The sequence below is a fragment of the Pyrgilauda ruficollis genome, unplaced genomic scaffold (genome assembly GCF_017590135.1).
Source record: "Pyrgilauda ruficollis isolate IOZ18807 unplaced genomic scaffold, ASM1759013v1 scaffold73, whole genome shotgun sequence".
In the NCBI taxonomy this organism is placed as follows: domain Eukaryota; kingdom Metazoa; phylum Chordata; class Aves; order Passeriformes; family Passeridae; genus Pyrgilauda; species Pyrgilauda ruficollis.
In genome coordinates, this window is record NW_024529155.1 from 1,668,321 (window position 1) to 1,812,499 (window position 144,179).

Below are 144,179 nucleotides of genomic sequence, written 5' to 3' on the forward strand. Positions count from 1 at the left end.
CCAGTGCTGTCATCCTTGGAGGCAAGACTGCCATCAGCACTGTCTCTTTTCACCCTAGACTTTGTCTATTAACACTGAGTGAAGAATTCACCCTCACTCTTCTACCATATCTTCTCTTGCTACTTATCAGCGACTCAGGAAACTTTGCTCAATAACAGCATTCAAGTTTTAATGTGATCAACCCATCAATAGGAAGGCTGCATTTCATTGATCCTGAATTATTGCACCCTAGTGCAATCTATGGCTGCTCTACTCTTCTAGTTTTGCAGAAATTCTGCATCTACAACAGCTCAAATGCTGAAAATATATAAAAGCAAATCACATACAGGGAACATGAAAAATTCATAATATACACCACTGAGTGGTTAGACTTTCCAGAAAGAATCAGCTTTTAGAACCAGAGTCAGATGCTATTTACTCACCTAAATAATTATTAGGATATTTTCAAAGGAGCTCAGCACTCAGTCTGTTGAAATCTTTTGAAAATCTGGTCACAATGAGAACTGAGTTCTTTTGAAAAACTAGTCAGCAGCTGAGAGTGCCAAGCCAGTGAGAGCTGGATCTCAGACAGAAAACTTGCTTCATAGCACCTCTTGAAATACTCAGCAGTGGTTGATGGGAACAGGTGAGTATCTACTCTACCCTCTGATTGCAGCCAACATCAGATAAACAACAAATTGTGACTGCTGTTATATTGATTTCCCAACAAAAATCCTGGATTGAAAAAAAAAAAACCTTTTATGAAGGAAGGTATTGATTCAAGGAATGAGCTTGATTTCCCCTCAGAACACTGGTCCCATGCACTGCAGTTCTCAGAACCTCCAGGCAGCCACTGCTTCCTGACTTCTGGATTCACAAGTAAGAAAGAGGGAAATCTGCAACTTAAAAACTGTGATTCTATAGATGTTTGCCTGATGGGACTTGGAAAGGAGAAATGTGTGGTCATCCTCTGCCGCTTCTCTTCCCCAGCTAGCTGATGTTGAGAGTGAGGGGCGGCAGTTTTCCTACACCCAGCCTTCAATAGCCACACTAACTCTGCAGCTGTTGATGCTTTCAGGTTTCTAGTTCCTTGGAATCCTTATACCCACAGGATGTGTTTTAGTTGCCTATGACTGTTTTAGAGGCCTCCTGCTATCCCATGTGACTGCCAGATACTACTCCAGGAAGCCACAGCACTCACTAGTACCAAAGACACCTAAAGCAGCACTAGATGCCGGTGTTTAGGCAATTGAATTGCTCCTCAACAAAGTTTGAGATGAGCTGCTACATCTTTGAGGAGTCCAGTGCACCACAGATGTTTTATCCAGCAACTGAGGCAAAAAAAGTGAACATTCGTGTTTTTTCTTCAGTAAAATTTTTTAACCAAAAAGTTATTCCAAATACTTTCTACAAGAAAAAATAGTTTACTTCTTATACATTCTAGCGAAACGCTGCATAGGAAGTCTGTGAAACAATTTTGAATGACAAACTTCTAAAAAGTGAAGAGTTACCTATCTACAATTACACAATAAGGAAGAGAGAAGTTGCATTAGCAGAAATGGCTGAAAGCTCTTTCACCTCTTATTTACAAAGAAACAGCTTTTTTTGTTGTTGTTGTTGGTTTTTTTTAAAGGCAATTCTTTCAAAAAATTTCTTACTGTAGAATAAGAAAAACCAAGAAAATCCTATTAAAGATTTCTACGCACATCATAATACCTCTATTCATTTTATCCCTTTTTAGTTTTCTACCTACTCCACACAGACATTTATCACTTCCTAATGTTCTAATATCTCCATTTTCATTCTCCAGATCCTTCCAGATCTTTCTATATTTTTCACGGAAACTAGAGTCAGAGGAAGAATGAAGATAATCTCTGTCATTAAAATAATCAAGTCCTATTTTTAATTATTTGTTTGGTTTTCTTCTAGGAAATAGAGCTTGCTTCTCCCCCAGGAGATCAATAAAGTAATTTTCCCAACTGATTCCTGAAGTTTTTATATAATTTCACAGCTGTGGGTCAAAATTGAAAAAAACAAACAAACAAACAAACAAAAAACAACAACAACAAAAAACCCCACAAAAATCCCAAAAAAAACAATAACTTGAAGCTTAAATTTCACTGTCCTACAGTGCCATTCCTTATCCCTAAAAACCTGTGGGCAGCCAGCCAGCATTTGTCATGTATGGACACATACAGGGACTTTGGGGTTCTGGTTGGTTCAGTGTCATTGATGATGAGGGGCAAAAAGAGGATGCTAATAAAAAGTTGTGAATGTGAAATGATATGCCTTTACACCGCTTTCATTGCTCATGTTAATTGATATTAAAATACACTCTGCAATCACAGAAAGAGAGAGATACTGTTAGATGAGAGTCTTGGAAGAGTATCTGGCAGGACCAGGAAGAGATGCATTTGAAAATACCAGTGTTGGTACTGGGCCCAAAGATGTAAATTATCCCTCCTTAGAGCTTCCCATCATCAGTGTTGTTACTGTAGCTAATCACCTGGGTGGATTTGAAATAACTGCATTGAAACTTTATTTACAGGTGGGTTTGTTTTTTTTTTTTTATTATTTTAATATTTTAGTTGATAACATTTCCAAAAACCTTTTTTAAAACCCTGACCAACCAAACAACAACCACATAAAAGCCACAGAAATTTAAAAAAAAAATTAAATTTGAAAATATGACAAGCACTCAAAAACAAAGTAGAAAGTTTCTATTTTATAAACCCTACATAACCTTTTTATTTTCTACTGTTTTTTACTCTTCAGAGGACTACTTCATGATATTGTCTAACTGCTAAAGTGCATGACAGCATTGGGGAGGACATCTGGACTCTAGTTCTTGGCTCTAAATACTTGACTTCTTCATCAAAGCTTTTAAAATTGTAGCTCTTTTGTTTTACATTAGACATATCCAAAACTTATCCGTTTGAAAGGACTCTGCAAAGTCCTCACCTACAAAGTGCCTCCTGTAAAGAGCCTTGCTACACATAGGTGAGCCTTTGAAGAGGTTTTCTGCATGTTCTCAGCCTAATCTCATTGCCAGTAACACTGCTGCTACATTTTTCTGTTTATTTAGACTTTCCAGTGTGTTTACCACAAAGTATAGTCCTTTTAGCATAGCTTTTGTAGAACTGGAAAGAATCCTTGTATGTTTACTTTATCACCATAAAACAAACAAACAAAACCCCACACCAAACAGTTAACTTTGTAACAAAGTTTAGTCTTCAACAAAGCAGAATCTTTTGGATTAATCTTCAGCAGATGCTCCCATGTATTTGAAATCATTCAAATTTCTTACTCATAGTGTATATATAACTTTGTGTGAGTCAGGGGAATGTGAGCAGTTCCCTGGCTGCTCATTTTCTGAGATGCAGGATATGTTTGTGCAGGTGTCTGACTGTAACCTCTCTCTTCTACCTCTCTACTTTGTACTCTTTGCAACAGATGACTGTTTCCAAATATATATATATGTGTGTGTATATATATATATGTGTGTGTGTGTGTGTGTGTGTATAACGTGCAAACATGCATCATTCTGATTTTGACATAATTGTATTTCTATATCTTTATTCTATATGATTTCTGTTTATTTTATAGATGTATTATATATTTATGTAAATTTTATACATTTAAGTATTTATTTAATATATTTTATGTATTTGTCTCTTATGTTTTTATATATTTTTATAATAATATCTATATTTTACATATTTCATTTTATATTTTCCTTTCACTGATTTGTTTTCTATATGCTTACTACGCATCACACATTTTAATCCCTATTTCTTTTCTATATTTCTCTATCCCCACGTGCTCTCAGACCAATTTTGGGAAACCACCCCAGTCTTGCAAGCGCGTTCCCGCTCCGCTCCCGCGGCGGGGCTCGCGGGGCTCTTGGAGCCGCTTCCCGGCGCGGCTCCCGCGGCTCGGGGGCTCGGAGCCATACCTTGGGCTCTGCTGCCCTCCGGTGGCCCCGCACGGGGTCATGCTCGGGGTCCCCTCCATCCAGGAACATTCCATGGTCCAGCGCACTGACCTGGAGGGGGGCGGAGGATGCTGGTGGAGATTTGCTCGCCAGGAGCCATCCTCGCCTCTGGTGAACCCTTTGGAGGCGCTGACACAGGCAAACTATCGAGAGGCAGAAAGGAGAGAAGGCACGGCCAAGGCAGAAGGGAGAGTGGCTTATCCACATCTTTTAATAACAGAGCCAAACCCAGAGCCTGAGCTTCCTTCTCCCCAGTCCAGCTGTGTCTGCTGTGGCAGAAGCTCAGAGTCTCTGCTGGCCTGCAGCCCCTTACCCCACGCCAGGAACACCACGCTTGGCTCTGCCCAGCAATGCCAGATGTCCCTGTGGCCAGCCTTGGCTTAGGGATTCCCGTTCTGCATTCCCACTCTGAGTCACCCAGCTAGCACAGCACATCACACAGCCCTGTGACTTGATGTAAGCCACGGCAAGTTTACACAACATGAGGAGGAAGACAACGAAAAATAACATTGTGTTACTGTTCTATTTGTGGGAATCATGTCACATTGTTTTCTGCACAATTTGCTTTCTCAATCACATTTGAGGATGGCTTTTCCTAGACAATTGGCTGAAATCAATCTCTATAGCCACAAACAAGTAAATTTGGATAATTCTATAAAGGCTGCATTTAAAAAGGAGAGAAAAAGAAAAATAAAAAGCTGAGCAAGGGTTGATTGCTCCATATCAGTATCTGCAATTCAGTTCCATTTGTAGTGAATTATTAACTATATTAATCTAGCTTTAAGTCTGACTAGACAAAACAAAAATACTACTGTGAGACCAGACAAGTTCTACATAGCCTAAAATTAAAGCAAGCTCTCTGCATTATCTAGTGTGAGGAAGGAAGTCGTCAGGTTTACATTGCAGTAAACATTTATTACATCGCAGTTACATTGCAGGAAAACCACAGCCTCTGCTCCTTCCTCAGCTCCACAAAATCCCTTAACTTATGGTGCCTGGATTTCCCAAACATCCCCAGTCCTACCACAGCTACCTGCTAAGATCTGAAATGTATGTGCCACTCTCTGTCCTGCTTCTCTACCACAGGGTTAGAAAAATCAATGTAACATTTACAGCACCAGAAATCCATGCTGTACATCCCTCTACCCATCCCAAATCCTGGAATCTCAGGGTTTTCCTAATATGTTTCCTTTACATACTGCAACCTTAGCAGAACTGTAGTAGAAGACATACCAAAAAAACCACCATCCTTCCTGCATGTTTATACACTGCAAAATAAGTTTGCTTGAGAAGATCCATTTGAGCTAGCTTTGAAAGCCCATTATTGGTTCCTAGCTTCCAATATTCTTTGATCACATCTTAAAGCTGAAGCTCCTTACATGCTGGCATTACACACCCTGATGTTAACCCAAACCACAAATTTATTTTAGTGTATTTACCCAGCAGTTAAGAATTGCAATTAATTTTATTTCAAATCTCTGCAAGGAATACATGCTCTATTTAAACTCCATTAAACATGAAATTTAATGATTCTGAAGCATGTAATACCACCAGCAAAAGCCAGTGTTCAAAGAAAATCGAGATTTTTGTACCTCATCCACTGATCACACCACTGGCTGGCAGCAACACGGGATCAGAGTCTGTGCATGGTCTATCAAGAATGACAAGGCAGTAGATGGAAAGCAGAGACAGGGACACAAAGATGACTTTAATATTCCTGTAAACCACCTGCACTTCCAGATCCAGGTTACTAAGTCCTTTCCCCTGCCCCATGGCACTGCTGCCCAGGAACCCTGTAGATTCATCCTCTTGTACATCTGTCTCACAGCTGTATATGGAGAACACTTCCAAGAAATTAGAGACTTATCAATAACTCCTGTATCCTACAGAACCTACATGACCTGGGACTTTTCCCATTCCTTGAGAATGACTTCCATTTTTTAAAGCAACATGCAATTACAGATAACATGAAAGGGTAGCAGAGGTACCTGTGAGCAGCCCTGATTTTGTGGTAGCTCAATTTTAGGGCACGATACTGATTCTAAGCTCAGCATTACAGCTCCCCAGCCCAAGCCAGCCCTGAAAATTTGTGGTAAATATCAAAGTCCAAGCTAGCACCCCACACACCACTCTCCTCATGGCTCCCTAGCAAAGCCCTCTCGCCACGGCTTCAGCTAGAATCCCTTTTGTTTACAATTTCATCAGCTGAAAGACTCTTTTGAGGACACCAAAAAAAAAAAAAAAAAAAAAAAAAAAAAAAAAGGAAAAAAAAACGAAAAGGGACAATAAAAAAAAAAAAAAAAAACATAAGGGAAAGAAAGCTGAAGAGGCCACTATGAGGATCTAATCTATGGCTAAGACCACCCCTTGCCTGGCAGTCTGCATTGCCATCAGCTGTATGCATGGTGAGCACATTGGGGTTTAGATCAGCTGTCGGTGCCTTCTCCCTCATTAGCATGGATAAAGGCGCTGGCGCGGCCGGGTGCGCGGGCGGCATTCCTCAGCATACCAGCTGCAGCTCCAGCCCAGTGCATCCTCTGGGCCTGGAGAATTAATTAGTTCTGATAGTCGCCGTGTTTCAAAATGATGGCTGTCATAACCCCGCAGATAAAATTACACACCCCTGGCATTTTCCACATTGCCCATTCAGGCTCTCCGTAGGCCACCGTTGCCTTCCTCAGATGTATGGCACTGGAAAGATTTAACTTGCCAAACCCTTTTTGTTTATATCTCTTTGTTATGTTCCAATTAAGTCTGTGTTAATCAAAGGCAGTATTTCCCAAATATTCCCCCCTCCTTTCCCCAAGCCTCCTCCTAGGCAACTTGATGGTTTGTACCCCCCTTCCTCCCACCTACAATTAGCATTCAGACGTTTCTCTTGGCAGAGCCAAAGCCTCCCCCGCCAGGAAGCTTTCTTCTTATGAACACATTTTATATTTCCCTACCCCTCTGCAAGGTGCTTTAGCCAGTTTCCAAATAAAGAGCAAAGTGACTTCCCTCAGACATGTGGAGCCTCCAACTGTATTCAAACACCCCTGTGACAGTTTTCCTGCTGTGACTGGCTCTAAAACAGAAGCCACATACAGTAAAAAAACAATAATTCATTGATTTTCTTCTGCTTACTTCCAAATTACCGAGTAAGAATATCAAATTTAGCTCAATACTGCCCTCACCCCTGGCACTCTAAGATCTCTAAATAGGCTGCACCCCTGGGAGAGGAGCTGAACTGCAGGTGGGGTAGAATGTACCAGGAAAGCAATATCAGCTTTTATCATGCGGAGCTCACAAATTTTCAGGCTGCAATGAGTGTTTTTCTTTCAAAGTAGTCTTTCTTATTTCTTCCTCTGAAATGGTGTTTTGGCAATATGACTGTGAGATGGCTGAGCTTTGTATGAGTCTCTGAGACCTCATCATGTGAAGTTCAGTCACCTCTGGTTGCGTGAGCTTCACATTCTGAAAGTTAAGGAGAACAAAATACAATGCAGGCTATGTGGTCAATATTCAACCAAAAATTTTTAAAATGCAGGAAGTTGAGTAGCCATCAAAACTGTGTAGATCAAAGCAAGTGCTGCAGCCATTATGTCTGTATCTCTGCTGATTTTGAGTTACTTTTGAACTGACCTCACGAACCTGGCTCTGAGAAAGAGCAACAACCTCATGGTGATGCTGAAATAAGCACAAATATTATTTTCAAAAACATCTACATAAATGAGCCATCACATTTTCTCTGGTTAGGTGATATTTACAGCACAGAAATAGAAGCAGTAACTTGGGGAGAGGCATCAGGTGGATGAAGAAAGCAAAAGGACAACTAGTTCATAATTACCTAAAGTAGGAGCACCCAGTCCCTGAATGCAATAGCAAAGCAGAGCAAAACTGTGACATGCAAAAGGGAATGGCCCAGCACCTGGTATTTGCAGTATTAAAGTACACACAGTGACTCTTAATACTCTTTTTCACCAGGCTGCTTGCAACCTAAAAATGTTCAGAGGTACAAGGGTGACCAGAAGCTGAGACACAGGGCAATCTGAGGAGGGAGGCTTGGTTGGGCTCCCCATGCCAAGCTGATGCCAGCTTTCAGGAGGCCACTCCCTGGCAGGCCGGCAGACACCCTGCCACCCTGCCCAGGCTGCTTCAAGCACGGAGGTGGCACCTTCCCATCCCCAGGGACACACCCTGGGTGCCAGGTGATCTTTTAGTCTGAATTTCTGCCCAAAGGGGGGCAGGAGCAAGCCAGGCACGGTTGTAGGGTTGTTCAGCACCTGGCAGTCTGTAACCTTCAGGAATAAGGAAAATGCCCATCAGCAACAGGAGGAAAGGATGGCTGGTCCCTCTGGAACAAGGAAAGCAGTCACCACAGCAGTTAGTGAGGAGGCCATGGCCTGATGAGAAGGGAAAGGAAGGAAAGGAAAAAAGAGTTTACTTCACACAAATGCCTATACAAGAGGCAAGAGCAGATAACAAGAGAGCTGATGCTGTTACTTTTTATCTCAGCCCACAGGACAGGAAAGGGACGTGCTTGATTTACAGCTCCTTTCACCACCGCGCTGCCCGAAGCGGTAACGTGCGAGAGACCCAGCCAACCCCAAGCTGCTGAAGGAGCTGCCAGCTCCTGCCAGCACCCACACAGGGACCAGGCAGATGTGCTTTGCCCAGGTGGCACTGATCCTGCCCAGACAGCCACTCTGCAGATTTGGGAGGGTGAATTGCACTCCCAAAATTCCCACAAAGTATGGGATGCGGCTGTGGGCTATCACCACGCAGAAGAGGAGATCCCCCAGGATTCTACTTTTGGAGTAAAACCTGAGCCATCCCTTCCTCCAGGCCAGATTGCACATTGTACAATTGCAAATTTGCAAATTTTTACATTGTACATTGCAAATATTCCTTGACCTCAGAAAGAAGAAACAGCCCTTCTAAGGAACATACCTACTGTCAGCAGGTCCATCACAACCCTGGCTGCTATCATGTCTGCATAAACAAGGAATGATTTACTTTCCTCATCATACAGAGAAAGGAACAGGATTTGATGAGTGCACAGGAAACACCTTGCCCTGCCATCCCAGTGATTTTGCAGAGTTCTTTTAGAGCATGGAACAAAAGTAGATGGATTTGTACATTATGTTGCATGTTTATCACCACTCAGCTCTTTAGGAAAACCACCCAGATTTAAAGATAGGGTGTTATGAAGCACTGCTTTGTATAAGGAGCACCTTCTAATGACAGGAAAAAAATCTAAGGCTGGGGGACCAGGCAAAGCTGACAAACTGGAGGGAGCCACATTATTGGGTATTTGAGACATGAGAAAGCCTGCACAAGGCTGACCAGAGCAGTGGCAAAGAGCAGCACCAGAAATGGCTGAAAAACTTTGAGAAGAAAGAAAAAGTCTTGGTTTTGGAAAATCAAAATGGCAAAATCAAAATACTTTTGGCAAATCTGAATATTCATCTCTCCCAACCACACTCAAGTAATACAGTTGAGTCAATTTTCCTCTGCTTAGCTCCAGAAAATCAGTCAAAATGATTTAACAAAAATAGCAAAAAGGGAGAAAAATATGCCCCTTTTTATCTATCTAAGCAAATCTGGAAGAGGTTCTTTTGGCCTCCTGAGATAAAATCCATTGTATTTCTCCCAGAACCCCATTGGGGTGACCTATCCTTTTGTTATCAGGGCTGATAAGCCAACTTCCAGAGATCCTTTGCTCTCCCTTAGATTGGTTAAATAACTATAATAATAAGAAGCCCAGTAGCTATTCCAGCCCCCTATCCATGCTCACCTAGAATCATCTTCTGTCATAACAGTTCAGTGTCCTTGGTTTTGTACTATCAGCAGCTCCAGAGAGAGGAATAAATGATGGGAGCCCTGTCAGGATATCCTGTCATTCAGTGAGGGAGGTTTTATTCAGCTTTCCAGTGACAGCTTTCAGCAAATACTCTGCATTTTGGAATCTCTCCTGCCTAGGCAAGCTCTGCATGCCTTATCCTTCACTCATTTACCTTGGGGAAGACAAGAGTCCTGTTAAAAGTATTTGCCTGAGAATGCAGAAAAAACAGCACCCCTAACAATCATTTCATGTCAAAATTTGAATTTTCATGCTTGGACAGCTCTGAAAGAAAAAAGTCCAATTCACAATGGAAAAAAGTCCACGATTTTTATTCTTTTTTGCTTTTTTGGTTGCAATGAAACTATGTTTGACATCACGACTCCAAGATGAGGTAAGAAGCAGCTTTTTATATAATGGATTTTTTTTTTGTCTGTTTTACTCTGTATTATAGAGAGAACAGCTGTCAGATACTGTATCTTATGGCAGAAAAATTCACTTTAACAGTCACTAGTGCATATGACAATGAATTATAACCTGTAACTCAGTCCTCTGAAATAACAGAAATGCATCTGTTTGTTCCGTAGGAGAATTTGGCTCAAACTATATAGCATGAGTACACTGAAAAAGTCTCTAAAACTGGCACATGTGATAAAAGACTGTAAATAATGCATTTATCAAAAGAAATTGATTAGGATTTCAGGATTTCTGGTAAGTCAGAAGATGAAAGCAGAAATTTTTCTATAGTGAAAATCATCTGTTCCTACTAACTAAAAGGAGGAAAAGCTATTTTAGACAGTAAGGGATAAAAAAATCAAAGGAATTGAGCTATGTAAAGTAATAACACAAAGTTATAAACATAATTAAGGGGTTTGTAGACCTTTGGGAAAGTGTTGCATTTGCCATGTACAAATACTGTGAATCTGTGGAATTTCACAGCATCTGTTTTCACCACACTTGTAGAGAGGCAGAACAGATTTAGAAGAGGAAACAAAAAGAGAGGAATTTGAAGGGGAAAAGGATGACACTCAGGTGTTTCATTGCTATTGTTGTTGGTTGGTTGCAGTTTTTAAATGGAAACATACATTGAAATTTATAAAAACTACTGGGGCATATGTTTTCTTAAAAAAAAAAAACTAAAAGAAGAGTCACTAAAAGAAGAGTCACTAAAAAGTCAACTTTCTTCCATTTTCTCTAAAAACAAAAAGGGGAAATGAGAAATTGGGAGAAAGTAGAAATAATGTTAGCATTCCAAAACAAATAGTGTTTTACAGCTGGTAGTAGAGAAAGGGCGTAAGTTATTTTTATTTAAATTTTTCCTTTTCAAAACACTCAATGAATTTTATTATTCCAAAAATTAAATTTTGTGGAGTGACTTTTTGATGAAAACCAAATTTCTTTTCAAGCTGTATTCACATTATGCTCATATCTGGGAAAAGGTCACATTTTTACTGCAAAGACACCTGAAAAGCATTTACACAACAAAAGAATTTCACTATCCAAATATTTCAATGTTACCCAGACCAGATTTAAACAGTGCACTTATGAAAATTGAAATTTGGCAATGAAATAGATGTTGAAATGTGCTTGTTTGTGGGTGGTGGCAATCACATAGAATGGCTCAGAGGTTATGAAGCTCAATCTCCTTATCAGTGTCTGTGATCCATCCTCACACACTTTGCTGCTGAAATGTCCAACTGTAAATCTGAGAAACTGCTGAGTGAGGCTTCATCCAGGACCACCATGGGACATGTAGAAATCCTGCCCGAAGTCCAGGGTACCCACCCAGACCAGCTGTGAGGTTCTGCAGGGGCTGCAGCATCCCATGAGTGCCCAGAAGGTCCAGGACCCTCTGGGCTGCACAGGGTTATGTTGCTGGTTTTTAAAAACCATACTCTGAATTAGGTCATGTCTCACCATTTGTGAATGAGGAACTTGCTTCTACAAACACCAGTAAGAAAGAAGATAAAGTCAACATTAGATGCAGTTCAGCAAAGACTTACTGCTTTAAAATAGACACATAAAAACAGGTTAAAAACCAATTAACCAACCAAAATGGGACTGCTCTTCTCTGAGTGCTGTGGTGGGGTCAGGCCCAAAATCTCCACCAGATCTGAATGCAAAGCAAGATGTCATTCTTTGACACCAGTCTGAAAACACCAGCCATAGCCCTTTAGATGAGTATGGTGGTGCTGATTTAATTTTGCCTCCTCCACACCTTGTTTAATTTTGCGTTTGAGTGGGGAAGGCACTTGTCAGCAGGTTTGGAACTAACACTCTGTAGGCTGATGCTGTCTCTGTAACTTGGCTTTTAAGTCTGACAAACTTAGCATTTGTTGATAAACCGCTGTTAGGAAAAATATTATGCTTAGAAGGGTTTATCCAGCAGTGGCTGGATATATTTTGTGTAGACAAAGCTCCTGTACAGCACTAATATGTGATATATTTCCTAGTTTAGCTCCAAAATAAGGAGCTCCTGCTGAACAGAAAAGAGCTGTGAGTGAGCACAAAGCTGAGTTAAACTTCTCATTTTTCAGCAATGTCACTTGGGGTAGTGTCTTTCCTTCTTGTTAATTATTCTTCTCCTACTGCAGGTGAAGAAGCAATGTGATCAAAAGCTGCTCATTAGAATGAAAACCAAATGTATACCTTGCTCTTTAAACCTTGACACCCAGTGCCCTGCTGGTTACACCAAAATTACCAACGGGACTGGGACACCAGACTGCAGGTATCTCCTCTGTCAGAGCTTTTCTCATTAATATTGTTTTCTAATATTAAGTAATATTAATGAATATTATTTTTATAATTTTTAATATTAATAATATTGTTATTGTATTTAACGTTAGTTTTCTAATATAGATAGTACTATTGTTTCTAATATTAATTATAAAATATTAATACACATCAAAAATTCTCTAGTCTGTGCAATTTTCTTATGAACATTTACCATTGGTTTCACCAACTCTAGAACTCAAGCTGCATTCAGGGTATTTGATGCTTGAAGTTGAACAGCAAGTGATGTAAGAGGAAAATAAATATTGCTATTGATGGTCTAACAGATTTTCTCTTGAATAGAATCATAGTGTCTTTTATATTTATTCCGCATACTTGATATGAATGATACAAAAATGTATTATAAATTTATATACTGTATTTAGGTGGTAATCTTTATATCATATAAATAAAGTATTTTTCACACTTATAGATCAGGGAGTTGTGGGGGTGAAGGGCAGGAAGAGATCTCAAAACCAATTTGACATCTTGCCATTCCAAATGGGGGGGAAAAGCAGTATTTTAGAGAAAATATAAGTACTTTTAAAAAAATGTAACTATTTTGAGCTTGCTAAGAATTTAAAGAACCTTGATATTAAACATTTTTTTAAATACTATTTCAAATCAAAAATTAGAGAAATGTGCTGTATTGAGGCCTGGGTGGGAAGATAAATACACTGTTCAAAAAAACCAGCTCCAAGGATCTTTTTAGACCTTGAAATTCAATGCATGTTTTAAGGAAGAAGAAAAAAAGGTAGATCAATGCAACCAAGCTTAAAGTTTCTTGTCTGCCACTGAAAGGAGAAGAACTTGAGAATTTCATTTTCCCCCACAGGAGGCTTTTAAGTACTTTAAAGCAGCTCTAACTTGTTTTCCACAGGTATTACCTGGAAATTAAAACACTCACACTTTCTTTTCCGGGCTGTCGGCACCGTTGTGTGAAGGAATTTGAACAACCTGAATGCTGCCAGGGACACTGGGGCCCAGACTGCATGGGTGAGTTGTTTTGGGCTTTGGGGTTTTATTTTCATACAGAATTTGAACAGAAATAAAGCAGCAGCTTTTCTTCTTTTCAGGAACTATTGCTCTGAGAAGTTTGTTCCTCAGAGCTTGTTATAAAAGTAGAAATAAATAGCAGCTTTCAGCTAAAATTTAGGGGATTTGAATGAAAAACAGATATTCAAATTTTCATTTGTAAAGAAAAATTAATAGAAAAATGTAAAGAGCCTCAGAAAACCTCCTTGATTTTGAGATTTTCAAAACAAATCAGTTAATGCCTGCAAAATTATTTCATTCAGGAGGACCACCAAAATGGATTTTAAAAATTAAGATTTTTCTTAATTGAACCACAAATTGAATGTTTCATTTTAGGTCAAAACCACCTTCATCTGCATCTGAAATATTTCCAAATCCCTTTAATTCTTGATTTTGTGGTGCAGGGAGGATCTTTTCTTTTAATTACACTTGAAACTATTACTTTAACTGCCTGTGAATGCTGAAGGCCATTACTGAAGCAAGGGAATCAGGAGTGCCTCCCCTCCTGCTGCCCCTTTTCTCAGGAAAAGCTTTTCAGCATCTCCACAAATGCATCAAATCTCAGGCTACCAAGATGGGCATCCAGACCCACAGAGGAAGTTTCCCTGCCCAGCCAGAGTGTGTCCTCCTTCAGTTAATGGCCTCAAGGTCTGTTTCAATGTCTGTGAAGTCCTTTGTCCACAAAACAGATTTTTAAAAAATTGTAATTTTGGCTCCAGCTATTATTTAAACACCAGTCATTTATCTACTAAAGGCAAACAGTAGATAAATGGGTAAGTCACACTAATGACTTATCTAATAGAGGAAAGCAGTCAAACTGCAGCTCACTGCAGCTTTGAGAGAAAAGCCAGGCAAAGAGCTGAGTGCACAGTGTGTGGTCATGTCTTCTGAAGAGAGTCACTTGTGGGGTGGTTTCACCTCCCCACCTCCAAGTGCAGCCCAAGAGCTCATCCTGCCTTTAGCAGTGTGCTCTGGGCAGCCACACGAGGGGCAGCAGTATTTCTGGAGAGGGGCAGAGCCCCCTGCCCCAGAGACAGAGCCCTGCCTGCACCACTGTGTGAAGGAGGCTGCCAAGGCAAGGAAGCCCTCTCTTCCTTTGGACAAACTTCCTGACCCCAAAAAGCAAAGAATCAAGGTCTCAGCATTGTTTCTGCATTCATTTGGAGGGAAAAAAATAGCTATCTCTACATTATCACAACCTCTGCAATAGAATACAGCACAAGTTGAAATATTTGGAGGAAAGACGGTCCTTCCTGAGGCTGGGAAAAAATCCCTGACTAGGGGGTTGCTTTACATTTATCATCTGATGGCAAGGACAAAATTAGGTCTTAAATAGCACTCTGACTTCCTTAAATGATAGCACATGCTGAAACACACAGTGTGAATGAAAGATCTTTTGTCCCCTTCCCTCCCCACAAAGCACACCAAGCTATCCAACTGCACGCCATCCCCTCTGCAAAAAGTCATAAAGTCAAAAAGAGAAAAGCACAGGATCAGAAAAGATCCAGGGGGAAAGAGCACAGCCTTTCAACACTGCCAGTATCATCCAGCCACAGGTACTACAGCTGGTGGAGCTCAGGTGCTGCAGGAGCTGCTCCCTACCCCAGCACAGGTTCCCATTCTGGGCAAATATTTCCATGGCTCCTAAGAAAAACCTGGGTACCAACTGAAAGGTGTATGGCATGGCCAACTGAGTAGAAAGGAATGTAAGAATAAAGGGGGGGGGAGGGGGGGGAAATGTGCAAAGAAAAAATAAAGGCCAAGAGGAAAGATACTAAATTTAATGCTATCAAATTATATGGTTCCAAATACCTCTTTTCAAGTACTGCTCACTGCTTCAGCCTCACAGGGAGTCGGGTAAAGAGAAGTATTTTAAGAGGCTCTATTTGATAACACTAGGAAAGTGCTGAATTTAAGTCCATGAAAGGGAAAAAATGCTGATAGATTTAGGTTCTTTTGGCTTAGATTCAAAGATTTGGCCTTCACACTCTTGACTGCTGTTAAGAGATAAGCAAGAGCATATCTTCCTTACTGCTTTTCAAAGAGCATCCTCAATAAAAGCAGAGGTCTGGCCTCTCCCAGGGTGGCAGCAGGGGACTGTGCCAGCCCTGCTCCCGTGTCCCAGCACTGCCTCCTGTGGCCCTGCTGGTTGCAGGAAGCCTTTTATCTGCCTGGCCAAACTTGTTCAACAATCTGGTAATTTACCCCACTGCTGATAAAGCTGTCCCTTGGTGCTGGTATCAAAACAAGAGACAAGATGCAGTGAAGACAAGGAGTGTAATGAAAGACAAGGGCAAAAATAAAATCTGCTTTGTCAACAATTTTAAAGTAACTTTTCATAGGAATTATACCATGAACTCTGAGTTTTCTCTATCCTTGCACATTCAATAAAGGCATGCAAATATATTTTTTCTATTCTGTGCAACTATTAAACATTTGCCATGAATCTTTAAGATTTAGCTGTCGTACGGTAGCCAGAAAACAAGATTCACTAAAAGCCACTTTAAAGATTAAAGGATATGTATTTATTACTTTCCCTCATTTGTAGTTATTTAGTAACCTAAATTCTTAAACATCTTATTATTTCAGCATGTAAGAAATAAACAGCACTTAAATTTTAATCTTTAAATTTATTGTTTTTTCAAAAGAAGCTTAGGCAGATGGAGTAGACCTCAGACTACATTAAGGAATAAATTAAGAAATATTAACAACTGGTATAAAGCCAGAGCTTTCAGTGGAATTAAGTGTACACACATGCACATCTACTTATTTGCTCATCACTCTGTCCAAATCAAATTAATTCTTACTAAAACTTCCACATTACCTAAATACTCTAAATCAGGATTAACTCAGGCAGGGGGATCATAAATCCAGTGCTGCCCATCCCCACCCACACAGAACAAACTCTGAAACTCTTTATAGGTAATAAATCCACTAGAAAGGTACAGCAGAGTACCTGTGATGCCAGCAGGAGTTTGATACATTTAGATACCACCTGCATCAAAATTATGATACTTAATGGGAATTCTAATTACAGGAAGGAAAGGCTTATGGAAGAGAGTTAATACATCATTTCCAAGGAGGGGCAGGACAACTGTGAAAAATAAGGGTATCCCTATAAGAGAGAAAACCTGAGAGAATGATCTGACTAAAAACCACTGTAATATACACTTCCTGTAGACAATATTCCGGTAAAGATTTGAATCTTGAAACATTTCAGACAAAACAATTAGTCTATTTTTATTGTAAATATGTTCATTTTTTTCTTATCCTGCTGGCTGGGGTTTTTGTTCAGACTGTCTCACCTTCTATAGTGCTGCCTGTAACCATGGTTTTAGCACCAGAGGCACTGAAGAGCATAACACACCTTTGGCACACGAGTTTGATTAGTGACCACAGCCCCTTGGACAGGATTTTCTTGTGAGATATCTAGATATTTCAACTTCCAAGATCATTTGAATCAATTATCACAGTCTTATGAAGGTAGCAGGGAAAAGGAAAAATTTCCCATGTAAAGAAAATGCAATTTTTGGTGGGGAAAAAAAAAAGCTTATTAAACCCTAACTTAGCATCAAATAAAAACCTAACTGAGAGCGAATTATCAATTCATCAGAGTTACATCAACACATAGGAGTGTTCAGGCAAGCTCCACCTATGACAGAAAAGCCAGCAGCTTAGGATGTGGCAGACAGAGGTGGATCAACAGGAACAAAACCATATGGTACTTTAGAATAAGAGAAATATTTTTTGTTCAATCCTTTGACCACAGTCACTAATCTAAGTTCCCAGAAAAGAGAGGGTGGTGGTGTGTGCTGATGCTAAAATTCTAGCAAAGAGATTCAGGCAGCTGCAAAACAGCAGCTGTCCCCCAGAGTCCCTGTTTGGCCCAAAACCCTGCAGCTGCCAAGGTGGCCACCTGTGTGCAAGGGGAGCACAAGGGTCAGAGCAAGGTGCCTGATGGCTCAAACATTGTCATTTCCAGCCTGTCCAGGAGGAGCTGCATCGCCATGCAGCGGAAGAGGACGCTGCTCACAGGGCATAGCTGGGAATGGAACGTGCACTTGTCAGGTATGTCCTCTCTTTTAAATGGAAAACAAATGCAACAATAGCATGTAAGCTGGCCTAAGGAGTAATGTGTGTTCTACTCTATAAATAGATAATTCTGGAAAATATTCCAGAAACAGCAGTGATGATCAGCTTGGAGTTCATTTTTTACTTGGACTGCATTAATCTTCACACTATTATTTCTCCAGACTTAAGCAGGTTCAGGTGGAATTATTAAGAAATTCTTTCACCTTGCCTTCCTGAGACAGGTGTTTTGAGTTCCTCTGTTTTTTAAATTGGGCTCTGTTCCTGTTTTTTAAATTTTAAACTTGTGACTTTTTTTCCCTAAATAGAAAGAACTTATTCATGGGGCTATACTCCCCATCCATTACTCCTTTGCTGAGAGTGCAAGGTGTAGTGCTTAACCTCAGGCAAATACATTTTTAATAAAAAAATCAAATTAATCTTTTTTACATCCCCCTCTACTGGTTCATCCTCACTTTACATCAAAAATACTCTTCTGGGGATGTATGAAAAAGAGACAGAGGTAGAAGCAGCCAGAAAATACAACCCAACAACTGTAAGCCTGATTTGGACATTAGGCTTGATTATTGTACTTTGTTGTTACCTTGATATTTAGAATATCTGATTTGAAGATCTACAAATTATTTTTTAAAAATATGTGAGGGCAAGATTGTTCAAAAGACAATGTTTTCTAGATTGTGGTAGCTGTTGATTGAAACTGCCATGTTATTTTCTTTTGGCAGCAAAAGCTGCTGTTTTCAGCCTGCTAAGCATATATTTGTCTGTATAGAGATAAATGAAAAACTTAAGTTTTGATTACCATTGTGTAATTCACAGAAAGGATTTGGTGGGACAGCCTGTGAAAAATGTGCTGAAGACAATTTATTCGGTCCTGACTGCACATCAGGTAAATTTGAACTTGCTTTATTTGATTAGGGAAAAGAAGGGAGTGAAAGCTGTATTCAGACTCAGTGAATAACAGTGAAATGGGTAGAGGGCCCAAAGGGTTCCCAGTAGGAGCTGCTGTGTGCCTCAGAGAACACAGTGGGGAAAGGAAAGAGAGCTCTTTGCTCTATTTTGTGCCAGAGAGATCTACAGTTCTGTCAAAAGTGTGATAAAGGATGTGTTTACTTTAGTTTTGGGGTTAGGGTAGTTGATGAATTCACTGATTAGCCATACATCTATCAGAAGTCTAAAGGAGCAATTAAAGCCATGTATGCTGTCTAAAACGTTTATGTATCACAAGTGTATAAATGCATATAACATTTTCCACTTTTCCTGCTTCTCAATGGTCTCTACTATTTTACCTTCCTGACCCTTGCTGAAAATCACACTGAAAAACCAGAAAACTGCCTGAAAAAAATTTTAAATAGTCTTATTCTTAAGTGGTAATAGTTGCTTATCTCAAAGTAAAACTCTTTTTCTTCCTTCAAGATCTATATAATGTTACTTTTGAGGAGTTTCAAATGGTCTCAATTTAAATAATCTGTGTCAGCCTTTCTACACTAATCCTACACCACTGCTGGCTCAAAGGCCCTTTTTCTACCAGCTGTCCACTGGATGCCAGTGTTGATACACAGAAATGTAATGAACCAGCATTTTCAGGAAAATAGGGTACTTGAATGCATTTAATATCATAAATGTAATTATTTTCCAAGAAGTTACTAGATGATTAAATTACATATAAATTTAAGCAATATTTTACACTTCAGCTGTCAGATATTTGAGCTCCTCCAGGTATTCTAAAGTAAGCAAAATATAAACAATGTTCATTTGTGGCTGCTTTTCAGTAATATCTTAGACATTCCTGGTTTTTATATTATTACTATTAACATTAGTTAATTAATTAGTGCAGGTGATTTGCATGAACACAAGCTGTGTTTTTAGGGGGAAGGGGATATGCTACATCACTGCAGCTTAAACATGAAGTCACCAATACAATTCTGCACCTCTTTTGGACTTTTCCAAGTGTAACTCTAAATGTCCTTTTTCAAAAGCGTCATTGCCATAATTCAAACAGTTATAACTATAAACATTTTTCAGAATACTTAAGGCTTCAAAAATTATTTTTAAAGGGTCTCTTAGTTGCCTGGACTGTGAATGCATCATCTTGTGTGCATATTGTCACTGGGTTTATAACCAGAATATAAACAGAAATGAGAGACTATAGGAAGAGAGAAGTCTGAGACCTCTACAGTGATTAATTATGCTTTTAACTAAATAAATTTAGGGAGGAGAAAAAAAGGTCATAAATCTCATCTCTTCTTGAGGTTCGTGAGAGATACAGAGTTGAAGCAAAACCAAGCAATAGGTTAACCATTACTAAAGAGGTCTGTGTTACATGTTATATCCAATTTTGGCTTCAGATTGTCAAATTTTGCAAGTTTTTTGACATTAGCAACAAGTCAGTTTGGTGGTACAGTGTGTGTTCTGCAGATTTTCAGACTTGGGGTTCTTAACAGCCTTCAAAACTTCATGTGTTATTTACTGACAAATGCAACTGCAAGCACTGATCACCTCACTTACAAATTCAGGCCTCAGGTCAGAGCTTGGTTTGGCCAAAGCTGCTGGCTATGACACACCTTGCTATGAGTAATGATGGCTTTCCAAGCACCATCCTTGTTCAGCAAAGCAAATCCATTTCTCCCTGTAGTTTGTGACTGCGTTCATGGAGTGTGCAACAGTGGCATTGCAGGGGATGGAAGCTGCACGTGCCTGTCTGGATACAAAGGGCTCCGCTGCGACCAGCGTAAGTGGCATTTTCCACAGGAGATGTATTCAACAGCTGTGATACAGGTGGAATTGGTGAGGATGAATTGGTCTCAGGTTAGTCATGCAAGAGCAAGCAAGCCTAGGCTGAACCTTATCAGTTTCTCTGGGTCTGGACTGAAGGCACTTGAGATGGTAGTTTCACGTTCAGACTCAGCTGTTTATTATTTCTTATCAGTAAAACAGTCTCACTACTGTGAGTTTGGCAGCAAAGCACAAAATGGCTAACCATCTCTTGCTACAAGGTCTTTTAAGACTAAACTATTCAATTAAGAACTGACACCTAGATTATTTTCCCATTTAACCCAATAACTGATCCCAAAGAGCCCTCAATGCAGATTTTCTGCCCAAGTACAAAATGCCACCCAAACCCATGAAGAAGAAGGAAGAAGAAGCATGAAGAAAAAACCCAGGACAACACCCTGTGCCCTTCATCTTGCTTCCAACCACAACATACTAAAAATCTCAAACCCTAAATTTCTCACCAAGTGATACACCTACACTACTCTCTCTAATCTCTTTCACACTTTTGTGGATTCTAGTCTCTCTTGAAGTCTAGGAAAATTTCTCCATGAATGAGGGTCAAAGTCAGTGCTCCACTGGGGGTCAGGACATCCTAGAGCAGAGAAATATTCCCAGTGCCCTGGTTTTCCACAGCACCTCAAAGCCTGAGAGTGTGCAGGCACATCTTAACCTGTCCCCCTCTGTCCCCCAGCCATAGCCGAGTGCGAGGCGCTGCGGTGCCCTGCACACTCCAGGTGTGCTGCCTCAGGGGAGGATGGAGGAGAGCTGCAATGCATGTGTCTGCCCGGCTTCCACGGGGACAGTACACGATGTGAACGTGAGTAATTTCCATGTCTGCCCCAGTTCCTTAAATACACCACTGTCAGTGTTATAGTTCAGATATGGAATGTGCTTTTGAGCCACATCTCACCATCTAATTTTTCTTTTGGGTTCATATCCTAAAGCACAAACTAGATTCCTTCAGGAAGAAACAAAATCCTAAAATGTGCTTCAGAAGCCTATCCATCCAATTGCTAACAAGTTACAGTCCATGCAATCAGACTAAAGCTAGTCAAAGCCCTCGAAACACATGAGGTGGGTACTGGGTCATCAGTGCTTACAAATCCACTGCTGTCATATCCCTCTGCTTGGTACAGTTCAGCCTCAAAGCTTGCTTCCATAACAACAGCAACCAACGGCTTATATTTATTCAGCATCCATCATGTGATAGCTCAGTTCCATCAGCACACACAAACTCTACAGGCAAGTAAAGTCCATTTTAGCTTTCCTGTTTTTCATGAAACAAAGCTGATAGCATCTCAGCTGCAGGTAAACTCTACCTTAGATGTGTCTTTATAGACTCAACTCGCCATTCAAGTTCAACACTGCCAGTACCAGCATCATAAAGATACTTCAAAGTGTCTTTATAGATTCAACTTGCCATGCCCAAATTAACTGTATAAGAGTCCAGATTTTCTTTTCCCTACTCACTTTATGTCTTATGGTACCAGTCCTTCTTTCTAGACTAACTGCAACAAAGAATATTGTTTCATCTGATGCTGAAAGCACAATTTAGAAGAGGTTGGCTCAGATCAGTCTCAGCTGAGGGGAATTCAAGGGAGAAAAGTGGAGAAAACAGTGAGAAGCACCACTTTTTAGGTGTCTCCAGGGCATGCCATCTTCTAGATACAACATTTGCTTAACCGTAACCTAATGCGGGCACAAAGGTGTGAGAAGATGCTCTCCAAGCTCTGCTTGGTCTTGAAAAAGAACAAGCAATGCTATTGCCTAAAAAAAATGATTCATGGAAATAACTAGTGAACTTCTGGTGCCATCCTGAAAGCAGAAGAGTGTGGAAGACTAAAGTAGTTGCTGGACAGTTTTCCATACAGCTGAACATTATATTGTTTAACTACCGGAAAGAAAATAATGAAGGCCTATTGTATTGAGAAATATTTTCCAACTGATCTAACATGTGCTTGAAGCTTGCACAGACCTCATACCTCCCACCTGACCTTCTCTAGTTAAAATCCACCAGAGAACAAGGAAATAGTTGTGATATTTTAATGAGCGCGTTACGTGCTTTAATCTGTTTATAACTCAATTTGCCAAGTTAAGAGATCATTTCTGCTCAAAAGCAAACGGTTGGTTGCTATGTTAGCATAAACACATTCCTCCCTTCCATCTCCACGCGGCCACAGTACTTCAGACTTGGCTGTTATGAAAAGTTTAGTCTGCCCAGGCTTTGTTTGTCATGGAGGTGCTCTGGTAAATCCTTCTCTTCAATTTTAGAACTGTGGGCAATGATTCATTTACTTCACTCCTTTTTTCACAAGCTATCAACCCGTGCTCCAAAAAGGTCTGCGATCCTAATGCCGACTGCGTTTACCTCGGGCCAAACCAGCACAAATGCACCTGTGGAGAAGGTTACACAGGGGATGGTCAAATCTGCCTGCCCATAGACCCCTGTCAGGCAGCACATGGCAGCTGCCCTGCACAGTCCAGCATCTGCATCTACGACAGTCCAGGAAAGGTCAGTGTAACTGCCCAAGAACAAATAATGCTCTCTCTCCAAAAAGAAGCCGTGGGGGTATGGAAACAGCTCCCAAGGAAATCACATGCTATTCCTAGCTTTACCATAAGCCCTGCTGTTGACTAGGAGGGAGTCCTTTTAGTTCCTCTCTGAAAATTGGAATGGCAATAGTGTTGGTTTTTCTGGGACTATTTTGGCTCTGATTTGCCTCCCCAAAATGGAGGCAACTGAAATAAATCTTCTCCCAGTTAAATTTTGTCTCTCTGACACAGGGGACTTGTAGAACCAGCAGGGTTCTTGTACTGGTACCGCATAAACATGTCTAAATTTAGTTTATTTAGGAAAGAAGAAATCTGAGTCTTTGCAAACATTCAATGAACAGCACTTTACAAAGACTAGATGTTGTTCATGGTGTTGGGAAGTGGCTCCAATTTCTGTGTGTCAAACTCGCACCATCAAAAAAGCAGGGCTTCAAAAGGCCCGTTTTGCTTGGACACCCTGAAGAGCCAAAAAGGGACTTGATCATTCAGGGTTCTTTTGCAGTTCATGGTCATGTCTCAGTGAGGTGCACATGGCTGAAACACAGGCTGGTGTGTACAAATATACATGTGTCTGAGCTCACCAGGTGGTTAACTAAGACACTGTGTTCAAGCCCTAGTTTCAGAAATTATGCTGAAATCCACAATTTGTGCATGGCTAATTTTCTCTCCCCTCTCACATCCTTCTGATTTAGTCCCACTGTGAATGCAAGGAGCATTATACCAACTTTGTACCTGGGAAAGGCTGCAGCATGATGGACAGCTGTGAAACAAACAACACCTGCCACAAAAAAGCCAAATGCTTAACAGTTGCACCGGGACAGATTACGTGAGTCTTTTTGCTTATGAAATTTTCCCACAGTTTCTCCCTCCTTCCTTAGTAAATAGGCTGCTAAAACAAATCCTGTAGATGGACACCTCCTGAAGTTATCTTTAACGGCTTCTCTATCAAGGACAAATCACAAGATTTAATGGGGTTAGGGTCAGCCAATTAACAGAGTGATAGATTTCAGCAGGCCATTTGCTAATACCTATTAAGTTTTACTTTTAAAGCACTCAGAGGTCATTTCTACACTAGTAAATAAAAGGGACCAAAACCTCTTTTCTCTTCCTCAGGGCAAGCAGCATTGTCTGTCTCACAGCTAAAGTCTCTTCCAAAACAGAGTAACTGCTTCTTGGCAGCAATCCATGGCACATGCTCTCCCTTCAACTGTGCCTGGGCACTGCCAGGGAAAATGCTCTTGGTGTGGGCCAGAAACACGCCAGGCAGCATGCTGAAAATTAATCTGCATTAATTATGGGATAGCACTGGAGCCCTGCCTCTTCTGAGTGTACTAATTCAGACACAACCAGGGAATCTGCCCCTCAAGCTGTGAAAGCAACACCAACCGCAGCAGATTCCTTAAAACCTCGAGTCAAGCAAGTGAGAAACTGCAAAACCTCTGGCAGACTTGGCTTTTGCTGTACAGAAATATGCTACATGAATGTTAGGGAAAAGGCACAGATGGCACTAAACTCTACAAAGCTCTCTTAAACCACAGAATTTGGCTTTTGTGTTTCGATAGCCCAGTGATGGCAGGTATTGGGTTAAAGAGCTGTGCCCGAAATAACAGTTTTTGGGAGCTGAGAGCTTGAACATGAAGGACAATACAGGCCATTTATTGTAAGTTAGGAACAAATTATCACCTAGATCCATAGGCAGAAAGCATTCACTCAGGAGAGTATTCCCATTGCCAGTGCTTGTGCCATCATGCAGCTTTCCCTGGCAGGGTAACACCGGCGTCACTTCTGCATCAGCTATTGTGCATTTCAAAGAAATTTATCTAGAATATCCCCTGGCTCTCCTCTACAGCATAGTGTGCTACCCAAAACTGCTTACTACAGACTCACACAACACTTAGTATTGAGTACTACCACACTGCACAACAGCAGCTGAAATTTTGAAATGAAATTCCAAATCAGGAGCTTTTTTCCCCTAATTAGTCACTGTTTCACCATTGTAAAACAATTTTTGAAAGCTGAGAAGTTTTGAGAATCTTAGAATTAGAAAATTAAAAATGTATTACTGGGGATGGAAAAGAACAATAACAATTCTCTGCACATCATTCATTTAATGATATTTAATTTTAAAAAAGTACAGAAAAATAGAATGGGCTTGAAACAAAACTTGAGATAAGGAAAATCCTTTTATGAAAGAGGAACTTTAAAAAGAAAAGCATTAATTTGTAAATGTGGGCTCAAAAAATAGATTCTGATAAGTGGCATTATATTTTGGCAGCATCTCAGATTTTAAATGTATTTTGGGAAGTCTTTTTTAGTTTTTGTTTGTTTTCTAAAACAAACAGCTATAACAGAGGCCACAAAACTGCACTGTTTCCTTTCTATTTTTGTTTTGGTTTGTTTTTTTTTAAGGATACACTTGTCCTGTTAGCTTTCCTCACACAGAAAATTCTACTTTCTCCAGAACCAAATTATTTGTACAGGAATAAACCTCTCATACAGGCAAAGATGTAAAAAACCCAAACATTTGATTGGTGAATATAACACAGCAACCTCCTCAAAAATCACAATTGCCTTTGCCTTCTGTTCCCATGTAGATTTTTCCTGACTGAGTGCTGACACTTTCTCTGGTGTTGCTTCAGCACAGTAATCATGTTCAGCCTTGCCCAGGAGCTATGAAGCTCCAACCAGTGCAGAATTACACTGCATATTAGATCATAAACCTCTCTGGTTTCCAAGGAGAGCTGCCCTACTGTCAGTTAAACTCTATTATTTTCTCTTAATGCCACTCTTATTTTTCCTCTAGGTCTTCAATGGAGAAATTAGTAGCTTCATAAACCAAAACTCTATTACAGAGGGTTTTGGTAAAACAGAGATGGAAAGCTGAACTTTCCTCTTCCAGGGAGATAGAGTTTTTTCTTCCCTGAATAAGCTGAAGTAGTGACAATTCCCATCTTTTCCTGCTGGTCTTCCCCATGCCCAGCCACAGAAAGTCAATTCCTCCATCAGAAGGAGTGAGGAAGCACACAGGTTGAAGGCTTCAATCCCATGCAATAGGTGCAAATCTGTAATTGCTCAATGCTTTCCTTTGGCACACAAATCCAAACTATGTCACTTGGATGCCCACTCAGTTATGAGCTATATTGTCCTCAGGAGAGAAGTTTCAAACCATGCAGGCATTTCTGCAGTTCACTGTGCCCCCAGAAATGATAGCCAAAAAAGTTTAACACCTGCCTCTTTCTGAACATTGGACGAAAAAGAGAGGGGAACTTTATTTTGAAACCTGGATCTGATTTGTGCCGTATTTCAAGGGTAGTTAATTTTTTCTACTTTGCTATTTCTCAGCTCCTTTGAAGCCTCAATTGTTTTCTTCTCTATTCAGAAGTAGAAGGAGCTACCTACAGCAATTCAGCAATATTTGCACCACCAGAAAAAATGGATCAGCTCCCAAGGAGCAGCTGTTCCTCTCTCCCAGCTGTAAACCCTTCATCCAGGCTCCACAGTCATGCTCTCTCTGCTCAAGAGATCCCCTTAGAAAGAAGTGGATTCACCCTCAGAATAGCATCCTAAAAATTTAGGTTGCTTTTAGACTGCCATTTTTACCCAGGATCAGAATCAAAGCTTGAGACTCTTGGCCAAAATCTCAACACTCCTCTGAGCCTGTGTGCAGCTCCCCAGATTGCAGGGACTTGTGGGGACTTTCCCATAATATTGCTCTCACTAGAGAAACAGCTGCAGCAGAGACCATCCATGGGAAAAAAGGAGAGGGTCTGGCATCTGGCTGGTACCACTGTGGGGTGTTAGAGGCAGGGGTGTGTTCTTAACAACCAGCACATGCAAATGAGTAATTATAGAAAGAATTATAGAAAGAGCGTCTTTTGCTGACATAAAGTAATGTTCCTTCTCCAGTAAAGCCATTAGGGAAAAAATATCCAGAGAGATGAACCATTGTGGTTAGAGCTTATATGAATATTGAACATGCTGCAGACTTAATTGGGAAGGGTACTATTAATCCAGTGTCTGTCTGTCCATCTCATGGGCACTGTGACTGAGTGCTTTAGACAGCCAGAGTACTGGGACAGGCACACCTCACTAGCATCTCCCACAGGCTGGAGTCCCCAGGAGACAGACAGGGTGTTACATGTGAGATGCTACTTCCAGAAGAGAGACAGCAGCAGCAACACATACATCTAAAAAAGCACAAGATTTTATGCTGCAGCGGAAAAAAAAAAAAAAAAAAGAAAGAAAAAGATAACGTTAAAAGTGCAAGTATTAATGCCCACAATGGTGGCATTACTTAAAGGGCAGGGTAACAAACCACCACTTTGCTTTGTTGAAAGGAAAAAACTTTTTCTACAAAACCAATGCAGCTGTCCCAAGGACTGATGAGATGCTATCACCTCCCTTAACTATCATTAATCCTGCCAAATCCCATATCATGAGTGAGCTCTTCACAAAACAGACTCCCTGCTGCAAGGGTCACACCTGGCACATTTGTGCTCTGCTCTCTCCTCACAAGCAAGGTAGGTTCAGGAGATTTCTGGGTTCCAGCATCCACAGCACTTTTGGGAGCAGAGGCTGCACATAGCCTCTCTTCAAAGGTCCTGCAAGACAGACACTGCTGTCTCCTGGCCCAGCTAACAAGAATCCACCATGTGAGACAAGCAGCATCAGGCTGCCCCACACACTGACACACTTTACAGCATGCAGAGGCAGAGAATTAACCACAGTGCACCAGTGCTTCCTGGAAATGCCTTCAGAGGAGCAATAGGTGCCAGTTTATTGAGAGGCACAGCTAAAATCCCAATCCCTTCCCAGGTGCACGTGCCAGGGGGGCTCCGTGGGGAACGGGTTGGTGTGCTACGGGAACATCATGGAGCGCCTCCAAGAGCTGAATGCAGAAGTGGGAGGACAGTGGCAGGGCAAGCTGACATCCAGCCTCCTGCTCATGGGTGAGTAACTGAACACAAGCAGAGCCCAAGGGGCTGATCCTGCCCTGTCTTCCCCCCACACCCCCTGCTAGAGGAAAGTGCCACCCACAGCAGGACAGCACACATGCTGCCCGCTGCAGAACCCCTCAGACCATCTGAAGCTGCTCTGCTCCTCACACCATGAATGTGGCGTGAGGCTCTGCTCCTTGAACCATGAAAATTTCTTGCAGACCGCAAGGACTTCCAGGCAGGAGTCCTAAACCTGTTCCACAACCACTCTCTCATTTAACATCACCAGTGGATTTTGCCCCACAGTGTAACAAGTGGGGTTACCCCACTTCTTCTTCCTGCCCCCACTGTTTGGACAAACGAGATTTGGCTTAGAATGATACACACTAGTCCATCAAAAACACTGGCATTCCCAGTTACCTGGTTACCAGAACCGAACAACCTAACAGCCTTCATCATCTTCTCTATGGCCAAAAATTTGAGGTATGAACAAACGTTGCTAGAATTGAGCTGGATCTCTGACTTGTAAACGTGGGGGAAAAATCCTTCTCTTTAATACAATTTGCTCAGTCCCATGGAGCCCAGAAATTAAAATAAAGACCATGAATTCCTAACAGAAGGAATAAGAATCCCCCATAGCTGGCCAAGGTCAAAACCTGGCAGAGACTTTCATACTCAGCACTGAAGATCAATATCCATTGCCTCAGCACTGAGAGTTCAGTTGCAGTTTCTCTATGCATTTCTCCTCATGTGTCTGAAAAGTGCCCAGCATGCTGAGTTAACAACAACCCAGATTTCATGTGCTTTGGTTAAGTTTTGGACATAAATGTGCCATATGATCTATATAATAGATCATATGGCACATTTGTAATATAATATGTAATATATAATGTAAAGACACATTAACCACTAACCAGGTTAACTTCAAATATGTTCACTCCACACGTGATGTCCTTCAAAAGCTAAGAATTTATAGATGTTTTGTAGGACAGCATATTAATTTTGAGATATGTTCTCTGTACATTACACCTGTAAATATTTTTTCAGTTCTGATTTTATACCTCTAGAAAAAGAGCTGAATATCAGAAATGTTTAATGCCTTCAGCTGCAGAACCAGTGGTCTGTCATGCTGCTGCCTTGGATACAGAAATAGCCTCTGGGTAGTAAATTAATTCTAATTAACTTTCAGTGCATCTAGTTTTGATTACCAATTGTGTGGTTGATGATATTTGCAGTACCAGCAGGTTATCAGCTGCATATTTCACACCCCATAGAGACTGAATTGATTTAAATCAGAAGGCTGTCTTCCTGAAAGGACACATCCCAAAAGAAGCTACTGGTTTTGTGTCCTTGCTCTGGCCTGCATGCCATAGAATCCAGGCTGCCAGAAGCATCCTGAATGTTTTGCCTCATTTTGTGTCAAATATGCAGCAGCACCTGGATTTCACATCCCATCTGTCTCCCATCTTTTAATGGCTTCTACTTTAGAATCTTAATACTTAATAATCAGATAGTATTATTGCTTATTCTCCCTTCACAGCTTTGCACACTCCCTTTGGCAAATGAGGTTTTCAATAGGCATTTAAACTTTTTTTATTCCCTCTTCTCATAAGAAAATACGTATGAATGGCAGCTGAGCACTCTGGGACCATTTACTGTGTTTGTACCAACAAACAAGGGACTCAAAGGCACAAATGTAAGTAAACAAGAGAAAAGGTTTCACATTTGGAGGATTTGGCTTCTGTAGAAATTTCATCTGTGTTGTGTTTTGATTCAGCAGATACAAATAATTTGCTCTAGTACACTTCCAGTCACATTTAAATCTAGGGCCACAGGCTGCACTTTTCCCACTTTAAAAAAAAAAAAAAAAAACAACCAAATAATTTGGTGAGTTAGGGTGGAACACTGTCACGCCCCAAGCTAAGTTTTGGATTGTCTTACATGGCCACGCGCAAAGTCTTTCCACTCAATTGAGCCAGGGGTTGAACTAAGATCTGAATTTTCAGCAGCGAGGCCTGCAGGTCACCTTGTACATAAGGGGGGAAAAAAAAATAATGGCTTCAGTGAAAAAAACAAAAAAGAGACTGACATGTAACTATCACCTTCCACTGACATCAGACAATTCTGGAGGCACCTGCTGCTCATGCAGGGATGTAAGGGTACAATGCGAGCTGAACCAAAACCAAGAGAGGTCTCCACTTTTTTCAGACTCCATCACCTCTCTTCAGGGTCAAAGATGTAATTTCAGAGTATTCACCATTAATCTTTTTTTTTTTTTTTTTTTTTTAGATAAAGCCTGCATTGAAATAAATCTCTGTTCCTCTGCTTTTCTAGGTAAAGGATCTCCTGAAAAATAAACAGAAAGCCCAGTACTTCATTAAACTCCATATTATTGCAGGTCAACTGAACACCAGTAGCTTGAATGATGCCAATGTAATATACACTTTGACTGGCAAGTCAGGAGAGATGTCAAAGGGAGAAAAGGTAAGTGGCCTTTCAGCCTCCCACAGCAAGGATAGTGCTCTCTGCTCCCTCCACGAGGAGCAGGAAAGCTCTTTCTGCAGGGAGACATCAGGGTGAAGATAACTGTTGGATTAGGAAAATCCACAGCCACAGCCATGTACTACAAGGAGTTCAAGCCGAACTTGAAACCTAACTGGCATCAAAGTTCCCACTAAAACCAGCAACAAAAAGTTACCTTTAGTCATGTATCATCACTGAGTGACTTGGCAGACTAACACAGACTGGTCTAAAATGTTTGCTAAAATGGTGTTATCTTACATCTGCAGGTATGACCAACAGAGCTGGGGGTGGGGGGCAGGGGCGTTCAGAGAGCCCAGGTAAAGTAAGAGGGGGCAGGGGGAGAAAAAAGCACAGAGTTTATGCTGGAAACCTGTGAACACTGCTCACATGGAGCAGGCACTGGCTGAGCTGCAGATCCCACCTCCCAGTGAGCGTCAGCAGCCTTGGAAGGAGGCAGCAGATGGAATCCCTGCACAGACAGAACCCAGGGCAATTAACCATGGGAAATACATAGCAAAGCTCAGCATCAACCCAGATTACTCAACGTCAGTAATCATCAAGCAGTCTGGTTTAAAAAAACTTGTTCTCTGTGGATGATACACTAGATTTTATAATCTGGAATTATTGTTCTTGGTCCGCTATGTGTCTCTTGATGGATTGGGCTTATGTGGAGGCTGAAATCAAGTACTTCTGATGTTTTGCAGTAGATCAGTGGCATCTGGGCAGAGATATCTATTTTGTATGTTCAGTGAGTACACACTCCATTGGTAACAGGAAAATATCATTGCTGTTTGAACCCCGTTTGTTTCCTGAAGGCTTCAGTACAGTGCAGAATCAGCAACATTTTGTTGTTTTAAATATACATCGAATATAAGGAAATGGGTTAGAGTCCCACAAGATTATAGGAAAGGACCATCCCAGTACAATATTTTAAATCATTTCCTAATGATTCCATTTAATAATAAAAACCAAGGTTTTTATTATTAACGGTCACCACAACACTTTCAGGTACACTGAATTCCCCTCAGGGCCTCTCTCTATTTCTCTTCTGAATTTTGCTGTCCTGAAGCAAAAGAACATGGTCCTCATCCAAAGGAATTTTTTTCCATTTCCTTGATAAGCATTGGAAGCAATCTTTAGCCTCCCCAGATTAAATTGCTTAGGTGTTGGCAACAGGAAGGGGTCTTAGAGTACAATCAACCTGTGTACACACTCTGCTGTCATTTCACAATAAAGAATTCACTATCCATCCCTTGGTTTCTTTCAGGATAATCAATTAAGGATTAGGATCCAAGGAGGAAGAGGGAAAGGAAAAATTTTGCAGGGAGATATCATTGCTTCCAATGGAATTTTGCACATTATTGACAAAGCCATGGACAACGTGGAGCCAGTATTTGAGAGCAGCAAAGAGGTGAGCCATAAGTTACAGACTTGCAATGTCAAACTTCCTCTTTAAATAGTTTCATGTGAGGTGAGTGTGACGGAGGGTGACTGACAGAAACTAAACAAACTCTACTGAGCCATTGCCCATCAGCTCACAGAAGCAGTATTCAAAGTGAAAGGTAATGGCACAGTTTCAACAGAAAACAGACATTCACCCTTCTGCCAAGCTGGACCATGGAGGGTTTGGATGCTCTCACTGCATCTGATTAGTTCCTTGGAAAATTGGCAGTCATGATCAGTGAATTTCACTGAATGCCAGAATCACACACTAAAAGGAGGGACATCTGTACAGACACCAGCCAAAACTTGTATTCAAAGTTTCAATTGCCCCCAACAAAAGCCTAATATTAAAAAAAAAAAAAAAAACAACCACAAAAAACAAAAAACAAAACCCAGTGATTTTTAAATGCTTTGGGTTTTTGGTGCCCAGCATAAAAGTTCCCTTCCTTATGTTGTATTTTTCAAATTTTTTACTCCTTCTTTTTTTTTTTTTTTTTAATTTTTTTTCCCTTTTTTTTTTTTTTTTTTTTTTTTTTTTTTTTTTACTGGGGATAAAGAGATAAAAACCCCTTTCCCCATACATACACAGCTGTGTTTCCTGTGACCACCCAGTATTTCAGGAAATTGACAAAATCTAACTATAAACCAGCATAGCACCAGGAAAAAAGTGCTGCCATCTCGGTCATTTCCAAGCACCACCAGCCCCCCAAATGAAATGTATTCAATCTGTAACAACTGAGACTCACACAGTAAGTCAAGAAATGTCTCATAAGAGCTGCCATTTATTTCATATTCCCAGCTAAAACAAATCTTACTTTTATCCAATTTCAGAAAACTATAATGTCATTACTTCAAGCTAATGGAAGGTACAGCCAATTTACATCTCTGATAGAGGTAAGGATCCATTAAAGCAATTACATAAGGCTACTTTCAGATGTTATTCAACATTAATATGTAATTTCACTTTTATTTTTAAACCAAAACAGAAAACTGGCCTAGGAATGGATTTACAGCAGGACAACCAGGCTTACACTGTCTTTGTTCCAAGTAACAAGGCTCTGAGTAATATGAAGACTGAGGTTCTGGATTACCTACTCTCTGCAGAGGTAGTCTTTCTGTAAGGCAAATCTTTCTCAGACAGCAGATGGATAGGAGATTCATACATGCATTGCCCAGTGTTCATCTGAATTAGCTCCTCTGATCAAGGTTGAAAGCCATCTCTAACAATTAAAGATCAAGACAACACCTAGAGAGGAAGAGGATCTGCAGTATCCCATCACATGTAGGGATGATGTTCCTCTACACCAGGCCCCCAGTCCTCTGCCTTTTCCCAGACATCCCAGCCTGGACAGGCACATGGCACAGCCCCAAACCTCTCCTGAAATGCACCACCCTTGGTGGGAACAGGCAAGGGAAGCGGCTGCCACAAGGGTCCCACTGGATGGCAGTCACTGCTGGTGGGGTCCCAGGAGGTGGATACTGGTGTCCTGTCCCCTGGACACCTCCTGCCTGTCCCAAAACAGACGCATGCCAGGGAAGGCCCATATCAAAATAAAATGTGGTGTAGGGATGAGGGCATGAAATGCCAGGGTGCCTGCCATGAGCTGAGCACCACCACTGCCCCAGAGGTTTCTGGTGCACAGTCCAGTGATGATGTTCTCATCCCCATGTCCACTCAACAAGCCAGACTGGGTTTCTGAGGCTCATTTTGGGCTAAAACAGACTCTTTTGTGCACTGGCAGGGTTCCTGGAAGCTGCTGGAGCTGGTCCGATATCACCTTGTCTCCAGCACTGAGGTGAGCACAGCTGCTCCAGCCCAGAGTGCAGGAGCAAGAGCCACTGTCAGGGGTACTGTCAGGACTACAGGCATGAGGAGCAGGAAAAGGACTTTCTGCCATTGAAACAGAGCTACGTCTGAGCCTATTCTGCTAAAATCAACCTCCTGTTTTTCAGAAAGAGCTGGTTTTTCCATCCTCTAAGCAAGCCCCATTTTTCCTGGGGGAAAGTTATTCCCCTTCCCAGTCTCTGTTGTGGGGAAGGAAGGAAAGAAGTGGCTGTGTCCTTAATGAAAGGCTCAGTTTATATAATCTGATGTGGCCACTCCCAGCACAGAGAGTGGGAACAGCAGGAACATGAGAACCACGTGGACGTTCATGGTACCAGCACCACCACAATGGGCTATGGATGCAAACAGGGCTATTTTTAGAGAAAAGTATTAACATTAATTAGACTGATTGTTATAATTGGAAGAATAATTAACATTCTTTTGAGCAGGAAAATTAATATTCTTTTGTGGTGGTACCACCACCACGATGGTCTATGAATGCAAACAGGGCTATTTTTAGAGAAAAGTATTAACTTTAATCAGACTGATTGTTATAATTGGAAGAAAAATTAATATTCTTTTGAGCAATAAGGTTCTCACCTGCAGGAACAAGCAAGCTCAGTCATGATTTAATAGCACTCAATTTATTACACAAGCTGGTTTTTCAATTGATAATAATTGTCACATTGATAATAATTTCCTCACCCCAAAGAAAGTCTTTCTAGTGAAATCTGCCTGGATTTGAAAAGAGTATTGATATTACACTTGTCTCAACCAGCTTCTGTTCATTTCAGCTGGAGGTTGCCAGCCTTGTCTCCATAGAGCACATCAGGACCATGGCAGAGCAGGTCATTCACTTTGACAGAACCAGTGCTGTAAGTCACAGCCCTCAGCTGGGAGCAGCTCGCTCTGACCGAGGCAGCTTTGCATGCAGGGGCAGTAAAAAAGGGACAAGGGGAGGCATTAGCAGGGGAATTTCTTTCTATGATGAGGCAGGAATTTTCAACTTCTCTTTCCCACCTACTGTTAACATTAATATTGTAAAGGATACAGAGAAAATTATTGGGATACATGGATAGGCCACAGAGGTTTTGTCCTTATGCTTATCCACAGTCCAGGAATGGTCCTCATCCATGCTCTGCCTTATTTTAAAAAAAATCTATTTAAAATATTTTAAATCATTCAGTTACATATTTTAGTAGTTTTAAACATTTATCAGTGCGCACAAAAATATTCTTTTTCTCTCTGTAATAGTATAGTCTCTGATCCTGATGTACCTAGTGAACACATTTTTAAGTGTTAGTTCATCAGGACTTGTGCAAAACCAAGCTGATCTGTTAGGTTAGTTTCCTTCTCTCCTGGAGCAGAGATGCACCTATAAAAATTCTTGCAAGGGCAGAGCAGCTGCAGGAGTAAATGCAGAAAAAATACTTTTTTTTCCTCTCTCCTGTGAATTTGGATAGATCCCAGACTCTCTCTCACTTTCCCCCTCCTCTGTCAGAAGGAACACCAAGGCATGCTTAAACCCACTGAAACCAGTGCCTGAAGTCATCACTAGTCTTCCCATTTTGGCCAGTCTTTTATTCACCACTTACACAGGCTGACAGGGCAGATTCATAGAAAAACTTTAGATGCCTCTGTTGAAGACCAAGAAAATACACAATATATGTGTGCTTCTTGCATAAACAAGCATAATAAAAATTAGATAGCAAATTCAGAAGAAATATGACTAGAAAGTAATTTTAAACATTTAAAATTAAATCAACAGAAACTGAGGAGCTAAAACCAGTTCGTTGTTAATAATAATTTATTGTTTCATAGGGACAAGTCTTGGTGAATGGAGAAAAAATGGAAGAAACAGATATTGTTGCTAAAAATGGTCGTATTTATATCCTTGAGGGGGTTCTCATCCCACCCACAATTGTTCCAATCCTACCACATTGGTGTGACGAGACAAGTCAGCTCACAAAGGTAAGAGAATCACAAAGAATCTGTGTCTCCAGCTCTTCCAAAGAAGGCATTCCAGCTTCCTCTTCACTTTACTAACTTTCTCTGATATCATCCATTTGAGAGGTATTTTTGGAAATAAATTAGTCAATGGCCACCAGCCTAGAAAACTGCAAACAGGGAGCTCACATGAAAACACCCTATACCAGCTTAAAAAAATCTAGTGGTTTCATTAACCCTTTGAAATACCCTTTGTCTCTCCATTCCAACTCTTTCCTCCAGTTCCTGAATCCCATCTGTGCATACAAGTACATGGGAATTTACAAGTGTCATGTTCTCAGGGAAAACTACTCCCTGCTTCTCAGGGAAACTACTCCAGACCAATATTTTAATTTCTACTAAATATGCAGGGAAAGGAAACAGCAAGTTAAAATATTAACATAATAATGCAATATTTATATATTAGAAACATGTCATTTTCAGCAGCCACAATTTCCCCTAGCCCTAATTTCCTCCAGAAACAAAACTTCTCCCATGTAAAAGGGTGGATTCTGACAAAGCTTGCTCACTTAGGTAATACAGTACAGGCCTTGGTAACATTCAGATGCTATTTCTGGTAAGAGGCTGAATGTCAGACCAAACTTTTCCCTTGGAGTAAGCACAGCCCCAGCGAGCTGCCTCTGGACCATGTTCAAGGCCACATCTGTGCCAGTAACAGTTCCGGTACAAAAGGAAAACATTTAATGTCTTAGCTTACAACAGTCCAGAACCACAGCCAGCAAAGAGGTTCCCAGCAGAGCTGGACAGCATCAAAATGTAATGAAGAAAACACGGGCAGTAAAGATCTACCACCTCTGGCAGTAACTACAGAGTGCTGTATGTGCAATATAATCATAAACCAGGCAGAGCTCCAAGCAGCAATCTCTGATGCAAAAAGCATTCCACACCCAGAGCACTCCACTACTCTGAATTCCTTACCAAAAACCTACCTAAAAATTATGTCCAACATCAATCTGTCCTAAAGCAATGGGCAAAAAATTATTTAAAGACAAAGCAAACGCTGTTGGTCACAAAAATTATTCCCCAAATTTAAGTTAGGAACTTCTGTCTGCCTTGAAAGCTTCATGCATATTTAAAAATATAGTTATATATTCCAAGATTTAAGCAGAGCACTGCTAGCCAGGAAAACACAAAGGAGAAATGGCTTTTGCAATTTTTACTCTGCACCAAGCACTCCCATCACTCTCAGAAAACAGGATTAACAGCACCTAATAAACACTGCTTGTCTTTAAAGAGTTAAAAGTCACAAACCTTGTAGGAACTGGTAGATCTACACATTTACAAGAACTTTGCATCTCTAAAGATGAAACCTTTGGGCTAATGCATACTTATGCATGTAATGCTGAAAGCTGCACCTGAGCCCAGCTGAAGGACAGCAGGGCTTATTCTGAATGTCACAAAGAGCACAGAGGGGACGACAGGTCCTCAGTCCTGCCTGATGTGTGCACCACGGCCAGTTTGGATGATCTCTGACAAGTGGGGCTCAGAGCACTGAAGCAGCAGCTGACCCCAGCTCCCTGCTCCACCTTGCCCCGGAGATCATCACTCCAGAGGCAGATTTGATGGGAATTGATCTCTGTGCTCCAGTGACTCCAGTATGAAGGCAGGGTATCCATCTACCACTGAGAACTGGCAGATCTGACCTTGCCTGGAGGTGGGGTCTCTTTTCTCTCTCCTCTGCTGGGGCATGGCAGAAGAGGGAGACGAGACTCCCACCCTCAGGAAAAGGAGGAGCAGGTACACGCAGCTGGGACCATTCCATGGGAAGAAAGGGACTGAGTAGGTGACACCAAGTGGCACTGAGCATCAAGGAGAGCAACATCAACAGCGGGAAACATTGCCCACAACAATCAGCCGGATTTTTAGGTTCTAAAGGGGTAAAGGCACACTTGCAGGAATTTTCAGAAGCACAAAGGCAAGACCCTGTGTCAGCTTCAGACCTGACTCTGCAGCTAGTAAAACAGTTTTTAGAATATCAAAATGTATTTGCCAAAATATATATACCTGACCCACAGACCTTTAAAGCATAGTAGTGGAATTGGTACCTCAGCTATTTGCTGCACAAATGCTTTTGTAATTCTGATCCTTTATTCCTTTAAGTTCTGTACAACATGAGGGGTGACTAAATCCAAACCAGTCCCTGATTATTTCCCCACAGCCACAGTGATAAATCTGTGGGAGAAGTGCCATAATTCAGGTTTATGGTCTCCTGTTCAATGGCTACAAACCAGAGTCACACAACACAATAGATGCTGGCTCTAGGATTAATGCTAACTTGACTGAAAAACAAGACAATGACAGTCACAAGGACAACAGCTTTGACAAACTCCATATCCACACTCTGGAAGGTTTAGCCTCTCAGAGGTTATTGCATGTAGAGAATTCACTTTTAAAACTGCCAATGAAGTTTCTATCTCCTCAGTAATGTAATTGCCAGACTCTGTCACCACCACATGGTGATAAATTAGCTAGTCAGGAAAAACAACCAAAGGATGAAGACAAAAAAATATCTATGTACCACTGGATCATAGTGGAAGCAAAGAATATTTTTCTCTTTGCCACCTATACACAAGACAAATTTCTGTTCACAGTGCCTGCATTCTAGACTCAATTAATCTGTGTTTTTCCAGGAAAAAATCATATATTCTCATAGAAGTTAAATGTGTAGACTTCACTAGACTCTCAGACAATATTAGTTAACTCATTATACTGAGTCTAGGACACCAGTGCATTCATGTCCTTGTTTTCTTCTGTTGAGGAAGCTTCATGTTCATTAAAAGAAGGGAGTGAGGGAAGGAAAAATGGGGAAAGAAAGGAGAAGGTAGAAATGAAGAACAATTCTTCAAAAATCAGAGCCAGCAGATATAGCCCTGGTGCTGTGCTTTGGTTCCAGATTCATGCTGGAACACTTAGAAGTCGTAAAACAGAGGTACTCAAAATTAACAGTAATCCATAAGTATGCATCTCAGCAGCTGGTATAACACCTTTTCAAATCCCTGTCTCTATTGTTTCCATCTAGGGTGTGTGTGCAGGCTGTTTACAGCATGCACTCCCTCCCTGTCCCCAGGATGCACAGCCCATCCTAAAACCATCCTGAGACATTTCCCAGCAGACTCACCAGTTGTACAAAAAGCATAGGGGGAAGGCATGCCCATATTTTCACTATTGCTGTGCCAATATAGAGAGCAAAGGAACCACATATGGAAACAGGAGACTGCATAAAAAAATGCAAATATAGATGGCACTTTCATCTCTTTTTGGCAATGACTGAATCATCTGACAATTCCAGCATTATTTTGTTTGCTGTTGCAAAATTCCCTGTATCATTCATAGGAGCTCTTGTTTCTCAGGTGAAGCAAGTCCTGTTTCAGCAGATGGGAGATGTGAGGAATGAGAATCACAATGATGATGCCTTGAGAGTTAATAAACTGAATACATTTAAAATGGACCTCACATCTGTTAAAAGTTTCCTTTTGATTAAGCATCCTCCCTGAAGTAACAGTCTGCAGACACAGGTTCAGAAAGGATTGAAGCTCTCCCATCTGCTTTGTATCTAAGAGATGAAAATTTAGCTGTATATTTCTCCACATACAAAATTCAAGTCTAGCTACCACAGGAATGTTATTCCCCATATTATAAAAATCCACCAACAGTAGTCTTGTAAATCAGTAGTCAGAAACAATGAAAAGAATGTTCATATAGTGAAAAATACATAACTTAATAAAATTTTTAAATGCAATACCAGCAAGGTGCTTTCTGTTCTCCAGGTAAATTATGCTGTGATATCAAGACTGTATCACAGAACTCTACATAGCTTAGAAATGCTAATGCTTCCCTTTTGTGCATGTTCCAGTCTTTCTCAAAACAGAGATGCATTATTGAATGCCCAATAAAAAATTTTCAAAAAATTGGCTATGCTAGAGCCTGCAATATAACAGCAAAGCTATAGAATTACAGCTCATTAAGGTGAAATGTATGTAAAAGTTTTCCAAAATATTCTCTTATACATGGTGAACTTTCCTTTTGGATTTGAGAGATGTTTGAAGTGGATGCAGTTTCCATGCACTTCAGCACCAGGCTGAGAGGAGCTGGTGTAAGTCTCAGAGGTAAATATTAGGGAAAATCCAGATTAGCTGTTGTATGTTATTGACAACAGCACACTCATACTCTGCCATGCAGGAGTTTTCACATGAGGCTCCAAGCCCAGGAGCCTTCATTTTCCCCTAACAGCTTCACCCATGGAGAACAGGACAACTCATCCTCTCCTGGTCCCAGCCACTCCTGTCCCAGGACTTCCCATGATATTGGATAACAATGAGTGGGGAACAGTCACAAGAACCACACCCCAATGACTGCTTGGGAAGTCCAGTTCTTGCAGCAGTCATTAATCCTAAGAGATCCTTACACCCTTCTGGGGCTCCTAAACAGGCTTCTGCCCTTCATGAGCACCACTTAGTGACAGGCAGATAGGTCTAAAAACTGTAAGCTTTGTAAGCCTTGTGCTGATTCCTAGTTCTCTTGAATAACACATGCAAATCAGTCTTTTCTAATACACTTTCTCTTTATAAATAAACAGATCAAGAAGGCATTGCACAAGTAAAACAACATACAACTGAAAAGGCCATTCAGTAAATCCCACCCTGGTGCAGAAGGGAAGGAGGAAGATCAAAGCAGCATGTCTGGCTGTCACAGCATCTCCCTGGGGTGAAACAGCCTTAGGTTCCTGTTCTCAGATTCCAAGGAAACTGCCTGCATCCTAATTCCACTGCACTCCCACTGGCAAATACGAGACTGCACACAATATGAGCAGATACCCACTGGCATGTTCATAAGTGGGGACAGAATGGGGATTTCTAACACTGATAAGAACAAGAGCAGTATCTGGTGGTCTGTGCACCCCCTTACTGAGCTGCCAACACCCCTCCTGGTTTTTTACCAGGCCATTGCAGAGCTGGTTCTGGTTCAACACAAGGCTTTTCAGAGACAGTTATCCATGCAGGCATTTCTCAGAGGGCCAAAACACAACAAAGGTTTGGTCTTTATGCACTGCCTCTGCCCTAAAGGACTGAAAAAGAGGATATTTTCTTTATTTTGCAGGAACAAAAGTGTTGCAAAGGCTTCTTTGGCCCTAACTGCAGACCATGTCCGGGAGGTTTCTCCAAACCCTGCTCAGGGAATGGGCAGGTAAGCAGAGTATCCAGCAGCACCCTGCACTCCAGCGGGGGGAAGGATGAGCTGTGTCCCAAAAACCCCTGGAGTTTTTCTGCACAACAGGAATGTTGGGCTCCATAAGGGCTGCCCCCTTCACCTGTGACCAGTGGTGGCTGTGGATTTCAGGTTCAGTTACAGGTAGGAGGGAAAGGGAATCTGTCACCTCTCAGATGTCCAAATGGCAGATTTCTAGGGTTCCAACACACAGGCAAGGCTGAGTGACCCATTTTCATGCTTTTAATTTGCACAGCACAGTCTGATGACCCCCCCCCCCCCCCCCCCCCCCCCCCCCCCCCCCAGCTCACTATTCTCACATAAAAACTGCAAAGAAAGGTAGAATATATAGCAGCAAAGAAAAAGCATAAAGTTGTTCTTTGAAACACCTGTCTCAGCAAAGCTGGAGTTCTTCCTGAGAGTCTGTCAAAGTCACAAAATATGGATGGGCATGTAGGCTCTTTTCTAGGCTAAAGACTTGTTTGAATTCGTACATAACCATCACCTCCCTTCCATATCACAGTGTATGGATGGCCTGGATGGAAATGGCACTTGTGTTTGCTCGGAGGCATTTCAAGGCTTGAGCTGCCAGTTCTGCTCAGACCCTGGCAAATACGGACCTCAGTGTGACAAAGGTAAGTGCAGCTCTCCAGCCTCAGCACCAGAGTGTGAGCAACAGCCCCACAGGGTCTTTTGGACCCTAGTGGTGTTCAGGCAGGAGTTAAATGGTTGCTAAACAGTCCCTGTAGAAGATGAGCAAGATTTTACTGGGGTATTTTCATTTCCTGTTTCAAAGGGACACATCATAAGGCCAAGTTGAGTGTAAACACTCTAAATGACTTTTTGCACGGGGCATAGCTTGCTTTATACCAATTCATTGTTCTTTTGATTTGTGTCTCCCTCACACAAGTAATTGAAAAGAAAATTTTTTGCTATTCTGTTCCCATCTGCTATTGCCCACAACAGAACTGATTCTGCCTGCAATGACAAACATAATCTAAGAACAACTAGATCTATAAACAGGTTGTGTTTAGGCCACTTAACTACCCTTACAGAAAAATTTCTGATCTATTTTGTAGCTTACTGTTCTGCACCGGCAGATTTAATCCTGCTAAGCCAAACCATAATACATTTGAGAGTCTACAGCATATACAACATCAAACATACACACATTCCTCATCTACAAAACCATTTTTAGTCTTTTTTGTTATGAAACAGCCTGCCATTCACGAAGCAAAGCTCCCTTGAACGTTCAACGGTACATAGACAAAAGCTGAGACACAAATTCCATAAGGAATTGTGGTAGAGCCTAAAGTCCAGTCCCACCAAAATAATAAGTGTTTGCTTGACTAGTCACTGACACTTCTTTGGAACGCACAAAGCTTTCCTGCTGTGTCCCTTGGGCACACTGCTGTGCCTCCAGCAGCTCTAATCCACCCAGTCCTAGCAATGTGCTGATAGATCTGTGCTGATGCTCTGTGCAACCTGGAGGATCTGTGGGCTCAATGTCTTAAAGGCTTACCCTGTCACTGAAAGCACAGCAAAAGTCATGCAATGAAAAACTTTAATAGTCTAGGACATAGCATTTTCTACTTCTCCTACTTCTCTGAAGCACTTTGAAATTCATTGTTAAGAGCAGTGTAAAAATACAGCAGGTTTTAAGTAGTTACCCATAAAACACACCTGAAAAGACGTGGCTATGATTAACAAAGTCTCCCATCAGAGTGAGATTAAAAAATACAAAAGTTTAGATTCTTAAAAAAAATAGGAAGAGCTGATTCATAAGAAATGCCATGTGAGTATAAATGCCTTTTTCCACTGTGGAACTGCCCATTGTAGTTTATCTCTGCTAGAGTGCCTCTGCATTAATGGGAAGTGTGATAACCAAATAGACAGCGATGGGAGCTGTCTGCCTGGATCCTGCAGAGCTGGATACACAGGGAAGCTCTGTGAGAAGCAGATTGTTCCCTGTGAGCCCTCCCTACAGCTCTGCCATGCACATGCAGACTGTCAGCTCAGCGATGGCACAGTGAGGTAAGTCAGCAGCCTGCATCCCATTAATATTCACTGTGCTGCAGCTTTTCCTGTTTGCCTGACCAAAACAGCCCCTGGCAGCAGCCACTGCAACCCTGCTATGCAGCAAACAAGCATGCACCACATCAGCCTTGAGTTGCAAGGTAATAATTATGAGTTCTCAATACCCTCTACCTGATATATTTACCACTGATAGTTGCAGACAGAGCTGATCCTTGATTTAAAAGCCTCCCTTCTTTCTAACACCCACAGAGGCTTTTAGGAAGCTCTTATTTCTAACCACCCCTTAGTGATTTAGGAGTTTAAGGCTTACTGAAAAAGAATTAAATTCTCAACAGTTTGAGGCTGGATATCTCACTCTGGTCAGGTCAGGTAAGTTTTACACACCACAGCACCACAGACTTCAGCACAGGTTCCCCAGTCCTGCCAGGACTGGCCACAAAACTCTGTTACTGCTTCAGCTGCCCTGCACGGCCTCAAGCTCCCCCTCACATGCAGCAAGTTTGCCTCCTGCTGCAGTGTATTCACAATGAGTCACGACCAGCACCATGGGGGATGCTGCAGAACCTGAGTGCTCAAGTAATTCCCTCCAGTATAGGTTAATCCTGGGGTGGGACCCAGGGAAACAGGAGGGCTCATTGTCTCACACACATTCCAGGGAGAGAGCATCTTCTGTGTAACTGAGAGAGAGCATAGCCAGCCCGTAAATATTTCAGAGCTGTTAGCTCAGCTTTTCAATGATAACATCAGCTCGGAATTAGTTTCATTCCCTGTCTCATATGCAGAGAACGGATCCCTGATTTGACTCAATTAACCCAGTCATTACTTTGGAAAAAAAACCCCATAAAGTACACACTTGAGCTACTTGCATCACAAATCCAAGGTTACCAATTTTAAGCTGCCTATAAATAGCATGTTGCAGTGGAAAACAATCACTTTATTTTCGAGCTGTCCTGTCACGTGTAACGCCTCCTTCCTCCTCTTGTCTCTGTAGCTGTGTTTGCAAACCTGGCTATGAGGGAGATGGCTTGAGCTGCAGCAAAGCTGATCCTTGTGCTCTTTTAAACCCTGGTGGCTGCAATATCAATGTAAGTACTTGCTTTTCCCACAGAAAAGCAAGCAAAGAGGAAGGTTTGGCCAGAAACTTCTACACAGGAGTCACAGTTTTCATTGGAGTTCCAGGCTCTTTCCCCAGATACCACTGCAGAGCTTGGACAAGCCTCATGGCTGAAGGCAGATGTTCCCTAGGAGTGCTGAATGGCTGCCTCTGCATCTTCCCCTAGGCTGAGTGTGTTCAGACAGGCCCAGAGGAGCACAGGTGTGTTTGCCAGGCAGGATGGACAGGCGATGGGAGGGACTGCTCAGCCATCAACACCTGCCTGCTGCCCACCATGGCACAGTGCCACCAGAATGCCACCTGCATATACATCGGGCCAGGTCAGGTAGGTCCTCACATTGAATGTCACCTTCATTGCATGTCCTCAACCATTTTGATCTGCCAGAGCTTGGGCTTCCTACTCTGTTCTCTTCCCCAAATCCTCCTCTCCCTCACAGCCATGATGTTATTTCCACATGGTGCTCTCTATCCAAAACAGTCTCCCTAAATTCCAGTCCCAGTGTTCCCTCCTTTCTATGTGGTGGTGCTCTGGCAGCAAACACATTTTTAGAAAGTACATTAGTAGATGTCAGGTATGAAGGTCTTCTGCAGATGTTAGTCAGTGTCATTCCATTAAAGTCAATGCTGAGTTACAGAAACAGAGAAACTAATTCACCATGTCTAGAATACAAACACTATTTTAATCATTTTAATGAATTGCCATGTTTTATTGAAATGACAGAATGACTGTAAGTGTAAGGATGGATTTCAGGGGAATGGAATTGAATGCACACCCATAAACTCGTGCCTGGAACAAAATGGAAAATGCCATCATCTGGTGAGTAATTAATCATTCCCTGAACAAAGTGTTCAGATTCATATCACACGTGGCCTCCTGCGCACACCACAGAATTTATTTGTCTTTTCAAGCCTGCAATTTCCTTTGGAGAAAGCATTTTCCAAGCAGTTCTACAAGCACCAAAAACTGTGTACATCAGTGTGGTACATGAGCTGAGGACAGACTGCAAGGGCTGCTTCCAAATCTGCCAGCACAGAAGGACTATCTCAAGCTCAGAATAAATAAATGCTGTTTTTCTACCAGCAATTACAACTTGGATCCACTGTCCTGTTGGGACCCAAGTCAATCTCCACCCAGGCATCTATCAGCTTTATCAGTAGCTGTATGTGCTCTGCTGTGTCCTATAGTTCAGGTGGGGCACAGAGCTGAGGTGAGGAGCTCTGGGGAGCAGAGGATGGATTTGCCATAGTCAGGTGAAAGAATAGGACCTCAAACCTGTAGGGAGGAAACAAAAAGGTGGAGCAAGGGTTTAGATTCCTATAGACTTAGTGCATGGTGGGTAGGGGAGGGAGTTAGTGCCCTGGGCTGATGGAGTGTGTCCTACAGGAAGGTGAGAACACCCATGGAAGATGGCAAAAAGCTCCTTTGTAAGGTTTTGCTTATATATAAACAGGTCCTAGTAAGAAGTTACACAATCTATCTGTGCTGGAGTGGTCTCCTGAGTATTTGACAAATTCTCTCTCTTTCTGGTTCAAAGGCAACCTGTCAGTTTGAGTCTTCCCGTGGCTGGGAGTGCGTGTGCCCAGAGGGCTACGAGGGGGATGGCAGGATGTGCTATGGAAATGCTGCAGATGTAAGTACTGGGGTCACTGCCTCTGGGCACAGGACCTGCTGCACAGGTCTCACCCTGCATCTTAACCACAGAGAATAGCAAAGCCTTTACAAACAGTCAGAAAAATATGGTGCCCACCAGTGACCTCTGCAGAGGATGTCCCAGTGGGAACACTCGCCTGATACATAAATTATTTGTTGTGTTTAAAAACATGACTTGGGAAGGGGCCTAAGGGAACAGAGCATATTTCTGGCTTCAAACAAATTGAAATTTGAAACTGAAAACAAATTGAAAAACAGAGTCCAGACCTACAGAAGTGCTAAGCACTCACCTCCCAGTTGGGAGCACCAAGCAGTCAACTCTTCTGAAGTTTTGCTCTGCAGTCTCTCTCAGTGGAAATGGTCAATGTATCATGTTGAAACAAACTGTGCTGACCCACAGGCAGATAAAACCAAGTCAATTGGTGAAATAAATATGCATTTAACAGCACAGGAAAAATGAAAGTGTCCTTAGTCTCAGCTCCTGGCAAAAATCTTACATGGCTCTCAGCACTATCTGCCACCCCTGCTCACACTATCATCTATCTCTGTTCTAAGTACTCTGGCAGAATAAGGGCTGGGTGATGTGCAAGATGCTGTAAAAATATCAGCTAAAACAACATATGTTTCAATCAATTTAGCATGGAGTTAAGAGAAGAATGAAGTTTAAAGTCACAGGAAATTAATGCTTAGCTTGGGGTCAGTACACAATACATACCAAGGTCGGGTACACACCTAAGCAATCCATGGCCTGATTTTCAAGAATTGATAATTCACCTTTCCCTTTACCAGAAAGTATAAAAAAACAAACAAATAAACAACAAAAAACCCCACATTAATGCCATCCCGTTTCACACACACTGAAAACCTCCTCCTCCTCCATGTCGCATCGGCCAGGCCAGACATGATGGGTGGCCCCACAGTCAAGAGCACTTTGATACAGCTAATTAATAGCTTACAAACTCATTGATCTCTCTTCTTTCTCATCAGGAGCTATCCACTTTGTCAGAAGCAGCTGCTTTTAACCAGTGGGTTAATGTAAGTACACTTGGTGGTTAATCTCTGTAGTTATGCTCAAGTTTGCAGAAATACATGAGCCTTGCAGAGTTTAGAAATGGGAGCCTCGCAGCAATATTTCCATCAGAGAGGAAGCTGAAAAGCTGGAGAGACACCAGGGTGCCTTTCCCACCTGTTGTGGGGGGTTTATCATCTGGTTCCCTATTTCTGCCTGAAAACCAACTTCTGAACCCAAATTCAGTGAGTAAGGAAGCTCCACAAGCAGCAGAGGAAGCAGCAGAGCTATTTCCAAGCCTGCTCTCTGAGGCAGGGAGCTGCATAAGCCATGACTAGTTTTGCATGAAAACACACTGCAGCCCAGATGAGCAGCAGCAGGGTGTGAGCAGAGACTGAACATGACCCCAGGTGTCTCAACTTCTCTCATTCAATAAAATGACAAGTGGGGAGGGAAGGCAATCCCCTACCCCCCTATTTCCACATACCCCATGGCAGGAAAATCCAAGTGTGTGGCTGGACAGTGTGCTGCTGCCACAGCAAGAGAGCAGGAAAAAACTCAGTCTGTGCAGGCCTGGCTGAGGTGCAGGAAACAGAATCATGGAAAGATTTGAGTAGAAAAGGACCTTTAAAGTCCATATGGTCCAATCTCCCTGACATAAGCAGGGACATCTTCAACTAGGTCAGGTTGCTCAGAGTCCTTCCCAGCCTGATCCTGAATGTCTCCAGGGCTGGGTCATCCATCACACCCCTGAGCAACCTCTTCCAGTTAACCCTCATTGTGTTAAAAAAAAATATATACATATTTCTTATATCAAACCTAAATCCACCCTTTTTGAGTTTAGAACCATTGTCCCTTATTCTTTTGCAAAATTTCCCACTATAAAGTCTGTCCCACCTTTCTTACAAGCTCCCTGTAAATACTGACAGGCCACAAAAGGTCTCCCTGGAGTCTTCTTTCCTCCAGGCTGAACAACCTCAGTGAGGAAAGATTAACTTGTTTGGCTCCAGGTTATGGAAGAAGCACCAAAGTAGGTTTCAAACCCCAAAATTCTGGATACAGTGGTTGTCAAAATCTACTTTCTATTTTCACATGCTTCATTTATTACTGGAGCAGCAGTAACATTAAAGTCCTACCCCACTGTGTTTGGAGCTGCATAAATAAAAATCAAAACTGGTTGCTCCCACAAGAACTTAAACCCTAAATGTAAGAAGTGTTCAGCAAATGCATGGTGAACAAAAAAGGACAGTGATGTGTTAACGAATATCATCTGAAGTCACAGCACATTAGTTGCTTTAAGGCTTTTCAAAGTTAAATGGCTTGGGGGTCACTGAAGTACATAATGGCAAGCAGCACCTCAGGGAGCTTCTTAAGAGAGCTCCATGTGGCCAATTCAGGCCAGCTGTCTGCCTGGCCCTGAGCTCAGGCTGTGGCACTGGACACTGTAGAGAGAAACTAAAGAATTTAAAGAAATGGGCACCATAAGAAATGCTGTTCTCCTGCTAATATGCTCTTTAGATAATGAGGGAAAAAATCAGAGGGAAGAGTCTGTATAATCTGTTGAAACAGATGTGGAAATTTCTGCTACACTTCAGAGCAATGCTATCACTTAAAATAAACACCGGTAACTACAAACACGAGCAAAATAGGGAGGCATATCCATCTGTGGCTTTTTAACTTTGTACTTGAGCAGGAATGTGATGTTTACCACTTTTCATAACCAAATTTTTTTCTTGCTGCTCAAGAAGGATGAGAAGGGGAAGTTTTTTGCTTTTTCTATATTTAAATATTTGGAAGGTGATAGGGATGATGGCTAGGAAGAAAGATGATCTTAACACACACAAAATTCCCAGCTATTTAAGGGAGCTGATTCCCTTCTTGATTCAGAACCCAATATGGGTAATGAAGGACTATCCAAAACAGCTTCCAGGCAGCATACCAGCTGCAAAAAGGTAGACCCCAAGCTCATATTGCTCCCTCAAGTTTGGCAGTATCAAAACTGGCGAGCTGTGGAGCCTGTGAAAAGCTTGGAGAACCCCATCTTCAGCAAGATCACCTGTAAATATTTAGCTTTCCATTTTTCACTCAAAAAAAATTCCACACAACTAGAAAAATCCTCTCCAGTGGGAACTCTTTCCATCCTTAAGGCAGATAAAAACATGGAAGATTAATTAATTAATTAATGCATGCCAAAGATCTCACAATCCCATCTAAAATTAGAGCTGTCAACAGCAAGCTCCACTGCAGTGCTAGTGGACACAGATAACTCTTGGGCATCTTGAAAAAAATCCCAGCCCTGTTAAATAGTCTTCTTCCAGATGGGAACACTGTGTCATGGGAGTTTCTTATATCATGGTTCATAGTCCTTCTATCTATTGAACAGCATGGAGTGCTCTGTAAGAGAAAATTACTTGAATTTATCAGCAACCACTAGCATTTATCACCACTATTTTTTTTTTTTAACATTCAAGTGCATAATATGAAACCTATGAGACAGGCTAACTTTTGTGGGGGTCAAGTTATGTATGTCACCATAAGAAACAATTCTGACCTGGACATTATCTCTGCCCTTTAAATGCTGGCAATCTATTCTGCAAAAAATAGACACTCATTTACCATTTTTGTACAGCTCTGAGTGCTATTGTTCAAGTCATTGCTCAGTATAATAGTTTTTCCCTTTCCAGGCTGGTCACAAAGCACGTCACATACTCCACCTTGCTTAAAATGTCACCAGCTACTATTTATAGACCATCCTTAGAAGGAATTATTTTACCCTCTTTACTTCCATGCAGGAGGCCAAAATAAACTCGGTGTTGTCCACCACCTCAAACCTGACTGTCCTTGTGTCTTCTCTGCAAGCAATTGAGAGAATGGATGAAGATGAGAAAGCCTTTTGGATGACAAAAAGAAACATTCCAACTCTCCTGAAGTACGTCCATGGTTTGGGGGTTTGGCTTTTTAAATTAACTGTTTTTGTGCTAAAGGAGCCTTTGGTTTGAAGCCACTAGAGCAAGACAGGTGTTTTGATTTTAAAGGAAGAGCATAGGATTCCCCTTCTAGTTCCAGTGGCAATCTCTGTAGCAAGGCCACTGGAAAAAAGCATTATTTATATTATGTCATAAATGTTTAAATGTTGAACTAAGATGAAAACATGGCTGAACAAGGTGTTGTAGAAGCAATTCCTGCTTAAAACTACCATTTGAGACACACTAACCATGTTTATCTGAAATAAGACAAAGAAAAAAGAGAGAAAATACAAAACCTTCAAATCCAGTTAATTTCCTTTAGGTATCATGTACTGACAGGAGCTTACAGCTTTGCTGATTTCCAGAATTTATCGTCCTCTGACATGCTGCCAACATCACTACAGAGCAAATTCCTACACTTGTCTAAAGAAAATGGGGTGAGATGACCTGCAAACCACTGTGGTATCATACACCAAACCCTGGCCATCACTGCCACTGACTTTCTTGTATTACAAAGCCACACATATATTATGTATTTTTTTCTAAAATACACGCCATAAAATTAAAGGCATAGTTCAATTATATGGGGTCCTCTGGGAGAAACATTAGCTTGTTTTTCTCCACCACTTTACATCACTGAAATTTGTCCACAATATTAATTTTTTCTAATGCCCCAGTAGCTGCTGCAGACACTGGACAGCTGTAACCAAGCAGAATGGCAGTCCTTGCCTGGAGCAGCCTGTGTGAGCTAAATTAATAAAAGAGCATGAAGGAAACAAAATAATTTGGGGAACAGGGAAGGTAGGAGGAAGCAGTGATAACACACATCTCCCATGTGCAACTTGATAGTTCTAAGCCACCTGAGGGTATTTTTAATGGTAAATAGGTTACAGCCCTTCTCCCTTAGCCTTTTTATCACGTAAATTCCATGTTCTGAGAAGGATTTCCTAGAAATACACAAGTCACATTTAAGTACTTCATCCCCAATAAGGGAGAGGGAAGTTCCTCCCACCTCCATGCTCCAAAGGAAGAGTTATGAAAAAAGCTGCATGGAGCTGGGAGGGCGTGCATCAGCTCAGAGCTCAGCCTGCCCTGTGCTGCAGGCGAGTGCACCAAGGCCAGCAAACCCCTCCAGTGCAAGCCAGCCCAGGGCTCTGCCAGTCTGCACCCAGGGAGCAGCCAAGGGTCCTCCAGTCCCCTCCCTGAGCATGACTCCCTGAGGGTCACCCAGCCTCTGGTGTGAGTGGTGCCATGGTACAGCCGTAGGAAAGCACTTGGGAAGGTGTGGAAATCCACAGGATGAGCTGCTGGGAAGCACCACCCCAACAAGGCAAAGGCAAGCCCTCTCTCCTCTCCCTTCTGCAGAACCTGACCCTTGAGGGTGCTCACTTTGTGGCCAGCGACATCACATCCACAAATGGGGTCATCCACGTCATCGATAAGGTATCAAATGTATTGAACAGGATTTGCTCTTCTGCACTGCAAGCAGCACAAACCTATGAGCGTCCTGTGGAAAACACTGTGCACAGAGCAGCATTTTGCCCTGCATGTGATCCTTGCAGGTGATGTGGGGTGTCTGCTCCTCTGCAGGTGCTGACCCCGCCCCGCAGCGCTGTCCTGCCGAGGCTGCTGGACCGCCTGGAGCAAATGCCCGACTACTCCATGTTCAGGGGCTACATTGTTGTAAGCTTTCACACCATTCTCACAGTGTTTCAGAGCAGAGGAAGCTCTCTGCTTTGTTTGCATTTCAGACTATCAGTGGTCATTCTGATTTATTTTTTTTTTAATGTGTTTCACAACAGCAATACAACCTGGCTAACGAAATAGAAGCAGCAAACACATACACAATCTTTGCCCCAAGTAATGATGCCATAGAAAATTACCTAAAGGATAAGAAATCTGCTACTCTGGTATGTATTACTCACAAGGCTCGTCCTAACAGCTCAGTATTTCATCTTTGTTTCAAGTGGAGGGGTTATGAGGCCACAGATATAGGGAGATTTGTTTCCCAAAAATCCATTGTTAGGTTTTGTCTGTAACACCAAAGAAGTTGAAATGGGATGGATCTACCTATACTGTCCTGAGTTGCCTAGCTATTTGTTAGTCTAGGAAGAGCCTAGCTATTTCTTCTGTGTTTTGGCCTTCTCTCGATTAAAAACACGGTGATAATTTCCAGGACATCTTGTCAGTAGACTTTTTTTTTTTTTGTTTGTTTGGGATTTTGAGAGAGGTTTTTTATGTAAAGAAGGTCACTACAAGAGTGACCAGAAAAAACACTGAAATGAGGTTTTTAGGTGAACGAACTCCAGTCCCCTGACATCACTTATACCCCATCATTAATAATGCCATGAAATATTGTGAGTCTTTCCTAAAACTGTCCAGATGCTGGCCTTGTCACTCCTGCAGGAATGCTGCAGCAATACTCTCTCTGGCAATTTGTACCCTGACATATTTACAAGCTCAAACCCCCTTCTCAGCCTTGTTGGTTTCCTCCCAAGATAAGCTATCCTTTTTCTGCTTTATCCCCAGCAGCTTTCTTCATATTTTCTCCAATTTGAAACAGCTTTATAGATAGCACAAATATTAAGAGCCACACACCTTGCAGAGGAAGATTCACCCATGATTTACCCAGTGGCTTTAATTCTTCCCTGTCTCTTCCAAAAATATTTATCCACACTCTATCCCTATTTGCATGGTCTCCATTTACAGCCAGGAAGCTGAAGAGTGCAGGGCTCAAATGACTCATCCCAAACCATTTACCAACAGACCCATGGCAAATGTCCCACGTTCACAAGTGATCGAGCTCCACCTGCTCAAATGGCTTTTGAACACTGTTTTAGTTGTTTCTTGACACATCATCATTTCCACATCACTACAAGAAGAATTTCTAATAAACTTTGAGAGACGCATAGGACATCAATCCCAGTAGATCTGGATTACACACAGAGAAATCATTTTAATTTCCACTACTCACCAGTGTTTCTTCAGTCTTTCTTCCATCCTCCCAGCCTTGTCTGATGTAGCAATCTGAGAAAAAAAAAAAAAACAAAAAAACAAAAACAACTCTAAGGTTAAGTCTGCCTGAGGCTTAACCTCTTTGTGAAGCACTTGGTAGAACTCTGCTGCAGAGTGAAGAATTTAGCACAGGGAGAAGATCTCATTTCTTGGCCCTGATGGGGCAAGATGTTCTAACTCTGCTGTTGATTAAAGACAGAAATCAAGACAGATCAGTGTTAACTTTTTCTCCAATTCATCGAAGTCAGGATATTAAATAGGGCTGGACACTGATGGAGGTTAGCTCTATCTTAATTTGCACTTTCTCATCTGCAAATATTTTTTTGCCAAATCTATGGAACAAGGCCAGCCCTAAGAGATGTCTTTTATTCTGTGGGCACAGCCAGGCCACATCACATATCTCACATCCTGAAGATCTTCATGCTTTCACACACTTTTGAAGGAGCAGAAGAGCAGGAGCAGCGTGGGCATTCAGAATAAGGGGACAGTGAGCAACAGGATTTCCCACAAGAACATTTCGTTGCAAAGACAAAGTTGCAGCAGCACTGTCTGTTGGCTAGGCAGCTCCTAAACTCCCCAAACACACCAGCTTCTCTCACATTGGTCAATCTCCCACCAACACATACTGCCTCTGCTTCCTCCTCCTAGTCAGGGAGAGCTCTGGGAACCTCCTGCTTCAGAACATGATGTAGAAGCCTTGGGAAACCCTCGCAAAATTTTGATGGAGAGAGAGTAACTTCATCACTTCACATGAAATATGAATATACTCTACCAACCAGGCATAGAAAACTGTTCAATTAAAGACAATTAAAAGCAGTCTTTATTGATTGAATATGCCCTTAAGGATTATATATATAATATAAAAATATAGATAGAGAGAAAAATTACCCTAAACACTCACTACAGTTTATTTTCCTATAGGTTATTCAGGGATTCTCAAAGGAAAAGGGAATAGGGATGGAAAGACCATAAAAACACACACAAATATGCAACCCTTCATGTCAAATGAACCCATGAAGTTCAGAGTCCTAAAAATCATCTGACTTTTCCCTGAATTCTGCAGCCAGCCCTATGCACAGAAACACACTACAGGCTCAATCAAACCTTGGTGCTCCCAATTCAATAGCCTTTCATCTTCCATGGTCAACAACATTTTCATTGTGGACAGAATGCAGGCTGACTACAGGAGGAAATGAAATAACCTATCCACTGAAGAAGTTTCTCTTTAAATTCAGGCAATCTATGTTTGGCTTAAATCCTTTGGAAAATGCTCTCCCTAGGAAGTTTTCATTCTGTATTAGATAATTCTGAATGTAATTTTGTGTTGGCAGGACGAAAGGCAAATCCGCTATCACGTTGTGCTGGATGAGAAGCTCCTGAAGAACAACCTGCACAATGGCATGCACAGGGAGACCATGCTGGGGTTCTCCTACCAGCTTGGGTTCTTCCTCCACAACAGCCAGGTACTGCTGTCTGCACCTGCTGGGAGAAACAGGTTTCCTGCTTTTTACAAACCCAGCCCCAGCTTTAAACTTGCATGGATACAAGAGGAACTGTGCACCCCTCATTAGCTTCTGTGACTCAACAGCACAAAAGTTGTCACTAAAATGCAAGGCCTGTCTCAGACCTGCTTAATTCAAATTCACCCTTGAAGGTATCTTTGATTGAATTTGATTTCAGCTGCGCTGTTCACAATTAAAACTGAATTTTAGGTATCTGTCTCTAGCAACTTCAAGCCTGAATTCCAAAGCAGCCATTAATCTGACTTCCAAGGGTTGTTATAAACCTGCCCTCAATAATAAAACATTATTTCTATTTTCTGTGGATTCACTCCACTTTCAATCCTAAGAACTCAAAGCACTGCGCAACAAATATGAATTGTCTTTCAATACCACTCATGGAAAAATCAGGCACAGCAAGATTAAAAGACAGGGCCAGGAAGGGAGCTCGGTCCTCCTTCTCTGTCCCAGAAGTCCCTGTGGGCAAGGGAAGACAGAAAGCTTCTCATTCCCAGAGTTTCAGTCCTGCTCTTGGCTCTGCCCACAGCTGAGCTTTGAACAAGCACCTGCACTGGGACTTGCTGGTGAGGGCACGATGGGAGTGTGGGGTAGCATTGAGATGATGGAAGTCCTCCTTGAAAGAGCAGCTGCTGGTAGGGTTTCCATGAAGCCCCACATCCCCCAGACACAGCAAATCCACCTTTTGGCTCACCTTAGGCTCCTTCTTCATGGCCTTTACACCCCTTGGAAAAAGCTGCTCTGCCATATCCTGTTGCTCAGAGGTTTTAACCGGCTGCAAGTCATCTCATGCCCTCCAGGGCAGTGAAGCAGTTAAATGCAGCAGCTGGAATACGAGCCAGTGCCCGAGGCTAACTACCTTTGTTGGTTTTCCTGACGTGACCCCTGTGGATTTCTCTCTTTCTGCCAGATCCTACTGCTCAGGCGACCCAAGAGCCATGGAACACCTCTGCTACTCTCTAACTGATTGCACGTCTCTTGCAGCTATACATAAATGATGCTCCTATCACCTATGCGAACGTTGCCACAGACAGAGGAATTATTCATGGACTGGGAAAGGTGCTGGAAATCCAGAAGAACAGATGTGATATCAATAATACTGTGATCATTGTAAGTGATATAAGTTCGTATAGAACCTTAAATCCCCTCAGAGAAACCTACAGCCAAACAAAGCTCAAAAGTATAGGATATGTGATACCACTTCCCAGCAAGGAATGCACACGTTTTCCACAAAGGATATTCCTACCAGAGTTTTAGCATCTCTTAAGACAACTTTGGTCCTGAAATCAGTGTTCTGACAGCTTGGATAAAATGTAGTCAGAGTATCTCAATAATAAGAAATTGCTGAGCTCTAATATTCAGATAATATTAATAATGCATTATTCTAATACATCTTCATAACCAGACCACTTATTTATAAAGTGGGAAGCATCACTTTAGAAGACCAAATTAAAAATAACCAAATGATCTTTCCTTCTTCCCCTTGGGGGAAGGGTGTCCCCACAGAGCCACTTTTAGGGATATTCTTCCTTGCTGAGCAGGACAGCTTCCCTCACCCTCTTTACCAAAGGGGTTACCCTGATAATGTACCTCAAGCACTAAATTTAGAAATGTGGCTGGAAATCGTTCTTTTTCTATGGAACAACCTGCCTGCATCTCTGTACAGTCTGTTAACTACCTCTCACTTGTGTTGCATAAGGAGAAGTGCAGAATTTGTTCACAACCATCAAGTTGTCCCTCAGGAACAAAAGAAATCGTAAGTAGTTTTTTATTAATGCTAGGGTCTTTCATTTCTCCGTATAAAAACTGACTAGATATGCATCCAGTCCTATTTTTCATATAATTTTTTTACATATAATTGTCTCAGTTTCACCAAAATACGTAGTAGTTATCTCAGCCTGCTACATACATTGCTTATACTCAAGAGGCTCAATCCACCCTGACTTCAGAGATTCTTTTTGAAAAATCTATCTGGGATCAAGGAGCAGAAGAACAGCTTAAAGACAGCTTTATCTTTCAGGGACAGTTTCTCACATGCACTGGGACAACCAAGACTCCTTAAACTGCAAAGTTTACCCATACCACACAAAATTAGGGGAGTTAAACGTGGTCTGAAGTATGCCTGCTCCAGAAGGAATTACAGCACCAGCTTTAGACCTCCAAGTCAGAGATGTACCGAAGGGCAAAGTCAATCCATCCCCAGCAATATGCTGTAAACTATTGTCACAAGAAAATTTGGAGATTAGAGAGACTTTGGATGCCCAGGTCCAACACATGAGAACTGCAGATATTTAGAGTTTCTTGGTACCTAATTTAGCTGTGAAAGCCTCTCCATTGGGATTACATAAGCATATTTTCCTTTATCATTTTTTAAAATTAATTATGCCAGTAACGGTATTCCAAAGCAGCTTAAGTCCCATCCACCGCATCAAAGTACTCGACTGGCAAAACAAAATTTAACTCCTCATGGGTAAAAATCAAACTCATTAACATTTTCACAATGAACAGTTGGATGGATTCTTGTCTCAAGTTCCTCACAAGTGTACATTGAGATCAAAATCTTTCTTCAGCAAATGATCTTTCCCCAATTGTGTTCAGACCTAGAAGATAATTTTTCAACAGCTGTTTTTGCACATCTTCATAACTTGGTTTTCCAAGAAAAATTAGAAAGATCAGAAAATGTGAAAAATGAAAAAAAGCTTATAAAACTTCTGAATAGAGTCTGTTCAGTTCTGAGCAAAAGCAATTTTAGACATCTTTAAAACACCACAAGACACTGAGTTAAACCGATCATATGTTCATTTTTATTTCTAAAAGTATTTCCTTCATTTTAATCGTGAATGTGTGAGTCAGTGCACAGCATGCATAAAGTTAATGTCCCATGTATTAACAGATTTGAAAGTAGCTGATCAATATTATTCAGAAGTGCATCTGTTTCTCCAATCTTTGCTCAGGCAGGGGTGAAGAAATACTGTATCCTCACAGAAAACCACATGAGACAGTACACCATCCAGATTGGCTGCAAGCCCAAGTGTGCTAAAACCATCATTGTGAGTTCACTGCTTCTATCGTGGTAAAAACCAGGAGCCCCCTTCCCCAACCTTCATCCTCCTCATCGCTCCCAATAAACACACACAGCATGTCAAGGCAGCTGCTGACTGTATATTTATTGACTTTATTCGGGATACAGCAGAGATGGGAAAGTTAAAGACTGATGACAGCTGCAGCACAAAGTGCTGCGTGTCCACATGGCACAGAGGGAGCACAGGTTTGGGAAGGGTAAACCTGTGCTTGTCCCTAGCAATTCCCCACCTCTCCCTGAAGGGGTGAAGGGCACCTGGGTCCCACCAAGGACGTGCAGTGGCAGCCTGTGTCCTGGCACACTGAGGAGCGTGGTCACAGACCAGCAGAGCTGATGTGCTGCTAAAAACCACAGAATCAAAAACTAGTTTGGATTGGAAGGGACCATAAAAGTTCATCTAGTCCCAACCATCCTGCCATGGGCAGAAACACCCTCCCCTTGACCAGATTTCTCACAGCCCCCCACCACCTTGCCTTGTACTTCCAGGCATGGGTCCACCCATAACTTCTCTGGGAAACCTGTTCCAGTGCCTCACCACACTAAATAATTTCTTCCTAATATCCAGTATAAACCCACCCTCTTTCCCTATCCCTAAAACCCTTGTGAAAACCCAGCTCTCTCGTTCCCCCCGCCCCTCAGCACAGCATTTCTGGCTTTGCAGACCAGGGAGTGCTGCGCGGGGTTCTTCGGCCCGCAGTGCCAGCCGTGCCCGGGGAGAGCCGGGAGCGCCTGCTCCGGGAACGGCGTGTGCCTGGATGGCACCAACGGCACGGGCAGCTGCCAGTGTGAGGACGGCTTCGTGGGCACGGCCTGCGAGCGCTGCGGCCAGGGCAGATACGGCCGCAGCTGTGACCAAGGTACCCAGCGTCCCCAAACCGCAGCGCAGCTTGGCCGGCCCCTCAGGGGCCCAACCCTTCCCCTTTTTTCTTCTAACCACGTTCAGGTTCTAGGAAGGTACAGCACTTCCTAACAGGCCAGGATTGAAAACATCATTAACCCCTTTTCTTTCCCCGTTACGGGGTTTTCTTTCTAATCCCTAGGCTGGAGACAGTGCTTCCATCAGCAGGTGATGTCAGGGCCACCCTGCTGTCCTTCCTGCCCCTTGCTGCCCACACTGCCAGGGTCAGGGGCTTCCCCTTTCATCTTCTAACCATGTTCAGCCCAGTGCTAGCACTTCCTAATAGGCCAGGCTTAAAAACATTGTCAACTCCTTTTCTTTCCCCATTATGGGGTTTTCTTTCTAATCCCTAGGCTCAAGACAGGGCTTCCTAATCTATCACACCACAGACTTAGAAAAGAATCCAGCAAGAACCATCCTCTGTAGCACTGCTATTTTCCACCAATTTTTTTCCCATTAAAATACAGTTTCAGACCCTGCATTTGGGAATAGAGGCAATATAAGCATAGTTTGAATTCAAAATTATTGTGTAATTAGAAACCAAAGGGCACAAGAGAGAGCCTTTCTTCAAATAGCCCAGAGCAGAAGGTGCCATCAGCAGGTGGTGTCTGGGCCACCCCTGCTGTCCTTCCTGCCCACATTGCCACACTGCCAGGGACAGTGGCTTGCCCCCATCTCTCCCACAGTGTGCACTTGTGTCCATGGGAAATGCAGCAGCGGGATCAATGGGGATGGCTCCTGTGAATGTGACGTTGGCTGGAGAGGAGTGACGTGTGAGACTGGTGAGTGTCCTGCCTCTTTTCTTCTGAGGTAAAAGGTGAGCATTTCAGAGAATGACAGAACTGCAGTCACAATCAGATCCCAGTGCAGCTTCCCACATTCAGTGAAATATGGGTAACATTCCTGTGCTGTGTCAATTAATTACAGCATTATTAGAGAGCTGGTTGAGACACCACTCGACACTGAAACGCTTACTTAGCTAATTCTCTACCTGTGTCACCCTCTATCTGCCCCAAAAGAATATCCCATTTAGTAAAGCTACATGTTTTCCAGAGCAGGACTACTCAGCACATTTTGACTCTCAGATCAAAAGCCTCTCAAGTGCTTCTAAAAGTTGATTTAGCTACACAACACCAGATATTAAATTATCTTGTTCTTTTTAATGCGATAAAAAATAATTAGCAAATAAATCATTTTGTGCTGGCTTAATACAGCTTCTATGTCCAGTCAAATTATAGTCTATTTATACATAATTAAAATGTACTCAGTAACTATTTCAAAACTCTAGCTATAATAGTGTAAAATTTAAAAATGCTACAAGCACATTTATAAGAGCATTCAAGATCAGTTTTAAATTTTCCCAGGGAAAAAATTAGTAATAAGTACAGTTTTGTAAGAGGTTTGCTATATATACTCTGAGAAAAATTTCAGCTCCTTTAGAAAACCTACCCTTATATAATTCTAATATTATACAAGACTCACCAGACTAAATACAGGTAAATGACAACAGGTGAAATGTCTTCCTGACAATATGACACAGCTCTTCCTTGCAAATTAATTTAAGTGTTATCCACTGATCTATACAGACTCTACAGGTGGAGTCCCTATTGAGACTGAGAGCACAGTGGTCTGGCACATAACTCAGCCTCCAGCTCCACATGGTGGGAACAAAAGACTTTGAATCTAAAAGAATGTTGACCCAAAAGGTTCTGATTCCTACTTCATTTTTTTTTTTTCCACTTGCAGAAATCAAAGATGATGCATGTAACGCTTCATGCCACACCAGTGCTAAGTATGTATGAATTGTACTCATTTAGAGGAGAGGGAAGAAAAAGGGGACCTCTTGCAAGGCAAAAACTCAAATCCACCTTGTTCATGACTTCTCAGCAGTAGATCTCACAGAGATAAGGAGCAATGTAAATCTAATCTATGTGGTGATGAGGCAGAAAGTTCAAACCTCTCCTCACTTAATGTCAAAATATACAAATAACAACAAAAAAATGTTCTAACCAGTCCAGCACCAATATTGGGACACTAACTAATTTTCAGAGGAGCAAGTGAGCCCTGTTGAGCCATTTACTGAAGTGCATCTGTCCCCTCACCACTGACCAGGCAACAAGATTTACGCTAGTCAAGACATCGCAAAAAAACCCAAGGAAAATTGGCTGGAAAGACTCCTCATTTTCAGCCACAGCTCTTCTGTAGGAACTGAGAAACCAGAGGGGTAAACCACCTTTTTCCAGATGTAGGTAATTCTCTCCCCTGTGTGTTTGTGGCCTTCAGTTCACAGTAGCGATATTTTACCAGGCTTTTTTGGCAAAACTACACTCTCAGATTTGCTCATGGGGACCCCACACATTCTGGAATCACGACTGTGTTTCTGACAGAAGCAGATTGTTCCTCTCTTGTGTATTTTTCATCCACTGACATACACCTGTAGGTCTGAGGACAGGTGCAGGCATGGCAGGAGTAGGGGGCAGTGGTGAATTGTGCTGGCTGCATCCCTCCATAAACTGGGTGCACACAGACAAAAATTGTGCACAGCTTTTTTGGGTGAGCAGACATACAAATTCTGTAGTTCTGCACCAAAAAAAAAAAAAAAATAGGATATTCAAACACCAAAGCATGGAATTCTAATACCTAAAATACATTTGAAAAGCTTGGTCCAGCTAGGTCCATTTTTATGGGTTTAGCTACCTCTTACTGTATGATTAAATGCCTTGTTATTTCTATGCAACATTACCTTCAGAAATACTCACAAAAACAAGGGCTGTACAAAAGACCTGACCAAGTATTTTTTTTCCTCTCTGTTAAATGATGCCTCCCTCCTTTTATTTCCTTAGCTGCCTCCTCCTATCAAATGGCACTGCCTATTGCAAGTGTGCAGCTGGCTTTGAGGGGAACGGGACATTCTGCACAGGCAAGTGAACTTTGTTTCTTCCCTTTGAAAAATAAAATAAAAAAAAAAAAAACATAAAAAAAGAAACCAAAGAAGAATGCTTGAAGCATTCTCTGGTCACAGTAGAGTTGGTGAGAGATGAGCAGTTCCCTATGCACCAGTTAAAAACCAGAAATTGTTGCCAGTTCCCTCAAAACAAACAGCAGCCCAACAGGTGCAGATTCATAGCAAACAAAGGGCTCCAAATCTCCAAGTTGTGAGGCATTGTCCTGAGGGAGAGCAGAGAAAAGGGAACATGCTGTGCACAACCCCAGCCCCATTGTTTGGAGAGTAATGAAACCTGGTTTGTGACTTTTACTCCCTTTCCCAACAAAGCCCAGCAAAGAGAGGCCAATTCAGGGCACAATAACACTTCCAGCTATTGGAAGCTGTGTAGTTCAACCATTTCCTCAGCTTTCTGAACTTTCTCAGATTTCTGGTGTGGCAAAATCCATTTCTTTAGAGTAGAGAGATTTAAGAGACCCTCAGAAAGGGATAATGGCACCTTATGCTAGGTGTTCCTCCAAAAATCTGGGTTATCCAAAACAGACTGCTTCCAGCTGTATGTATTACAATAATCATAATTAGTTATATTTTTTCTTAATAGTTAACTGATTAAAATACTAATGTTTTTCAGACAGAAACCTATTTTTCTACTTACTCACAATGGCTGGCAGTGTCCTAATCCCAGATTTTGCCACTCTTATTAGACCTGTTTTCATTTTCTCTTCTGGCACAAAACAGACAAATCCATTTTAATGTTGTTTACTGTTTCTGTTGGGGGGCAATTCCCCATGTGCAGGAAGAGCTGGGTGACACAGGTCACCCATAGTGACTCTGCACTCTCTTTGTTTCCATATACAGGATTCCTGGGCAAAACTAGTTGCAGAAAAAAATCAACTCCCTGGTCTGAAATAGATGAAAGAGCAATTCAGGGTCATTTTAAGCAAAACTTAAGGCAATTTTCAGGCTGATTTGAATCACACTGAAGATCAGACAAGGCTCCCTTTCTGCTCTCAAACTGTGAGCATCCAGCTCATCCAGAGTTGGAGAAACAGTATGAGTATCCATTTGAATAAGAACCCAGACTTGCTGTCACAGGAGGGCTAGGTGGTATTGTACTCTAGACCTCCTGCAAGAGAAGTTATGTGATCTGTGTGCAGCAAATGTCAAGCTCAGGGAACACTTAAATGGCTATTTAAATCAGAGATGAACACAAACATTCCTTTTTTTTTTTTTTTTCCTTTTTTTTTTTTTCTTTTGTGTGTGTTTTGTTGAAATGGGCAGAATTGGGAGATGGAATGTTACTGAAAGTCAGTCCTAGATGTACTCTAACTTTCCAGACTAGAAACACCATTTCAGCTTTCCCTCTGGAAACAATAATAGGTATTAAATAACTAGCACTAATGAAATCTGTGGCCTCCTGATTCAGAAAGACTCATTCCAAAAATGTTAGTAAATCCCTTTAAAAATGGAGACTGACAATCATGAGAAGCAAGAAGCCAGTCCAGCACATTGGTTTAATCTCTGCTGCTGTCCCTTTTCAGCTATTGATGCTTGTGGGAGCAGCAATGGGGGCTGTTCATCCAAGGCAGAGTGCAGGAGAACAACACCAGGAAACAGAGCCTGTGTCTGCAGCGCTGGCTACACTGGGGACGGGATCGTCTGCCTCGGTAAGCACACGCCCTGCCCCTCTATCACTCACAGGAAAACCACAGGAGAGGTTTCCTCCAGGGGGATGTTCCTCCTCCCACTCTGACCCAGAAGTGCAGCTTGCTGATTCTATACCCCCTGATGCCAAAGGCATCTTTTCCTGCTACGTGGCTGGTGCTACTTGGCAAACCGTGCACATGCAGCAGTGTGGAGTGACACCAAATCTTGTCAAACAACACCTACCCCTAGCAAGGATAACCCTATCTCCAGCAGCTTGATACACACACACTCCTCTGACCATCACAGACTTTTAAATACTGCACAACACCTCCACAGGTTTGGTTCAGAAATGCTGCTTTAGCCTCCACCAAGACAACTGAAGATCTAGACTGAGGTACTGAGTAACTGAGGGAACGAATTTTGTCATAAATCTGCATTCCTAGGATGCTTTACTTAAAATTTATTCTCCTTGGGTTTTCAGAATTACTCTCTCTTTATTACACTGTTTCTGTTTTATAAAGAAATCAACCCTTGTCTGGTGAACAATGGTGGATGTGATAGAAATGCAGAATGCACACAGACTGGACCCAATCAAGTGAGTACTTTGTTGGTGAAGAAAAATAGGCCTAGTCAAGTGTTTATTGTTGGGCAAAAAAAGATTTCCCCATGTCAACTTTGGTTTTAGGTAGAACACTGAATTTCATGACAATTCTGAAAAGTATATGCTTCCCTCACAAAGGCATTTGAGGGGGAGTGCAGATAAACATGAAAAAAAAATCTATTTCAGTGAAAGAAATCCAAAAATACAGAGGAAAACAGTGTTTTGCTATTTCAAGTAGTTGTTTTTCTACTTTGGGAGGTTTTGATGTGAAAAGCTGTAAGTTTGAAAGTATTACTAGATGATGTTTCTTTTATTGTTATAGAAACTGTCCATGGAAAAAATTCCATTTTAGACTAGTCCTTCTCCCCACACTGTCCAAATGTATCCACAAGGAAACAAAATGGCCTAAACCGTAGCTCTTGCACAGGGGTTACAACATTCTGCAGTCCACTCACTCTTTTGCTGATCTCTAGAAGTAGCTACAACCTGTTTATTTATTCTTGCTTACCTGTAAGAATATAATTAACATTGTAATAACAACCTCCACTACAAAACCCCAGCACAGCAAAGGAAAAGTTATAGGACAGAAATGCCTCTACTTTCTCTAGGGCTCTCACTTGTCCAGGAGGTACATAAACACTACAATTAGACTACCTCCCAGTTTTATTTCTGCTGCAGAAATCTCACTGAATTTTCAAATTCCTACATATTAAATATAAATTCTAATTTCAGAACAATTATCAGTGAATTGGAGAATATAATTCATTTCTTTGCAACTATTTTTCATCTTTGTGATAACTGCAAATGTAAAATATAGTAACCAGAACAAAGTGTCAGCTATATTTCCACTGCATGGGAAGTTGCCAGTAACACACAATTCCAGGTGTGTTTTGAAGCTACTTTTCATCACTTAAAAGAAAAACAGGGGAAGGAAAGGGATGAGAGGGGAATACCAACACATGCAAAAAAACATGAGGGAAACAAATTAAAGGTTTAGACTGTTAGCAAGACAATAATGTGCAGATGTCAGAAGGGCCATTTCAAATGAACAGGACAGCAGAGAGGAGAACAGAGATGGGTAGGCAGGAAAAAGGTAGACAGAGCCTAATGAAAATTATTACTTCCCAATCAGTCTATGGTTACTCATACTGGAGAAGAGCTGCTCTGGGAGACACAGTGTACTTTTGGCTTAATAAATTCCACACCATATCACAATGAAATTATCTGGGAAAAAGTAAACTGTATATTTGTGTGCTGAAAAAAAAAATTCAAGCATTTTTCAGTGTGTGGTTGTTTTCTGATTTTGCTTTGTAGGCAGTATGTAATTGCCTGAAGGGATATTCTGGAGATGGCAAAACCTGCACATATATCAGTATGTGTTCACAAGTGAGTATCCATTTAAGAGTACAATTTCAGGTCTCATTATAATCATTACACTTTTGGGGTTGTATGCATTCTAAATTAAGTTAGGTGTGCTAAGAATCTATTTACATTAACTTGGCTAATCTTTAAGTATTCTGGTTCAGTACATGTTTTAGTGCTGTCACTATGGGAGAAACTAAAGATGCAGGAAGGGCTTTTCCTCAACCACAGCCTGGATAGAACATAAGTGAGGGCCTGGACTCAGCACTGAGTCTTAAATAATTCAGTTAAAATCCAATGCAGAGAAACAGACCCTGGTCTGTAGTGCCAAAACCTAAGTCAGCAAATTATTTGTCATACAGATTTCCTACAAAAAGCCAACCAAACCATTTCCTTCCACAACACCCAACTCTGGACATGCCATGGCACTACCCATTCTGTGCCTCACTTGTCACTGCAGGCTAAAAATTAGCCACATTTGTTTAGCACAAGCTGGCTCACACACTGCAAGCCACATATTGGCAATCAGTGTGGTTCTCTGCACCAGCTGCACTGCTCTGCCTCTTGGCAAGCTGCAGCAGGGACATATCCACTCTTCTGTGTACATTAATCCTCTGTGCTCTGAGCACAGCAACAACAATTCTCACCCTCCCAGCCTGGCCTCTCAACTGGCTTTCTCTGACCTTGAAAGGTTGCAGAGATGAAAGAGCAAGGGTAAAAACACAACCTGGAGGAAAGGGAGTTTAAAGCTTTGAGCCATTGCTCCCTATGATTTTGAATTCTCTTGCTTTTTCCTGTGCTGTGTTCCAGCAGCTTTGCTTCCACTTGACTAATTATGCCAGGCTAACTATGTGTTAAAAATAAAGATCATCTTGAGGAGCATCAGTCATACCAGAGGCTAACCTGGCTCCATGGTGACCAAACCTCTGTGCAGCAAAGCTTCACAGGTAGCCAAGGCTGCCAAGTCTACCTAAGCCAAGCCAAATCTGCAGCAAATCCACCCAAACCCACTCCTTACAGCCAAGTGTCTCTCTGACCTGTCAAGTCAGGCCCCATTGGCAGTTCCCAAAGGAGTTTCTGCTCCCTCTCATGGCCCATGAGAAAGGATCCCTGAAATGATCAGCAACAGAAAGGACACCATGAAACAAGTACATGAAGAAAAAACAAGAAAGCTTTTCAATTTCCCCCAATTTGATCTCAAGCCCAGGATAAAAACTTATTTGCAAGCCAAGGTGGTAACAGGAGAGCACCTACTTGTGACTGAGCAGGGCTCTGAGCCCCAACATGCTGCTCCTGAGTGAGGAATACCTTGGTTTAGTGCAGGGAGCTGTCTGGAGGCAGGCAGCTGGGTGAGATGCATCCTCTGCTCCAAGCCCGACGCTGGACCCAGGTGCAGACAGGAGATGTTTTAGAGACAAGGACAAGGCAAGTCCCTGTTACAGCTGACCTGGGCCATCAGACAGTCCTGTGCCATGCTCCTCAATAAATTCAGGCCCTGGCACCATCCCAGTGATTTACAGTGTGTAAATAGTTCCCCTTAGGGTAAGTCAGTGCTGCATTGGCAGAGAAACTAAGACTCATCCCTGAGGTGCAGAGTGAGACTTGCATGCAATATTTTGCTTCCTCACAGTATCATGAACTAAATATATTAAAGAGGGAATCAAAACTAAGTCCTGTGCATAAAAGAAGAGGGGTTTTTTTATAAATCCTAAATGCTTTTTAGTGTTTGGGAGAAAATATATGCCATCAGATGTTCCAGCAAGATGTGGTTTCAAAAAGATCTTGCAATTAAACCTTTCTAAATTATATAAATGGGGAGTGGGGGGGGGGGGGGGGAAGGGGGAATTGGAATTGTTTTCTACACCTGGCAATGAAGGAATTATATATTTTAAACTTTGCCATTACAAGAATAATGGAGGCTGCAGTGAATTTGCCATCTGTAATGACACTGAGCTGACAGACAGAACCTGCACCTGCAAACCTAACTACATTGGGGATGGATTTCAGTGCCGAGGCAACATCTTCCAGGTAAAGTGCTTCACATGTTTGCTGTCCCCTAGTTTTCTTCCCATAGTTAATACAATGGTTGAAACACATCACTTGTTTCTTGGACAAAGTTGTAGCCCAGAATTTGAAGTTATCCCAATCCAAGAAACCAGGAACAGGATGTTGCAAGATAACCTTAACTGCCAAAACAAACAAAAACCCTAGTGGACAATCATTATGACTGCAGTATTAGGGAGTTTTAGGTTTCCAAGAAGCCTGCTGTTTGGCAGAGTAAGGTAAGAACAGAACAGAAGCAATACAGACATGCAGCACTTACTCCAAACCTGAAGTTCCTTTTCTCGTCTGAGTGCTGCATTTGTTTGCACTCTGCAGATGTTGCCTCACATTTGCAGCATTGTTACAGAGTCTTTTTCTTAATTGCAGGAACTTCTCAGGAGCTCCAAAACATCTAGGTTTTATTTTCACTTAGAGGTAAGAAAAGTTTGAGTGTTTGGGGTTTGCCAGGTTTTCGTGGGGAGTTCTCATCCCTTTTTTTTATCCAAGACAGCAGAACAGACAAGAATGTGGTATTCACCAACTTCCTGCAATGTAATTGGGACTGGATTTGGATTGTCAGTGACTAGTACTTGAGACGCTCTAATGTAAGCTGTAACTGTCACTAAAAAAGTATTAATGACCTGGAGTATTAATGATCAAGACCAAAGTCCCAAAGAAAAGTAAGGCCTCCAGATGTTGTCACAGGCCCCCAGCTGGGTAATAATTAGCATTGACTCCATGATTGCAGAAGGCTGATCCATTGCTTTACTATTCTATCTTATACTACACTCTACTTATTAAGCTCATCACCCTTCCAATGAGCTGGGACAGTTCAATGAGCTGCGAGCTGTTTTGAACAAATAACATCTTACAACAGAGCAAATGACTGCTCCAAAAAGTCCTGCAAACCATACGGTTTGCTGAATCTGTTGGTGTGTCAGTCCAATACACACTGCTCCAATTGGTCAATCAATCTAAACACCATCATCACATTGATTTCTGATTAAGAAATCACCCTTTGGTAAACAAATCTCCGTAACACGTTCCATATGTGCACAACAACAGGTGCAGCAAGTGGAGAGAAGAATTGTTTCTCATTCTTTTCTCTGATCTTCTCACAGCCTTCCCCAGGAAAAGGCCTGGGAAAGTCATGCCTGCTGCTCTCTATGGAGAGAGCTGTGGCTACATCCAGACTGGGCATAAAACTGAAGCTTTCACCTGTTCACAGGCTGAGATCTGCCAGCATATCTCTTGTGAATTCTGAAGCAAGATTATAACACTCATTTACTAGCCCTTCTGCATCTCCAAAATCTCCAAATGGCAACATTTTTTGCCTCCATGAAACATCACAGGGTGCTTTGTGTCTTGCCTGACAGACAGCTCTCACTGATTTTTGGAGACTGGCAACACAATTCTCTGTTTACCAGAAGCCTCAGGGCAGCACAGACCTGTATACTGGTCTGCTAACCTAAAGACCTATAATCCAGTTTCAATTTTGCTACCATGGTAGACAGGTACCTCTTGCTTTAAGAGAGCTCTCAATCTCTCTCAATTAGGGATACAAGCACCATAAAGTCACCCCAGGACAGTTTATCAGTGGTGATTGCAAAGTGCCTGCAACAGCCCAGGTCCCTTTGTACTCCTAAGAGTAATTAATTTAACTCCCTCATTTCCTGTTCGTTTTTGCAGAGGAGATAAAGACATGGGTATAAGACAAAATCTTCTACTTAATACCTGTGAGCAAAGGTGACAGATGAGGCCAGGAGTCAAAGCCCACATGAAGAATTTCTCTCACCCTTGTTTTGCAGGGAAGGGACCTCAACACATGGCAGCAATGGAGCTGCAGGCACCACCTTGCCCTCCACAGGGCAGTCCCTGTCACCGTGTGGCATCACATGCATTAACCCATTGCTGCTTTTTCCTCTTCAATTTGGCAGGCCTTGTCCATCAGAGATCTCTCAGGCCCCGGCCCTTTCACCCTGTTTGTCCCTCGCACAGACGTACTGAGCAGTGACCCACGAGTAAGTCAAAGGGCTCAGTACAAATGAGCTTTATTTTCTTCAGATGCCTTGCCCAGCTGCCTCTCAACCCCTCCATTCCCCACTGCAGGTCAAGGACTGGATTGCCAAAGGAGTGATGGCTCAAGTGCTCCGGTACCACATGGTGGGTTGTGCCAACCTGCTGTACAAGGACCTGACAGCCATCACCAACATCACCTCTCTCCACGGCGACCCCATACACATCAGCTACTCCCAGGTAACCAAACATGGAGGGACAGGGAACAGAACAGCAAGACTGCCCACTCTCATTCACTTTTTTAAAAATATCAGTGGTTCCCTTTCCTCCTCTGCTGCACAAAAATAAATTACTTTCAGCTGAAGAGTCCAGCACTTATTTGGTATTTCAAGAGTCGAGTTCAACAACCCTTGCTTTGACATAAGCTATTTTATCCTCAGACTCTGTCTTTATGAGCACGAGGAGAGTTTGAAAAAGCAAAGGGCAATTTATTAAAGCTGAAAGTACTATTTGCTGCAAAGAAAAGATGATCTGGGCTTATGATATCAAAGCAATTCAGCATCAGCCTCACTTTCCCACAAGGTTTCACAGAAAAAACGTTTTTGTTGCCTTTCCAGGACTCACTGGTTTTGAACAACAAAGCTGAAATTGTATTCAGCGATGCTGTTGGCACAAATGGTGTGATCCATGTCATAAACCAAATCCTGGTCCCTTCACAGATGCAGGATTTCCCCCTCAAGAAGGTATGTGCAGCTTATCACCATTGCCAACTCAGGGGCTTTTCCACAGTTACTGTCAGATATAAATCATATAAGTCAACAAAAAAGTGACTCTAAAAAGACCTTATACGAATAAATAAATTAAATATTATATTTCAAATTCACTTCTATTACAGATAAAGTAAGGACAAGGATAAGAGGATTTATGTAGAGGGTTTTTACAGCAGCTTTGATTTTATAACAAAAAGTGACTTACAGGGAAAAGCAAGCTCTTATCTGCTTTTTTAATACCCAAATAATGTATCTCTTAGGTAAATTACTCGCTTTTCTTTCTTTGTAGGAAAGTCTTAAAATGGTTGCAGCCAAGCATGGGTACATTCTGTTCAGCACTTTGCTAGAGGTAAGGACACCAGAGACAGGAGCCATTGGGAAAAGGTTGTAAGTTGTTTGTTTTTTTTTTTTCTTAAGACAAAAACACACACAGACAAAGTGTCATCACTGGCAGGATTTTGTTCAGGAGAACCAAAGGGCTCACCATACAGTGCACAACAACCCTGCTCACCACCAGTCACACTCCCTGAAAGGCTGGGGATGTTAAGCAGACCCACAGCCACCTTTCCCTTCCCCACCCAGCTCTGTCCTACTGCATATCAAGTTCAACTCACACATCTGCTTTTGAATGTCAAGGTATTTGCAGGCTGGTGAGCAGGCAGCCCACAGAGCACCACACCTCAGTTACACCTGACATTCACCCCACAGGGTCCGTGGCACTTTGGACAGGGCATTAATCTTCTGCCCCAATTGTTGCTGTGTTGCAGAAGAACAACCTGCTGGGGCTGATCAACGATCCCATTCACAAACCCGTCACGCTCTTCTGGCCCACTGACACAGCCATCCGTGGGCTGCCGCAGGAGCAGCAGGACTTCCTCTTCAAGAAGTCCAACACCAACAAACTGGTGCAGTACCTCAAGTTCCACATTGTCCGTGATGCTGAGGTAAGCCCTTGCCTTTTGGGAGCGTTGCCACAGGCAAAACTCAAGCCCAGACACATGCAGCTCCCCTTTTCTTCCCCAGGTGTTGGCCTACCAGCTCCCCAGCTCCGCCTCACTGAAGACCCTGCAGGGCTCCAACCTCAGCGTGAGCTGTGGGGATAACGGGGAAATCGTAAGTGTTGGCTCTGCTGGCACGTTTATTCCTCACTCCTGTTGCAGGATCTGCTCCTGCAGACCACACTCTGCCTTGGCACAGCCCCCAGGGAGGGTCAGCAGCACCTAAACCTCGTTGGTCATCACCCCTACATGCCAAGAGCCACACCAGCAGATTCAGCAAACTGTATGGTTTGAAGGACTTTTTGGAGCTGCCATTTGCTCTGTTGTAAGATGCCATTTGTTCAAAACAGCTCTCAGTCACCTTGAAACTGAAATACCAGCACACTTTAACTTCTACAGTACAAATGCAAAACCACTAAGATCAACATGGTTTTGAACCCCATGAATTTTTTTCCTTGCATGCAAACTCTGGTGTGTAAGCACTTCCAAGCTAAGGTTGCAGGCACACACATAGCCTGATAAACCAGTACAATGTCACATTTTTCTTTGCAAATATATCAGGTCATACCTGCCAAGCATCTAAACCTAAATACACATAAGATAAACCTGTGAACATAGAACTGGCATATTGTGTCCTCTTCAGAAAAGGAAGATATCATAGAATCATAGAATGATTTGAATTGGAAAGAACCTTGAAGATCATCTTGTTCCAACCCCCCTGTTATGAACAGTGACACCTTACAGTAGACCAGGTTGCTCAAAGTCCCATTCCATCTGGCCATGAACACTTCCAGGGATGGGGCATCCACAGCTCTCTGGGCAACTTCTTCCAGCGTCTCACCAACCTCACAGTAAAGAATTTCTTCCCAAAATCCAGCCTAAACCCCCCTTCTTTCAGTTTAAAGCCATTATCCCTCATCTTATCATTACATGCCCTTGCTAAAAATCCTTCTCCAATTCTCACATATCCCCACTTAGGGACTGGAAGGGTCTCCCTGAAGCCTTCTCTTCTCCCAGCTGAACAGACCCAACTCTCTCAGCCCATCTTCATAGGAGAGGTGCTCCAGCCCTCTGAGTATTTTCATGACCCTCCTCTGGACTTGCTCCAACAGGTCCCCATCCTTCCTGTGTTGGGAACTCCAGAGCTGGACACAGTACTCCAGACACACATCTTAGGAAGAGAGGCCCCAGAACTGGGTTTGACATCAATTTTACTTACAGGATAGTTTGCCATTCCACCTTGCCCCAAGAGCATTCCTACAGAGAACAGGAACTCAAGGAGGAGCAGCTCATAACCTTCCATGTCCCCCTCTCCCCATCCCGTCTCCCAGGGCGCCCTGTTCCTGAACGACGGACAGTGCAAGGTGGTGCAGCGGCAGCTGGAGTTCGACGGGGGCATCGCCTACGGGATCAACTGCCTGCTGACAGAGCCCAGCCTGGGGGGCCGCTGCGACAGCTTCCTCACCGTGGAGCTCATGGTCAGTGCCCCTTGGGGTCCCTGCTGACAGAGCCCAGCCTGGGGGGCTGGTGGGACAGCTTCCTCACCATGGAGCTCATGGTCAGTGCCCCTTGGGGTCCCCCACCCTGACAGAGACACAGCCCAGGCAGCGATGCCCACCTTCCCTGGGGTAACACTCCTGCAGCTCTGGCGCTCCTGCCAGTAAAGCCCCTCTGCAGCAGGCTGGCTGCATCTGCTGCGCTGGTTAGAGAGAGATTTAGAAGCGCAGCACAATGCCTCATGGGTGCACAACACAAATCCTGTATCCGCTCAAAGTGGCACACAGGACAAGTGGTTCCACTGAAGACCATAAAAAACTTGCAAGCAAACACTTGAGCAAGGACAAATCTTTCTGTTGTGCTTTTAAATTAGTGGAAGTTCACACTACAGATTTGTCTGTAGAGATCTTGTTTACAAAGTTCCGTATGGAAAAAGAACAGTGTTGCTACTCCAGCAGCACAGGGTATGAAGGACACAAGACAGAGAACTGCCTACTCTGTCTCTGACATTTCTTGTTTTCAACACACCTGAACAGGCACTGTTAGCATGGAGGAAGTTTCCTCCATGAACTTTGATGGGTCCCACAAATGGGAAATTTTAAAAGTCATCATCAAACAGTTTCAAGACCAAGTTTACTTCAGTTTAACTTGAAAGTATGAATAAAAAAATCCTAGAAGTAAAAGAGCTTTCAGGTAGTCAGTCTTTAAAAAAAGCTTCTTGGAACATGTATTTCAGTTATAAAACCAACAATTGTGTATATCCCATCTTCTCAAGTTGCCTTTTCTTTATGATGTCATTAAATGAAATTAAGCAGATACCATTTCCTCAAATTTCATGAGAAGCAGACATTTTTCTGTACTCTAAATTAGACATCCAGGTCTAATACAGATGACATCAATACTTGTTTGAACAACATGTGTTATCTTTTCCTCCTCCTTTAAACCCAGACCAGTTTCCTCTTCCAAAACTTATATTCCAGTACCAAAACTATTTTCTTGCACTAAATTATTTGCAACTACTTTGTTGTCACTCTCCCCTCTTGCTCCTCCATGGTTTTCTAATTTTTTAAGTGCAATAAGATTTGTCTTTTCTGCTCTCATAAAAGAAACTTTTTGTCCAAGTCAAATGGTCTTTTGTAGCCATTATTTTAATATACTTTTTTTTTTTCCTTTTCCAGGGGCATTGTGCTAGCTGTTTCAGTAACTATAAATGCCCTCCAGGGACAAAACCAAAGGTAAAATGTTCAAATCTCACATGTAAGCAGACTAACATGCTCTTCGCTATATTTCACAACAGTAAACCAGAAAAATTTTATTAGAATAAATGAAAAGAGAACCTTTGACAGTGCTCTCACACTATTAAGTGACAAAGCTGTCCCTGGGCAAACACGAGGGTGCTGGTGGTGGTGGGGGATGCTCGCTGGTCTCACAGAGCACCCAGGTAAAAGTGCTTCAGCTGACTCCAGAGCAGCCCCTGCACTCCCAGGAGTGCTGCTCGGCATGTCAGCAATCACAGAGGGTGGGGGCCTCCCGCCTGCCCTCTTCACATGTCACATTTTGATTCAATGTACATCAGAAATTACGATTTAAAGAGGAAAAAAACAAACTCCATGCAGCACTCATTCTCCTGCGTTGTCCCCCTCCTCTCTGTGCCGCCACACGTAGGGAGGAACCCACTGGTGCACCTACGAGTCCTACGGGCTGCGGAGGGATGGGTGCCGCAGGAACTGCTCCATGGTCATCCAAATAGCCAAGTGCTGCAAGGGCTACTTCGGGCCAGACTGCCAAGGTAGGATTCCCACCCGCACGGCCATCCTGTGCCCTCCCCTTCCCCAGTACAGCTGTGTAGCGCCCAGCAGGCAGAACTGGGAGAATTGGGATAAGGGGCATGAGGAGAGACCAGCTGCAAAATGAGGGAAATTGATTGCAAGAGCTGGAGCACAAGGTGTTAAGTGCTTCTTCAATTCAGATTATTTCTTCACATTTAGAGCAAGTATTAATTTCCATAGTAATAGCAGGTGAGTGCTACAGAGAGTAAAGGCTGTCCTGCTGAGCTGAAAATCCTTTAAACACAGGCTTGGGTTCACACAGCAACACCAGCACACACCTGAGAACCAGTGCATAATTGCTCAGCCACAGGAAAGTGCACTGATCATCAGAGTAAGCTCAGAAGTTGTAGTTCTGAACAGGTGGAGACAATTGGGGAGGTTCCATCTCAGCAGTTTATTAGCAGACACTTCCAAACTGTTCTCCTTCACCTGCCAGCCCTGCAGGGAGCAGTACTGGGGCCCCCACCAGGGCACAGTCCAGGTCAGGATCTCTGCTGGCAGATAGGTCCAGCCACACAAACCCTGCCAGCTTGCTCTGTCCCGGTTTCACAGAGAGGCACATGCAGATTCCATGCAGTTTTGGCCAGCTCAGCCTGAGCTGGCCTTTGGGGTCACCCTGATAGAACATAGACCCACAGAGACACTCAAGAAAGGCTGGATTTGGGAAGTGCCATTCACAGATGAATCTGAATGAACAAGCAGCCAGATAACAGCAGCAACAAATAAGTGCTGATCCTCAGCACCTTTCTGATCGGAGCTGTGGAAGTGTGTCAAGGAATTTAGAGCACAGGGCTCACAGTAGTCCTGTGTCACAGCCACTTTTACACACCTCAGGAGAGGTGCATTTACAGGCATTCCCCGCTCGACGATTTTTACAGCACGCTAGAGGATCAACAATGACAATGAATAAACATGCACCTGAGCTAAAGAGCCACTTTTCTTTTCCAACCTTTCAGCTTGCCCAGGGGGCCCAGAGACCCCATGCAATGGCCGTGGCTCCTGTGACGACGGGTACACGGGGACAGGAGAGTGCCGCTGCAGCGGCGGCTTCAACGGGACCTCGTGCGGGCTGTGCTCACCGGGCAGATACGGCTTCACCTGCAGGCGTACGTTTGAGTTCCCTTTCCTCATCCATGCCCACGACAAGCCTAAGCTGTTCTGTCAGCAAGGAGTTTCTGAGTAAGCCAAGGAAAGCGTCCCTCTTAACATCAGTATTTTTCCTGAGTGCCTCCTCACAGCAGGGCATGGCACAAGGTCTCAGAAGGGAGGAGAAGAGGGCATGCACAGGTTGCAGGGCTGCGTCTGCACAGGACCTCCTACTCTTACACAGTACAGCAGTAACAGAAAAGAAGCAAGGCCTCCAGCAACAAGTGGCTTTAGCTACAGCACAGCTTTCTCCTCCATACCCATAAAGCTTAAGACAGGATTTTAGTAACCCTGGCTCTTCAAGGAATGTGCTACTTCCACAGAGTGGAAAAATGGCACCAAGGTGAGGGCTGTTTGTGAAGAGGGACAGCCAAGCAACTGCTCACAAAACCCACCTCTCTGTGGCTTCAAATGTAAACTAGGTGGGAGTAGGATCAATTTCTCCCTTTAAACTTAGATGTTTTCCTGACATAAAACCTTTCAGATAAGAAGTTACAACATTCAATACTTCCATCCTAACCCTGTGCTGCTCCTGAGGCACATAGGATGGGGGTTATAGGCAAGACAACAGGCTTGGACACAGATTCTCAGGATTATAACTACCTACAGTTCATCCACTTTATAGTACACCATAGCATAGAACTTATGAACCATTACCTTGAAATCAGTTTATGAAATTTAAGAGAAAAAAGGTTTATAGCCCCTTCCTTTTGATGTACATTTAAGTCAGACAAAGATTAACTAATCAAATGAAATGAAAAAAAAAACCCAGCAAGTGAAGCTCCTTTTAAGCAGGACAGGTATGCAAAAAATCAGTTCCACAAATCCACATAATTTTCTTCTCTAAACAACAACAATATTTCAAGAAGGATAAGACCATAAAGGATGCTTCAGCATAACATTATAAAACAGAGAGCCATGAATCATTCTTTAGGAAGGATTCAGCACATAAGTTATTGCAGGGCCCAAAGAAGAGAGGAAAAAACATCACCTATAGATTAAACAGACCATCACACCTCAGGTTGGAGGGCAGAAGCAGCAAAGCCTCACCTAAGAAGAAACTGAAGGAATCCAAAAGCTTTTAGGCATGAAAATATCTGAAACCCTAAAAAAAGAAATTATAGATAACTTGTCCCCATTTTACAGAAAAGCTTACTAACCTCATATCTGGCTTCCTTACTCAACTGGACCTTCTCTTACAGAGCAGCCAAGCATTGTTCCTCAACACACCTTGTTTTCCTCTGGCCTCCCTACAATTTACAGCTGCTATTCATTAAGACTGATTTGTCTGGGTCTTCAATTCAGCTGTTAACTCTTTCCTGCCACAGTCCTCTATGCAGTTTTCTTACTCCACTGCAATGTGCAGGTCAATACTCATTTTCATTTTTAGAGGCACATTGAACAAATGCCAATTATAAAATCACAGAACCACAGGTTAACTCAGATTGGAAGGGGTTTCAGAAGGTCTTGAGCCCAACTCCCTCTCAAAACAGGGCCAGTTCTGAGCTCATGTTGTTCAGGAATTATCGTGTCAGGACTTGAAAACCTCCAAGGATGACGATTGCTCAACCACTCTGGAAAGTCTGGTCCTCTGCTTGACTGGCCTCATGGTGAAATACCATGAAGGTAGATGCATCTAAGTTATTTCTGGGTAATACTATATCTAAACTGACATGATGATGTTTCTCTAGAGAAAGACTTTCCCACTCTGCAAGTGATCTCTGTGTTTCTTTTCCAGCTTGTGAATGCAAGAACAACGGGCAGTGCGATGAAGGATACTCGGGGACAGGACGATGTTTCTGTGAAACAGGATGGACGGGCCGGCTGTGTGAAACCAAGCTAGGTCTCTGCCTCCTCTCACAACTCTGTCCATGGAGCTATGGGCTGAAACTACTTGCAGTTCAGCAGAAGGTTTCCATAGATAAGACAGGAAGGGTTAATAAATGTCAGAAGCCATCTAAGAGCACTTAGGAACTCTGCTCTGGACTAAGGACAAATTCCTTCACCCCACTGTCTCCTCTTTTGTGATGTGGCAATATGAGTTCCTACCTCCCCTATGGAGAGGCTTTGGGCTGTGGCAGTCACAAAATAAAATTATTACAAATTTTTCAGTTAGCCAGACTGGTACTAAGGGTTCTCCTTCTGCATGAAACGAGGGCACTGTGGTGCCAGGGCTGTTTGATTCCAGCTCTCCTGCCTTCCCTGCAGCTCTGCCACCAGTGTGCTCCCCGAGCTGCTCGGCCAACGCCGTCTGCACGGAGAACAACACATGCCAGTGCAAGCCCTTGTACGACGGGGATGGGATCACGTGCACAGGTGAGCTCCCACCCCCAGTCAGGGCCAGAAGGAAGGTTCTTCCCTCTTGCACACACGCAGCAATGCAGTTACTGCCCACCCTAAAAGCTTCCGCTTTGCAGTGGGTGAAACAAGTTTAGGATATACGGAGTCCAGGTTTTTCTAAATCAGACTTCTGCAGACTTTACCAAGCAGGAGCATGGGCAGCAAGTGCACTTCAGTCAAATTTTGAAGACAGCAGGGTTTCCCTCAGAGGAATTACAAAGATATCAAAGGGTTTTTCCAACAAAAATGATCCTATGATTTTTCTTTATGCCCATAGGCAAGGCAGTTCCCTGCTACAGAAACAGTTGTTCTTTCTCAGACAGGTGTCTTATATCTTCCAAAATCAACCTGCCCAGAAATCTGAAGGTTGGTACCACATCTCCCGAATCAAGAACACCTTGACAAGGCTGTTAGAGCCCTAAGGGGTGGACTTACAGAAATTCAGTAATGCCTCAGGAAATGGAAGCATTTTTTTTTCCCCAGCAAGTATTCTAGTATTTTTAGTGTGAAAGGACTGGTGGTGGTTTGTCTTTATGAAGAACATCCTCTTTAAAAGCAGACTTTACTCATTTGTATTTTTCCCCTGCAGCTGCAGAACTTTGCAAACAGAACAATGGTGGGTGCCACAAGGCGGCCGAATGCACGCAGCACGGGGTGAAAGTCTTCTGTAGCTGCCAGAAGGGCTACAAGGGAGATGGCTTTACCTGCCTTCCAATAAACCCTTGTGCTGATGGGTTCAATGGAGGCTGCCACGAGCATGCCATCTGCACTGTCACAGGACCTGTAAGTCTAATTATTTCAGTCCCCAGCAGGGAAGTCTGAGGAGTTTCTCCCTGGTGCCAGCAGAAGTCTCCTCTGGCCGGAGGAGTACCTTGTACCTCTCTAAATCCCTGTTTTCCAAAACAACCTTTACTTAGCTCCAACCTACTTTCTACATCAGTTTGATATGCCTCAGCTGAAGGCTGAGAAACACTTTAAGGTCTTTGCTCTGGGGAATGGGGTAACACAGAAGCTGGGATGTTTTGCATACGTAGTCTTTTCTGTCCCAGTCTTAGCTCTCCCTAACTGTCTATCCTTATTTACAACACAAATTCCTTGAATTAAAATTAAATACATTTTGGAAGCGAAACAAAGGGACAGCTGAGTGAATAGTGTCACTTGTTGATTGCTTGAACTCAACTTGAAAATTTCTGCAGCCACATGACATAAATTCCGTGATCCATGTAGTCAGTGTGGTTAAGGAAAACCTGTGCAGGTGACTTGATCCAGCATTTGTCCTGGTGCTTGCAGGATCACTTCTCCATTCCATTTTGTCTTGCCTGAGCTGCCTTCCTGATCTGGACTGATCTAGAAAAGTCTTGCTGATAATCCATTCCAGCTGTCAACCATCGCAATCCCTGGATGTCACCAATTCCTGCTTGGTTTATAGTTCTCATTTATTACTGGCAGTGGGCTGTTAAATTCCATGCTTGTTTCCATGCCCAGTCATTTAAATATAATTTTGATCTGTTTGCCATCCGTTTTTGTGAATATAACCCTCCAGTGCATGTTATTAATTTTGTGGATGAAATTATGCTTTGGTGTTAATTCAGCAAAGCACTCAAGTACATGTGTAAATATTTGGCTTACTTGTTAGTAGCAACTTCTCTGTTTGTCCATTCCTGCTTATATCAAGTGAAATTTCCCCAGCAGTTCAGAATGTTGACTGAAACACCAGAGTCACGTCAGTTAAATGCTCGTCTTGGCCTTTTTCCTTCTCTCCCTGAGCAGGGCAGACGTAAGTGTGAATGCAAAACCAGCTTCATTGGTGATGGGCTGAACTGCTCCGTGCTGCAGCTGCCCCTTGACCGCTGCCTGCAGGACAACGGACAGTGCCACCCCCACGCCGACTGCGCCGACCTGCATTTCCAAGGTGAGGAGGACAGCCCCTGCACGCCACCACTGTGCCCTGAGGCCTGTGACCGGGAGCTGTAATCTCACTCAGGCCTCTACTTAATGTCCCCATGAAACAATGAGGTTACAGCTGGAACATTGTGGGAGTCCTTAAAATCAGAGAGTTTTGGGAAAGTTGCAAAAGGCAGGCCTCAGAGGTAGCAGAACTGTGATTAGAGCTAAGCAGTAGCCATGAGATTGGTCAGCAGATAAATTATGTAAGAAGTAGAAAAGTAAGGACAAATGGAACAATGGTCTCTGTATTAACGCTTGTCTAGAATAACTCCCTAATCTGCAGAAAAGTATATCTAGCAACATATTGGGAAGTTCTAAGCTTAATAATGGAGCTGTGTGCATTGTGTTTTAAGGCTTACAAACAGTTACTGTATTTGAAATAAGCAAGCATTGTTTTATCCAAAGGTACATGTGCTTATAGCGATTGGATGGAACTGCTGTCAATATGCTCTTGTTTTGTGTAATTGGTCAAAAAGCTTTTAAAGTGAGTTGTAACATTAAATTCTTAGTCTGCTGCCTAGGATGTGAGCTGCTGGCATCTTCCCATTGTCATAACCATGTAATGAGACTGATGCTGGAAAATAAAACAGCTCAAAATATTTTCCTAGCAGTCCCATCCCGTTCGTAATTTGTACACAGCCCCCAGCCAGCAATAAATGGTTATAAAAGTTATGTTTGATAATAATTACGTGTGAACGTGAATTTATCATGAAGCAACGTGTGAGGTCAGTCTAGGTAGGAATGCTACCCTTGAGGAATCAGTTTGCTCTAATTACAATTCACAAAATCCACGGGTATTTGTATGGCACAGCTGGCTTTACGCTGTGGACAGATGGAATGTAGGAGAACAGAGATAGTGATGAAGGTAATTTCACCCCTAAGGAGTTACAGCTCCACTAATTACCAAGCATTAGGAACAGGCCTGCCCTTAATAGGCCACAGCTAGATCCAGTTAGGATGGGTATTGTAAAAGAATAGGTTGGTTGGTCCAGAAGTTAGATGGAGTTTGTTGGCTGTGCTGTGAGGAAAGAGTCCGTGCTGTGAGGAGCTGCCTGTGAGAAATCACCAAGAAGGTCTAGAGCTTTTGCAATAAGATGACAGCACTGCACCATGGAAGCCCCTTCAGGAGGAGCTGGTCCTTGTCTCTCTTTGCAGACACCACGGTCGGGGTGTTCCACCTGCGGTCCCCCGTGGGGCAGTACAGAATGACTTACGAGCAGGCCAGGGAGGCCTGTGCCAACGAGTCAGCCACCATGGCTACCTACGACCAGCTGCTGTATGCACAGAAGGTGAGGTGGCCTCTCCCAGGGAGGACATCCCCAAACAGGACCAAGACACAGAGTAAATGGAGAGGCAGGAGCAGGGGGGCTGCTCTGTGCTAATCAGCATCATTTTCCCTCCTTTCCTTTGCCCGTGCCCCAGGGTGTGTTTGGCTGGGAGCAATTTTCAAACTTTTTATTGCTTTCATGCATGCTCACACAGCACTGACATCATTTGCCAAGTTCTTGTTTCTAGTGATGCTGGGGTGAGAGGTAGTCAGACTTTCAGAGTGTTTTCAAGGGGGTTTTAATTATTAACACTTCTTAAAGGAATGTGCGCTTCAGAGTTATGCTTAATTTATTTCTTTAAACTAAGTCTCCAGGAATCTTTTTCTCAAATGCTGTTAACAGACCCATTTCCATATTGCCTCCCTTGAGCATGTTATAGAAAACACATGGCTGGTGTCAGTGTGGTGAGCATCCCAACTCAGCTTTGCAAAACTTGTTTTAGAAGAGTGGATCAGATTCACTGTCTCTTACTGGCTCTTTCCAACTCTGGAAGGAAGACAAACACTCACTGTTTAGAGGCACGGTTAGCAAAATGTGAGGCTGGAGCAGTGCTGGCAGGGCAGGGGCTGCCTGAGTGCCCCGGGGGCTCTGTTCATTCCATGTGCAGTTTCCCAGCCTCACCACCTGGCTTTTCCCTTGAGTTTTCCCTTCTGGCTGTACTGGCTGCAGGCGAGGTACCACCTGTGCTCTGCTGGCTGGCTGGATGGTGAGAGGGTGGGCTACCCCACCGCCTTCTCCTCCCCAAACTGTGGCTCCGGATACGTCGGCATCGTGGACTACGGGAGAAGAGTCAACCTGAGCGAAACCTGGGATGTTTTCTGCTACAGGGAGAAAGGTAAGAGGGGCCTTTGCCTCATCCCTCTGTGAAAATGAGAGCAGCAGCCCAGATTTTGGTTCCTTCCATCAGCCACAGGCTGGTAGGTAACACTGCAACAGACTCTGCCTCTTATTTAACTTTAAAAAAATCTAACCTGTTGCTTACAGGTAGGTTTTCAGGCACAGGGCTTAAAGCTTTCTTGGAAAGGGTGTCTGCCCATACAGCTCTCTCTGTTTGTACCTTTCAGAGGTGGACTGCACCTGCAAGCCAGGCTACGTGGGGGATGGCATCTCCTGCAGTGGGAACTTGCTGCAAGTGCTGATGTCCTTCCCAACACTGACAAACTTCCTCTCGGTAGGAACAAAGGCTGGGGTGGGAGTGGAGCAAAGCAGGCCCTGAGTGTTGTACCCAGGGTTTGCTTTGCTAGCCCACCAAACACACCAGTGGAGCAAGGCAGAGTGGTCTAAATCTGCACCTATCTGGTATAAATCCAAACCAGAACTTGGTTACTACTTTTTTTAATTACTTGCTCTGAAGAGGTTTCTGGGTTCTACAATTCAGTAGGAATTAAAAGCCTGGTATGGCTTTAGCTTAAAGGAGACTCTCTGCACTACTTTTTAAGCATCACAAAAGGCACTGTGCTTTGGAATGTCATTGAACTGCAACTGGGAAAAGACAAAACGTTAAGAGTTTTTTTTGTCACTATTCAGGCACTATATGTATCAGCAGCCTCAAAGACAACAGAGACCCAGCATCTGTAAATCAGTTTAATATGTACTCATCAAATCAGCAGCTGGAGCTGGGTTTTGAATACAAACTTCCTTTGGAAAGTCACTCCAGAGCTGCTTCATGGCCAATAACAGAGTTCCTTTGTTGTCATTTGTACAGTGTCATCTTTTCCACTCTCCACACAGGAGTGCACAATTGCTCTCTAGTAAAGCTGGATTTTCTTTCTGCTTAGGACATCATGGCTTACTCCAACACCTCCAGGAAGGGGAGAGAGTTCCTGCAGTACCTCACAGACCTGTCAGTGCACGCCACCCTCTTTGCTCCCAATGACAGTGGGTTAAAGGAAAATGAGGTCAGGGCTTTTCTCTTTTTTCCTTCCTTGTTCTAATAACACTTCTTAAACAGTTGTCATGGGTTTCTGCATCCCATTGAAATTTAAGCTTGGAAAAATAATCTTAGTATGATGTGACTTTTGATTAACCCTACAGAATTTAAACTGTGCTCACAAAAGACATGAATTCATTGTTTCCATTTCCCTTCCGTGGTTAGGGGTGCAAGGTTATTGAGCGTTCAAGTCACTATAGAGACTTTTCCAGCAGGGATTTCAGTTACCCTGGTACAAAGGAGGCTGCCTGAGATGAAGTGTGTTCTGGCTCATTAGCATGGAGCACAGTTATTTGGAGAAAGCAGCATAAGCTTTGGTGTTTCCTACGAATACATTAAAGACATCCATTCATAACTTCATTTCTATGCTTTGCCCTTTTTATTCTTTCTTTCCTTCTTTCAATCAAACACTGTTTCAAACAATTCATAAGGGTTTATTCACTGGTTCACATCTTCAAGCTGTTTTGAATATCTCTGAGTCTCATCACTTCAGGTCATCCTACAGAGGAACACATTCCTTTGTCTTGCTGGCATTAAGGTCCTGCCTGCTGCAGGCAGCCATCAGAGGCCAGCAGGGACAGAATGTCCCACTGTTCCCGTGCAGATTTCCCAATAACCTCTAATGCTGCTGCACTTGCTGCAGCTTTAACAGCAGAGGGGGAAAAAGGTCACAGGCACATAGCTTACTAGTAAATCCAAAGGATTAATGAGATCCATTAACAGTCCTTGTATTTTGCCCTCATTTGCAGACCCTTTCTGGGAGAGACATCGAGTATCATTTATCTAATGCCAATATAATGTTTTATGAGGACTTGACCAATGGAACCACGCTTCTTACTCGTCTAGGGAAAAAGCTCCTCATTACAAGCCAGGAACATCAAGTCCCCACAGCTGACCAGGTACTTTTGTAATAAATTTCCCATCTTTGTGCTTTTCCTCCTCTTACACTATACCCTGTAATCAGGTGACACACTGATCTGGAGTGCATTTTGATAAGATTAGAGTGGGCAGCAAAGAGAGACTGAGTTCAGAAGGCTCTTTCCTGTCCAGAGACTGAAGGATAGCAGCTGGCAAGCTGCAAATTTACCGGCTTGCAAATGGACATCTCATACCTGAAAAACTCAAAGGAAGCTGTTGAAGTGGCTTTCAGGAATGGAGGAATGGGGATATGGGCTTCATTTTGCTCTCCTCTCAGCTTGGTAGGATTATGGGAGATGGCTGTGTGATAGGTAAAGAGATGAAAGCAGGAATTTGTCATTATAAAAAAAGATGTTGGCATTTGTAAAGTTTCTTGGTAACTTTCTGGGAGAGGCAGGAGACACCAACAGAGCCTTGCTCACAGCAAGCAAACTCAGCCAGCAAACTTGAGTGGGAAATGGCATCCTCTGCAGTGAAAGTGGTTGCCTGGCACTCAGGAATGACTGCACTTCTGGGCAGAGCTTTGCAACTTCACAAAGATCATAAAAACCTTCAGTTAGAAAGAAAGAAAGGGGAAAAAAAAGGACAGAGCAACATGAAGGCAACATGCAGGTAATGATGATGGCTGCTCCATGCACAGGAGAACCATGACCAGCCCGTGGCCATCCCAGGCTGATGTCCAGGGAGGCAGCAGTGTAACTTTCCATGGTTTTTTCCACGTGTTGTTTCTCTGTGGTGAGCTGAGCACTCAGCAGCTGAGGTGGGGAAACCATCTTAATTTCAGTACCAAAGAGAGAAGGGTCAAAGCTCAGCTCTCATTGCTTCTTTTCCTGGCAGAGCAAGATCCGCTACGTGGACAGAAGTGCTATTGTTGAGTGGGATATAATTGCTTCCAACGGGATAATCCACATCATTTCAGAGCCTTTAAAGGCTCCATCAGAACCTGTAAGTGCATAGTGATTCAGGTTTTTGGGGTAGTGAGAGGTAACTGTCTTATTTTACCGTAAATTCAATGCCAACATTCGTATATTCCCGGTTTCCTTGACATATACGCAGCTTTCAGCTTAAAAGGTTACTTTCAAAGAGAATTAGAAGTTGAAAACAAGGTACCAGTGATACCAAAAATCTGTCTGAACAACTTCTTCCCACAGTTATAAATTTGTTTTCTGTATGTAAAATAATGGAGTTCATGTACGTAGAGATTTTTAAAAGCTCCATTTTAGTTCTTCCACTTTCAAGCTTTTAAGGCACCTTGTTTACTCTTGCCTTGGCAGTCATTCCTATTCAAAATAATGTTTTGAAAATAGATCTCTTTTTCCTGCATGAATTCCTGCAAATTCTCCCAGTTACCCAGCTGTCTCCTTGGTCCACAAGGTTTAGTGATGGGCTTGGCAGTGCTAGGGGGAAGAGCTGGATTCTATGATCTATTTCCACATAAACTTTTCTGTGGTTCTATCAAAAGGCCACATTCAAATGACTCTAGGGAGCACCAACCAGGAAACCCAAGCACAAGAACGGCTCAGGACCAGAGCATATCTCAAAGGAACACTGCATGTGCTTGGGTGCTGTAAGCTGACCAGTGCCCACCCAGATCTCACTCACCCTCTTCTCTTGCTTCCAGGCTCCTCTCCATGCCAGTACTGGGACAGGAATATTCTTTGGCATCTGTCTGTTTACTGGAATTGTGGCTCTGATTGGATATTCTTACCTCAGGTTCAGGAATAAAAACATCAGCTTTCAGCACTTCAAGGTAGGTGGCAGGTGGGAACACAAAGCTGGGGGAGGGACAACTGTGCTTCTCAAATTCATAACTTTGAGTTTTTCCATACATTTTGTTAAACTAGAAACATTCCTGATCACTTCACACTTGAGCTGTTCAGACTGAGATGCAGAGAAAGTGGGAAAGGCTCACATGCTTGCCTTGGACATGAGTTCACATTTGATCCAGACCCCTCCACCCAAATGTCTGCTCACACAGACACTTCCAGCACCAAGGACTGGCCCAAAGCTGATTTAGCTGCACCACAGCAGTGCAGAAGTCCTTGCCTCCCCAGAAAGCTCACCCTTAGGGTTGTGAGGAATTACAACCACTGAAAAGGCACCTGTGCTCCTCCTCCATTACTGTCAATTTTGTTGTTCTGGAGGTTGAAACATTTCATAGGAAAAAATGATCCAGATCCAACAGACAAACAAACTGAAGTGCCTGTAGGATTCAGAAGTGCAGGTTTTCATACTGATGCACTTTCATGCTTGATTTCTCTTAACTGATTTTGCTAGCAACACCTAGATGCAAAACCAGCCAGCAACAACTAAGCTATAGGGATGATGGATGAGGAAAAAAATGTTACAACATATACAAGAACATACCCAAAAGAAAGTCTACCTAAAAGGGAACAGAAGTCCCTTCCTGTTCTAGTCCCTGCATGTAATGTGAATCATCTTGTAGGAACAAAACCCAGTAGCCAAGAGTCAGAGGAAACAGATTTTTAAATAGTTTCAAAGAGAGCCCTCAGGACTAACCCAAGTGCTTTTTACCCCAAGCACCATTTCAGGGTCACACTTCCTTTCCTATTTTTTGCTGAGGCTTAAAAACAAGAAGGGAGAGGAAAAGAAATATCAGTGTTAAGTGACCTGAGATAAAACAACAATCAAAACCACAGTCCATGCCCAGAGACAGGTTTAGACAATAAAGCCAGTTGAATCAAACAGTGCACCAGCTGGTAGAGAGGATCAAGTGCCCCACTTAATGCACTGGGCAAAGAGGATGAAATTTAAGCAATTGTCTGCTTTTGTGTAGTCCAAAGATGACACTGACACAATGCCACTGGACAAGTCACAGCCTTCAAATATCACCAACCCTTCATATGAAAGTTCTTCAACACTGACTTCACCAGAACCTACTTATGATCTTTTCTCAGTAAGTATTCATTTTAATTTGAGATTGAGACACTACTAATATAATGGTAAGAGGAAATGACTTTATTAAAGAAAAAATGTCTTGCTGGAACAGGAAAATAAATTCAAGAAACCAGCATTTGAATTTCTGGCTTTCCTGTCTCTCCCTTACTTGAAATTGGGTTGCCTCACCTGTAGTAAAATTGAAAAAGCTGCATCTCAAGGCCATCTTCAAATAAAGCTGAATTAAACTGGACTTCAAAGGACACTGGATGACAGTGACACATCCATAAAAACTTAAAAAGCCTTCTAATTTTGTCTTCATGTCTCCTTGCTACAAACACAGCTGAGAGCCATGCTAGCACTCCAAAGAATCTGAAACCCAGCAGGGAGGGGGCTGGGAGTTCAGGGAAGGAAGGATTGCACCCTCATGTACATGCAGAGTCTAAAATCAAAATGCACCATTTTGCATCCAGTAGAAGGTTTTGTTTGGTGCAGAAATGTCAGGTGCCAACTTTGCCATCTGTATGGAAAATTTTGCCAAAATGTTACTTTTGTTTCTTAATGCAGTGTTTAAGTCTGATTTCCTTTTTATTCTATTTTATAGGATTCAGATGACCAACAGCTTGTGATGAGTGGTCCTTATGATCAGAATTAAAAACTGAATTTGGGATTAGTCATCTAATAAACACATTGCTATTTACACTTACTGGGGGAAAAAAAAGAGCACTTACATTACAGGGAATAAAGTCTTGTTACAAATTAAAAACCAAAAGAGCACAGCTTTGTTTAAGATGCCTTCTCTATAGCTCACAGAGATACCAACTTCAGAAGTGTTGGCTGAATCTGAGCCGTGCCAACTGTGAGTGCTGAAAGCAAAATTGAGTCTCAACTAACCTACCCAGAAACAGACACCTCTCTGGGAAAAGCAGCTGATCTTCACTCACCTGCTATTTAACTGCTTTTTTCTTTACAGACTTTAAAATGGCTACAAGCACACAGGGCTGCTAACTTGGCAAATATCCTAAATTTTCTAGTACTCCAGGCCTGTGCTTTCATTTTGGCTCAGTTACAATTAGAACAGGCAAGTGTGACACAGAACATGTGGTAAAGTTCTATTTTTAATCAGAGGGGTTTTTTTGGCTGGTATACTTGCCTGTTAGATAGGCAGCAGCAGGAAACACAGCCATCCTGACTGTCCCCCTTGCCTCCTCTAGCTTCTCTGTCTTTCCTCGACCTTGGCTTGGTGTTTGCTTTACATCTCACCTCACTGGCCAAAGAGAAGCAGTAATTAAGGCAGCTTTAGTAAGGAATGCAGGTGATATGAGCATGTCCAAATTAACCATTTTTGTGAAAAGGGGACTGTGAAGATGAACAGCCCCTTGCCATGCAATGTCTGCTTTCAGTTCTTCAGGCCTGAAGGTTCTTCAGACACTGTTTTCACCAAGCACAGCAGTAACAGCTGCCCCTGTCACCACACACCATTAGAGATGGATCAGACTTGAGTTTGATTCAGTGCCACCTCCTTCCCATCAAAATATTAAATATCATAATGAGAACATGAAAAAAACCACACAACAGCAAGAAAAGAAAGGTTTTCTTTCTGGCAGCAGTAACATCCCCCCAGTCTATAGGGGCAGGAGGGAACCCAGGGAAGCTTTAGTTATCTCTAGGAACTACCCCAGGAGGCATTCCCTCAGAACAAGGCAGGGGGCAAATCCAGTGTTGTTGATGCAGCTATTAAGCACAAGGAAGGAAATACAACATGTAAATACACATTCATCTGGATGAACCAAACCAATACAGTCAGTTTCCTCAACTCCCTCCCCTGTCCCCCTACACAAGCCTGCTAGTTTTCACAGACCTTAGGAAATTTAGAACACACTTAAACACACACATCTAGGAGAGTTTTCCCCACAGAATTTTGCAATTGATACAGCTCATGTTCTTTCCTTCTCCCCAGTCAATCAAAATATTAAGGCTCACAGAGACCAGAAGATAAAGTTCAAGCATTTATTTTTTGTAATAATCATTAAATATTTTTATCACAAAAAAAAAAAAAAAAAAAAAAAAAACCCCCAAATTTATCCACAATTCATTAATCTCTTTTTTTACTGACTGGCTATTCAGCTCTTGCTTTTGATAGACCAGAACAAAAACTTTTTCTTGCTTTGGTGTTCAAATGAACCATACTCCCAAAATTAGTACAGAGACACTGCCCATTAAACACGCCTAAAAATCTCTTTGAAATCAGTAGCATAAGGTTAAAATGAGCAATGCAGAGAGTGTCAAGGTGAAATCACTAAAAAAATGCAAGACATTTTTAAAAGTTACAAAGCAGCACTTTAGCACTGAAAAATAAATAATACATTTGAATATTCTCAAATTTATATTAGATATAGTTGGGTTATTTTCAAGAAACATAACCCTTCAATAATTAACTTTTTTCATGCAACATTTTTTATTTCAACAAGTCATGCAATACAAACAATATTTTACTTCAGCTGGCTGTTGCAACATAGCTTGGTAGAGAAGTTAGAAATCAAACTTAAGAGAAAGGAAGGGTGAGAGAAAAAAAACTTGAAACAAAACATGCATTATGTGCATAACATAACCATCCCAGCCAATCAGACTGCTTAACACAAGATGAATGTACAGAGTGGGTCTTTTTTTTAAAGAGTGCATTGAAATCTCTGGAGCATGAGAGCTGCTCCACACACATAACACCAAGTTCAGTTGAAGCTGAGCATTAGGATAAAGAACTGAAGGCTAATCAGGATATTTCCATCTTCATATTTCATTACCAAGTTATGCTAAGTATTTCTTGCACATCCCTACCAAGTCAGCTCCTGATGAGTTGCAGTCAAACTAACTTCCTGCAACACGTTAGCTTTTTATTCCAGCAAAACATCAGGACAGTCAGATGAACTTACTCATTTCAAGTATACTCAACACAGGGGTGTTTAAATCACACACTTCAGTCAAGTTTGAAAAAGGAGTACATGAAAATCATAAAATCTAAACCACTTCTGAGAACTTTGTACTGATTTCAAGCATACAGGAAAACTACTTACAAAATTGTGCAGGCTTAATTACAGTACATTCTTTACTTTGCAAACATGCTTTTAAAAACATGAAATACACTGTATATGAAATTCAATACAGGTACTTGCACATACAGACAGGTTAAAAAACAAACAAACAAACCAAACCAGAAAACTTTTGGTCAACAAAAGTTTGTTTGCCTGCAATCATGATAGAAAGCAAGTGATATCCCAAAATGAATACCTAATGCTATATGTTTTGTTAATCCCATGCTTTTAAAAACCAAGCCTTTAATAACTAAAATTTGAAATTATTAATTATATTATGCCTTGTAAAGTGGCTGGGGTGGGAAGCACCACTTTAAAAAACAAACGCTTCCTTTGGATTCAGAGAAAGGAAACAATTCTTATTTAAAAACAACTATATAGCAGTTCTATAAAGTGCCTCTTTGAGGAAATACATCAACAGATGTTTTCCTTGTGCAAAATAGACATTTTTCAGCTCAAATCTTTGAAACACATATGCTACCCAGAGTTTGTGTTCATGCATTACCTTCAGTATCAGTAATTCAATAAAAATTCAATCTATACCAAAACTATTTTCCTTTATTCAAAATGTGTACCACTCCTAATTTAGCTTTCAGGGCTTGAGCTAAAAACATGTCATCAGAAAACTCTGGGTTTCTCATTTCTTAATTCTTCCTCTAAGTCCTTTTCCCATTGTGCGTGTTTACTTTTGACTCTAGAAGTCCATTACTGAAGGTTATATGAAATACATTCTCTCCTAGGAAACAGCAAAGCCACATTGCATACCACTGGAATAAGACACTGTTTAAAATCTTTAAAAGCAGCATTTAGGATCAAACTAAAGCTTGATAGAGAGATCTTTCTGCACTTCGAAATGCAAAACCTCTTGCAACTACTATTATTGGAGAGTGGATACTTGAAGTGTTCTGAAACTCAAAAAAAGGGTACCTAAAAGTTAAGAGAAGGAAGCTGAAGCAGCCCAAGCTACTGCAAGTTTCCATTTTAGGCTCAGGTCCACCTGCAGCCAAGCACAGACATGGCAAGAACAGAAACTGCACAGACAGGAGAAAGAGCCCAGGAGCCTGAGCCCAGTGCAGCAGAGCCAGGGCACTCCAGCCCTTGGCCCCTCACAGGTAAGGCTCCATCTGTAGCAGCAAGGAAAGGTAAAAAGTGTGACCCATCCTTCTCAGCCTCACCCTAAGCTGGGTACTAACTTGTATCACTGAATTACTAATATTGGATTTAAGGTCTTCCATGCCACAATCCATTGCAGGCTCCAGCTGGAGTGCTGAAAAGGGCCAGAAGAGAAAGTTCTGGTATTTCTTGGTAAACCACAAGGCTGCAGATCAAAGTTTTCAATGAACAAGCTGAAACAACCACCCCAGAACAGCAGCAGTACTCCCCCTCCAATGTGCCCTCCCTCCTGGCCCACTACTAGTTTGGCAGTCCATCATCTCTTCTGTGTGTACGAGGAATTTTCACATGTCTGAGCAGAAAAGAAGAAAACCAGGTACAAAGCTTATGAGAATAAGTATGAAATACATATAAACGAAGGTAACAGATTTAAGTGACTTAAATACAGGTACATTCAAGAAAACCAACAGATACTTGTCCATTCTAGAGAAAAGCCACCAAGAGTTTATTTGATCTGAACTGTCTCTTGTAGGAAAGGTATTCTGAATGTACCAGTGCACAGCTGGTCTGACCAGCCAGGAAGTTCATGCTGCAAAGGAGTCCTTCTTGGATAAAATGTGTAATCAGGTTCGTAGTTCAAGAGACAGCTCAGTGATGCCATGTAGATATCTGCAAATCTAGAGAGACGTCTCAGGAAGTAAGTTGGATTCTCATCAGTTCTGAATATGCTTCCAAACTGTGCATTGAAGAAGTTCCTGTTCATCTCCCTGTCCCCCAGAAAGAGAAAACAGACAGCGAAGTGAGCAGACCTGCACACGTCTCTTCACCAGCTGGCACCCATAACCTGAAGCAAGCAGATCCTAAAACCTGTTCTATGCATTATTCTCTTGCCATTGTTCTTCAAAATACTAAAATGTGCCACAGAAGTTTTTCACCTCTTCCACATATACAACCCAGGTCTAGAAATCACAGTTGTGAGGAGCTTCACACATCTCCCACTAGAGATAAGTTGCTTCTGACATCAGAAACATGACATCTCAAGCCTTCTTTTCCAGGAATTGTCAAAGAAGATTTTTGCCTTTACCTAAATATTAATGAAATCCAATGTTCCAAAGATAAAAGACTTCTTAAGAAAAGGCAAAGATTTGGCTTCGTGCACACAAAAAGCTTAAACACATATTGGAATTAAGTTCTGGGCATTAGTCACTGCCAAGTGTCATTCCTGTTTCATTTATTCCCACATTTCTGGAGAAGGCTGCTGGTAGTACAGATGGCCTTGAAAACTCTGCACTTCACACCCCCCGCATTTAGGGATTTCTCCTTCATAATAACAGATTATTAGGACTTCTAGCTCTATTACCTAACTTTGTGATAAATCCATGCTAAATCCAACCTAGTGCAGATCTCAGTTTCTATGTATTCTAAGATATATTACAAACAATCTGCAGAAATCACATAAAAAACCCAGTAAAGTGACCTAAGCCTTGACAAAAAAATACAGTTTTTATTTGTGCAGAAGCTGTGTCATCAACAGTAACAACTAACACAGAGGGACAGAAGATTCAAAGTGAGAGGGAAAGGGATTTTTGATAGGATGTTACCTTTTCACACAGAAAAGTTACATCTGTTCTAAAGACAGGGAACAGGCAAAATACCTATAAAGTGTCAGAGAGGAGAAGAGCTGCACAAGAGACAGAATATTGCTTCAAAAATATTATAAAATATCTGCAACTACCAGGGAATGTAAACTAGGGATAGAAAGAAATTGCAAAGAAACCTCTGGAAGATATTGCATAGAACCCTTGGCTCCAAAGCATACTGCAAATTCTTCATCCCCTGTGTCTTACCTCATTTCCTTTCTTTCCTTCTTCCATTCTTCTAAAATCATTTGGGAATCAGGATCACGGTGAACCTGAAATGTAAAGTATGGATAACCTGTAACTAAGGATAAGTCTGTAAATAAACCTTTCTATTAATAAACCCTTATCAGCTAACAGGACATGAGCAATAATTCAGAGATCAGTATACAGAACTTATCCATGTGCATTTTAAACAACCAAAAGCAGGTTGATCCAGGCTGACCAGTGGAGAAAGGGGACAAGATGTTGAGAAAACTCCTATTAACTAACCACACAAATAATTGCATTTATCTACAGTCCAACTCTTCAGCAAGACTGAAAGCACTTGCAAACATCAATGTCCAGCATTTAGAAACCTGGCTGGATCCCTCTGGCTCTCCAGAGCTGATTACACACACAGAGCACAAACCTGCATGTGTTCCAATAATCCTGTCAAGGTTTGCAGCCAGGTCATGGTTTGAATGTACTTCTCTGTGTTCATGATTTTAATCTCCGATCGTAACTCTGGAATAATCGCACCAGTGCGCCAGCCATGCTTCAGGGTCAAGTCCTATTTACCAAGAATTACAAAATACAGGTATTAGTCTTAAAAAGAACTACTTAAAAGAATCTATTGACTATTGTTTATCCCAAAGCAGCACTAATTTAATTGGTTTTTATGTACAAACAGAAGTATGAAACAGTGGGACTTAACTGTGCCAATGGACAATAGAATTTAATTTCAGATTAAGCATCAAATCCTACATTTTTGAAGAGAGAGAGAGATGAAGAACACACAAGCACTAGCAAATAAACACTAATTCATTAGTTTTAAAACAAACAGCAGGAAATGCCTCTGTAGATGAGAGCTCTGCTGCTGCCAGCAGTACCTGGAGGAACTGTGTGCTGGGTTTGTGCTGGTTACACTCAGCTGACAGAAACAACCAGGAGCCCCAGTGATTCAAGCTGCTCCTGACAGGTACAACATAAGGCAGCTGCCACCTGTGCCAGAGTGAAACAGAGCTGCATCCTCCTCTTGGCCCTCAGTCTTCTGAAGCATCCAATGTTACAATTCTTTTTAAAAGCAGACTGAGGGGAAAATGTTAACATCTGCTGCTGCTGCCGAAACATGTTACAAAAGCTTGGAGTGGAAAAGGCATTCAATAGGAATCAACTACAAAAGAGCCAAGTGGTAGTCACTTACCCTAAAGTAACAATTAACAGAGCATTTGTCCATAAGGTGGCAAAAAAAAAAAAAAAAAACCCCAACAAAAAAAACCAAAAAAAAAAACCACCAAAAAAACCCAAACCTGGAGAGTGGGGATACAAATCAGAGCACTATCTTGGGAAGATTCACAATTAGTGACAGGAAGATTGACTCCTGCATTCAAAACAGAAGTTCATTCAGCTATCATCCAAGTCAGGCATATCCTGTACATTTGGATATCTGTGTTTACTCCCTAGTACATCTGACACAATCAGTATCAGGATCAGAAATACAACCTCACACATTCCTGACCACAGTTAGTAAACAACTTAAATGCTACAAGTCAGGTGGAAAATATGGTTGGCATTTTACAGCACCAAGGTTCCTTGCTGAAAAAAAAAAAAAAAAAAAAGCAATATGGCTTAACAACCAAATTTTGTTGTATTTTAAAATCTCAAATGGAAGTGTGTTACATTGAATAACTGCAGAGGAAGAGAGAAAAACTAACAGAAAGCCTCATCTTTTCTCTAATTTTGGGAAAGCAAGCTACTTACTGCCAAATCACTGTATATGTGGTCACCAAAGTAGAGAACCTTAGAGCCCCTCCAGCCAGTAAGCTTCAAAAATTCATACAAGTTACCCTGCAGAAATAATGACATGGACATTGTAGCAGCATGTGACTTGCACCTTCAAGTGCACAAAAAAGGAACTTAGTACACCACTAAAAATATTACACAGCACAAATCTTGTCCTCAGTTTATACATTAAGAATCCCAAATTTTACAGGTGATTTCAGTGATAGTAGCACTTCAAGAGACAATGACATACAATACCAACAATTAATTTGTACAGCTTCAGACATTAAAATAACTCTCTTAAAGAATGCATCTGCATTTTAGAAACCTTTATATCCAAAGAAGCTTGGGATTCTAGGAAACAGGTATGAAATTTCAACAGAAAGAGTCTATTGAAAGCATACCTGTTTGTAAATCTGGCCTTTCTGCAGCTTGTGAATCTTGTCCCAGAGCAAGACTCCCCTTTCATTCACCTTTCGAAATGGTCTAGAATAGACATGCAATTGTTATGTTGCTGTAGGAATCCTGACACTTCTTAGGTAATTAAAGTATTAGCATTAAAAATATTCATCTCTGAAAAGGAAAAAAAACATCTCTAGCATCTGAATTTTGTAAGAGAAAAAGCAAAACTCCAAAACTTCCACTTTAACCAGTGAAAAGCAACGTAACTTTCCAGTATACCTATGGCATTTATAAACACAGTTTGATAACAACTGCTGAGAAGTAAGACAGGGACCCCCGGCAGAAGGGAAGAAACAGCATGAGTTGTCTGCCACTAAGGAGGAGAGAACACAAAAAAATAGATGTGTAAGAATCTTGCCCAATCCCTCAGTCTGCACACCTGGACAACTGAAGATGAGAGAGCACAGGACAAGGGCCAAGACATATAGCAAAGATTTTTTAAAATTAAATGCCAAAAGTAAAGGGAAAATAATCCCATCTCCTTCTATCTCACTTTCAAATCATAAGCACACATAAAGGAACAGGTCTTCTTCAAGAGTAAAATTAGGGCATACACATTAGAGATTTGTTTACTTAATCACAACTAGTCCAAATATTCCAGTCTGTCAGCTAGCCAGATGTCTTTTAAATATCATGTGTGATGAAAAAAAAACCAAAAAACAAACCCAGAAGCAATGGAAGACATTTCCAGATAAGGGTCTATTTGAAAGGCATCAAGACTTCTCAGGTTTATTAGGAAAGAAGCACAGTTCACCAACATGCAAATAAGAAGTTAAAAATGGCTTCTGTGGCCATAACTCGCTCCAGTATGCCTGTGACAGCTCCTAGGACTTTCTTAGGCAAAAAAGGGTAAATATTTAGACTTCAGCCTTGGGTATTGCTGCATTTTGTAATGACCTTACCCAGGATTTCACCAAATATGATTTCATTTTACACATTGCAGCCAAACGAAAATATTTCCTAACACACTCTCTGGCCTTATATGGAAGAGCTGCTTGAATCATTCTTTACTGCCTGAACACCCACCTTCGCTTATCATTGAAAAAGTTTGGTTTTTCAGCCTGGACAATGACCACATCAAAGAGATCCCTCCAGTCCTTGCCAACGATGAACTTCATGCCTTTGTCCCTAAAAAGGACAGAGGAATATTAACAATTAACTGTAGCAAAGTGCAGCTGCCTGTGCAATAAAAGGAATTATACTAGAGAACCTCATCTTCCCCATCCCTTACAAATGCATAGTTCAACAGCAAACAACTGCTCACGTACACAAAGCTGCTGGGACTGTTTGTGATGAGAAACATCTTCTTGCCATGATCAGCCAGCTTTGCTAACACTGCACGAGTTTGTTCAGCATAGCAGATGTATTTCTCTGTGAGGATTGGGGAAAACACAGCATTAATTGAGAAAACTCTTGTGAAAAACTTAGTATGCATTCAACCAAGAGCTCAGAACACAACACTTAAACAACCTTTGACAAGTGGGATTAAGTCTTTCAAACTTTAAAAACTTAGAATTTGTAATCTTTAAATAGGAAGCCAGAAAAATCATATACTATCAGTAAGAAAAGCTTTGATAGATTATACCATTGTTATACCATTGGTACTTACCAATATCTGCTTCAATTGCTCTGTACATTATTCCTTTGATATGAACATCCCTGATTGAATCCTGTGAGGAAAGCAATGAGCAGTAAAGAACTTCATCTTTTCAAGTGTTCACCAAATAGCAATAGCAATTTGTTTTTAAAACAACTTATTTCTCAACACTTCCAATTTTACAGAAATGCCATGTAATGGTCAATATAATTATATATATGTATGTGTGTATATGTATGTATGATGTCACCACCAGACAAAGACTAAGCTTCTCTTCTCAGAAATTAACTTCATAATTTTGGGAAGTACAAAACTATATAGCAGAGGAGCTCTTTTACATAACTGTGAAAGGTTGCTCAGGAGGGTGAAGTGGGGTGAAAGCCCTCTGCAGAAGCAGAGTCATCACAGATTTCCAGTGACCTTTGGAGCAGAACACATTCCTTTCCCCTTAAAAAAAAAAAGAAGTTGTACATCTGACAGATTTTAGATTACAATCACTCACAAATGCCCTGATTATTTACATAAGAAATTTATGAACAGATGAAAGAAGTTAAATGTTTGAACAAGGTACTTACAAGGCACTCTGGAGGCATTTAACAGCTCTCCTGAGCCAGCTCTGCACCAGACAGCTTTGTTTAGAACAGCATTAGTGCCATTTTGCTGCTTACTCAGAGTATGTCCTCAAAATCCTCAAAAAATACCACTATAGGGTTTCCAAAATGCTTGTAATGCTGAATAGTAGAGAAATTTCCTCTACATGCTTCAGAGAAACCACAAGAACTGGCCTTCTCTACATTACATAACCATGACATAAGATTATCTCCTCTGCAGGACACATGCTGAGGAATCAAAAAGGTCAAATTACTCTAGACTAGTACTAGAGCTTATCTGGAGGAGGAAGAGAGGTAAACAGGGAAATAGATAGTTCAAAAGTATGAGATAGCAAATGATTGTACACTAGCCAAAATGAAAGCTCCAAACTGGAACTTCCTATAGCCTCTTACATTCCCTATAACCTAGTAAATCCCTGAGAGTGAGAAAAAAGGTATGTTCAACAACAATCAAAAGAACTTTTATCACCTGACAAGATCCTCTTTACTTTCCCCTATTCACCCCCTAAACCCACAAAAAGAGCAAAAGTCCTAGAATGTCAGTTTTCAAACCAATTTCGGTTTATTCTTTTCCAAACTCTACCTTAATTTTACCTACATTTTTATGGTTGTATACCCATAATTACTCCATACAAAACCTAAAGTGAGGCATTTCACTGAGGCTAGCACAACAGGTGAAAGCTTCCTGAAGTGCTCACAGAGAAGACACCCAAATATACAAGTTTATCCAAATCTTCAAAGCTTGACATCTACCTTGACATCTTTGTACAGATGAACAGGCTCATAGTCTATGTTGTTTTTCAGAAAATACTCATTCACACAGGAAAGGAGTGTCATTTCTGGCAAGGAAAATATATCCATGAATTGCTTCATTGTATTTCCTTGTGAGCTCTACAGTGATGGGAAGACAAGGAAAGAAAAAACAAAGTCAGGCATTTCCCAGATTAGCATTTCCCAGATTAGAACACTTTCATTTGTTCAGTATAAACACATCAGCTTAGTTGCAGATATTCAGCTTTTGCCATCCCTCTTCACATGGCTAAAGATTGTTCTTCAACTAAGATCTTCAATAAAGTTATCTTCAACAGAAGTGTTGTGATTAATTCTTCAAATAAACCCAAATCATTACTCTTAAGAGTGGTATTTTAATTCACAAAAACAAGACAGTACTCAGCTAAAAGTCAAGAGAAGGCCTTCACTAGAAGTCTGCACTTCTGCAGACAAGAGGCACTGATGGATGAGGGATGGAGGTTTTCTTAGTTTGGTGGGTTTTGTATTAAGTGGAATACTAATTAGGATTGCAAACCAATTTACCTCCTCGAAATGAGATAATAAAAAGATGCAAGGATCTCCAATACCTAGCGCAGTAACGAAGACATTTCTAGTCTGCAAAAGCTGTTATAGTAATAACAATAGTTATGTTTCACAGAAGTATTAAATCTCATTATATAACAGCAAATACAGCCCAAATACCTCTCAGTTAGAAGGGAGGTAAGGCAAGAAGCTCAGGATCAGAGTAACAAAAGAGCAGAGGTTGTAAGGTTTTGCTGGAGATCATCTTGTCCAAGCCCCCTGCTCAAGCAGGACCACCTAGAGCCAGCTGCCCAGGACCTTGTCCAGATGGCTCCTGAGTATCCAACAACAGAGACCCCACAACCCTTGGGCAACCAGCCTGTGCCACTGCTAGGTCAGCCTCACAGCAAAGGAAGCATTTCCTGATGGTCAGAGGAAACTCCGGAGTTTCAAGTTGTGTCCCTTGCCTCTCGTCCCGCCACTGTCCTTTCCAAGATCAAAGAAAGTACGGACCTAAACAGACCAAGGCATCCCCCTGGGAATGCCAGTGTGATATTCACAACTGCTGCAGAGACTAGATTCAGGAATTCTAAATTCAGCTCCTTAAAATAAGAACAAGTACAAGAACAATAAAACGTTCCACATCACAAAGAAGGGCTTTTCATGTCAACACAAAATCAACATCTCTACATTAAAAGGGGTGAAATAAACTTGGCTTTGTAGCAAAAAGTCAGCTTCACCCTTCATTTGGGAAAGGGGAAGCAACCCACCAGAGGAAAAAAATCAACCTTATTGGCAAAGTTTAGGATTTAACATAGAAGTTTCATCTTTTGTCACTCATCTTTTGTCAAATCCTCTTACTTTGACTCTGCCGGGTTGCATGCAGGAGCTGCCTCCATATGTTTACTTGCTGCTGTTCCAGCGAAGCCATCAGACCAAGACTTTTTTTATCAAGAAAAAGTAAAGTACATGAACCAGATATGGCTCATTTGCCAGCCTTTATCAGAATCGGTGTGCAACACTCAGCAAGTCACTTGGTTTTCTGTGTTCCACCACTCTGTCTCTATGACTTGGTAAGGGAACAGTCAGAGAATAAACTACAGCAAGCAGGAGGGAGAAAAGTAATTTGTCACTTTAGATGGCAAACTTCACATATAGCACTAAAGTCAATCATATATTGAGAAAATATAACTGCTACTTATATAATGAGAACAAAATTTAAACACCACTACCCTCATGCCAAAAAAAACCTCACCCAATTTAAAGACCCATTTGTGGTTTTACCTTTCCATAAAAGTCACTCATTTGTTCTAAAGGGACATGGGAACCATCATACATTGCAATGACTTCTTCATCTGGGACAACACTGAGGCCTCTGGAAAAAAACACTAGCGTTAGTTCAAAAGTCAGATTAAAATTTTCAAGTAATCACCAAACCCTGACAAATGAACACTTAGATCTGGATCTTATTAAAACCCTAATATTAACCCAAATGTCACAGGAACATTTGTGTTTTTAAGTTAAAACAGTACCTTTCCTTACCAAACAAGTAACATTTTAACAGGTTCATGCATACAAAACACATTCCAATTTTAAGTCCTTTCTAATTTCTTATGGGAAAAGAGCTTATTAGTGTCCATTAAAGCTACCCCCCCAGGGGATTTTTTAAGAAGTGGTTCGAACTTCCAGTTTCTTAACACAAAGTAATTCCTCACACTGCCTTTTCTTTTATACAGCACTGATGATATGATAGTGCTTAAATCAGATTATTCCGCAGCACGACCTTGAAAATTTAAGGGAGTGAAAAATATACACAACCTTTAACTAAATAAGAATTTCTTCTTAAATGTATGAACAGTTTAGTTTCCCAAAATTTAAAACTACTTGAAGGATGGTTGATAATTAAAACATTCAAATAAAACAACAAATGGGGAAGAAGGAGATAACATTTCCCCAGAGTTTATCAACTATTATAGAGTACAGGCTTTAGTTTGGTTTTGAATGTTTACAGCAACATCTTGCACTAAAGCATCTAAACGACTGCAGGCATGCAAACATCCTCACCAGAGGCCACAGAAGTGTTGATATTTTACTCAGGATTAAAAAAAACCACTAATGCAAACCAGATCAGCTGGTCTCCTTTTTCCAAACCTACTTAATGATGTTTTGCAGCCTTTTAAGACAGACAATTATTTCAGTGGCTCCCTTTCTTGGTCTGACCAAGAAGAGTTGCCAGCATTAAAATAAATTCATTCACAAGCCTAGTGCTTTCAGTGCTTAGTGTCCACACCAGCCTTGCAGTGGACAAGGCATGATACATCAACTTCCTCAGGGTTTCTGTGGTGGCAGAATCCTACATTAACCAGCTCTTTTACTGCAGTTCTGTCTCCACACACCAATTGGGACCCAACTCTGAGCTGCTGCTGGCAGAACTCCAGCATTCAAGTCAGTCTTGTGCACCAACAGGGCAGATAATACTTGGAGTTTGTAACATACAAAGCTCAGCATCAACCCCTCCACAGCAGCAAGCACAAAGAAATGCAACTAAAATATAAACCAGATACCAAGTAACACCATCAGAACTGAGGAGGTACCTTCTGGTCTGCAGACAGCTATGCCAAGTGCTATTTGAATACTGTTAGAGAAAACACTCGTGCATCAGCAGCTACTTAAGCACAGATCAAGAGAGGACAATGTGAAAAGTGGAGATGACTGACTAGGCAAAGCTGTAGATTACTTTTACCACAAGTCTCATGGTCCTGACAGTTCACAGTGCAGCTGTATAACCACACATCATCATGACAGCAACTCTCACATGGCCCTCAGCCTCTTTTTCTCCCCTCATTCCCGTACAGGTGTTTGAGGAAACCTCATGAAGGTCTCATGCAAACCATCATTTCTATGTCACATCCCCTTTTGGACCCAAATTTGAGCGTTCTGTTCTCATGGTGGGTGGGGGAACACAACTAAGAGTACAACAGAATAAACCTGGGTAAAAGTCTTTCTGTCCAATGACTTTAAGAAAGGTGGCCTGGCTTCTTGTCTAATTTGAAGTCTGGTACCGAGTATGGTGCAAGTTTGATTTGGTCAATGTGTCCAAACTTAAAAGCTCTATGCAAACACAGCAGGACCTCTCAAGTGTCTCCACAACCACACCAAAGCCATGCTATCAGGCACCCTGTGACAATTATTTACATAGAAAGCAACAGCAGAGAAGTCATCAGGGTATTTTTAGATGTCTTTCAGCACAATTTAACAGCCGGAAACAAAGTGAGTCAGCACTATGTGACCAACCAGCTTGCCAATTCTCCCAGGGCTCATCTGGGGAATCAGATGTGCTGGATCAGGCAGGGGATGTGTACACATCTGTGTGTACACACAGAGATGTAAAGAAAACCCCTTCCAGCAAGGCTGCAATGCTCATTCATGTCTGTGGTCATCAGGGCACAGGCCCTGGTAAGAATCCAAGCTGTACAGTAATAAATGCAGTTAAAAGAGACAAAAAGTAAAAGCATACATTGTTATTTTAAAGAAAAAATAACTTTACCCACCTGTAAACTGTTCCCAGCTGAATATAATGAAAAGCATCGATCTTCATTAATAATGCCTTGCAAGAAAAAAAAAGAAAAGAACATTTTTTATCACTTCAACTATTTGATGTGAAATTACAGAAGTCAAAGCAATTTTCTACAACCTTTCTGCCTCAAGAACACCTGAGCACTCTCCTTGCAACTTCCTTCACAGCCTCCAAAATACTTTCATCAATGACTTACCTAGTTTTATCCTGTTGCACCCTAAGTTGTCTTTTCCCACCCACCACAAGGACAAAATGCCCAAAACATGTTCTACTTAAGGGCCATTTAAAAAATAATATTATTCTTATTGATGATGTTAATAATAATAACAGTAATAATAATAATAGTAATAATAGAGAATAAAGATTGCTATTAAAGAGAAAAACATGAAACAAAATCCTTACACATCAATGCAAAGTTGAAAGGCTTAAAAGCCCTCTATTTTCTTTGGCTATGTTCTCAGCACTACATAACTCATCACAAAGTTATTTATACATACCCGGTGCACATCATAATGAAGCCCTCTGATGGCAAAATTGGGATCATAATCATATTTTCTTATTTCTGCAGGATACTAAGAAAAGAGAGGAATGATTTGATTTTAAAAACATAATCAAAACAATAAAAATTGTTTCTGCAGAATTTTAGAAGTGTAAGTTTTCTATGCTTCTCATTTGCTGTAACCATTTAGGAGAATTTTTAATAGGCTGATGAGATTTGCAGGAACATATGCCTGCAAGACAAGTCAAACATTTTTCCAAAATCCAAGGTCGTTGTTTTAAATCTAAGGCCATCCTGGTATCTGAAGTTGGACATCCAGGTAGTCTGTAGTGATTACCTTTGAACATTAGCCTCTTGTTCAAAAAATTAATTTAATATATTCTTAATACATTCTTCATACATTAGAAAAAAATTCATTTAGAGATCCACATGAACTGAATGTCTGCCATGTACTCTTCCCTCAGGGTCTTTACACATAGTGCAGGTAGCTCACACCATTATATGATGTGAGCTGTAGTCTAATATTTTTCAGTACAACTGAACACAATTACAGTCCACTGTAATTGTGTTCTGCTTTAAACACAGGTTGCCATGAAAAGAAATGTTAGGTGCACGTCTTGGGCTAAGAGCTTTGTTAATTTGTTTTTAAAGGGTGAAATAATTCAGTAGTTTCAACAAGGCCTGAGAAAACTATAATTTCTTTGACTAAGACACTGAAAGGCAATCCTTCCTTCTCCTCCCACAAGTTACAGCAGCCTTAGAACCAGACATTGTTTTTCACCCTCTCTACAACAGTTTCCATACATATATGGCTGACTTAAAAGCCTTCAGGGGAAAAAATGCATTAGGCAGCTTCAACAGAGCATCTAGCTACTTTAAAAGAAATAAACTGTCATTTTCCCCCAAAGTTCTTATCTTGCTGAAGAGGACTTGCTCTGAAACTGCCGTGGATTGCATTTGTACCGAATACAGGCATCTATGGTTAAAGAAAACAGTCCGATCATCCCCACAGAAAACGTGGGGCAGGCTACTGATCTGAATGAAGAACAGCATCAAAGCCTCCAGACAGCTTGGAAGAGGCACAGGTTTGGTCAGGGAACATGAAGCAGAGACACAAAGGAAATCATCGGGGAACGATACAGAATGTGATCAACTAAAAACTACCATGCACTGCACGTGCCCCAGAGCAACCACATCAAGCCTGTACAATGAAATTTATTTCTGACTTTATCAAATGTCCGCATACTTCACTTGTTACTTTAATTTATTCTACTAGAAAGTTGTCTTTTCAGATACATGCCAGTACACATGAGCTTACCCTGGCATATAAATCAAAGCTTCCTTGCAAACCAAACAAAGAAATGCGAAAAATGGTACTGTTTGCTTACCCCACTTTTGGTAGGGAACTGAAACAGCAGTCCTCATAAAAAAAGCACAAGGCCTGTGCATCAGAAAAGAAATGAACCCAGGAACAAGAGCTTACATAGAACACCTGCTGCCACCTCCGTGATTAGCATTAAATTGATGTTTATTCTCTTGGACAATTCCTTGCTTCCTACACTGCATTTTACAATTTTTGATGTATTACCTCCCACTGCCATGAGCAAAATTTGCCATCTTTTGGGTTGACTGTGACAATCATAATGGATACCATCTAGAGGGTCTTTTGCTAACGGTAAAGGCAAAAATATATTAACAGTATAAGCAGACAAATTCCAAAAGGAGATAGCTTATTGAAATTATCTCAAGAAGTAATTACAGCTTTGTTTAGTAGAATTCAGGAGATTTTTAACCAAGACAAATTGGAAAGCTATTGCTACCCAAATCCATTCAAACAGAAAAGGAAGAACATCATTAGAATTTTTGTCTACAAGAATTAATCTTGACTCCTACAGTAACATGTTTTTTTCCCATGAACCATGTAGCTTTAATAAAGTATATTTACACATCCCACAGAAACTGCTATCAAGACATGCCAAAATTGCAGGGGTATAAAGCTGTGTATGCTTGTAGCACCCATGAAGTTTCGTTTGCTCTTCCAAGGATATTTATAGGTGTTTATAAATAGCTCCTAACCTTTAGATTCAAATACGAAAGTAGAATAACACCACGCATTCGGATTTAGGTTGTATAAAAATACACAAGCAGCTTTATTAACATACTCCATGGACCTTCTGTCTTTTCCTTTCCTGCAAGTCCTACAGTTTAATTAATTTTGGTTCTTTTAGTCCACAGATTTTTTTGTCTTTATCCCAGAAATACCTTCAGTTTCCCCAGCCACCCATCTCCCCCTCCACTTCCTGACACACGGGAGCTTTTCCCACCCCCAGACTAGACAACAAGCAGCTCCAAACTGCCGGCATGTCAAGTGGTCACCAATGCAAGAACACTGTTTGGAGAGGCAGGAGGGCAGTGCTCTGACCTGAGCACTTCCCTGTATCCAGGCTCTGACCACAGCACACGCTGCCCTTCAGCCAAGGCAGCCGAAATGCCAGGCACACACAGAGCACATCACAAGCCCTCAGTGCAATCAAAGCCCTGCTGTGAAGTCCAGCTTAAAATATTTCATAGGGAAATTAATCACTGCACTCACAGCAAGGGATGAAACACAGTAATAATAACTTTTAAGCTTCTTATTTATTAATGTGACTCCAATAAATGACAATCAGGAACAAACAACAAACCGCACGCCCACAGTAAAAGATAAGACAAATATAACTGTACTCCTTGACAGACTGTTCTCTGCTCAAAACTGCAGCTGAGAATAAAACAGGGCTTCTGTTGTGAATATGTAGCTGTTGTACAAAATGTGCCATAAGGGAGCCAAGCAAGGACTGAGGCATAAAAAGATGATTTATGCCTCTCAGTCAAAAATTATTTATTACACCCTTTATTCATAAGTGTATTTTTATTCCATTAATTTTACTTACCCGATGCTCATTAATAAGAAGATCTCGAGCAGCATTGAATATGAGCGTGTGCAGATGTTTAGAATAAAAGACCAAGGTGTAGTCATAATCAAACCCATAAATTTCAATGTCTGACAGGCTCATTTCATTGTTTGAAAAAATAGCATCTGGGTTCAGCATGTTACTCATAATTGAAGGAACCAACTCTGTGAACAGGGGAGAAGAAAAAAAATCATACCAGCCTTGCTTGTACCTTTATTTCAATAAAGACATAGAAATCCATTAGCAATTGCCAAATATAGATAAATGATGATGGAAACTATCAATCTAATTCACACTAACCAAGTAGTCATTAACAATATGATGCTATTGAACATGCTGTCCCTAACTTGTCTTGGTGATCCATAGGTTTTATTTGAAGTACACTTTTCTCTGCAGTCCAAGTTTGAAGAGAAGATGCATTTTGGCATCGCGCTTATCAGAGAACACCAGACATAATTTTTTGCTAACGCCACTAACACATTTATTAATGTTTTTGAAAATTAATTTGGAGTTGAAGAATATTATTATTACTACTAGTCTAGGAGCCTTGTCTTCTGCTCCCATTACTCGTCCTCCCATTACAGATCCAGCTCCTGCCCCTGAAGCAGAACTGACATTGTTCTAATTTGATATTGCTTTAATTTTTGCTTCACCATTTCAAAGTTCTCACATTAATCAATTTCAGCTCACATGAATAAACGATATGTGACTATGTACATAACTATTACATACACACTGTTATGCTTATTAACCTCCTAGAGAATCAGAAAACCAAAAATATTCTGCTTATTTTCTACACACACACACAGAGTGTATAAATCACTTCTCTTTTTAAGGGTATGTTTCTGTTGATATTTGATTGAAAAAGTATACTGGCTGAGAAATTAAAACCATGATATAATAAGTAACTTTAAGACCAACACCAATGTCAGTACTAAACATTGAGAGTGTTTATATTTCTTATTTACAAAACTTTAAAGAGCAACATTAGGAGGTTAAATGCTACTCTCCTGGCAGCATAAAACATGAGCATGTTTTCCTTCCTTCCTTTCTCATATACTTTCTTTATACTCCAGACTTCCCTACCAGTGGAAAAAAAATGGGGAACATTTATCTTAAATATGTGATTGGAAAGATGAGTTTAAAGGGAACATGCTTTTGTTTGGTTACTTTCCATATAGGTTTAAAAGGAATTGACCAAGCTGCTCTCAAAACCCTCAGCTCTGAGGACAGAGCCCCTGCGTGCTCCACCACTGAAAACATCTCAACAAGGCAGGTAGGTGTGGGGACTTCAGATGCAGGCACCCAAGTCTTTTAATTTTTAAGAGAGCGGAAAAAAGCAAATTCGATGAGTTTAATTCCAAACTTCAAATAAAGCCCAGGAATCAAATCAAATACAATTTGACATGCTATGATTAAGGCAAATATTCCTACTATATTCCTATTCATCTATAGAAAGGGCCACGGAACATTCAATTAACTTGAAGTCATTAGCACAGTTTTTAATAAACTTCAAAATCACATTACAACACCCATTTCTGTATTATAAAGTATTTTTTCAAACATCAATTGTGCAGCTTGGTGAGTCAACACTTGCTTTAAAAATAAAGATATTTATGTAGCTATATATGGATAAAAAGATACTTCAGCTGAAAACTAGCTTGACTGGTGGCTGTCTGAAAACAGACAGTATGAACAGTTGGCAGCTATTAGACATTCTGGCCAGCAGACAGCATCACAAGTGCCATAAACCTTGGGTCAAAAAACAGGAGAGCCTTGTAGCCTTGTCATCTCAACATCATAACTAACTGATATATGATATACTTGAAACCACTGGGTGACTTAGTTGTAATATAATAGCCTGAAATATTCTAGAAGCAGTTGCCTCATCTTTTGCCAGCTCACACCCACTGATCAACTTATTTTCTCACAACATTACCCTACCTCAGCTCCTAAGTATTATTTGGGTGTGGTTTAGAACAAGAGAAAGTTAATTCCAAAAACAGGAAAAGAAAAATAGATTCAAAATAAAACACACTTCCCTTCTTCCTATCCCTTATCTCACCCTCCAAAGCCCACAGACCTCTCTTGAGATCTCTAACGTGACTTTTAATTTCACTTCTGAAATGCTGACGCTATTCTACATTCACAAATGCTTTGCTTGCCCCCAGTGTCGTGAAGTCCCAGTTCACATTCAAGACTCCTAAGTGCAGGAAAACACAATAATTTCTTTCTTTATAGGCAAAACATGCAAGCTAAAGCATTATGCATTGCCACAACAGGAGATGCTCTTCCCCATGGCATTATAGAACACACTCTGCCTCTTTTTCTTTCAGCTCTCAGAAAAGTCCACACTTTTAAGCAAGTATTATCTTGATAATTCCCTTCCCATCGGAGCAAGGTGAGAAACAAGCATTTTGCTTACTTTTTCCTGTAGCTTTCTGCCTGGCTGGGCTGAAGACCAGGGCTTCCCAGGGTCATGTATGTGCTGTGAGCATTTTATAATGCCTCACACAGTGTTATGAATTAAGAGTCATCCAAAATTTTATAGCATTTTAACTTTTTGGAAAACCAGTCTATTTCAGAATAGTCGCGTTGCGTATACATATAACGGTCATCGATGAGATGACCAACTTCTCGATTTTATTTCTACATTTGCTTTTCTACACCCAACACGCCTCCAAAACCTGCCACTTCGCCCGGCCCCAGCTGCGCTGTACAAAGGCGCTCCGAGAGCAGCGGACGGGCGATGGTGTGAGGGGCTCGGCCCTCCCTCCGAGGGGAGCATGAAGGGGCTGCCGCCCCACAGCCGTGTCCCCGCTGTCCGGCCCCAAGACCCACCGGGTGAGGCTCTCCCCGCGCTGCCGCTCCGGCCCTGGGCACAGCACGGCAGAGCAGAGCACGGACGCCGGAGCCGCTGCGGGACGGACCCGCGCCTCGGCCCCCGGACCCTTCCCGCTCCCCCACAGGCTTCGCCCTTGCTCCGCTCCCAGCCGCCACCACGGCTCCGCTCCGGCCGCCGAGAGGCAGCCGCGCCGCTGCCGCCGCTCACCCTTAGTGACCCTCTTGGCCTCCTTGTAGCGCGACCACAGGTAGCTCTTCATGTCGGGCGACGGCTGCTGCTGCTGCTGCGGGGCCATGGTGCAGAGGGGAGCGGCGCCCGCGGCGGGCAGGACGCGGCCCCGCCGCCCGCTCGCGCCCGCCCTACCCACCGCCAGCAGCGCCCGCGCCGCCACCGCTGCCATGCTCCGCGCTCAGCCCCGCCGAACCGCTCCGCCGCCGGCTGAAGTCACTTCCTTGGGCCCCGCCCCGGGCCGGGAGGCGGGCCCGGCCCCGCAGGTAGAGGCGGGAGGCTGGGCTCGGCCGGGCTTGTGCGCCCAGCAGCGGTGCCCGAGGGGCGGAGCGCAGCCGGTGCGCCCGGGCTCCGCGTCTCCCATCTGCCGTCCCGAACAGGGAAAGCAGCGTCCCCGCAGCCACCGTCGCCGCCGGCAGCGTTTAATCTGCGCTGCTGAGCAAGGTCAAGGGGAGCTGCCTGGGGAACAAACCCCGACGTCGTGGCTCTGCTGCTCTTCAGGTCTCTGCTGTGCTCGGAGCTGCCTGGGATTCTTCCACCACAAACCCCGCATCAACAGCAAGTATTTACTTCTCCAACCCGAAGTACTATATACACCTGCTTACATCTGTAACAAAACAAGCTCAAAACGCAAGCTGAAAATAAAATACACAGATATTCTATTGCTGTTTTGAGGTCTTCATGTCCCTGTGAAGTCACTGACAGCTGTAGACCCTGGCAGTCTAAGAATTTGAGCCATATCTACTATACTTGAAGAAAAAATAAAAAATAATAAAATAAAATATAAAAATTACGTTATGCATGGATGAAGAAGAACCAGACCAGACCACTGCCACAATGAACTGGTTACAATTCCACATGCAGAATTCCTGATGTGCTCAGACACTATTTACAACAAAAGGAACATATTATTTTTCCAGTACAGTAAACATTGAATACAATTTGTTCTTATTTCAAGGAGATCTACATAACTTGTTGCCATTTATGTCTGCAAGTTACTCAGCCTTTCATCCCCATCCATCTCAAAAAAAAAAAAAAGGCAATCCCATACAAAACTGAAGGATTTCAGACAAAATCCTACCTTTTTTTTTTTTTTTTTTTTTTTTTTTTTTTTTTTTTTTAAAAAAGGCTGGGCTCGGCCGGGCTTGTGCGCCCAGCAGCGGTGCCCGAGGGGCGGAGCGCAGCCGGTGCGGCCCGGCGGGCTCAGGCGGTGCGCCCGGGCTCCGCGTCTCCCATCTGCCGTCCCGAACAGGGAAAGCAGCGTCCCCGCAGCCACCGTCGCCGCCGGCAGCGTTTAATCTGCGCTGCTGAGCAAGGTCAAGGGGAGCTGCCTGGGGAACAAACCCCGACGTCGTGGCTCTGCTGCTCTTCAGGTCTCTGCTGTGCTCGGAGCTGCCTGGGATTCTTCCACCACAAACCCCGCATCAACAGCAAGTATTTACTTCTCCAACCCGAAGTACTATATACACCTGCTTACATCTGTAACAAAACAAGCTCAAAACGCAAGCTGAAAATAAAATACACAGATATTCTATTGCTGTTTTGAGGTCTTCATGTCCCTGTGAAGTCACTGACAGCTGTAGACCCTGGCAGTCTAAGAATTTGAGCCATATCTACTATACTTGAAGAAAAAATAAAAAATAATAAAATAAAATATAAAAATTACGTTATGCATGGATGAAGAAGAACCAGACCAGACCACTGCCACAATGAACTGGTTACAATTCCACATGCAGAATTCCTGATGTGCTCAGACACTATTTACAACAAAAGGAACATATTATTTTTCCAGTACAGTAAACATTGAATACAATTTGTTCTTATTTCAAGGAGATCTACATAACTTGTTGCCATTTATGTCTGCAAGTTACTCAGCCTTTCATCCCCATCCATCTCAAAAAAAAAAAAAAGGCAATCCCATACAAAACTGAAGGATTTCAGACAAAATCCTACCTTTTTTTTTTTTTTTTTTTTTTTTTTTTTTTTTTACAGAGAATGACTCTCACCTTGTTTTTACAGGCAAAACCACGACAAACTGAAAGAAAAATAATCAACTTTGGATTTCAAAGTGTCCGTCAGTAGTTATGTGTTCTGTACTTCCAACCAAGGCTGAGTTCTTGACTGACAGTACAATTACTACAATTGAGATTGCCAAAAGTCTGATATGCTTAGGACTTCCCAGGCTTGGTTACTGGTGGAGACCAGACACAGCTTTCAAAGTTCCTACATTATCCTTTATTTTAATTGCATTGTCATTTCAGTATGTGATTCTGGTAAGCATCACTACAAATCCATCACAATAAATTCTGGGAACAAGGAGAGAACAAGATCATCAATATTTAGAAAACAGAGAAGGTGAGACGAAAAACAACATCCTAGAGAATTACTAATCTGGTGCTTGCCTTCTTTGATGTTCCTAGTGTGAGAATATTTTTGCAGCAGACAAAATGAAAATTCCCATTTAACTTTCAGCATCAGATTTTACATGTACAACTACAGAAAAAAAAAAAAAAAGTCATCTATGAAATTACTTTGGTAAAAGTAATTTTGAATTTATGGCATAGTTCTAGAGTATTGTAGGTATTCTTGGGTATTGTAGGTAGAGTTGGGTATTCAGCCCAACTCTTCATCACCTTCCACAAAACAAAAATGTATAATAACTGGACAGCTTTTTTAATCCTTGTATGTTAATTAATCCCATATGCAATTCAATGAAATTAATAGAAAAATTCTAATTTTTCTTCTCCTGAGCACAGCTTAGCCTGCTTTCCAAGTCCTAAGATTAAAAATACTGTGAACAATAACCACTTTGGTAGGTGAGGCATTCTCAAGGAAGAATTACAAGAACTCCTCTCAATGATACAAGAAGGAGTAGTAATGAAGAAGATCTTTCCAGCAGTCAATGTGTTGACACAGGTGGTGTTTGTTGTGCCATAAGCAGTAAGAAGATACTGCAGAGACAGGGATTTATGTTCCCTCACTATGACACCAGCATTAAGGTTAGAAAAGTTTAATAGAAATCTGGAAAAACACAGTACAGTGTTCTGTAGCACTCAGTCATTCCTCAAAACCTCAAGGCTTTAAATCTTCACATTAACTTCTTTTTAATATTATCAGACTAGAATGCTAATACTTCTGTTTCATCTGCAAGGACGTGCAAGACAGAACCTTAGATGTGCAAACTATTATTGGTGGTAAAAATCCCATCTTTGCTGCAGACAGTTTAGGTCCCCAGATAACCAGGACTAACCAATTAAAAAAAAAAAAAATCATTCTCCCTACATATCAGACAACATGTTTTTCTAAGGCTTGATGTATGCAATACAAATAGAAAGAAAAGTTGTTTTCTATATGTAATTCTGTTAGCTAAGACAACTTCCATGGGGTGTTTTGCCAGCAAGTTATTCTCACAAATCAAACTAATCCCTAAGTGTTAGCAGTGAGACTAGAGACAGAACTAAAACATGAGGTAATGGTGTTTAAAAATAAGTTGTTAAACAACTCAACTTCAGATAACTATGTTCTTTCCTGTGTCTGCTGGTCTCCAAGTAAAGACTCAAATACTGGAAAATATGTGATAATGTAAACTGGTATGAAGAAGCACACGTGGAAATTAATTTGTCTTTATTTGGGGTCCACATCACTTCTTCCAATACTTAAATCAGCTTTTATTTAACCAGTAGAGAACATGCAGAAGTAAAGGATGTCAACTTCAAGAATTTTTTCTAAAATGGCACTTAACATGAAATACAATCCTTCAGGCTAATGTTACATTAAATACCTCTTCATCAGATGAGTCTGAGTGATCCTAGAGATGACTGTGATGACACAAGAGAACCCAGACTTTCCCTCATTTTATTGCCAGCATTGACCACGCCCGTGATACTTGGTGCAAACTGAAAGACATTTAGGTGTGTCTGCCAATTAAAAAATTAAAAAGAAAAAAAAGAAAACCCCATACCCAGCACAAAGAGTTTCACAGAAGAATTACCTCTCAAAGAAGACCCTCAGAGGGCTGTCTTACAGCACAAGAAAGAGCATAGGCCTAAAACGAAAATGGCATGAGTTTTGTTATGTACATACCACATAAGCTGATTTATATCTGGCATTCCACTACTATTCATGGCCTGTGGAATTAACTAGGACTTCAGTGAGGATAATAAACATGATTTCTTTAAGCTAAAGAGAATACTTACAAACTGTTTCACTTTTGACTGAATTTTGTGACCAGCAGTAATTCAGAGAGAGGCTACACAGTATCCTCATTCACAAACACCCACTCTTGTAGCACTTCTGAAGGCTCAGGGCAGATGTCATGTGATCTCTGCACGTACATATATAAAATACCTCTGAGAACCTGTTAAGTGTTTCATGTATATTACAGATGACAGGTCAGACACCACATCTAATTTCTCTGGTTTGAAAGTCTTGTTGACACAGGGAAAACACACAAACCTCCCTGCAGCCTGCTCAGCCCTGCCATCTCCTTCCCACATCTGAGATCACTGAGAGCACTCAACACCTCAAACCACTTGGCCAATAAAGACACTCCTGCACTTAAGTCACTGAGGATGTATTTCTAATCAGCTTGTACAGCCTTCAACTAAAGCCTCTGACTAGGCTAAGAGATACTGCAATTCATTAAAGCACCATTAAATGAAATTAAAATGCACTGCTAGGAAAGCTGACAATGTCTTACTGCAGCTTCTGTGGTGCAGCGTTCCAAACAGAATGGCTTCGTAAGCAATAAAACCATTGGACAGATTCTGTCAGATAGTTGTTTATCACAGAGGTGAATGACCTTGGACTGACAGAGAATTGGCAAAGGCAGCACAGAAACAACCTCCTGTGAAAGAATAAAGAAAGATAGAACAGTCTCTTACTACCTTAAAAGAATCTGAGGAATGTTATTTTCTTTATCTTTATTATATTTCCTGCTTATGTAAGCTTTCCTAAATGTGTTTCCAAAAATTATTTTGGTTTTTTACAGAACCATCAGATGCTATTAACCCCAGTCTTCTTGGAAACCATATCGTTTTATAGTCCCTTTAGCAAGAGCACCTACTAACAAATGTTTTCATATGAAAATTTTGCCTCTGTTTTTATCCTGATATGCTTTTCATTTTGGTATTGATACTTTAAAAGAAGTGGAATTGTTTTCATGTGCACCTATTTGGTAAAAGTATGTAACTCTTTTTTGCCTGAACTACTTACTTGCTTTTTTTGCTTCTATTCCAATAATAATAAGACATCATTTGAAATTAATTTGCCACATCTGACATGGAAAAGAGAGACTGTAAGCGCACACCAGCCAAGCACATTAATACCTGGTTAAAATGAGAGCAGAGTAATAAAGCAACTGAAATCAGAAATATTAGTGCCTGCACTGTTCCTCACAAACTTCAATATAAAGCAGATCTGAATACTTCCAGTGTTACACTTCCACAACACAGCTGGGTAGAGAAGATTCTGACTATTTAGTTCTGCCTGGTGAGCATTTGTCAGCTGTCCCTCCTCCCAGAAGAAAATGTGTAATCCAAACAAATTATGAGATTTCCTGGTAACTGAAGAGGCACAATTTTACTAGCCAGGCACCCTGGAGTATGAATTCTCGTACATTACTACATCCACTACATCAGACATCCTAAAATCTTGCCGAAACTCTCAATATATTTTAATACAATTTCAAATAGCACACAGTTTGTACAGACTTGAAAAAAAAACCCAAAGCACAAACCACAACCAACAGACAGATACAGTAATAACAGCATAATCTGAATTGAAAGGTACTCAAAAAGGATGATGAAATCCAGCTCTTAAGTGAAGGGCGCATCCAGGGACCAATATCACTCAATCCTAAATAGGGATGCAAGTTTTGTAACTGCTTTTGCACAACTTCCTAGCTTTGCAGCCTAAGAGTGTATTGAGAAGATTAAATGGCAATTAAAAAAACCCCAAAAAACAACAACAGATCACCTTTCTTTTCACACGAGATATGCTTTAAACTACAGATTCACTTAGAAGCAGACTTAGCAAAGGAGTTAGAAGCCATCATTATTCTCTGTTAATACCATCCAGTACAGCACAGGCTACCTGTTATGTGACAGGTGAGCACTTAGCTAGCATCTGGTCCAAAGGAGACTCTGAGTCTGCAAGGTAAAAAATAAGCAACCCTGAATTATTTTATACCAAATCTCAAAACAAAAATGCTGGCAAAGCAGGCACAGCTAAGTGCTTTACTTACATTCACAATGGACAGGAAATGCAAAGAAGCACACTACAGAGACCATCACACTCTCTGGAAGATGGAGCACATCCTAAACACCTGTCACCATCCTCAACCACTCCCATTAACTCTTGGACAATCTTGTTCAACCTTCATAAAAATATCCTGGACTAAACCAGGTCCACCAGGCACTCTTTACTACAATTAATTCAAATGTTGTAATTCAAATTTTGTGTTAACACATCAAGCACCAGGCCAAAAAAAAAAATAAATGTAGATATACCCCTGACTTGGCCAAGGCAGTCCCAAAATGTGGGTATCACATTCATAGGAGTCAGGACACAATTTCATCATGCCTTACACCAGAACAGAGGGTTTTCTCGCCCTAGGTTTAGTATGTGTCCAACAATTCATCTGCAACATGGCAGAATGGAAAAATACTTATGGAATTCAGCACTTACACCAGGTCACAGATTAAGGTTTCAAATGTATCAAAACCCATCATTTTCTTTACAGACAAATTTAGGTGACGTGATCCTATCATATGTCACTTATTACTCAAAACTTTATATATAGCCCTAACTTTTCTTGAGATGACTTGAAAACTCTGCCAGCTGTACTTGACCTCCAAATAAAGGATTCATCCTGCTATGCAAAATGTAGCTTGCATAGAAGCAAAAAGGGGAATATCCTTCACCCAAAAAAATCTGAATATAAAAGGAAGTAATTAAAAAAATACAAATATAGCAAGAAATTAATTACTAGAAAATTATTAAAAATCCATTCCATTCCATTGCACCATGGTTGTAACTAAGTTTAGCCTAATTACACCATGTCTGGAGCCTGCAAACATTAAAGGATACGCTTGACTTAGGAATCTCCTTGGAATTTTAGCTCCTGACTGCACAAAGTCATTCCCTGAGTGGGGTCTTCATAGGCACAAACTCCAAGAACACAGGACTCACAAACTGTGTCTTGCCAGGGCATAATGCTAAAATAGTGATATGCAAGTTGTGAACGACATTCCAACAGAGAAGCCAATAAAAGGATGACTCTGTCCCCAAAACTTTGTCCATAATGTTACTAAGCAACACGAATTTGCATGCACTTCACTGCTGCAGTTACAGTGATGTCTCAGATAAAATTGGTACAGCTTCAGTCTGCAGTCTTGAGTAATTTCTGAACCCTGTAATTAGTTTTATCAGAAGAAAGGCTCAGACTATTTCATTCCATATAGAGTAAATAGACAGTTAATTTTTAGTGGTTTTCATGTTCTCTACATTTTGATATAAAATTAAATACATGTTTGCTTTCGTCCTTTATTTTTGATATTTTAAGCAGCAGATGTCCATCCAAGAAATCTCAATAGCCTAAAGAATGGAGCACCATAAAGCTAATAATCCTGTTTGTTCTGGAAACTTCTTACTGATAAGAATTGTACACAGAAGAAATATAACATTATAGCCATCCAGTGTGGCATTATGCCACCTGGCAAGTTCCTGGTGTCTATCTTGCATGAATTAAACACTACAAACATTTTTAATGAGCCTCTCAGGAAGCATCATCATTCTTAAATCAATGATAATTCATCCCACATGAAGAACCTTACTTTCTAATCTACCCTTCACTTCTAGTGTATACAATTCAAGAAGCTCTTACAGAAATCCATTTTTGGCAAATAATTGAAAGTATCTTCTTGCCTTCTCTAGCTCCTTATAAAAATTGGAGGAAAACCTTATACAAATTGGAAGATAAAGAAAACTTCTCATGCACTTGAGAGTTCAGAAAAACTCAGTATCAATAAGATAACACAACAGTACATTAAATTATGAGAGATCTCTCATTGCAGGGTAACACACATGGTTAAGTGTCTGTATTATCAAATAAGACTTTATCATGCACATCTGAAACCAACAGAAGTTTTGCCTCTGTTTCCTTGGGACTGAGCCAAGAGTTAATTACTAGAGGCAGTGTTTCTAGAACTGTTAAATGCTAAGCAGCTCTCTCTTAACAGCAATAATAAGGAATTGTTTGGTACAGACTGAGTATGAAGCCTTGATTAAGATTTGACTCTGATGTCCTATTGAGCACTTATACATTTTAAAAATCTGGATGCCTAGTGATAAATCTACATTCAGATAAGGGAAGTCTTGGAAATTCTATTTCAAGAAATACAGCTAAATCTATTAAAACCTAGTAACACATAATTCTTAAAATACAATTTACTCAGAAAATCTGAAAACATAGATGCTTTTGTTCTTAAAAATCTACTGCAAATCCTTTGAAAGACTTCATTAGTTTCCTCAGATTGATATTTTCACCACACCATCCACTGCATTCTGCTGCTTCTTTAAAAGAATGTACATTAGCATAGTATTAATAAAAACTCACAGCAAGAAGCATTTATTTCCCTACAAGTGTCTAGGTCTTGTAGCTGGAGAACTTGAGTCACTTGTTACAAAACTATAACAGCAGATTTCAGCCTGTCTCTTTTTCTTGCTTCTGTCTTTTGAGAGAATGCAGAAGATTCACTCCCCCTTCTTTCCCTGTAGAATTAATGAGCCAGGCATGACAGTATTTCATCTGACACAGCATCTTGTCAAATCCAAAGTCTATTTCTCCATCTTAAATTTTATTATTGTCTGCTTTTGTTATATAATCATTCCTATAGGCATTTTCGTAACCTTTTGGCTACAAACAGAATGAATTCTCAAAAAAATTCTCAAAACTACTTCTTTATATTCAACCCTCCAAATCCATATTATAATTCAGAATACACAAAATAGATGAGAAAACACCTAATACAAGAGGGTAGCAAAGCAGCTATGGATTAAACACTTGTACACCAAGCAATAGAGTCAAATCAATCAGCTCTTACAATGACTAAGAAATGCCAAGCTAAAAGTACATGAGAAAAGTAGCTGGACAGGAAGTCTTGAGTATTCTAAAACAGATATCGTCACTCATCCCTGTTAAAGCTGCTCCACTTCACATTAAATAGTTAAATCATTTGGTCCAGGAACAGAAAGGATGGTCTAATGACACAGAGAAGACCTGAAGAGGAGTCTTGCAAATAGTGTACTCTAGAAGCAGGAAACCAACTGCAGTGGAGAAGAGTAACACATCCTAGAGAAAAAGTAGTTTTGTCCTGATCAATAAATATTTCATTTCTTTTTCAATACATTAACCAGTAGCTCATTTACCAAGCTGCTCATGTTACCTGGAGCTTTTACAGTGATAAAAGTACATGGAGTCACTGGAGTTTCCTGAAATCACCCCACAGTAGCAGTAAGAAGAGATTTCATACTTGTCTGCATAGCTGGAGCACCTCAGCCAGTGTATCTCACTATCCCCTAACTTAAAGAAGGAAACATTTCAGAACCAAAATCCCAGGCCCACAAAAAAGCTATAACTACTTTGAGGAGTCTGCAACCTTTCTTCCCTACAAAACCTTTGTAATCCTCATCATCACCCTCCCTCCTCTGAAGCTTCAGCTGCCAGTGTTCAAGCTACATTCTGATGCAGCACAGCTGTGTAACCTGGAGCAGGGTCCTGTGAGAACAGCTGGGAAAGGCTTGTTTGTGCTTCACCCACACACCTCCTGCTCTTTGGCTCCTGAGCGGCAGTTAAGCTCAGGATTGGGCCTTACTTTGCTTCTAGGCTCTGCTTTAGGTATACCTGGCTTGGTCAAGGTGACATCCTGGCTAGATTCATTGCACCTGGTCAATATAGACTAGTCTAGTAAGGCAAAAAATGGTGGTGTTATCCTTAATATTCATTTCACAATCCCAAAATAAGGTTTGTCCTTCTTTTCAAGTAAATTTGGACATACAACATGCAATCGAGTTTTTAATTTATAAAAAAGTGGATTTCACAAAATTAATTAGAAATTTTTTTCCTAATCAACAATCTTTTAGTGTTTCTTTGGAGTTCTTTTCTTTTAGTATCTCTTTAGGGGCCATTGTTGGACACAGTCAGTACCAGACGTGGCATGCAACTTTTGCCTGGTAAGTTCCTGAATGAGAACAGCAATGCTTTCTCATGGGAAGGAAAGAACTTAGCCCCAGTGTTGGAGGTGAAGATAAGAAGCTGTGACGTGCAGCTTAAGGGCAGCAGCAACTTTCTGTCCTGGCATATTTGGTTTGGAAGCCCTGACTCAATTAATACAATCATGGAGTCGGTATCCATCTTTGCAAGGCGGTCTCTCTCCTGAGAGAATCCTTTTGGCATGTGTTTTCCACTTCCTTGCGGCAGCCTTCTTGAAATTCTGCCAGCACACTTCTTTTGGACAAGGTAAGCACCTGCGCTGGGTCTTGGTGTGCAGTGGATCTAGTGCCCTGCACAGGTAATGCCCAACACCAGTGCTCTGACACCTTTGTATAGGATCAGCCCCTGGATGTTTTGGATTTTGGAGGAGGGGATGCCATGTCTTTTGAGATGGGCTTCTAGTTCCTCTCTTTGGCAAAGAAAGCAAGTTTGGATGGGCACTTTGGGTGGTCTCAGTGAATTTAAAGGCTTTTCCCAATAGGCTGTTCTCTGGGTTAGAGCTGTGGAACTGTCAGTGGGAATGCAGAGACCAAGTCTCGGCAGGACAAGTTTTTGTCCCTTGTAGCTTTAGTGTGTAAGCAGTCCCTGGTGCCATTCCATTTGGATCCTGACTCTGTGAGACTGAAGGCTTACAATGGTACCTAGAGCTGAGAAGGAAAGTGGCGATAGCAGGGTGTGTGTTTGTAGTTTGATGGGTGCAATTGAAGTTCTAGGCAGCAAAGAGCTTTCTCCACTGACAGTTTTGCAAACTCTGGTTTTGGCAGATGTTTTCAAGTTTGTTACCAGACTCTACGAGAGTGAAAAATTTTGTTAGGGCAGAGGAGTTCGTGTTGACCTTTGAGTATGGTGCAAAGAAGAGTACCCACTTGGAAGGGGAAGATGGGCGAAATCTTTGTCCTGACACAGCTGATTTGAGAGCAGGGACGTTTCTGACTTGGCTGTGTCCCGGGGTGGTTTCGAGCTGGGTCGGTGCGTGCCCTTCTTTTGTGAGTCGACAGCGCCGTGGTGTGGTTATTTCGATGAGCGCTGACAGTGCCCCGGAAAAAGACAAGCGCTTTTCTAGCCCAGCCTCGTTCGTGTGGGAGCAGTGTGGGGGCAAGAACTCCGCTGTGGATCCTGGCTCTTGGGCACTGACAGAACGTGATCCTGCATGTAGCAGGGAAGGAAGAGGAATCATTTCATTGTTGGCTGTACAGTTTATAAGCTTCAAAATAAAAGGCAATTGCAACACGGCCTCTTCCTTTCAGAACATTTTCTGTGCCATCAGCTGCTCAACATGTAATTCGCACCCTTTGAACTGCATCCAGCTCCCTGGAGATATGCACTTTCCCTCACGGTCTATGTACCATCTTGCACTCTAACCCTTGAAGATCCCAAACCACTCCAAAATGTCCAGCAGCTGCTCTCAAAGAAAAAGTCCTACAACAAAAAACTAGTGCTGGCCATAATAGTCCCTTTGCAGTCCGTAAACTAAATGAAACATGCTAGTGATTCACATGTTCCTTCTCAACGATACATATATATATAGCATCAGCACATTCTCTCAAAGTGGCAGAGACTATCGTTACAGTAAAGTGTTTTCATCTGCAGTTCTGACTGACAGATGTTCCAGGACAGAAGGCATTTGCCAATGTACCCTCTTTCCTGTGCAAGCTGACATTCACAGCACAAATATTTTCACATTCTTTCACTGTCACCATGTCCAAGCAGCTAGAGGTCACGCAGATGAAAGTGTCAAGACAGAAGATGTTCTCAAAGTACTGCCTTTTCTTAACAGCTTTTAAACTGCGCACAATGCTCTGTATCTTCTTTCCCAGATAGACCTGCCGTCACTTTTTCACTCTCACATCTTGTTGCAAACGTCCAGCAGCTGTTTGCAAAGAAAAAGGCTTTAGAAATAAAAGCAAGCCGTGGGCTGCACCTTCCATGTGCCCCACATCAAACCCACCAGTGCACTCTGTCCTTCCCTTCTCTGCTGCATCTACCATTGTGTTCTCTGGATCTCGGAACCTAAAGGTAAGCACAGTTGTTTCCACAGAGGGGTTGGAAGAGGCACAGGTTGCACAAGTGGCACTTGCTGAACTTTAATCCTTACGACTGCCACCGTGAGTTCAGTTGGTAGGCCAGTAACAGCCACGCTCCTTTCACAGTCTGTATGCTGCAGCCACCAGCCCGGCGCTCTGCAGCTTCATTCTTCAGCTCTTGTAACCTGTCCTGCTTTTACTCTCCCGGAGGAGAATAGACATCCACTTCTTGTACGGATCATTGTGGCGGCAGCAAAGGGCTCTAGCGCACTGCTTCTGCCAAAAGATGCTTGGGCCAGGCACTTACATTCTCAGCACTACATAGCCCCATATTCTGTGTCTCTTCTTGTCTGAATCATACCAGACAGCATTTCACAGAGAGAAAATGTGCCAGGACAACAAGCTTGGCTGGAGCATACCCCTGAACCTGGTGGAAATTTGTATTTGCACCACATTCAAGGGGCAGTCCTCTTTCCTATACAACCTGCAAGCCGTGTCAGATCGCAGTGCTCTCTGTCCGCTCCTTCTTAACTTGAACTACCAGTGCACACATTACAGCCTCGCAAGAACAAAAGATCCAGAGGGATGTCACAGTGCATTCGTGTAGCGCAGACGCTGAAAAGTGGCAAAGCTGAATGCCTTCACTGAGCTTCAGCTCTGTGCAGATCACAGAATGAAGTGGCAGAGTCCCGGGATGTTGTGCACAGTGTACCTCATTGCAGAAGTTGAGAAAGAGCTGGTCCACAGAGTCAGGTGAGAATAAGTTTGTAGCCATGGGACTTCATCACAAAATGGGGATAAGCACTTTCTTACACCTTCACTGCTGCAAAGGCTATGCAGCTATAGATAACCAAAAAGCACATGTCAATACAAAAGACATTCTAATGTCCACTTCTCGTCGCCCAGCTTGTGGTGGGTGTTGTGCTCTATTACTCTTGAATAGAGAACAACTGATCCAGCAAAAGTGCTTCTCTTCTGGCTTCTTTCCCTACAACAGAGCTACATGGACAGTTTCGACTCTGGAAAATGAAAAAGGTTCAACTGTACTTCGAGATGAGAAAAAACCTTGCACAGCATACAGTGGTTGTGTGCAGTATACATGCTAAAAAGCAGCAAATCTGAATGCCTTCGCTGGGCATCACAGCTGTCCGGATTACAGAAGGCAAAGAATGGAGCAGGAGAGCACAGGGCTTGTGTGAGCAGTGTACCCAATTGCAGAAGTCCAGCAACAGCTCATTCACAAGCAGTCAGCTAAGAATACGCTTGCAGCTGTGGGACTTCATCACAAAACATGGAGATAAGCTTTTTATTACACCTTCACTGCTGCAAATTTCTGCTAAACACGAGGTGTCCTTAAAGTCCTCCTTCACCAAGGAGGTTTGAAATAGCACACACCAGAGATGACTCTGAGATGTGCCCAGAAATGAAACTTAGCGATGGTATTTGGCTTTGCTGCTTTTCAGTGTCTGTGCTACAGGTATGCACTGTGACATCTCTTGGGATCTCTTGCCTTTGCAAGGCTGGAATGGGCCCGCTGGTATTTGAGCTGGGAAGGAGCGGGCAGAGAGTAGGGTGATCTGACAGCAGTTTGCAGGCTGCCTAGTAAAGAGGAGTGCGCCTTGAATGTGCAGCAAATACAAGTTTCAGGGGCAAGCTCCAGGCTGGTGTGTTGTCCTGGCACAGTTTTTCCTTGTGAGACGTAGTGGAAAAGCTTTCGCTAAGATGCAGACGACAAGAGACGCAGAATATGAGGCTGTGGAGCGCTCCGAAGGTAATGCCGCTGCCGGGCGTCTTTGGGCAGAAGCCGCGCTCCGGAGCGCTCCGCTGCCACCGCAGAGCTGTGCAGAAGTCGCCGCTTCTTCGCCTCCGGGGGACAGAGAGCGGCAGCTCCCGAGAGGCGAAGAGCGAAGGCGCGAAACACGAAGGCTTGTGTGCGCAGCCTTCAGACTGCGAGGGGATGGTGGCTGCCACTCGCCTGCCTGTGGAGTTCACATTAGCATTCTATGGAAGGAGTTCATGGGCATCTCTCCTGTGCTCCTAGCTAGTGCTCCTCCAGCGCTCTGTGGAAATTCTCGTGCTTCCCTTCAGACTCCGAGATGCAGAGAGCTCTATGGCAGCTGCAGAAAGAAGGGTGGTAGAGAGAGCAGCAGTGAGTGAGTTTGATGTGGTTTACGTGGGGCAAGGGGAAAGGTGCAGCCCATGGCTGGCTTTTACTTCTACAGCCTCTTGCTACAGGAGCAGCTGCTGAAAGATGTCAGGAGAGTTGTGAGACTGAAATATTGGACAGCACGTCTTGCTGAGAAGGGGAGTGCCAGGCAGCAGCGTGCTGTGTGTTCTTCCAAAGCTGTTTGGAGAAAGAATGCTTTGCGTTCCACAGAAACCTGCCACAATGAACGTTTAGGAAAGTGCTTATGTCCATGTTTGGAGATGAGCTCCCACGGCTGTGGGTTACATTTTCAAGAAGCAAGAGCATACGCAGCCAACTGTGCTTGTCAATGAGCAGCTGCTTGGATTGGGGACTGGGAATCCTTCCTACCTTATAGATGCCCACTGATCTGAGGGTGCCTGTGGTGAATGCTGTGTGGGGTGCTCCCGGGACGAGTGGAGAGATGAGAATCTCAACTCCATGTTTCAGAAGGCTGGTTTATTATATTATGATACATATTTTATTAAAATGATACATTAAAACGATACTAAAAGAATAGAGTGAAAAGGATTCATCAGAAGGCCAGAAAGAACAAGAATGGAATGCATAACAAAGACTCCTGACTCCCAGAGAGTCTGATGCAGCTGCATCTGTTATTGGCCATTAACTGGAAACAACCAACATGCATCAATCACAGATGCACCTATTGCATTCCACAGCAGCAGATAGTTATTGTTTTTTATTATTTCTTTCCTGAGGCCCTCAGCTCCTCAGGAGGGAAAATCCTAGCAAAGGATTTTTCATAAAATATCATGGCTACAGGTGCTGGCAGTCCTGATCAAAGGCTTCAACTCCTGTTCAAGGCAAGTTGGCAACTGGGTCAACTTGTCTTGTTACCAAAGCAGGCCAAGAGTCCCTCAGTCAGACTGGGCCCCCTGGGATTGTTACTAAACTCTGCACATTCCTCTGACCATTCTGTGCAATTTCCAGTGGCCCCACAGAAAAAGACCTAGGGGTGCTGGCCAAGAGCTGCCAAATGTGAGCCCAGGTGTGCCCAGGTGGCCAAGAAGGCCAATGGCATCCTGGCCAGCAACAGCAATAGTGTAGCCAGCACGGCCAGGACAGTGACCGCAAGGTGGGGCACTGCTGAGGCCCCACCTTGAATCCTGGAGTCAGTTTTGGGCTCCTCACTACAAGAAAGACTTTGAGGTGCTGGAGTGTGTCCCAAGAAAGGAATGGACCTGGGGCAAGCTCTGGAGCACATGTCAGATGAGAAGTGGCTGAGGGAGATGGGGGCTCAGCCTCTAGGAAAGGAGGCTCAAGGGGGACCTTCTCCAACTCCCTAGAAGGATACTGACTTGGGGGAGGTTCCTAATGATAAAGTATTTTTCCATCCCATCACCCTTTGTGCCAAAAAGATCATCACTGTGTCATTAGGATTTGGCAGCTGGGAAACCTTGAGGAGGACAGAGGGTTTTGCTTCAGGGCATGTGGTTTTAAAGGCTGCCTAGGCAGTTGCACATCATGCAAAACGTGCACGCTCTGCCCGAGACTTTGTAGGGGATGGGTCCTGCCTGTCAGAGACTGAAAAAGTAATCTTTTTTGAGACATCCTGAGGGGCTTGGAATGTGTGCTAGGGGCAGATCAGACCTTGCTCTGGGGAGGTAGTGCTCTGCCCCGCAATGTCTGTCAGTCATGGCACACTGGAGGCAGCCCCAGTTTTGCCTAACCCCATCCCCGAGTGGCCAGAAGAGACCAGAAGTCCCTCCTGGGAGGAAGGCCCAGGATGGAGTGAAAATGTGAGGGTCACCACAAGGAAGAAGGGTCACCATGAGGGAAGCATATGGTCTTTTAGCCCTACCTTCATCTTGGAGTTTTGCATCACTGGAACCCAGGACCTGGTAGGTATATGTCTGTTTTTCTTATCTTTCCTGTCTTTCTGGTTTTCTCTTTCTTCTTCTCTCTCACAGAAGGTAACATCGAATGAGTTTAAAGGTTTTCTATGTTCAATGGGCTAAGTCTATGCTGTGATAAGTGATGTTAGGTTGCGTTCACTCTTTTGACAATGTTCCTTAATTTTCTGTAGTTTGCCAGTAAACTTTTGTGTGCTTTTTACCTCTTGAGAATATCTGGCTGGGATTTTCTCCTTTGCGTCTACCTAGAACAAAATAACCTTGGTTCAATCCTGGAATTCAGCAACTGGGGTGTAACACTGCCTGCTCCCCTTCTGCCGGCGCATTTGGGCAGTCGGTTGCATAGTTGTGCATTCGGCTTTGGAACTTTGCTATGCTGCCATTGGACAATGCAATCGAATCTGCCTGCTTTCCCGGCCTCCCTGGCGCTCGGGAATGAAGAGCTGGTGATTGGTGTGCCGCCTGGAGCTGGGCAGTCTCTGCCATCACCTGAGTGCTCGGTGGAATCTCTCCTTTCGCTCCCTTCACTCCCTTTTGTCCGAGCCACCAACGCCCCCTCAGTGAGGGTCCGAGCGCGCACGGGAGCGCCACCTGCCAGCCCCAGTGACCCTGGCCCCGCCCCCTTCCGGCCCCAGTGACCCTGGCCCCGCCCCCTTCCGGCCCCAGTGACCCTGGCCCCGCCCCCTGCCCTGCCGGAGCCACCAGCGCCCCCTGCCGGGAGTGGTTTTAACTGCACCAAAAGACAAACTGCCCAGCGGGGGGAAAGTCCTGTGTTTTTCTTTTTCTTTGTTCTCTTCTGTACATATTTTATACCAAGCAACTGTTACTCCTTTTCCTGCATTTTTGCTTGGAAGGCACATAATTTTTGTAGCTATAATGATTTGGATGGTGGGGTCATCTTTCCATGCTAGGAAGGTTCCCACCTTCCTTAGCAGACACCTTTCCTTTTAAAACAGGACAGTTTGTTAAAAAAAAAAAAAAACAAACCTGGGAAAATTTCATGATTTTGTGTACTACATGATTTCATATAGAAAGAAGCTGGGCTAACTTTCAATTTCAGTGACATCTTCACAAAGGTAATTGCATTAAAATTTGAATTCTACCCTTTTCTTCTCTTCCTTTGTCTTCAAGTACAAAAGCAACAAAGTCGTTATAGGTAGCAGTGGCAGAGTACATTGTCACTGTCACAGGGACTCCCAGCTCACTTCACCAGCTCCTGTTTTTTATTGCTGCCCAGTGAAGAGGAGTCACATTCTCTTTGTCTGGTTGTCCAACATCATATCCTGCTTCTACCAGTTCTTTGTATCACTCTGATATTCCATACCTTTAAAAAAAAAAAAAAATTACTTATAATTTTGTCAATCTTCTCCAGTCTGGAGACAGTTGCATCCTAAAGAAAAAATACAGCTTAGTAAGCATTACCCAGCAGTTCCAACTTGAGCCAATTCCACATTGCATTCTAAGGAAACCTTTGAAAAGAGAGGGGCTATGGCCTGAGGAGTAAAATTTTCTACTTAACAAACCTGCCTGAAATGCCTTTTTTTTTTTTTTAATTTACAATAGTAACCTTACATGATTTTTCTTCTTCCACTGCAGGGAGAAAATGAAACTGAAAATGTTTCCTTTGTAAAAAATGGAAGCTTTGTAATAAATGACATCGCGCTCCTGGGGAAAATGTGTCTCGGCCCTTGGAGAATTGGCAGTCACTGCTCACAGGACATTAGAAATGGGATAATTATCACTCCCAGCTCAGCCTCCAGAGCAGGGCTGACACACAGAGCTCTCTCCATCCCCTCACGGTGGGGTCCCGGCTGGAAGGATCACAGCTCGGGTCAGGCTTTTAGGTGGAGTCTTGGAGATCCATTCAGGGTACAAAGGGTTGGCAGCCCTCCTAAAAGAAAAGAAAAATGAAAGAGCATTTGCATTTATGAAAAAAAAAACCAATTTTTTTTCTCCCAAACCCTGTTTTGGTACATCAGGACCGTAGACAGAAGGTGGCACAGATTTGTAGCTGGCACCTGGGTGCATTCATGTAACCAGACCAGTTACTGTACTTTCCATCTCCAGCAGTTGTTTTTAGGGTACAGGAAGATATTTTGGGGGGGTACAATGGGCCCAACACCATGGCTGCAAGTCCAGGATCTCAACAGCTTTCAGTTGTGAATGAGCAGGAAACCCAAGAGACAAAGTCAGGATTTTCTCGTATCCTGAATATTCTCTTATCAGAGCTGACAAAAGCATACCATATTGGGGTGCACAGCTGCAAGGAGAGCTCTCCCTTGCTGCTCAGGGGGTGCTATGGGCATTCATGGATTGTGTGTTAGAACAGCAAAGTCTCCAGAAGGGAGATGGCTAGAAATGCCATTCCTTCCACCCAGCGTTCTAAAGCTCTGGGCTACAGGATGTAACAAAGTAATCAAGAATCACTCCATTACATAACGCAGCTGCTGAGGGTGAGACAGGGTTAAAGGCTGGCAACATCGGGGGTTTCCTTTGGAGTCCCTAAGGATGACTTTCTCTGGGGCTCCTTCCTCCACACTGGGGGTCTCCTCACACACTTTCCCTGCCCCAGCACAGGAGGCTGAGCCCACTGGAGCATGTCCATCCTTCCTAGAGTCCCTTTTGGCACCTGCACATCCCTGCACAGCTCCTTTGGATGCTGCTGTCCCCTGAATCGACACAGACCGCGCTGCATTTGCCTGCTGCCCATTTGAAGCAAAGAAGGAAGAAGAGTTAATCAGGGCTCAACCTGAAATGATTTGATGCTTCTGGTTCTTCTCACAGCTTTGGCAGCAGAGAGACATCGCTGTCCCTGCCACCCACTCGCCCTTGGAATGTACACCCAGGCCATGTGTCACTTCAGGTGACCCCAATGGCGCGTCAGTGTGAAAGGGCAGCTGCTGTTTCACTGTTGCACTTCTTGGCTTGTTAAAGCCAAGCCTGTGCTTGAGGACACAAAATACCATCGTGGGGGAAAGGCATTGAACACTTGACAAAGCCTGAAGGGAACACTCTGATTACCCCTTTTCCCACCAGGTTTCTTTAGTTGAGGTTGCTAACAAGGACCAGTCTTGAAACCCCGGAGTGGGTTTTTTGTTGTTTTATTTTTCGGGTCCTCAGTCCTGTGTGGGACTCAGTAACTGGGTGCTGCAGAGGCCCCGGCAGGCATCAAAGACACTTGCCCCACACCCAAAGGTGGCACAAATTCTCCTCCAGCGCTAGCCTATCCACAGGATGCTTGGACAATGTGAGAAACAATGCTCACTTTGAGATTTAAAAAGGTTTATTAAACCCTGACAAAAGTACAACAGAAGGACTACATAAGGAAAAATTTGCAGCGCTGGGAACTGCCCTCGTGGATGCCACATGGCTCGTTCATCTTCAAGATGGATGCTCAGTCTTTTATACCCCTGGGCGTTGTATCAGTCAGCCCCGGCTGCTCCCAAAATCTGTCAGTCAGCTCTTCTTTGCCATTTATTGGTGGAGACTGCTTTCTTGTAACTTGATTGTGTTAGGAAAATTAATCCACAAACACCAGAAGTGTTTTTGGTTTATGTCCAAAAAAGAGACAGAGGAGTCCTTTTTCCGAGTCTGTGTTTACCCAGGTCCGATCCCGGGGTTGGTGCTGTTCCTTGATTGTTGCCTGTCGGGACTGTATATTGGTCACGAAATAAATTCTATTTTTATTTTTATTAAATTGGCTGGATCGATTTTTACCTCTAACAGAACTATGGGGAGAACAGAGGACATCTAAACTACAATAATATAACTATACATCACTAAAGCTTTTCTTAATATTCACACAATACTCATCCCTTAATTGTGAGAGCCCATCATCTCATTATCCATCTATAACAGAGAAACACCAGCGGATCAGACGTCGGTGCTCCGGGAGAGAAACCAGAGAGCGCCGGTCACTTGCAAAGGCTCCTGCCCAGCTCCTGCCCAGCTGCTGCCGGGGGCTTTGACTCCATGCGGGCTCGGCGCGGAGCAGCGGGGCGGGCACGCAGCCACGGAGCTCCGCGCCCTCGGCCCTGCCGTGCTGGAGCCTCGGGGCCGCCCCCGCTCTCAGCGCCGGGAGCCTGCGGCCCCGGCTAGGGCGGTGTGCGAGGCTGCTTGGGACGGAGCTGGGAGCGGTGCCACCGCCGCTACCGGGCACCTGCGCCCGCACCCCAAATCGGAGGGGGATGGAGCCAGAGCCGCCCCTGCCAAAATCGCAGGGGGACGGAGACAGAGCCGCCCCCCCCCCCAAAAAAAAACCCAAAAATCGCAGGAGGATGGAGACAGAACCGGCTACCCCAAATCCGAAGGGGATGGAGCCCGGGCCAGTGCCCCCAAATCGGTGGGGTGCAGAGACTACCCCCGGCCCAGCAAAGGTAAGTAGGACGGAGAATGGCCGGGGGCTGTGAGGACGGCGACAGCACCGGCCCCCCAAAATCAGAGGGGAACAAAGCCCACACCGGCGCCGCAAAATCGGTAGGGAGCAGAGACTACCCCTGCCCCCCCCTAATTGGAGGAGGGCGGGGCCCGCACTGGCCCCCCGAATCAGAGGAGAACAAAGAGCCGGGCCTCCCCAAATCACAGGGGGACTGAGAGCCCACGCCAGCTCCCCCACCAAATCAGAAGTGGGGCAGCGACTACTCCCTGTCCCCCTAAATCACACGGGAACAGACACACCGCCGGCTCCCCCCCATATCGGAGGGGGATGGACACAGAGGGCCCGCAAAAGTGGAGGGGGACCGAGACCGCCCCCAGCCCGGTAAAGGTGAGGAGAATGGAGAAACTCCCGAGCATCCCCCGGGGCGCGAGGGACACAAACCCCTCGAGCATCCCCCCGGGGTGAAATAAATGGGCAGGAGATCTTTCTCCTTTTTAATGCCTTTATTAAAGAGATTCAGCTCAGGTGGGGGGGGACCAGATAAAATAAAATTGGCAGAAATGGAACTTCACAACACATCAAGTGCTTTCACTGATATTTGCTCTCCCAACGAGTCACTTGTGATGAAAATGCAAACAAATCGCAAAGCCCCGGCTCTTCCCGTGGGGGCGGAGGGCAGACACAACCCCAGCCACCGCCCGGGGGAGTGGGGGACAGAGGTGCCCCAGTCCCCCATAGGGGAAAGGAGCGGGGAGACCCCTGAGCCCTCCCCCGAGGCGAGAGGAGGATGAGACCTCCTGGCAACCGCAAAGGCGAGGTGAGGATAGGGAAACCCCCGGTTCCCCCAAAAGAGAGGAGGATGGAGAACCTCCCGCCGCCCCCCTCCCCTCCGCACACTCCCCCTGGCCAAAGTGAAGGACAAACGCAGATGCCCTCTGTCCCTCCCAAGAAGGGGAGGAGTATGGGGACCCCCAAGCCGCCCAAAAGAGGAGAGTGGATGAAGGTTCTCTGGTCCCCCATAGGGTGGATGAGGATGGAGACCACCCAGACCTCCCCTCTAAGGGAGAGAAGGCGGACACCCCCGGGCACCCCCAAAAGGGAGGAGCACGGAAACTCCCCAGCCACCTCAAAGGGGAGAGGAGAGAGAAGCTCCTGTGCTCACGCCCTGCCTTCCCCCAGGCACCGCTTCAGGCTGTGGGCTGCTCACAGGAACAGCAGCTTTGCAGAAAGCCATTGGGGGTCACGCTTAACAAGATCAACGTGAGAGCAATGGGCACTTGCAGGGCAAAGATTCCCCGGGCTGCGTTAGGAGGAGCTTTGCCAGCAGGGTGAGGCAGCTGAGAACCAGGCCCTTCTCAGCACTGTCCAGTGATGGGCAGGAGACAATCAGCACAAATTGCAAGAAAAAGAAAAAAAAGAAAATGCATTTCAACAGAAGACAAAAATGCTTTTACTCCAAGAGTGATTGAGCACAGGCACAGCTTTCCCAGAGAGGTCATGGAGTCTCTTTCCTTGGGGATATTTGAAACAGGATTCAATATCTTCCTGGCAACCCGGCCTGGCTGATCCTGCTTTGTGCAAGGCTTTGGACTAGACAGTTTCCAGAGGTACTCAGCCTTAATAGTTCTCTCATTATGTTATTTAGGTTTACTTGCTGGTAGGCAAAGTTTATGTAAGAGATAAACAAGTGTGGAGTTTATTTATAGCCATTCTGATGTGGTACCATCAAGAGCTCATTGTAGCAATCATCACCAGACAGCTTCTCAGCTCCACTCAACATTTCAGTAAATTAGCTGAAACTCAGCAGCTCATCTGTCTTCACTTTGAAACAAAGAATTAAAAAAAAAAAAAATCCTTGGAAGCAAAGCAGATAAAACCAGAACTAGGTGGCAAAAAAAAAAAAAAAAAAAAAAAAAAAAAAGGTATCTCTCTGAGCAGGGCCTTATTAAAGTCCCTCCTTGATTTCTTGGGTGCAAAGCCATGTGGCCAGCTGGCTGCCAAGCCCCTTCCATGACAGTAGGAATCTTAGAAACAAGGAACTGTAGAATGGTTTGGTTTGAAAGGGCCCTTTAAATCAAAACCACCAAATCTTCCTCAAAGACCATTGCCATAAGTTTCTGAGGCTCAGTTATTTACCACAAGATGACCACACAGGAAAGACTTTTGCCAACTGCAATTCTACCTGGATTGCAACCTCCCTCCAAACTGCAGTTTTCTCCAGAAAGAGGAGTTAGCTTTCCTTCTTCTTTACAAAATATTTTTAGTGAGTTTCCACTCCTCAGCAGAGAACCACCACCCACACACACAGATAACTCACAGTTCTTCTTACTCATGGGAAGGTTAAACAATTTTCGTTGTTTTCTTCAGCCACTGCTCTTGCTGCTTCTTTTACCACAGATGAGGAAGCCTACTCAAAAATGATACATGCAGTCCTGACTGGTTTGCCCCAAGTCTTGCAATTCTGTAACTTCCTCAGCCTTCCAGAAAAAGAAGTCCTTCCATTAGTTTTGGAAAAACTTCTGACGGATCACAAAACCAATATCTGTGGCCATTTCATGAGCAGCGCTGGTTCAAGGAATTTTTTTGATTCTGTGTGAAAGCTTAAGTCATCTCACAGTCATGTCAGTGCAGAGCAGCTTAAGGAGAAAATACAGAGCAGCAGTTTGGAATGATGAGGGATGAGCTCTGTGATTGAAAATTTTCATCACTGGCATATTGGCTAGTGAGGTATTGCTAAAACTTACTTTGTCACTTCAGTTGATTTCCCTTATGCATTCAGTGGTGGGCCAGGGAATCAGCTGCACCTCCGTCGATTCCATCCAAGAGCTCAGACCCACCACACCGAAGTGTCACCATAACATTTTCTGGAAAAATCCCTTCGCCAGGATTTCTCTCCTGGGAAGCTGAGAAGCCTCAGATAAAAAGGAAAACAATGTTATCTCATTTGCGTCTCCTGTGTTTTGCTGCTTTGGAATGTGGTTGGAGATTGTTTATCCAACATGTGAATTGTTTTTACTTATTGGCCAATGACGGCCAAGTTGTGTCGAGGCTCTGGAAAGAGTCAACAGTTTTCATGAGTATTCTTTCTAGCTTTCTGTCTGTATCCTTCCTATAGTTTTTAGTATAGTTTAGTATAGTATTCTTTAACATTATATAATACCATAAAATAATAAATTAGCCTTCTAAGAACATGGAGTCAGATTCATCATTTCCTTCCAACATTGGGGAACCCAGCAAATACAAAACCGAAGGATCCATCCAGTCTGTGGCTTTGGACCCCTCAGTACAACTTGTCAGAGCTGGTGTTTATTGTGTTAAGAAGGGTCAGGAATTATCTTCAGTAAAGTATTTTCCTTGGTCTCTGAAATAGCCTGTGGCTTGTTTCAGTCTCATTTCATCCTTTCCCAGATTGCATTTATTCTTGCTCATTTGTAAAATCCCTGGAGTTTTTGGACTGTAAAGCAGGAAGAGCTAAATGCTGACATCTGATACTTGCTTCTTATATCTCTAAAGGCCTTTCAGAACATGAAGCAGTGGTTTGTGCACTGCATGGAAGATGGCTTGGGAAAGGGTTGCTGTCCTAAAGAAGGACATCAACCAGACAATGAACAGAGCACCCTTTCCTCCAGAAACTAAAACTCTGGCAACAACAGCCAGCAGGCTCAAGGAATCCCAGGAGTGTGCAGTGTGGAGAAATTTGTCTGACTGGGGACGAGGTGGACAGATGACTCCTGATTTCACTTACTGACTCAGATTGGAGCCAGGTGATCGCTCCCATGGGGAGTCCACTCATTCCTCTGGTCCCTTCTCCTTTATTCCATTCTGGAGGCACTAAAAGGCATTCAAGACATTTGTGCCCTGGAAATGAAAAGGTGTATCACAGCTGGTTTTGGTGAGGGTGATCCCAATTTCGTGTGTGTATGATCTGTCTGACACGTGGGACATGGCTGTTAGTTTGTCTGGAACAATTTTGACTGAGGTCCAGGATGTATGGAAATGTCACAACTTACCCAATTCCTGTTGGCCATGATAAAACTTCAAGGGAAATAAACCATTTTCAAGACACTTGCTTGAAGCCATCTTTGATTTACATATCCAAACACCATTAAGTGAGTGAGAATAGTGCACAGAGACACCAGTGTATTTTACCTTCACCTTTGTTTAGCAGAGTTCTGTACTGTATCACTGCTGCTGTTTTAAATGCAGAAGGTTGTAGGAAAGTGAAGAAAAATCTGGCTGCAGAGAAATATAAAAGAATATCTACCCAAGTAATTTTTATGTGCAGACACTTCCTTAAAAAAAAAAAAAACAGAAAAAATGTCTGCTTAGTTATAAACAGGGAATGATAAAAGAAAAAAATAAAGAGAAATAGAGAAGAAATTGCTTTTTTATTTTCATTCTCTTAGAATTCAATTGTATAAAAAAGATACAATGGTTAAGGAAATGCAAATACTAAACATTAGAGCCCAGATATGGGTCTATGGTACTTAGTCACCTCATTATTCCATTTTTGAAGTCAATGTGAATTAACTGGCTATATTTGGTTTGGAGGCTTGAACTCCAGCTCTGATTTTCTGGCCTACATTTCACTCTAGCAAACTCCACAACATCAGAGAAGCACTATCTGGGGGTGATCCTTTCAGTATCCAGTAGCTGCTATTAAAGCTTTCTCGGTGTTATCCCTGCCTCTGTCTGAATCTTTGTACCTTCCCCCCAGCTTAGGACCCCACCTGTGCACCACAAGCTGCTCCTTAAAAAAAAAAAAATTAAAAAAAAAAAAAAAATATATATATATATATATATCTCACCAGAAGTGCAGGCCTTCCCACAGAAATTTTGGATGGACCACATTTATAAGGCCTCCATGGGGAAAAATATACTTTTGGTCTGGAATTAGGCAAGTACCACTGGAGCAGCACAGCTCTATAGCCTAGCTGGATTTTTCATATGGCCCATCTTTCAGAGCTGTATAAATAAACAGTGGATTCTAGTATTTAAGTGGCCTACAGAATTATTGAGTGATGTCCACCCACCCACTTTTGTTATACATACCTCCTCTCTATGGACACAGATGCTAATGCTTATGTTAGCTGGTCTAAATTTTCTACTGCCATTTATCAGGAAGTGAGCACTAAGTTGGATTTGGGAGTAGGTCCAAATTTAGCCAAGGCAGTTTATTTTCCAAAGAAAATACTGTTGACAATAGAATCGGAGTTTATGGACTGGATCTTCTGAATGCACAGAGACATTCAAAAGCTGCTTCCTAAAATCTGGAATAAATACACAAACTGACCTCTACATACCATCCTAACATGGTCCCTGTGTATTTATGTATGTTAGACTGTACTTTTTCTGATGCTTTTGAAAAAAGGCTCAAGGTGAGGGATTTCAGCAGCTTGTGAGGTTTAATGTTGCGTGGCACAGTCTGATTTTTTTTTTTTTTTGCAGGCTTATATTGGCCAATATTTATTGAATTTTATGGAAGAGCTGTATTTTGTTTACATTCTGGCTGGGATTTTGAGATCCCTTCACCAGACACCCACAAATACCTAACTACTTCTAAAAGTACAGGTTGTGTAAAAAGAAGTGACAGCCTGTCAAAGCCACGTTAAAGGGAACAGAGTGTTACTGAAACTCTGAAAGATCCAAGGGGCTCCACGATCCTGCAGTTTTGGTGGCACTGAGGGGCTTTGCAGGATCTGCCCAGCCTTGGTAATTTAGCACTGGGTGTAGGAGAAAGACCTGGCAAGATCTAGAGAGGCTTCTGGAGTCTCCAGGAGCAAGGAAAGAGAAGGAACTACAAGGCTAAAGCTGGCCTGAGACTCTTCCTTGCTGCACAAACCCAACTCACACAGAACAGCAAAGAGCCTATCCAACCTAAAAATCTCTCAAGGAGCAAAATCTCAGCAGAACAATAATAGGAAAAGAGCCTAGAAAACCTTTCCTAGCTTCTTAAAATAGCTCTTCCCTGTGTGCCTGCTCCCCCGCCCTCCCCACCATTTACTGGCAGCTGTAGCAAGTAATTAAAGAGGAATTTTCATGCTGGGACAAACATGCAGAAAGGAAAACATTTTACATTTTTCTTTGCCAGTATGTACATTTCTGAGTAAATATTATTAAAGATACTTGCATGAGTGACACAACTTCTCGTGGAAGCCAGATGACTTTTTCTGGTTTTATTCTGCAGTTGACAAGACGATGTCTGGTTACAGTAGAGCAATAAAGTAATTATTCCCTGATAAATTTATAAGGCAAGGCTTCATTTTACAATTATCCATGAACACAGTGAAGAAGGTGATGTTGTATAAACATCAAAGAAAGAGCATTTGTTAAATGCAAATCACTATGTAAATCACATATTGTGTGAAAGGGAAAACTGGCTTAGACTCTTTTAAAGACTTGTTCTTTTCATTTTTATATTTTATTTAATTTTGAAACAAAAAAAAAGCTTGACCAAAAAACTTGACCAAAACCAACAAACAAAACCCCCCAAAACCAAGATCAGTTTAAGAAGAATTTTAAAACCAGCGTACGCAGAAAAAATCCTTTCCAGAAAAAAATTTGTCTGTACTAGGGAATGAGGACCACTCCTGGTTAGACTTGTGCTAAACCCATTCAGAATCAGTGGTGTCCTCAAAGGATTTCTTTAACTTTTATAATGTTACAGCACATCCCAGTCTTCCACTTTAGTTTGCTGCTTGTTTTATGATGGAAAATTGTTCTTCCACAAGGGCAGCATGAACTTTAGTTTTATAAATATCCATGTCCATAATTAAGATTTATATTTATAAAAATATTTATACTTCCTCTTCTGTTAGGAGAGGAAAAAATATATTTTGCAATTAGGCAGGAGCAACAAACAGGACGTGAGACTGCATTATTAGCATGTGTGAATTCAGAATAAGAAGCCCTGTGAAACTTTGCTTGGGAAAAAAATGTCCTGGGCTTGCACAGTAGGTGACTGTTAACTTGCCAGTCTCAAAACACCAAGACTTACCATATTAGTTCACTGTGGGTCAGTCATTCCCCAGTACTGGGCTCTCAAGTGTTAGTTAAGTCTCACTGAACCTCTGACATCACTGATCCCTGGGCCTTTTCCATGTGTTCTTCTCTTCCAGACAGGTTAGCATATCAACAAAAAGGCATGTAAAGAAATGAAATTAAGATATAATTAAAAGGAAACAGAATTAGAGAGATTTTTATTTATGTATCTGTACAAACATATCTGTGCATGTGTTTACCCTCAACAACAGCTTACCTTCTTAACTTCACTGACTTGCACGGTTACCAAATATGAAAATTCATTACTTCAGAGAGATTAAAATATATTCTAAAAATGTTTTTTTTTTTTTTATGGCTGAATTAAAATTTATAGTCTTTAAAATAGCCCCTAAGATTAGAGAAATTGTTCAACCTAATTACCTTCTAGTGTTGCACACCAGCATTACATTTTAGCACATAAGATAAAAGCAGGTGCTTTGCATTAAAATTCCTGGACACCACCTCTTGCACAATAATTACACTGAGGTTTAGTCTTTGGATGCTGCTACTTTGAATAACCAAACTGAAGTTTGTTTAAGCACTCGTTTAACCAAGTGAGGTTCAGAACATGGTCTGGAACCTGCATAAGGGTAGGTGCTGGTTAGCCAGGAGTACAATTTGCAGTATGTGGCAATGTGTGTTACTTCTGTTCAAAAGGCTTTTTGTTTGTCAATTAAGGCTCAAGAGTTTTGTACTTTTGAACAAAATTATGCAAATTTACTGTCTTTGGACATCAGGGAAATGCTTGTGAAATCTTCCTTTTAGCGAAGTGACAATAATTAATAAATGTCTTTTTCAGTTTGAGCATTTCTGTTAACAGGGTACAGCCACTATAGCAATTAGTGCATACCAAGGCAGGCATGAAGCCACCACCCTTTAAGAGTGAATTTATGACCAGCTGATGTGGTTTTAAGTGTGTGATGCTCCCAAAAGGGTTAGCCCTGCCCTCCCTCTACTCACAAATCCTGAGAAAAGGGTCCTTATTTTGGCATTTCTTTCATCCTGTGTGGACAAATGTGATCTGCTGGGACTGGCCTGTAAGTCCCCAAGGCAGCTCAGAACACCAGGGGCTGTGACAGAAACAGCCAGTGTGGGGTCAGAAGAGAATGAAACTCCCACAAGCAGCCTCCAGCTCCCTCATAGTTACTTATCCCAGCTGTAACTCTGGCGGGTGCTGAGTGAGCTGGGTGTGGGTGAGTGATGATCCCTGAACCACAGAGAGACTTTTGCTGTCCTTTGTCATGTGTTACCACATGAGCCTCCCTGCATGGACACCCTGTGGCAGGGACCTGCTGGACAGATGACCACTCCTGGTGGATCTTGCACAGCCTCGTCTACAAGCTCATGACCAGCAGTGTGGGATGGCTTCAGGCCCAGCCAGGCCATCTGTATCTCTTAGAGACTTTAAACAAGTCCTGTAAGTCACCCATCACCTCCAGGCCACACTGCTGTGAGAAGGGAATTTTGTGTATAGCATTGAGCCTTCTTCTGCAGGCTGGCTCACCTTGGCACTCTGGGTGCACAGAGGATACCCCTTACCATCAAAGCTCCCAAATAAACAGGAGCAGAGGCCCTGCACTTGCAGGCAGCCTGTCAGGCTCTCACAGGTGCAAACAGTTTCAGTGTTCAAGGCTAGGCTTAATTTGCTGGGTTGTCACTGGGCTGGTCAGGTTAAATTTTGTGATCTGCCCGACAAAAGCAGCATGTGGTTGGCTTGCCCACTGACATTTAGTAGCTGTGTACACCCACAGTCACACCCACCATGCACAGGTTTCTCTTATAGCTGTGTTTCTCTCTGCTTGTACCTCAGCACTTTCTAGTGACACTTTCATTCTGGAAAAAAACACACTTCTGAAGAACTGCCATAGGAGGGCTCCCGTGTTTAAAGTTTCCAGAGAGGAGCACATTGGCAGTGCATGCAAAGGGCTTTATTTCCCTTCACTCCTCCTTTCAGCACTAGGGAGGTCTGGCTCACACATACCAGGGAACAAACAGTTGTACTTTGAGCCACTCACAGTGGCTGCTATGACCAGGTTATGTTACACTGAAGGTCAACCTCAGTGTCTGTCCCATTATATCACTGTTCCCCTGGACTTCATAATTTCCTAATATTTCCCAATTTAAACTCCTGGTGTGCTAATTTGGATTATATTATTAAAGAACTGCATGATGGAGGCCTGTAAATTGAATTTGCCTAATTCATTTTCACTGGTTGAAGCAATTTCTTTGCTCCAGCTTAACCAAATGCAATTGCTTCATCTTCCTGGTTTTCTTATCAGATAGGACCAACCTATCTGGATCACTCTGAAGCAGCTGAATGAATCAGGAAGGAGTTCCAGGAATGCTACAACCCACTGGTCTGTTCAGTTTACCCATAGGGTAAGAGAGCTCAGCTGTGACAAAGGTTCTGGCCTAGAATCCTCACAGAAAGGTTTAGCTCCTCAGACTGATTTAATGAAACAATTTCCTGTCCAAAGATGCAAACACTAAATGCCTTCTTTGGAAAAGGGTAGAAGATAAAGAGCAGAAAAAAGAGATGTGGAAATGTGAACTTCTACCCTTTTTTTCCCTTCTTTTTCTGTATGAAAATTTCTATCACATCTCAAAACTTCTAACACAAGATCTTTTCCATTTCTTTCTCACTAAGTCAGTTTTTCTCTAGACACAGCAAAACAAGCTCCATTTATTAATGTGAGCTTGTCCCAAGGTCTGGTTCTGCCAAGTCTTGAGCATTAGAAATCCCCTAAAAATCCTTTCCTTCTCATCCATCCTCCTAGCCTTCCTCTCCCACAACATACACAAGGCACTTCCTTAAGGTTTGCTCTGAGATCAGAGTTTCCTCAGGATGTTCAGTCTCAAAGCTTAAGAAACACTGCAACACATTAGTCACCTCCCTCGCCACAGTTCCCAAACACCAGCAAGCCAGACTTCCAGCTGATGTAATTCATCAGCATTACCCTGTCAAGTTTCACTGAGGACCTAATCCACAGCCACTTGCTGGCCTTGCTTTGTGGGTAACCAGTGAGGCACTGTGTGCAAAACAAAACTGGGAGAAATTCATCCTATATGCTTAGGGGCATCTGAAGATTAAATTTTTGCTTGGAGTCAGATACAGATAAAAAAGAGGGGATATGTGTGTATGCCTGTTATTGAGATTTGTAGAAGTGTGTTGATAATAGTTTTATCCTGTAGGAATATCTCTGCTTTTTGTGTCCCACACTACTAGAAATAATAAAAGCACATACAAGAAATGTCAACAGAGGGGGAGTACATACCAAATGATATTTACTTAATCATGTGTGAGAACACTGCAGTGAATATAATTCACCCAAGGTGAATTAATTTTTTTTTTTCCCTTGTGTCTGGATTTCCAGGTTTTCAATGCCATTTGCAAGAGGACAGCTTGTACAGCAGAGCTGTGGTGTCTGTCCTGACATGGGGCAGCTCCTGCCCCTCATGGCACAGGCCACAGGGTGGGGACTGTACGTGCTGCTTACGCAGTGGTGACACTCACATTCCTCTGAGTAACAACACACTCGTGTTCCCAGCACATTCCAAAAGATAACTCTAGTGCTGTGGTAAAATTCTATCTAACTCCATTGTCACCTAACTCAGTACAAGCAAAGGGTGAAATCAGAAGAGATGCATCAGAGTAAATCTGGAGGGAATCACATCTTTAAAAAATTCTAATCAGCTTCCTTGTCAAAGCCCAGCTGTGTTTTCTGCTCATATTTTTCTTGCTGGATGTGCAAGTTAATATATTCCTTAATAATTTTCCAGAGAAGTTTTGTTTTGTTTTCCAGTTTCACAGAATGGTCAAATGGATTTTCCTCAGACTTTCTCCCAGAAGCCATTGGCTGAACATAGTGACGGAAAATTTCAGCCTAGAAAGTAGAACCTTTCAGAAACTCAGGAGCAAGGGAAAACACTGGACTTGGAATAAAAACTGTTTTGAAGCCTTAACTACAATACTACGTCAACAGCCATGTGGGTGCTATGGTACAGACATAGCATTGATTTACACACGCAAGTTTTGAAGCTGAGGCAATCAGTGTTAGTTATTTTATGGGCCAGTAACACAAGAAAAACAGAAGATGCACACAGCTGGGTTGTGCTGCTGGCCTGATTTGACTCACTAGACTTTCTCAGGAAATGCTTGAGCGTGTTTCATTCAGTAGGTACAGCCGGCAAGCCTGGACAGAGCACCCCTCTCCTGTTTGATGTGGTTCCTAGGGCTTGCACATCCTTTGTATCACACAGGCTCGTGGGTGCTCAGGGCAAAATGAAATTGGCTGATGATTAAATAGCAAGCAAATACAGTGGCACCCTCCAGAAGTCCTCTGATACCATTAGAACATACAAATCAGAGCCTTTGTGACAAACTCATCTCTCAGTTCACTCCCTTTAATCACATGATGGTGCAGAGGATGAGAGGGAGCAAATCCAAGGCAAGAAACTTGGTAAGCACTCATGGAATTTAATCCTCTCCAAGGACACTGTCATTCATCTTTTGTATGAGAATCAGGAGAGAACTTGCTTGTAGGGGCAGGCAGAAGAATAATTTGGAATCATCCTGGATGTGTGATGTAGCCTTCCCATTTTGCTTTTCACCTTCTATGTAAAACTTCTGCTGATTGGTAAGAGAGGGTTTGCTAACACAGCCTTCACCATTGGATTGCAGCTGACACTGCTTCATATGGAAGAACTCAAGCCTAATTGTGCAAGGACAAGTTGTCCTGATTTAGGGCAAATTTGGGAGGAAACCTCCAAAGGGGTTTCTCTAGAAAGCAGATTTAAGCGGCCCCTTCCCCAACTGGTTCGGGAAAAGATTTCCTTGGAGAAAAGTGGAAAAAACCTGTTTATTTAACAAGGCAAAGCATTCACCAGCACAAAAAATGAACAATATAAAGCAATAAAACCTCTTGCCACTCCAAAAGAGAGGACAAACTTAGCAAGTGCCTGGGTGGGCTGTAGCTCAGCTCACTCAGTCTCTGAGCAGCCCCTCCGGTGCTGGAAATGCCACGGCCCAGTGGCCACAGGTGGAGCTGCTGCTGCTCTGCTGGGTGCTCAGTGCAGAGCAGGTTTGAACAGGTCCAAGGAAAAGAAAAAACACAGTCCAGGGAACTTCTCTGCCTCAGCTAGCTAAAAACTAACTAAAAGCAAAGGAAAGCCCTGTCCCGCTGTCTGTCCGTGCTGCAGACAGCACAGTCCAGGAGAGGATGCAGGGGAACAAGTGCAGTTCCTGAAAACAAACTACGCCCTTCTCCCCCCTTCACTCTCAGAACCAGTCCAAAAGGTGCAAAACTTATTTCTGGACTAAACAAACAAATGGGGATACAAGCATCATAAAGTCACCCCAGGACACAAGTGCCCACAGAATAGCAATTACTGTGTTCTTCCATGCTATGGAACAATTATGGCTCTCTTATAACACCAGCAGCAGCTCAGGGAAAACTCATTTGCTGCTGATGCAGTTTGAAGCAGGAAAATTAGTTAATGCAAACAGAAGCAATCTAAACAAAGTGGTCTTCGGCCTCAGTGGCCAGAGCTCCTGTGTTAACTTACAGCTTGGACCACCAGTTGCCAAGATGGTTTTTAGTCTTCAGGTTGGTGAAGTGGTTTTGGGTTCTGTGAAAAAGATTTTTTTTTTTTTTTGGTAAGCTTTAATCTGCAATGAAAAAAACCAAAACTTTTTCATTTTACATTTAAAAGGCAGAATATATAGCCATTCCTTTGAGAGTAGGAGAGGGATTGATTCTTGCATAAGCTTAGCATAAATACCCAGAGAAGAGAAAATGTATGTTCCCTATCCTAAATGCTTGTGGTTGCTTTGTCATTCTCGTTTCCATTAGAGGGTGCCCTTGTTTCAGAAATTTCCATCTGGGGTTTCTTGCATCAAAGGGTTGCCTTTAAAGCAGGTCTTCAAGTTAGGTGGTCCAGTCCAGTTAGTAAATGCTAAGCAAGGTAGAAGACAGCATGATTATACAAGATAGCATTACTTATTTTCCCTGCTGTACGAGTCAAGAGCACTGCAGACATTAAAGATCAGGAGGCAGCAGCTGCTCTCCTTGGAGTCTCTCATTACACAGACCCTTCAGAGAGCCTCACCAACAGGCTAAAACCACTTTTCACAGTTTCATTCTTTCTTTCTTTTGAAAGGGAAGAAGCCAAAGGACTGTTTACATTTGCATTTTAAAGTCCATTTATACAAAAAACCTTCTGCTTTGTACTGAATATGGGAAAGAAGCTGCATCTGATATTTATAAGACTTTACAACCAGGTGCATTTTAAACAAACCAAATAAAGTACAATCAGGCACTGGATAGGTTTTTCTACTGTCACATTGGCAGCAATGACTCAGTGCTGGAAGAGGAGATACTTGATCTCTGCAGCTGTCCAGCCCAATAACTTGCACATGATATCCTCCTTCCTGCAGACCCTTCCATCTAAAAGGCAGCGGGATATTGCTTGAGGGAGATGCTGGCACAAAAAGCACAACACAGCCACTTTCTGTTCCTCTCTTCCCTTCTGTTTTTCCCTTCACTGTTTCTGTAGATGATGAAAATTGCCATCAACTGCCTTCATAGGTGTCCTTCTTCCTCACCAGTACCTGGTGTCATGAAGCCTGTATCCCAGCTCTATCCTGACAATCCATATGGATGCATTTTTTTAAGTGCTCAAACTTGAATGATTTTAAAAAGAGATCGCAACAATGACATTGGGTTCTTGGAAGTACAGTGCTGGCTAAGCACTGTCACTATTTGAGAATCTAACAGCTCAACTTGTCTGCATCTATCTGCCTTAGAGAAGAGGCAGTTTATCCTTCAAGCACAAAGCCCACCCCCAAGATTCAGCTGCAGGCTGAGGAGAAACCAAACTCTCCCACTGCTTCAGTTTCAGGCTGCTGCATTTGCAAGTGACACTCCTGGCTATGATTTCTACCAGTGTTCAGCAGCAGCTGTGGCCCCAGCTGGGAGCTTTCCCTTTCTATTTTTAAAATCAGTGAAATCAGGAGCATATGTGGCCTATGATTTACCATGAATTTTTAATAATAAAATCCACTCAGCAGAATATCAGTCTGTAATTCTATGCAGAAGATGCTTTACTCACTAAGAGATCCTTTATCAGGGTTTAATATACCTGCTTCTGTTGGGAGACTGATGTCCTCTGCAATTTGCCATAATCAAAGGGACAGTGCATCACACAAAAGCATAAATCATACAGAGTTTGTTGCCCAGGACCAGGCTCAGAAACAAATAAGTGAAAATAGCTTCTCACTTTGGTGCAAAATTGGAAACAGTGGCATGACAGCCACTTACATCCCAGATACTCTCTTGTTCCTGGATTGTGACAACAGTCAGTGAACACAATATATTTTGATCCACATTTGTGAATTTAAGTGGTTTGTTCATGTAAGTGCACATTTATTTTAAGCATTGTTATATTTTCAGGTGGCTGAAAATATAACTAGCTTATATTTATAGCTAGAAACCAAAATGCAGCAGAAGGAGGAAGAAAAAAAATGTAAATAATATCTGGCTAGGGGTGAAAAGAAAACTGAGATGAATGACAAAAAAATCACTGTAGGTGATGTAATTTTTTCTTGCCATAAAAAAGAAGACAAGTCTTCGGGACTTAGAGAGTCAATTAATAAGGTTTTGGTTCTTTTCCCCTTGCCCCTTAGAATTAAGACAACTTTTTTCATTTCAGAGAGGTGCAAACCACATGCGCTACAACCTAATCTGGGTGTCCATCAGAACCAGGCCTGCCTCTGACTTAGGCTGCTCTAGTGTCTGCATCGAAATGTTTTGGAATAATTTTTTGTTGAAGTCAGTAGAGTTACATGTGCAGCTTGTAAGAAAACCTAGAATGGCAAATCACACATCTTGAAAAAAACCACAGGACCTTTCAAGCACCTCTGCACAGGCAGGTAAGCAACTAATTATATAGCAACACTTCTGGTTTTCCCATGATGGGTAAAGGTTATATTTTTTGCCAAGGGATCTTTTTATGTTAATTGTTTTCCCTATGTGAGTTTAAAAGGCCACCCAGAGCTTTCTA

General features: G+C 42.3%; 2 protein-coding genes across 2 annotated transcripts; one reads left to right on the plus strand and one right to left on the minus strand.

Moving 5' to 3' along the window:
• The first annotated feature begins 10,104 nt into the window (after positions 1-10,104).
• On the plus strand, positions 10,105-87,161 carry STAB2 (stabilin 2). Its single transcript, XM_041485956.1, has 67 exons — positions 10,105-10,188; positions 12,389-12,522; positions 13,447-13,562; positions 17,584-17,669; positions 18,507-18,576; positions 20,323-20,418; positions 21,154-21,279; positions 22,778-22,974; positions 23,708-23,841; positions 27,831-27,964; positions 29,566-29,648; positions 30,287-30,436; positions 31,743-31,886; positions 32,750-32,812; positions 32,905-33,024; positions 33,661-33,714; positions 34,538-34,618; positions 35,565-35,714; positions 40,848-40,934; positions 41,479-41,590; positions 42,809-42,989; positions 43,984-44,077; positions 44,273-44,431; positions 44,828-44,923; positions 45,642-45,737; positions 46,745-46,792; positions 49,559-49,695; positions 50,055-50,169; positions 51,098-51,175; positions 51,323-51,415; positions 51,535-51,642; positions 54,079-54,210; positions 55,249-55,374; positions 55,964-56,020; positions 57,219-57,314; positions 58,008-58,203; positions 58,931-59,026; positions 59,991-60,036; positions 61,088-61,164; positions 62,730-62,855; positions 63,357-63,430; positions 64,751-64,822; positions 66,707-66,826; positions 67,229-67,276; positions 68,779-68,862; positions 68,951-69,097; positions 69,475-69,600; positions 69,917-69,976; positions 70,395-70,571; positions 70,651-70,740; positions 71,957-72,103; positions 73,301-73,357; positions 73,788-73,911; positions 74,908-75,057; positions 76,836-76,940; positions 77,306-77,413; positions 78,027-78,220; positions 79,208-79,349; positions 80,540-80,673; positions 81,382-81,547; positions 81,777-81,883; positions 82,491-82,610; positions 83,392-83,541; positions 84,398-84,505; positions 85,182-85,310; positions 86,358-86,477; positions 87,063-87,161. Exons 1-67 carry the CDS (start codon positions 10,105-10,107, stop codon positions 87,111-87,113), a joined length of 7,488 nt encoding a protein of 2,495 aa, XP_041341890.1. The 3' UTR covers positions 87,114-87,161.
• A 1,731-nt stretch (positions 87,162-88,892) lies between these two features.
• On the minus strand, positions 88,893-108,551 carry NT5DC3 (5'-nucleotidase domain containing 3). The gene is made up of 14 exons (XM_041485926.1): positions 108,323-108,551; positions 105,250-105,434; positions 102,318-102,392; positions 101,795-101,850; positions 99,528-99,618; positions 97,704-97,841; positions 96,352-96,412; positions 96,011-96,113; positions 95,769-95,870; positions 94,685-94,766; positions 94,260-94,346; positions 92,929-93,069; positions 92,508-92,572; positions 88,893-91,427 (listed from the first exon to the last, which is right to left on the minus strand). Exons 1-14 carry the CDS (start codon positions 108,513-108,515, stop codon positions 91,166-91,168), a joined length of 1,641 nt encoding a protein of 546 aa, XP_041341860.1. The 5' UTR covers positions 108,516-108,551; the 3' UTR covers positions 88,893-91,165.
• Positions 108,552-144,179: the final 35,628 nt, after the last annotated feature.

Bases quoted from the DNA above. Each gene is read 5' to 3' on its own strand.
- STAB2 (XM_041485956.1), top strand. From the start codon at position 10,105: ATGGAAAAAAGTCCACGATTTTTATTCTTTTTTGCTTTTTTGGTTGCA. The intron at 42,990-43,983 runs GTAAGTCAGCAG...TTGTCTCTGTAG, and splicing joins CTCAGCGATGGCACAGTGAG to CTGTGTTTGCAAACCTGGCT. The intron at 51,176-51,322 runs GTATCAAATGTA...GCTCCTCTGCAG, and splicing joins TCATCCACGTCATCGATAAG to GTGCTGACCCCGCCCCGCAG.
- NT5DC3 (XM_041485926.1), bottom strand. From the start codon at position 108,515: ATGGCAGCGGTGGCGGCGCGGGCGCTGCTGGCGGTGGGTAGGGCGGGC. The intron at 102,393-105,249 runs GTAAGTAAAATT...CTCTTTTCTTAG, and splicing joins TTCTTATTAATGAGCATCGG to TATCCTGCAGAAATAAGAAA. The intron at 101,851-102,317 runs GTATGTATAAAT...TTTTCTTGCAAG, and splicing joins TTCATTATGATGTGCACCGG to GCATTATTAATGAAGATCGA.